The 136,063-nt window shown below is 43.1% G+C and overlaps 3 protein-coding genes and 1 pseudogene across 4 annotated transcripts; 2 read left to right on the forward strand and 2 right to left on the reverse strand.

Annotated features, from left to right (window-relative positions):
• Nucleotides 1-18,939: 18,939 nt before the first annotated feature.
• On the reverse strand, nucleotides 18,940-33,475 carry Ropn1l (rhophilin associated tail protein 1 like). The gene is made up of 5 exons (XM_051151025.1): nucleotides 32,976-33,475; nucleotides 26,647-26,770; nucleotides 25,385-25,546; nucleotides 20,730-20,905; nucleotides 18,940-19,246 (listed from the first exon to the last, which is right to left on the reverse strand). The coding sequence occupies exons 1-5, from the start codon at nucleotides 33,104-33,106 to the stop codon at nucleotides 19,183-19,185; spliced, it is 657 nt and encodes a 218-aa protein (XP_051006982.1). The 5' UTR covers nucleotides 33,107-33,475; the 3' UTR covers nucleotides 18,940-19,182.
• A 5,316-nt stretch (nucleotides 33,476-38,791) lies between these two features.
• Nucleotides 38,792-101,341, reverse strand: Marchf6 (membrane associated ring-CH-type finger 6). Of its 2 annotated transcripts, none has more exons than XM_051151027.1 (26): nucleotides 101,143-101,341; nucleotides 82,807-82,903; nucleotides 81,984-82,057; nucleotides 79,029-79,172; nucleotides 76,483-76,555; nucleotides 74,903-75,071; nucleotides 73,211-73,400; nucleotides 71,261-71,322; nucleotides 70,475-70,507; nucleotides 68,028-68,079; nucleotides 66,475-66,533; nucleotides 64,351-64,431; nucleotides 64,034-64,102; nucleotides 63,873-63,947; nucleotides 62,588-62,722; nucleotides 61,801-61,920; nucleotides 61,332-61,432; nucleotides 58,834-58,971; nucleotides 55,861-56,065; nucleotides 53,910-53,979; nucleotides 50,257-50,453; nucleotides 47,720-47,854; nucleotides 46,247-46,336; nucleotides 44,601-44,733; nucleotides 42,082-42,217; nucleotides 38,792-38,909 (listed from the first exon to the last, which is right to left on the reverse strand). In XM_051151027.1, the coding sequence occupies exons 1-26, from the start codon at nucleotides 101,159-101,161 to the stop codon at nucleotides 38,819-38,821; spliced, it is 2,748 nt and encodes a 915-aa protein (XP_051006984.1). In that variant the 5' UTR covers nucleotides 101,162-101,341; the 3' UTR covers nucleotides 38,792-38,818. The 2 variants fall into 2 exon arrangements, with proteins under 2 accessions (XP_051006984.1, XP_051006985.1); XM_051151028.1 differs by having other exon boundaries at nucleotides 50,257-50,438; nucleotides 101,143-101,340.
• A 17,200-nt stretch (nucleotides 101,342-118,541) lies between these two features.
• On the forward strand, nucleotides 118,542-122,567 carry LOC127193596 (protein SET-like; annotated as a pseudogene).
• A 6,965-nt stretch (nucleotides 122,568-129,532) lies between these two features.
• On the forward strand, nucleotides 129,533-129,998 carry LOC127193668 (40S ribosomal protein S23-like). Its single transcript, XM_051150886.1, has one exon. It carries the CDS (start codon nucleotides 129,533-129,535, stop codon nucleotides 129,959-129,961), a length of 429 nt encoding a protein of 142 aa, XP_051006843.1. The 3' UTR covers nucleotides 129,962-129,998.
• The last annotated feature ends 6,065 nt before the right edge of the window (nucleotides 129,999-136,063 follow it).

Raw genomic sequence — 136,063 nt, forward strand, 5'->3', positions numbered from 1 at the left:
CCTGGGGTGTTTATCAGCTGTAGGAGTTTCTTGGTGAAATTTTGGGGTCACTTATGTATACTATCATATCATCTACAAATAGCAATATTATGACTCCTTGCTTTCCCATTTGCATCCCTTTGATCTCCTTTAGTCGTCTTATTGCTTCAACTAAAACTTCAAGTACTATATTGAGTAGATATGGAAAGAGTGGGTAGCTTTGTCTTATCCCTAATTTTAGTGGAATTGCTTTGAGTTTCTCTCCATTTAATTTGATGTTGGCTATCAGCTTACTGTATATTGCCTTTATTGTGTTTAGCTATGGGCCTTGTATCCTTGATATCTCATAAGACTTTTATCATGGAGGGGTGTTGGATTTTGTCAAAAACATCTTCAGCATCAAATGAGATGATCATGTCGGCTTCTTTCCCTTTCAGTTTGCTTATATGGAGAAGAGGAAATAGATTAGACATTGGGGGTGGATGGATGAAGGGGACTAGGTGGGGGAGGGGTTGGTTGAGAAGAGATGAGGTGGGGGGACAAGAGAGGAAGAGAGTACTGAGAGAGACAACTGAAATTGGGGCACATCTCTGGGACAAGTTAGAATCCTAGGGCAATGGAAACTCCCAGGAATTGATGACGGTGACCCTAGCTAACACCCCTAGCAATGGGGGATATGGAGCCTCTCAACCAGCCATCTCCTGTATCCAACCAAGACTTCCAATGGGACACCAACGCAGTCACAAAATCTTAGACCCACAATTGGTCCTGTCTACAAGCTATGCAGGGGTAAAAGACGGAACAGAATTTGAGGGAAGGGCCAACTAATGACTGATGCTGCCTGAGACCCATGTCATGAGAAGGAGCCCACCACTAGCACTATTAATGACATTCTGCTATACTTGCAGACAGGAGCCTAGCATCACTGTCATCGCAGAGGCTTGATGCAGCAAATGATGGAAGCTGATTCAGAGACCCACAACCAAACATTAAGTAGAGCTCGGAGAATCTTGAGAAAGAGGAGGAGGAAGAAGGCTCGAAGGAACCAGAAGGGACAAGGACACCACAAGAAAATGGACAGAATCATCTAACATGGACCCATAGGGGCTCACAGAGACTGAGTGCCAACCAGAGAGGATGCACGGGACAGACCTAGCTCTCTGCACACATGTAACAGTTGTACTGCTGGGTCTTCATATGGGACTCCTAAAACAGGAGGAGGGACTGTCTCTGACTACATTGCCTGCCTTTGGATCCCTTTCCCCTAACGGGGCTGCCTTGGCTAGCCTCACCAGAAGACGCACGTTGGCCCAACAGTCATCTTAGAAGGTTTAGTCAGCTATTAGTGACCTTCCAGGTATTCAGAAGGTCACTGTGTCTTTCCTGAGTCCCCTGGGGCCCACCATAGGGGGAGGAGCTTACGGAGACAGCTGCAGAGTACACCTCTCATCCCTCTGCACACGCCATCTCTCTCTCTCCCAGCAGGAGCGCAGGCTGCCTAGGAACAAGCCTGAGGTTTGGAAGCCAAGTGGTGCTCATTTGGTAACTTTATCTTCCTTCAGCTTCGTCTATTTTGGGTCTCACGTATCATTCTAAAAAGGGTTGGGCTGCTTTACTTGTTCAGGGTGGGGTAAAAAGTACTTGTCTCAGGCAAAGTTGAGAAGCATTTCTGTGCCCACTCCCCAGGGTCAGTCTCATCCAGGTGCCTGTCCAGTAACTGCTACAAATCCTCTGGGTTAGGTGCTCCCCTGGGCCATATCTGTTGTTTTCAAAAGAAAGCACTTTCCTTTCCTTCAGAAAAGTTCTGTTCTGGATGGAGCAGGGCTTCTCCCCTCAGCATGTCATGTCCCCCTCCATAGCTCCACCCAAGACACATGGCAGTCCTGTGATTGGGATCCGTGTTCCTGGCAGTGGTGACTGAGCCGATGTTGACAGGTGGCTGAAGCTAGCTCACTCTTGCTCTGTGGAGCTGTTCATGTGAGCCTGAATGGAGTGTGTTTGGGGGATTTGTAAACTGCAATGACGTCAGCCAGTTCACCCCCTCCCTTACTTGTACCACCCAGGTTTTCTACTATTCAGAGGTGTGTCCTGTACACCCACAGAAGGAGCTGTGCCCGTCTCAGACAAGCGCCAGATCAAAGTCGGAGTTCAAGGAAGCCTTCACTTCTTTCAGCGGCCTGTTTGAATCCTGAAGGACCAGGACTTGAAGCTCATCAGAGTCCTGACTCATTCGCTCTTCAGTGTGGACTACTTTGAACTTGAGTTGTCGTTTGTCACTAAAAGAGTTCCCATCTGGGAAGTCTTTCAGAAGCTGCCATGGTGGAGACAGAATCTTAACCTCCTCATGTAGCTCCATACCCATGTTTCCTCAGTGGAAACCCAGCTCCTGCCCTTGATCTTCAAAGGTGTGCGTTCCTGCTGGGCCCTTCAGCCATCACGCCCTCCAGATGCTTCAGCACCTGCACGTGGGCAGCTGCGTTGTTCTGTCTCGTGGCAATCAGCTGCATCTGTGTTTCCTTTGCTTCCCCGTGAGCCTGAGAGCCTGTAGTCATAGCAGTTTCGGAAACCCAGAATGTCTGTAACTAATAATATACACAGAGCATCCAAACTCACCTTGAGGCTTTCAAACGAAGTGTCTGCGAACATACTGTGTTGTAGTAAATGTTTGCGGAAGTGTACTTTGAGAAAAGCCAGGCTCTACTACACAATTATTTTTTTTTTAATGTTTCAGAAAGCGCTGGCTGGAGATGGATCAATGGTTAAGAACAGCTGCTCAAACAACAACAGCAACAACAACAAACGCCTGCTCCTCTCGCAGAGGAGCAGTGTTTTGTTCCTGCCACCCCAAGCAGGCAGTTCACAGCCACCTGTAACTCCAGCTCCACGCCCATGTCACCCTCTGCTGGCCTCCAAGGACAACTGCACTCATGCAAGCCCACACATGCACACATACACAAAATAAAACATTTTTTTAAAAAAATCTAGAAAAGGTATTTTCAGAAGTGAAAATCTCCGGGCTATGTATTTGTATGGAGGCAGAACTAAACTGGTTTCAATATATCTGCTCGCTTTGCTTTTTTACAGCGAGCATATTCGTGCGTTACTAAAAATAGTATAATCTGGCAAAGTTAAAAAAAAAAAAAAAACAACTTTTAGACCACATTTTCAAATTTTTCTTCAATATATTTACTACTTAAAAACTTAATTTTTATAAAATGTAAGTGAACTAGTGTCAAATAGGTTATACCAGTTTGGGGGAACAAAATAAAAACATTCATTCCAGGGCTTACTTGAAAGCAACCCTAAAGAGAAAGATCGCAGCTGGAGGCATCACAATACCTGACTTCAAATTATATTACAGGGGCACAGGGACAAGGCTAAGCTGATACTGGCATTAAAAAACAGGTCAACGAATGGAACAGAAGAGTGGACATTGAAAAGCTATGTCTACCTCACAGAGGTAGCAAAAACATATAGCAAAAACAAAAGACACAAGCCATGCTGAAAAAGCTGGATAGCCACAGGCAGAAGAATAAAGCCAAATCTTTTTTTTTTTTTTTTTTTTTTTTTTTTTTTTTTTTTCACTGAGGAAATATAGTTTACTGAACAAGTAGGCAAACACCTAAGCATCCCAACCCCTCCAGCAGAGCACAACCACGTTTCAAAATTTCAATTTTAAAATTAAAAAGATAAGGTTAAATACACAAGATCAATTTATGTAGTATATAATCACCCTCAGAAAGTGCTGAAGATGTTCGTGTAGTTCTGTTGCACGGAGGGTTCTTTCCCTGAGGGCACATAAGGAGCTCTCAACTGTTAATAGGTCTCTATTTTGTAACAAAATAGCAATTTTAAAATCTTAAAAAAAAATACATTACCTTCAACATGGAAGATCTCACTATTAAATATCCATGAAATAGACAGACAGGTTTACATAACCTTTTTGGAATTACAAACAGAAAAAAAAGTACATTGGAAGCATTTCAAATGTAATAAGCACATATTTATAGAAAGGTTCTGATATAAATTATATAACAATCATGTTCCTGTAATATCCTAGGCTAATTTATAATGTCAGAAATAAGTTAATGTAACATGGTTTAAAACTCTTGTTCCTCTTCATTTCAGGTTACAGAGTGAAATAAATAAAATGTCTTTGTAGGGATGGGGAGCACTGGCCATGGCAAAAATGTACAATACTAACCAAAGGAAACTAAGTCAAGGCTACTGTGCTGTTATGCTACAAACAAACATCTTCATACACTTAAGTATTAAATAAATGTGTAAGATCTTCCATACTGACACCAGAATATCAAAACTACCCCTTTGTTTCTCAGGTATTATTTACAACTTATCAGTCACCTTATGAGCATGTTCATTAAGACAGGTATCAAACACCAGTATTTACTCATTCCAATCAAGAAATTTCAGGGAAATGTCAACCCTCCCACCCCTGGAAATGTGCACAAAACTTTTATCAAAATCTTCTCTGATACAATGCTGTGGTTTTTGTAAAATAACTAAATAGCTCAGACGACCAATAACATGATCCTGTTTAAGCATCTTGCTAGCAGGAGAAGCCCTTACATACAGTACACCTGGTGAAAGATCAGCTTGGCTTAAAATATTCCAGTACAATTTTCAGAGTAAACAACTTCACAGAAGTTAATTAAAAAATAATAAAAGTCAAACTAATCTTAAAGAAATGGAGAAAGAACAAAAAGACAAACTATAGGATTACTACCCGGAAGGAATGCCCAGCTTTTGTTTTCAAATGTTGACTGAAATTTAAGCTTCAATAAAACACCACCCACAAAATCTGGGGCATGGCTGGTTGATGCCAATGAATATTTCAGTCACATTATGGCAAGGCAAAAATTATTCATGTTTTTAAGTATGGGTAAATGTTAGCCAATGTTCTACTACTACATGGTTCAAAGTCTTGTCAACCTAACAGTCAGAAAACAAGGAAAATTAAACCCAACATGAAGTAACAATAAACAATATCTAACTAAAATAATGCAATGAACACCAAATTATTTCTTTAAATTAAAGACCCAGCAATACCATCTTGTTAGTCAGTGCAAACGCTACATACAGGGTTTTCTCAAGAAAGCTGAAAGCACCTGATTCTTTTGCCAAGTCATCAGATTCAATAATGTACAGGCTTAAATCTGCATTTTAAAAAATTGCCATTACATTAGTGCATAATTTATCAAAATTGTAAAAACGATTCTGCATAACTTAGGAGAATTTAATATCTAGTACATCAGCTGAAAGACTTAGGCACTTGGTTATATTTTTAATTAATTACTTCAACAAGTAGCCTGTGTATAAATATTAACAAAGCAGAACTATTCTTGAAAAATGGAAAATTAAAAAATTAAATGCTACAGATAAAAGCACTGCACCACACTTCTACATATAATGCAGTAAAGAAAGCTATTATATAACCCTGTAAAACTCTATGGTAAGAACATCTAACTCCACTCTTAAAAAAAAAAAAAAAAAAGACAGAAAAAGAAAATTCCATGCAAAGTCCAATGAAAATGATAAATAAAGCAGCTGGAATGAGATGGAAATTTCTCTCAGTGAAACATAAAATAGAAATAAGTTAGTTAATTAACTCTACTTTCACTAGATGTATCATTGTAGGATCCTGCTAGTTTAATAACTGAGTTGTTAATTTACTGTAGAAGCCATTTAAAATAGGAAATGGATAAAGCCAAATCTTGATTTTTCATCTTGTACAAAAGTCAACTCAGAACCCAGGTGGTGGGATGTGCTGTCAATCCCAGAACGTGGGAGGCAGAGGCAGGTTGATCTCTGAGTTCAAAACCAGCCTGGTCTACATAGCAAGGTTCCAGGTCAGTCAGAGATAAATAGCAATATCTTGTCTCAAAAGGGAGAGAGAGAGAGAGAGAGAGAGAGAGAGACAGACAGACAGACAGACAGACAGACAGACAGACAGACAGACAGAGACACAGAGAGAGACAGAGACACAGAGAGAGACAGAGACACAGAGAGACAGAGACACACAGAGAGAGGAAAATAAGGGGGAATGAGTTTAAAGTGGACCATGGATCTCACATTAAAGCCTGAAGGGATAAGCTTCAGTGTGCTGGGTCAGCAAGACCTTGTCGGGACCCTCACAGCATGGGAAGCAGCCATGAGGTTGCCTTGCCTTAAAAGGCTTCTGTACAGCAGAAGAAACAATCAGCAGAGCCCGCAGCCCGAGACAGGAGACTCTTGATCAACTAACTATACACCACACAGAGAGCTAATGTGCAGAGCTTAAAACCCCAGCTCAAACAACAGAGAAACAAATGGGCCAATTCAATAAATGAATAAATACAAATATCCAGTAACTATTTTCCAAAGCTTTCATCATTTCTGGTAGTCAGGACAGAGCAAATTAAAGCTATTTTGGGATACTGCCTAACCCCAGTTAAAATGGCCATTGCCAAGAACAGATCATCAAGAGTCTGACAACGGGCTGGAGAGATGGCTCAGAGGGTAAGAGCACTGGCTGCTCTTCCCAAGGTCCTGAGTTCAATTCCTAGCAACCACATGGTGGCTCACAACCATGTATAATGAGATCTGGTGCCCTCTCCTGGTGTGCAGGTGTACATATGAACATAACACTGTATACATAATAAATAAATAAATCTTTTTTAAAAAGAAAAAAAGAAAAAGAAAAGAATCTGACAACAGATAACAGGAGGGTGTGAAGGAAAAGGAACCTTTGTTTACTTCTGGAATGGATGGACATTGGTACAGCCAAAGTGGAAGTCAGCTTGGAGAATGCTCAAAAAATTAAAAATAGAACTAACGGTTGAACACAGTCATTGCACCCCCAGGCATGTACCCGGAGAACTCCATACGACACTGTTAGAGACATCCAGTCATGGCAGCAAGAAAGTGGAACCCGGCAAGGTGGCCATCGACAGTAGATGATGGGAGTGCTGCACATACACACACTGGAATGTCATCCAACTATATACATTTGGCTACAAAGAACAATGAAGTTATAAAGCATCTAGGAAAAATAGATGGGCCTAGAAAGGATAAAGTAAGCAAGGTGGCCTATCCTCAGGAAGAGAAGAACCCTGCGTTCTCCCTCATATGCGGGTCCTAGCCTAGGATGTACATACACAGCTGTGGAAAATGGTACAACTGTGGACACAGTCCAAAGGAGGCCAATGGTGGCACTATTCGATGATGAGTAAGGATGCAGGACTCATGAAGAAAGATGGAAAGTTAACATGTTCTCATATGTTCTCCACCATACTTGTATCTCCTCCATGGTAAGCATGTGAGGCCCAAACGCAAACTGATAGCAAGGATCAGAAAACAAACTGGGAAAGGCACAACTCTTTGACATCACAGACCCTGTCCCCAGTGACATGTCTCCTCCAGCAAGTCCATAACTCCTGAACCTGCCCAAATAGTGCTATCAACCAGGGACCCAGTACTCAAATGCCCAGACTATGGGGGACATCTCAGTCACACTACCACATCCCTGACAGGCCAGCTGGGCTTTAATAGGTCCTTCTGTTATCTGAGTGGACAGCCCTAGGCTTCCAAGACAAGGTACTAAGAAGAAAGAGAAACCACTCAACCTCGCAAGGGGACTTCATGTACCCCACCCTGATTTAAATAGGTTTTTAATGTTATATTTATTCACTGTGTGTATGTCTGCTCCCATACTACAGCCTGTGTGTGGAAGTCTGTGCTTTTCTTCTACCACATGGGCTCCAGGGGTTAAACTCAGACTGTCAGGCTTGGTAGCAAGTGCCTTGACTCCCTGGTCCTCACTGAGTTCCTGGGTGACAAGCTATCTGCAGACGCAGCGACAGAGAAAATAATATATTCCTGGGCACACGCTTCTTCCTTCTGCCAGTCCTTTACCCTGTGACAGCACCTTTATTTTCCTTGAGGCTCCCCTAACTCCCACTGAATAAAAAAGAAGTGATCAGAATCGGAATGAGCACTCTAAGAGGGACCTGTCTGTCTTCTGCAGAGCCCACTGAAGATGAAGGCTGAGTTCACCAGCCCGGTGCTGTGGCTCTGACACAATTTGTGCCCCCAAAGGTACTGGGAAAAAGTAGGTATTTGGGGGCTTGTTCTGTAAAATATTTTGGGACTCTGGACCCTTATGTTTTCCACCCCTAACCCCTCATTCCTATTTCTCCTCCAATCTCTCCAGGTCCTTCCTGGCTGGCCACATGACCTCCAGCCATGGTGACTTGAATGACCCCTGAAGCCATAAGCCGAAATAAATCTTTGCTGCGGTGTGTCAGCGGCATTGTTTCAGCAACCAGAGTCAGAAAACAATCTGTGAGTTGGTCCTGTGGAACCTTCTAGAAGAGTCTACTGGCTTCCATGCATACATGAATCATGCAGGGGTCTTCTGATGGGCAAATTCTACATTTCTAGTGATCTGGCTCAGGAGTGGTGGTTTGAAATGACGACAGTCCTCCACAGTTGATCGCATGGACCAACCTAATTTAGAAAATCTTTCAAAATCTCTTGGTGGTTCTAGACCAAGCCAAGTTAACAATAAGAAGTGAACCATCACAGGCTGTGTTCCCAGAGAAGTCTAGGGATTTTTCTAGAACAGAAAGGTAGCCTGGATAATTTTACCTACAGCTACCACCAACCTCCTTAACAGTGGGTCTAGAAAAAATTTTTTTAATTAATGAAAGAATCTATCAATCAAGATATATGTTTGTGTACTTTGTAGCTCTAGGGGACAATCAAAGGAAATGAAAACTCAGCAGAAGTGGCTACATTTGCTTTTGGCTAATTACAGCCAATTCATTCATTTATTTCTCTTGGAGACAGTTGGGAAGCTCTATTTTTAGCACTTTCCCTGCTCAGGCTAGGATGTCTTTCTCTAGTTGGTAATTCTAGCCTCGCCTGCAAGTCGAAACATACATCCACCATGAGGAATTAGTGTAGGCAGAGGTGAGCACTGGATTACACTGTGTCCCCTCGCCTTCTGCAAGTTTGTAACCAGCAAGAACCTTGCATATGGCCCTACTTGTAAGTCTTTGCAGGTGTAGTTAAGATGGGGTGATGTGGGTAAGGTGTGCATCCTTACCAGGACTATCTGGCTAAAGATGAAGGCTCTGTGAAGAGGGAGGTGGGGATTTAAGCCATGTGTCCACAACACAAAGACGACTAAGGGTCGCCAGAGGCCAGCAGAAGCTCGAAGAATCAGGAAAGGGGGGGTCTTCCTTGTGGCCTTGGAAGGAAGAGTGCTCAGTCAACACACAATCTGGACTTCCAGTCTCAGTGGTGTCTCAAGGCTAAGTCTTATGTCTAACCTGAGGTACTCGGGTATGGCTGCCCCAAGAGGCTGAAGCAGAACAGGAACTGAGGGGCTGAGGGCTCAGAGGGAGCTCCAGAGGCTGTGAGTGAGCAGTCACACTGTTCATCTTCCCAGTGCCGACAGCTGCTTCCCCTCTATAGCAGCAGATGCACAGTCATGGCAGAGTCTGTGCGAACTGCAGATAGTCACCAGCTAGACGCAGCTTCCCAGAAGTGGCCTTGTCTCCTCCACTTCCACCAGGGCTTTACAATGCATAGCCATGAAGTTGGCATAAGCCAGGTCTCTGTGGTCGTCCCCAGCCTGGATGGCCAGGCAAGCCACACACTTCTGACCACGCTCTGGAAGAGAATCGCCTGGGCAGGCTGATGGAAGGCCCCGGTGAGGGGGCACCGTGGGCAGCTCCTGTCTGACCAGGGCCCCCTTAGCAGTGGGCTCCCTCTCAGGATTGGTACCGAGAATATCACAGGCGTGTCCTCTTCCCGGAGCAGAGTAGCAGGTGCCTTCTGTCATTCGTTTCTAGGAGACTGATCAACTGAGCACGTGTCCTCAGGTCCTGTGAGTACTCAGCCAAGCCCAATCCTTTCTTGATGGCTGCACGACTGTTGCCCCGCATTATGCCGTGCACAGTTGTGTTAGTTGGTGTGAATGATAGGGGCAGGATCTAGCTCCTAAGGGAAGGTGTAGAGCCACCAAGATGGCGCCTGGGACCAGCAGTGCTCAGACGTTATTATGTTGGGAGACATCTCTAAAAAGTTAAAGAGCATCCAGGTCAGTTGTATAAAGTTCATGGGGTGGGAGGGAAGTGTAGACTGTGAGCAAACAATTATTTTATATATATTTAAATAACTGAAAAGGTGAAGCACAAAGCTTAATGATGCATATATATGCATATATATATGTATTGTTGAACAATAAAGGTTTCCTTAGATTTGTTTTTATAGTATGTGCATAAATGCTTTGCCTTTCGTGTACACGTGCACTATCTAGGCACCAGTGGGTGACCCTGGAGGCCCTGTTCACTTGGAATTGAAGGGACAAATGGTTGTAATCCAGTACGTAGGAAGTGGAAACTAAACCCTAGTCCATTGTTGAGAGCAGCGAGCACTCTTAACCACTGAGCCATCTCTCCAGCCCCAACAATAAAATTTCACTGGGACATAGTCATGAGAAGGGCATGTGACCTGCAACACCTAAACTGCTTCCTGTTTGATGCTCTACAGAGAAAACTTTCTGGACTCTAGCAACCAAATTATCTGACTTTGCATCTCCAGTCCACTCCTGACTGGCTTTGTAGCTTTAGGTCCGTTGTCCACCACATTCTGCCTCCACTTCCCCAGCTCCAAAGGGTCATGATAGTCCTATGTCAAAATAGTTTTTATGAGAATTAGGAAGATTAGCATCTTTAAACTCTAACTATGGTGCTGGAACATTGACATACCATAGACGGTGTATCAGTCAGTTCCTATAACTGTGACAAAACTCCTGAAATAACTTACTTATAAAGTAAAAAGGTTTGTTTTGGCTCATGGCTTGGGGGTTCTACTCCATGACTGAGCAGACCTTTTGTTTTTAAGCTTCTGCTGGGGGCCAGAGGGCATCATCCAAGAGCATGAGGCAGAACAAAACTGCTTAATTCAAGCTAGGAACTAAAAGACACCAAGGATGGGGTTTCACCTTCCCCTCCCCAGGGACTGAAGGGGATACCCAGTGACCTACAGACAGTTTGGTAACGGCTTCGGCTTGGTGGCAAACTCATGCCCCATCATCTTGTTTTCACATTTTAGAATGAAGACCAATAGAGCTTGGAAAAAACTTTCCGTGCTGAAAAGTCGGAAGCGGTGACGAGATGAATAAAACAGTCCCTGTGCATCTGCTCGGGACTACAGAGTTTTCCTCCCACGTAACAAATTAGAAACCATCTGGGACTTGAGAAATCTGAGCTCAGGTTTCCTGAGCCTGTTTGCATATGGAGTGATGTCGGAAAGTTCAGAAAACGATGAGTCAGTTTTGAAGAACTTCTGTGCACCAAGAGGGGAGGCTGCTGGAGGTTTTCTGCACGGGAGTTAGGGGTGTCAGGGAAATGAGAGTCTGAGAGGCCTGGAGAGTCATAGAGCCCATCAGCTATTCTCTGGATCCATGCTAACGTCTGTCTGCAGGTGTTGCTGGGAGATTATAACACCTGTAAGAGGTGGGGCCTACTGAAGGTCTTAGGTCACTGGGGTATCCCCTTCAGCCCCTGTTGAGTTGAAGCACCATCATCAGTCTCTTTTACTTCCTAGAGGCAACACACAGCATTTCTGAGTCTGGGTGTCAAGACACGAGTATGTGCTCTTCCTCTTCCAGCTGCTTCCCCTTGCTGTGTCTTCCTCTTGCTCTGTCTTCCTCTTGCTGTGTCTTCCTCTTGCTGTGTCTTCCTCTTGCTGTGTCTTCCTCTTGCTGTGTCTTCCTCTTCCAGCTGCTTCCTCTTGCTGTGTCTTCCTCTTGCTGTGTCTTCCTCTTCCGGTTGCTTCCTCTTCTTGTGTCTTCTTCCGGCTGCTCCCTCTTCCTGTGGACTGCAACCACACAGAGAGAGATGACAGGCCTGGGATGGCAAACAAGAGGATGAAAGCTCCTGCTTCCCTGAAGGGCCCGTGGAGCACAGGAGCTCTACCATGAAGAAGCCCTCATCCATGGGTCCTAGAGAGAAAAGCAGCTATTGTGTGCTTCAAGCCACGACATGACTTCATTGTAGCAGCTTAGCTTTTTGCTGTCTACACAAAGGCCATATGTTCCTGTGTTCCACTCTCTTCTGCAGACTACAGATGAGGGCAAAGACTGAGAGGCTCCCACTTCCTAAGCCCCATACTTAGTTGTAAAGCCAGCCTCCCACTGTGAAGACCTGTGCTCTGCTCATTGGAGATGGAACGGGTGTCTCTGAAGCTGTCCATAGTGTGCTGTCAAGCAGTGTGTTCTCTGTGCGAACCCAGTGAGGAAAAAAGAGCTGCACCGTGAAAGGTTAATACACACTTGGCCTCCATAGGATTTGAACACTTAGCTGGTAAAAGAGAAGAGAATATTGCAGACTGTATGGATAGACAAAAGGAATAGCCATTCTCGCAAAGACTCAAAATGGACGCTGGAGGGAGGGAGGAGCCTATAGGTTGTGTGGAGAGTCTGAGGATGCAGTTTGGAAATCTGCCCTCCAGGAGGCCAGAGAAAGCTGCCCAGGGTACCTCCTGAAGGCCTTCTGCCACACACACCCATGGAGCTCTTTGGGCAGCCTTTGTCCACACAGAGCGGGTATGCCATTTCTGTATACATCTCAAACACAGTTTTATATAGCCAAGGATCAACTTTTGTTCCTTTGCCTACATTTTCTTTAGATGTTTTTAAACTTTTTTTTTTAGACCAGTGTGTGATTCTATTCAAAGTACAAAGCCATGCCTAGCACTAGATCATCAACACAACACAAGGAACAGCACTGTCAAGATCTCAGAGAAGCAGCTGCTGTTTGGAGGCCAGAGGAGGCCATGAAAGCTGTTTGAGACTGCTTGGTGATGCTCTTGTGCAAGCCTCAGGACCCTGGAGAGGACCCCTCAGTAAGGCAGCCTTAGGAGGGATAAATCTGATGCTTTGTACATACCCTGGCATTGTTATAGCAATGGAAATGGACCAATACATCTCCCCCAAGCTTGGTGAATTGTCTTCCATGAAACCTTCCTCTCAAATTCCATTCAAGGGTCCCTCACAAGCAGCCTGCTCTACACAGACTTCTCATTGGAAACCAAGAAATTAATGCTTACCCCATCCTGTCACTGTCCCCTTCCCAAAAGCCACATTTCTCTTCACCTCTGATTTTGAAAGGAGGCTCCCTGGGCCTGGAGAGATGGCTCAGAGGTTAAGAGCAACGACTGCTTTTCCAGAGGTCATGAGTTCAATTCCCAGCAACCACATGGTGGCTCCCAACCATCTATACTGTGATCTGATGCCCTCTTCTGGCCTACAGGTGTACATACAGACAACACTGTATACATAATAATAAATCTAGGTGCTGGAGAGATGGCTCAGTGGTTAAGAGCACTGCCTGCTCTTCCAAAGGACCAGGTTCAATTCCCAGCAACCACATGGCAGCTCACAACTGTAACTCCAAAAATCTGACATCCTCCCACCAATGTGCATAAATTTAAAAAATTTAAAAAAAATAATAAATCTAAAAGAAAAGTAGGCTCCCCAAGTTTATTATAGCCATGCCACCCACATCCATATTTTAATCAAATGATTTTGGACAAGGAGTTAGATCTTTATTCATAAAATGTGGACAATGGAAACCTCTTTCTGAGTGTGAGAACTCAGTGAGATGTACGGCTCTCACTTAACACACGATCTGGCCTATAACAAGTGCTAGCAAAATGCATTTTTCATCCAAGCTCAAGTGCTATCCCAACCCAAAGGCCTTCCCAGCCCCCAGGCTTCCCTGAGCAGCATCTACCAGGCCCCTAGTGTGCACCGTCTTGCCCTCCTGGCCATGTTCCTGCTAACTCTACTCTGTGTTGATTGAACATGAGGTTAGGGCTGGGGGTGGTGGCTGGCTGCAACATGAAACTCTTCTCCATCTGAGTTGAACTGACTCCACCCCAGCACAGAATAGCACAGGACTCCTCCTCCCTCCTGGTGTGCTGGACACAACCACACTCTACAGATCCCCAGAAGACTGGCATAACATGTCACATCACTCAACCTAGTTCACCTGTTGGGTCTTTGGATTTCATAGAAAGACAGCAGGATGGGAGATACCAGAAATGCTGGCTAGTGTAGACTAAAGAAGGGCAAATGTGTGGGTGGGCCTGAATCAGGGGCAGATGTCTGTGGTGGTGTGAATAAAAATGCCCCCCATAGGCCCATAGGGAGTGGCAATATTAGGAGGTGTGGCTTTGTTGGAGAAGGTGTGTCACTGGGGGAGGGGGAGCTTTGACATCTCAGCAGCTCAAGCTAGCCCTCTTCCTGCTGCCTGCTGATCCAGATGTAGAATTCCCAGCTCCTTCTCCAGCACCATGTCTGCCTGCCTGCATCCCACCATGATGATAATGGACTAAACCTCTGAAACTGTAAGCCAGTTGCAAACAAATGTTCTTCCTTTAGAAGAGTTGCCATGGTCATGGTGTCTCTTCACAGCAATGAAATCCTGACAAGACTGTGTCCCTGGCCTTCACTGTGGCTTGCCTTTGGTCAATCTTTGGGGAGTCCCTTTGCAATCGAGGGGAGCCAGCTGTGCAGAGGAGGATGGGAATCTGCTTGAAGGGGCACTCTTGAGGCCATTTCAGTCTTCACACACTAAGGCAGAGGATTCAGATGTGCAAGTGTCTCAAGGGCCTTTGGAGATGATTTAGACTCAAGGGGGAAAAAAAATGATTGACTGCAAACAACTGAAGGAGCAGAGCCAGTCTGCTCAAATGATTAATTTATATATTCATCTCCATTAATTGCTAAATTGAGATAAAAATCTGAGTACATTTGAAAACCATTTGTAAGTCAGATTTTTCTCACTTTACAAGAATTCACAAGTGCGCTAGCAAGTGCCAGGAAATAATAGCTGATCAGCGATTACATGATTGGACCGAAATCATTTTGGTAGCAAATGCTTCGGCCTGGCCCCCTCCTCAGCACTCCTTCACACCAGGTGATCTCATATTTCCAGTCATCCCTGCTTTTTCAGGGATGCTTTCTTACATGCCTATAAACACGTAAAAACATGCTTTTAAGCACCTATGAGAGAGAACAAAACCAACTTTTTCTTAAGAGATCTGATAGATAAATGGATGGATAAATGATAAGTAGATAGAAGATGGATGGATGGATGGATAGATATAGATGATAGATAAATAGATGATAGATGGATATTGACAGGTACTCACAAAGAGACAGGCAGTCTGGCAGGCAGACAGACAGACAGACAGGCCAATTACAGTGTTAGATTGAAACCAAAAATTTACTGATTTCCACAGCAGGGACAAGGACATCTGAAGTAGATTTTAAAGTAGGTTTAAAGTTCAGCTTGGGCTACAGTAAGACTGCATCCACAGCAGGCCCTGTGGGCATTGTGTATACCCCATGCCCCTGGCTCCAGAGGGGCCCGTTTGGTCCTCAGGCCCCTAACAGCCTGCAGAGTGCAGCCTTGTCTGGCAAATTCTCATGACTAAAATGACAAATCTCTAGTGGACCAGGTTGCAAGGTCGTCTGTGAGGTCATAGGCCTGCACAGAGCCCAGCACAGGGCGCTCCAGGCTCCTGGAAAGCCACTACAAGGAAGGCTACGTCTTCCCCACCCGGATTCTGCTTTCTCATATTCTAATACGTCCTTTTCCCACCCACAGGCCCAGTGGGCATGAAACTCAGAATCCTCCTGTCCCTGCTTCCAAGAGCTGTGAGCACAGGTGTGCGCCGCCCTCCATCTACCTTCCGTGTTTTGCTGCTCAGGCATTTGGAGACCAGTCGCCCACCTTCTATCACCCCAGCTCCAGGGACCGTATACCCTAGGGACCACCTTGAATCACAGAGCCCACCAAACTCAATCTATCCCTAAACTTCCTTGGTGTCTCTATCCTGCCCCCATCCTTCCTTCAGGGATGGTCCTGGCTCAAGCCTATTGAGGGCTAGGATGGTCTGGGGTTTCTCCTGAGGCCCTGATGTGTGGAGAAGGAACTGAGAGCAGGAATGTGCTTGGTAAGGCAGTGGGGGGCCTGGGGTCAGGGCTCTTGGGGAGCTGTGGTTTGATCCTGAGACCCCTACTCTTCCCACCTTAAGGTGCTATGGTCATCAGTCCCATGGCTGCTGTGTGCTTGGTCTCTATGCCCTTGAGGCATCCTGTGTTCCCTTTGGGTGACATTGATTTAACTTCTTGCTGACTTTGTCCCATTGTATAATAGCTCTTGCTGACACACTGTCCCATTTTTTTCTTTCAGGAAATCTGTAAGATGCTGTATTTAATAAACTTGCTTGCGTGAGCCATCAGCTTGTGTAAGACCGCCTAATCCAAAACGTCCCTCTCTTCTCATCCCCTGACCACCTCTCTCTCTCAGGAACCTGACACTGGGAAATGGACTACTGGTCCAGATCACAGCTTTCTTCTCCTGTCTTCCACTTCCTTGAGGTCCTTGTGGACCTGTGAGGGTGATGTGACCCCTGTATCTAGAAACTTGTCTCTTCATGCAATTGTTTGCTTTGCTATCTTACCGTCCCTGACTAAAGTTAATTGTGGGTATATTCTTAGCACATTCTCCAAAGCAGAGTCCTTCAGAGAGGAAAAGGGAGAAGATAGAGCGGACTGGTGCAGCCAAACATCATGTCTGTTGGCATGCTGTCAAAGGAATCCCCAAAAGGTGGGGCATATGAGAGTCACAGTGATTCAGGGCTCGAGGAAGAGAGGGAGCTAGCCATTTTTCTGAAAGGTCTAATTAGAGTTGAGGAGCATGGTATATTGGAGGGTAACACCCCCCCCCGAGAGGTATGGGTACATCCTGGCCCCCGGATCCCATGATTGTGGTCCTTAGGAAAGGGGTCATAAGGAGATGAAGGTCACAGAGATGACTCAGTGGGCATTGGCTCTTTGCCACCAAGCCTGATAGCCTGAGTCCCATCCACAGGACCCACATGGTGGAAGGAGAGGACTGACACACGTTTGTCCCTTAATGTACACACACACACACACACACACACACACACACACACACACACAATACGTGTAATAATATTTTTAAAGGGTAATATAATCATTGTTATCCAGATTAGGCCCTAACTTCTGTGGCAAGGAAAAACACAGAAAGGGTCCATTGACAAGGTGGGAGGCCCTGGTCACCTGAAGAGGGTCAGCAGCTGAGGACACAAGCATTATCACCTTCCTTCAAGGGGACCATAGACACAAATAGCTTGATTTTGAACCTGGGCCCTCAAATGTGTAAGGATAAATCCCTCTCATTTCCAACCAAAGTATTGAAGGGTCATTTGTTGCAGCAGCCACAGGAGACCAGTAGGGACCAGAAGACAGCCAGGCATGGCTGCTTTTCCATTCTGCTAATAAGTGCGGTTCCCATCCAAAACTACTGAGTGAACTTCAGTCCATTATTGATCACTAACTCCAGGTTTGTCATTTTCTGTTACTTTAACAAAATATCCTGAGCTAGCCTTTTAGAAAGGATGTTTGTTTGATCTCTGTTTGGGGACAGTGGTATCTGGCAGGGGTCCCTTGGCTGCGTCACAGCAAGGTGAAGCAGAGAAGCATATACTGCAGTTTTATTTCATGCCTGCCATCCCAGAACCCAGGTAGCCAGTGCAAAAGGATCATGAGTGTGTGACCAGCTTGTGCTATGACGAGTCTAGTCCCTCTGACAAAACCTCTACAAGAAATGACAGTTACAGTAGCCCTAGTGTTCTGAGGAGTAACTGTGCAGCCAATGGTTAGTTCTCTCAACTTGACACAAGGAAGCATGGCCTGGGAAGCATCTCCTCAAGAGATGATGGAATTCAAGTTGGTCTGTGGAATATCCATGGGGGAGTGTCTTGATTGCATTAACTGATATGAGAAAAATCCAGCCCAAAAGTGGGCGACAGCGTTGCCTGGGTTTGGGTAGAAAGGAGGACCTGAGTGAGCATGCTCCTGCCCATTCCCGCTCTGCTTTGACTGGAGATGTGACTGGCTCCTTCAGTTCCCTGTCACCTTGATGTCCTCCCTCTTGAATATGCCACCAGCACATACGAACACAGCTCTAGCAGCCGAGGCCATCCTGAACCCACATGCTTGAACCACCTAGAAAGCAGAGCAAAGCTGGGTTCTTAAAAGACAAACTTTTAAAATGAACTCGCCAGGCCTGCTGAGATGCACACTGGAGGCAGAGGCAGGAGGATGAAAGTGAGTCCCAGGCCATCCAAAGAAACAAAGGCATCCTGTGTCAAAAGAAAATAGACAACCACTCTCAGGGTCCCTACTTTATGACTTGAAGACAGAAACACACTGCTTTACACTGGATTCCATCAGGGTCATCCCAGCTCAACCTCTGGATTCCTCTCCCCTGGAAATCCCTTGGAGCTGGGCACTGCATTTCTGACACCCAGGGCTCAGCTTTCCTGTGGCAATGGTTCATTATGGAGTATGAACAAACAAGCCTTGGCAGTTACACTGAGGGACCTGGCCCCTTGGCTTTCTCTCTGGAACATGAGTCATCCAGTCTCAAGTCTCAGGGATGTTTTCCAAAATGTTCGTGAAGGGCCTTATGATTGACCTGACATGGAGCCACAGAGATGGCTGTCCAAGCCTGTGCCAGTATGGAACAATCAGTCCTCTGCGTCAGGGGCTGGTGGCCACATTGGTGGTTCAACATCTACCAAACATAATGTTTCTTTTATTTTAGTCAAGCCTCACTCCGCTATTTCATGGGCCAGCTCTTGCTAAGTTATGGCTTTTAAAATATACACGTTTCATTCAGATTAGAAAATTCTGTCCAGCTGTGAATGCTCTTGTCACAGAAAGCACAGCTTCCAGGAAGAGTTTCTGCGTTGGGGAGCCACGTGTCTGTGTGTTCTTGTCCTAGGCAGGAAAAGGCCTGGACTCTTAACACTTCCCTCCCACTTCCTTCCCTGCTCTCTCCAGACCAGTTTACCAAAGGCGATGATAGTGCCACTGTTACAGCCCATCCAAGACACAGTGAGAAGCAGTAATGAAGTGGCCCTGTGAGCACCTGCCACGCTAAAGTTCCACAGAGAAGAACTCACATGTCACATGTAAGCGATTAAGACAGCTGTATTTGGTGCCAAGGTTTTCCAAAGCAGGAGTTCGACTTTAAATGTGCTTCTCTCTGTATTAGCGCTCTACTCTTCAGGCCTTCTCTTCAAGGCTTTCTATATTGACTTTTTTGAAACGAAGAAGTCCGAAAGTCCTATCATGCCATTCTTTCTAGACTCTCTGGGTGGGAAACAGATAAGGACACTATTAGAAACAATTTACTTTTTACAGGATGCCATTTAACTAGCAAGGTTACTTCAAACACTGGGTACTTGTGATGTTTCACCACAGACTCCTGCCAGTGAGTACCAGCTCTGAGCGGAACTGTTCTGTTTCCTTGTACAACAATGGATGCTTATTTCCAGGTAAAACATCCCTATGGCTCCTTTAATTTCAGCACTCAGGAGGCAGAAGCAGATAGATCTCTCTCTTTATCGCCCCCCCCCTCACACACACACACACACACACACACACACACACACACACACACACACACGCCCCTTGGCTCTCTATGCCTCAACAGCTAAGACAGCTCACTGTCCACAGATATAAAGGAGGTATCAAATGTCAGAACCAAGTAGGTAATGAGTGACTAGATGGATGAGATGTTGGGTGGAGAAATAAATTCCTAATAGGTAGACATATAAGCAACAGCTCCCTCTGGTAGGAAGAAAAGAAAAGAAAGAAAGAAAGAAAGAAAGAAAGAGAAGAAAGAAAGAGAAGGAAGAAAGAGAAGGAAGAAAGAAATGAAGAAAGAAACCTAATTACAAGTTGATGAGGGAGGAGCAGGAGAGGCAGGCAGCCCAGGCAGCCCGACCTCAGCTTCTGGGTGCTCACGACATGCTGCCCAGTGTTTGTGCAGTCAAAGAGCACCCACTGAAAGGTTAACGGCTATGCTTAGCCCTAGGCATACGGTTACTTGGGCAGCTTCCGTGAACCACTACAGTTGGGGTTCCCAGGTGGGGACAAATGAAGACCTAGTAGGACAAGCTGAGATCTCCCGCTTGGCCATTTAGTGCCCTTACCATCATCAGCCAGTCCTCTTGCAGTACTAGCCTCTCCTAGTCATGCGCTCTGCCCACCTCCTCACCCTTGCCCTGCTAGCCAGCCATACACAGCAAGTCATAGACCGTACTTTTATCTCCTGGTCACCACTGTAGTCTGCCTTCTGTCAACGTTCCTTGGCTGCCATATTTGGCTTTGCTGTCCGGCCCCCTCTCCTCCACACACCCATGTCCGTGTCATGGAGTCACAGTCCTCCCAGACCAAGATGACCAGAGCTCTTACATGGCATCCAAGGGTTGTGGTCAGGCTGCCCACTGTGGCAGCTAGCCTCTGTTCATGTGTTAGTGGGGGTTAGTTCTATCTATGTCACTTTTTAACAAGCTATCATTAAAACTCTCTGGCATTGCATGCTAGAATCAAGCTCTTCCTGTGACTGGACACATTTTCTCCAGCTAAAGTCAAAGAAGATGGCATCTAAGTCCCATCCTGGCTGGCACTGAGAGGACAGGCAGAGAGGCTGCAGCTCTTTTGCTGAAGGTCTCTGACAGGCAGCCTCCCCCACAACATTGCTGGAATCAAGGTGAGCACCTTTGCCTTCCACCAAGAGCAAAGTCTTCAACTGTCAACACACCAGAAAGCCACAGAGTGTTGTACTTACGACTTCTCTCTTAAAGTGGCAAGAAAGGCCTCCGTCTCTGAGGCCGGGAGTTCAGGGTCCAGCCCAGACAAGTACTGGTAGATGTAGGCAAAAGTATCAAACGGAACCCGGGCAGGTCCACCGTCCGGGTCAGCAGTGAGGATCTCACAGGCGTTCTTCATGGCGGTGTTCAGAGTCTAGACAGGCAACGGGACAAGGATGGAACACACGTCAGTCTCAGAGTCACAGCAGCAACAGAAACACAAGTGTACTTTGTAGACATTCTTCCGAGTATGTTCTCCACCTCAGTGAAGATCCAGGTGGATGTGTGACTTCCACAACATAAAGCAAGAAGGAAGCTCTGACCAGGATGTGACAGACTATGCACCGTGCATTCACATGGGATACCGAAATGGGAATGCCTGCCATAGACAAGAGAAACAGGTCACCCTTAACCATCAACTTCCTCCATGCGGATCTGGGTTTGGAGTCTAGGGCCATTTAACCACGAACTGTGGTCAGTGCAGCCCCACCAGGCCCAGAAGCATCCTCTACGCCACACTGAGGGACACAGAAAAGTAGTGCCCATCAGAGCTGCTCTGAGGAGGGCATGACCAGCAGGACAGATGGCCCTGTGTATCTGCCAATGCCCCTGCTGCTCAGTTTCTAACCTCACTCACACAGAAGGCTTCAGGCTTCTGTCGGGTCCAGGAAAATCTAGCCCTCCTCCTCAATGACCTGTGAACCTCTCTCAGACCTGCCTCCTGCTTGGCTCCCCCAAGATGGCAGCCAGCCTCTACAGGCACCCCACCACCTTCCACCTGCATGCTGACTGCCATCCTCAGGATACCCTGGACCTCTCTATGCACAGCAGTTGATGAGTCATGGTCTATCTCATGAGACCAAGGTTGCTGAGAAGCATTTATGGCCTAGCCGCAAACATTTCCGATTAATCCTTGATTAAAAAGGGGGAAAAAAAAAAAAAGGCAAAAAAGTCCATAATAAGTTTCTACCTTAAAAATATACCGGACTCAAGTTTCTTTTCTTTCTTGTGTACGGAAGCAGTGTGCTGTCTTAGCTAGGGTTTCCACATTGTGATAAAACACCATGACCAAAAGCAACTTGGAGAGGAAAGGGTTTGTTTTGTCTTACACTTTCAAACGTGGCAGAAGCTCAGCCATTTATTTCTCTAGGAGGCACGCACTGATGCAAAGGAATGGAGGAAGTGGTCCTTACAGGCCTGCTCCCCACACCTTTCTCAGGTGCTGTCTTATACCATGTAAGGACCAGCAGTCCAGGGGTGGCACTGCCCACAGTGAGCTGGCCCTCCCATCAATCAAGAAAACGCACCACAGGCAAATCTAGTGAGGCCTTTTCTCAGTTAAGGTTCCCTCTTCCAAAATGACTGTAGTTGTGTTAAGCTGATGTAGCACTAGGCAGCACAAGTCACCAGAATGAGCATCTACTTATCTGTCTTTTGCTACTATCTGGGAGACATCCCAGGGAGCAGATTTAAAGCTGTTTGGGTGATGTACTGGCTGCCCTTGGTTGTCGACTTGACTACATCTGGAGTTAACTGAAACCCAAGAACTTTGTACACCTGTGAGGGATTTTTTTTTTCTTAATTAAATCATTTGAAGTGGGAATAGTGGATTTTAGTCTGGATCTTTTGAGGTGGAAAGGTCCATCTTTAATCTGGACCACTTTCAACTGGAAGCCTATATGAGGTCACGGAAGGGAGCTGACTCTCTCTTTGCCTGCTTGCTCTTGTTCAAGCTGGCAAGCGTTGTCCTTCACTGACATTGTGGCCTACCTCTTTGGAATTCTATAGTCTATGGAAGGCCAGCTGTGACATCTAGCTTTTCAGACTGAACAACTACTGACTGGATTCTTGAACTTCCAATCGGCAGACAGGCATTGTTGTTCTGTTCCTTTAGGTTCTGTTCCTCCAGAGAATCTCAGTTCTTCTGACCATAAATCATGGCTCCTAAGAGAATCTTGAGGGCAGGGCACAAGGGTGTTCACTTGGCAAAAGTCAGCAATCACAGAACTTAGAATGGTCTAGGTGCCAGTTCCTCAGCACCCGAGGGAACACGACGTGAGCAGGCAGTAAGCCACCCTTCCCCACTGCTTTATGGCACTTGAACCCCAGCTTATGGTGCCATTTGGGGGGCTGGTGGCAGTTATAGGAAGTGGGAAGTATGCTTCTGAGAGGGCTCAGTTTGAGCCCCAAGTCTTAGCTTCTGGGTTCTAGGATACGTGAGCACTCAGCATCTGCCTTTCTTCCACCAGGAGCCGGCCACTGGAGCCACCATGCCTTGCCTACCATGTTGGAACAGCATCTCAAGCCATGAGCTGGCATCTGTCTTTGCTCCCTTTTCTTGCTTCTTGACACTGGTGTAGCACTGGTATAGCAATGACAACATAGCAGAAAATGAGAGGTGTTCCCCAGTGATGCCTGCTGTGTCCTTAGTACACATCCAGAGGCTGCACAAGTCGGGCCTGCGCAGGCAGCTGGGGTACTGTCTGTGTGCTAGTGACCATGTGGGAACTTGGGTACCTCCCTGCAAGCACAGCCCACACTAAAACAAAGTTCACTCTCCACACACCGTGGGGTGGGACACGGCAAAGCAGACCCCCATAGGGTCTACTGGAAGGAAAGGCCCAGTGCTCCCAGCAGAACGAGATCCTGGGCCAGATTCTAGAGCCTATATGGTACCTGGCTCCGGAGAACTGAAGGCAAGAAGCACCGTGAGTGCCAAAAAAGACTTAGGTTATGGGACAGGAAGGAACCGTCTGTGACCAGTGTGCTTTTTTGATGTAAATTTATATTCTAACAGCAGTGTAGTTATGGCAGACGACAACCTCTGTCCTTTACAAAATGGCACCACCTAGTGTTGCTCACTGTACATAGCTTGGACTTGTTTTCATGACCGGCTGAGCCAAAATCATGAGTTATCCTGGTTTTTTTTTTTTTTTTTTTTTTTTTTTTTCTCATTGTTAAGATGAAATTTTCACAGCTACTTTTAGAGGCATAAGCTTATCAACATTAACTCCCAAAGTTAGATATTAAATTCTATGCTACAAAGTGGGCTGATTCTCTCTAAGAATCTCTAAGAATCACATTGGTTTTGTCTTGAATACTCACTGGGTACCACAGCCCCTGTGAGGACACTTGCTTCGTTAGTGTCTGGCCCTCAGCACCATGAGCCTAAAGCTGACCGCATACCCAAGCACTGCTGGGCACATGGCCACCAGCCTGACCCCTGCCTTCTCTGAAGGCACAAGGCTCCCTCTACTGGAGCCCCAGCTGCAGTGTATTCATTCACTCATCTGGCCAACCAAGGGCATGCATAAGCTGCAGCAGACAAAGGCACCCAGCAACGCCGCTGGAAATGAACAGATGTTTCAGGAGACAACTCTATAGCTATCCCATCAGAAAGAGAAAACCAACTTGAATGGTGCGCTTCCTGGGGGCATGCGCAAAAGTACGCACTGAAGGCAAAGGAGCAGAAAGCAAAGAGCTGGCAGGCAGGAAGGCTGGCTGGAGAGGGCATGTGCAGCTGGGGTCTTCCTGTCAATATGTTAGCACCTATGCTTGGCAACTCTATGCACAGTTACGCTTTACAAAGTAAAACTGAGTAAGAAACGTGCACATGGGCCAAAATTAAAGGAAGGAGGGAACAGGAGTGATAGCTCGGTGGTTAAGAGCATGCACTGCCCTTCCAGAGGACCTGAGTTAGAAACAAAATTCTCTCTCAAGAGGCTAACAAGGGATCCAGTACCCTATTCTGGCCCCTGCAGGCACTTCATTCACGTTTACAACCCGCCCCACACCCAACCAACACAGTTTAAAAACCAATAAAGAATTAAATAAGACCCTTTATTAAAAAAAAAAAAAAGATGAGTGGGACATTAAGGACTATGAATTATGTACAGCTATGTACTCAGGATTGTAAAGATTGAAGGAGCAACCTACAGTGCTTATCCAGACAGCAAGGAAGGCAGCTTATCCTTTTGGAATCCCCTTTCTTCACAAATACTATATCTCCCTTCACTTAATGGCATGCTGGCATGCTCAGTGGACTCAAGCCTCCCCGGGAAGCTCCGCCCACATCCCTCTCTTCCCCTCACCCCCTCCAGCTCTTGCCTAAGTCTCAGGCTCACAAACACCATTCTCCCCCCAGCCCCCATTGAGGATCACCCAATTAATCATCCTGCTCTCTTATTCCTAAATTGTTGGAGTTATATTGTAATGGCAGCAAAGTTACACTGTATCTACTAGTTATTAATACTGGACTGTAGGTCAATTGCGATGGAGTTTTATGTCTCTCCCCACAGATGAAAACTGTTACCAGCTTTTAAAATTATATTGCTCAATAAAAGAACTCACTGGTATATCCCCTTTGAAAACCTAGATATATTCCAAGCATATGCATGTGTTTCCTCCACTGTTAACATTTTTTGAATTAAGGGTTTTTTGGTGGGGGGATTTTGTTTTTTGTTTTTATCACATAACCAAAGTCTAGAAAAACAACATTGTCTCTGGGGAAAAATTTTTCCAAGAAAAAGCTAATGAGGCAGGTCAAAGTGTTTCTGTAGCTACTGAAACCCAGTCAGACATAATGTCAGAGATTATGAAGTAATACTATTATGACGCCATTTGTGGTACATACCCCACCCAGGGCGCTACATCCAAGTGCCAAAAATTTTATCCACTCCATTTTGTCTTCACACGGATCTAGTTCCAGGATATTTCTGAACTTTTCTACTGGCAGGCACAGATTTTTCCACTTCTTCTCAAGATCTGGTAATTCCACGTATTGTTTGTGGCTACACTGTTTAGAAAACACAATATGACACACTCAGAAAAAGCCAGGGAAAGTAGAGTGATGCCTCTGAAGACTTAAACTTCCACCAAGGAACTATCAGAAGTGAGGGCTGCACTATGTGACCGTGGACTGTGTCCACCCTGGGGATGAAAGTTGGCAATGGACACAGGGCCAGGAAAGAGTGGCTAGACGGATTATAACAGCATTTAAAAAGAGAGGAGACTAGGGGGATGGCTCAGTGAAAAAAGTGCTTGCCACTCAAACATCCACCTAAAAAGTTGATATGGTGGCCTATACTTCAAAATCTAGGGTCCAGTCCTCAGGGTGTGCTAGCCTGAAACATCGTGCTCTGGGTTTAGTGAGAGGCCTGTCTCAAAACACAAGGTGGAAAGTAGTACAGGAGGTATGTGAGGTGACTCTTCTGGCAAACACACATACCACACACATGTACAGGCAACGAAGCATACTCTCCCTCTTCCCTCCCTCTCTCTCTCCCTCTCCTTCTCTTCTCTTCTCTTCTCTATCTCTCTCTCTCTCTCTCTCTCTCTCTCTCTCTCTCTGGGAAGGGAGGATTTAAGAGAAAAGGGGGGGCGGATGAGAAGGGAGAGGGACAATGAGGAGACTATGCTCTACCCTTGCCTCCTGAAATGATCATGCAGATGTGGAGTACGCGTTTCCTACTGTCCAGAATATTTCCCAGTGTAAAACTTTCTTCAAAACTAGAGCAAACGTGCTGACCTGTAATCCTAGCACTCGGGATGCTGAGGAGGCTCACCTCAAGTTTGAGACGACCCTGGACTGTACACCAAGTTCCTGTCTCTCAAAAAACTATGAAACAAGTTTGTGGTGGTTTGTTGACCTCTGGTTTAAACACACATACATGCACACACACACACATACAGAGAGAGAGAGAGAGAGTATACACATATACATACACACATTTATGAAATAAAAATAAAGTCTATACTAACTAGTGAGGTTCTTCCCAAGAAACAAAATCAGATTTAAATGTGTCACGAAGGCCTGGGCACAAACAGCAGCCATCACAATGTTGCAATAGGCACAGCCTGGTAACAGAAGCGCAGGCAGTTAAGAGGCTCACCCACCTGCTTGTGCAGCACTTTCAGGAGTCCCTGGGTCAGGCCTGTGTCAGTCTTCTGCGTGGCCACAGGCATTTCGATTCTGTCCTTTACAGGAAGTGGGTCTCCTCTGGACAGGGCTGAAAAGTACCTGGAATAAGAGACATCACCAAAGAGCATCAACGCACAGGCAACACCCAAGGCTCCGGGCTGTCTGACAGTCCAGCAGATGTGGTGGGAGCTCCCAAGGCCAGCTGATGACACTGAAGTTCGGAGACCACTGCTGAGCAACCCACTTGACCTTCACTGTGCACTCTGGTTTCTCTGTCTGCAATACAGACATGCTGATTGCTAGCTGAGGGTCCTGGGAGCACCAAGTGACAGAGAACTTGGGAGGGGGAGCTAGGAGAACCTCACTGAACTGTGCTCGTCTCATTGTTGGTCTCATCGTACCCTTCCTCCAAGAGCTTTGCAAATGTGGACAAAGGGAGCAGAATTTGATGTTGTTGTTACTTTGAGTTTTAAGAAAACCTTTATTTTTTTTATTATGCACATATATATTTATGTCTGTCTGTCTGTCTGTCTGTCTGTCTGTCTGTCTCTCTCTCTCTCTCTCTCTCTCTCTCTCTCTCTCTCTCTCTCTCTCTGTGTGTGTGTGTGTGTGTGTGTGTGTGTGTGTGTGTGTGTCCCTGAGTGTGGTATGTGCATGTGAGTGCAGGTGTCCATGAATCTAGAGGTGTCAGATGTCCTGGACCTGCAGCCACAGATGGTTGTGAGCTATTCAACTAGGTGCTAGTTCAACTCAGGTCCTTTGAAAAAGCAAGCAAACATTGTTAACGCTGACCCATATGTCAAGCACTGTTGGGAGATGGTCTGATGTATTTTGATGCTAATTAATAAAAAGCCATCCCACCTGGGCAGGGCAGATGAGAGCGGTGTGGCTAAATTCCCTAGCTGGGCCTACTGATAATACAGATAACTTAGAAACAGTAAGTGGCACCCATGATGAGGAAGGTGTCTACACTCTTCAAAATCATATTTTGTCACAGTCTGAAAGGGGGTAATAGCTCCCAGAGAACATCCATGAACCAGAGCAAAGATAGGCACATATACATGGTCAGTTGGAGAGGTGGAACTAAGAGGCTGGCAATTTTATAATCTGGCCTAGGAAATGGAGTTAACTGCCTAAAACAAAAACAAAAACAAAAAAACTGCTATGGTCCCTCTGCAAGGCGCCATGAGAGAAGGCTCCTGGGTCTTTTTTGGCTTTGTTTTGGTGTTTATAAATTTGTTTGCAATATGCTTAGTCATAGTCACACTTCTCCTTACCCTCTTTGGAAAAAGTTCAGGGTGAAAGGCAGAGAGCCAAGAAATGTGAGACCAAGTTACTAGCAAATAAAAAAGGAAAAGGAACTGAACTCTTCATGGAGTTGATAACACCTGAAATTCAGAGCTCCTTAGCTCCAAGGTGTTTGTAAAGGCTTTCTGGAAAAAGCCCACCAGAAAGAGATAACAATAACTAAATTCCATGGGTTGATGGGCAGGATTTCACTAACTGAAGCCTAAACTGGCACAAATGACCCAAGTCTTAGACTTTTCTGGTTTCCTTGCTTGATTTTTTGCTGAGATTTCTAAAGATTTTGGCTAAATTGAGACAAAATAGTTAAACAGGACGTTAACGACACCAACCCTTAATCCCAACACAATAGAGACAAAAGCCAGGCAGAACTCCTGAGTTCCAACTTGGCCTCTACAGGTTTGACCCCCTGCTCATAAAATAAGTTACTTATAAGAGACTGTTTAAGATTTAAACTGACATTTTTTGATACATTCCTTTTTCTTAACAATGAATTATATGTGCTTACTGATCTAAAAGATAGATACACATCAATCTAAGGTTTATGTAAAAAAAGATAATAAAAATGCCTTTTAAAAGGCCAGCCAATCTCCTTAAAAGGGTAAATTGGTCTAAGAAATATGTTTTGTGCCGGGCGTGGTGGCGCACGCCTTTAATCCCAGCACTCGGGAGGCAGAGGCAGGCGGATCGCTGTGAGTTCGAGGCCAGCCTGGTCTACAAAGTGAGTCCAGGATGGCCAAGGCTACACAGGGAAACCCTGTCTCGAAAAACCCCCCCCAAAAAAAAAAAAAAAAAAAAAAAAAGAAATATGTTTTGTTTGTCAAAGTAAAGACCAAGGTTGGATGGGAGACAGACATGAAGCTGCATGGCTCCCACGCAGAGAAGGGATGAGACAAAACCACCCACAACAAATGTAAAAAGCCAGGTACAAGATACCTACAGCCTAAGAAATATATTTTGTTAGTCAAGATGAGGCCCAAGGTTAAAAGGGGAGACAGACATACTAGCTGCTTATGTAGGTACAAGATACCTACAATATACATAAACCCTAAAATAAAATGAGAATCTATCTGATGGTTATTTAAAGCTTAATGACTTTTTCTTCTACTCAGGGCAACCAGCTTGTTTCCCAAATGGGAGGCATTTTCTTGGTTAACATGTAGTGGCCTGACTACATCAGGCACCACAGAGCCTAGAGAAGGACATTTAGAACTATGCGATCTTGTTTTGATTCCAATATGATGATAATTGTATGTCCATTGTTAATGGTGATGTTGTATTTTGTCTTTTTAAAAGGTCCAAATAAAACAGACCTAAATAAAAGAGAGACTGCTATGTCTATATGAATTCAAACTGCAGAACAAGCAGTTAACTTATATTGCTAATCCCACTACATGGGAATAGCTCTAAGGCTGGCTGAGACATGTGCATCCTGCACACCTAATACATGAATAGTTTTTAAACTGCATAATACTTGTGAGAAATTATATGTTTTCAAAAAAATAAACAAACACTGACACTGGATCAGACCTGACCATCATGTTCCAGCCCCAAGTGTTTTGATTGCTGCTCCTCATCAGAGAAGGACAGCTTCAAAGAAGGCTCCTGATCCAAACTGGTCCAGCATTTCAGGCTGTCCCACTCATATTAAGCCTGGAATTTCTCAACATTTAGAGACTGGGGCACAAATACTGTTCCCAGCTTGTTTAACCATTTTTTAAAAATTTGGGCCCCTACAGGTATTCTCCACCCCAAATCAGCTTAAAGAAACTTAAAGAGAAAGATGCCCCATTTCCTTTAAGGGGGGGTTGGGTACGTTTTTGGTTGTTTTCTTGGGCTATAGATATATATCGTCATTAAAAGGTATGGAGATACAGGTTGTAAAGAAAGAAAGGGGAGTATAGAGATATGTAGGGATGACAGGACAAGAAGTAGATTATTGAATGTACTCCTCAACCAAAGGCCTTAATTGTTACTCATAAATAAGGTTAATTTTAATTCACTGATATAGAATTTTGTATATTGGTACAACGTTAGTTTAATTTTGATACACTGAAATAGAATTCAAGTTTAATATTATTCTTTACACATTATATTTCTACTCTGATATGAGGTACTGTACACATACAATTCAATACATGGTGTACTTCCAATGCTCTGATAGTGTTATTTTAGACTGGGATAATTTAGTAATACAAGTCAATTGTTGATTAATTCATGGTCATGTCAAGTATAGGAATACACACGCTAGGTTTAATAGATATGATTGTACTGATAGATTAGGTAAAATGTTCGATAAGGTCTTCATAAAGCTCAGAGACCTACAGAATATGGCATTTTAAAATGTTTTTATTATTTTAAGAATTCTGTGACAATAAGACAGGTTAACTCCTGGCAGTACCCAGTCTACCACAAAAAAGTTAATGAGCATCGAAGAACCTCCTTGTGGAGATGGCTTTGAGTGTGGCAAAACAGCCACTGGACAAAAATGTCCTCATTTCTCCCACAGACAAAATTCTGCCTAAAATGGGCAAGCTTGCATACAGGCAGGGTTGACGGCCAACCTCTGCCAAGACAGGGTAAGCAAGTCCTCAATGGTTCCTGCTTCACAAATATGTCAGATATACTGGGCCAGAAGGCTGAAAATGATGCTCCAGCATTATAGAGTTTTGGGTGACTGTTCAGGCAGTAAACTATCTGTCATTTTTTTCATTTTGGAAGCTGCTAACTTGTACTTCCTGTTTACTCAGGTAATTAAATTTATTCCTTCTCAAGTCTCTGATGGGGTTGAAGACCAGTTAGTTTTAAAATTAAGCTTAGTTGTTTAGGAATTTAAAAGATACCTTTATGTCTAGATAGGTAGTTTTAGGTTGATAGATTTGAGCTTTGATAGATATTCAAACTTTAGATTCACAAAGATAGAACAGATAATATTTCTTCAAAGTTGTCAAATACCTTTTGATCAGAAATTATGTGTGTAAGTCTTACTTATTGGTTTTTATAGTTTTTCATAACTTTACTTACTGTATATTTAAAAATGACCTTTATTTAAACAGAAAAGGGGAACTGTTGGGGGATGGTCTGGTGTATTTTGATGCTATTTAATAAAAAGTCATCCCACCTGGGCAGGGCAGATGAGAGAGGTGTGGCTAAATTTCCCAGGCTTAGTGAGTGAGAGGAATCCTAGGAAGAAGAAAAAAAGACCGCCAGGAGGAGGAAGGAGAAAGACTCGAGGAGGAAAGGAAGGCAGCCATGGGTTAGATGGAGGAGAAGCACTTGGCCAGCGTGGATGGAGAATCTGGCCCAGCTGAAGAACATTAGTAAGTATTTGGGATTGTGGATGGGAGGTAGCTTGATAGAAATTATTAGAAGCAGATAGCATAGGATTGGGGCAGGGATCCCGTACCTGCCCCACTATGGGAGGTAGTTTAGAGGATTGATATCTGCCCTGCCCCAGGTTAACTAAGGCTATTTTAAAATATAACGAGTGTCTGTGTCTTGATTGATCGCTAGCCGGGCCTGTATCTGATAATACAGATAATTTAAAAACAATACAGCACCTCAGTCCCAAGGCTATTTATTCGGTGTTTTTTTTTTTTTTTTTTTTTTTGGTTTTGTTTTGTTTTGTTTTGTTTTTTTACAGCTGCTTTCTGAGGTATTTGACATTAAACACCTCTACATGTTCACTTGGAGGTGGCCTAGGCATACAAAGGTCATCTCTTTTCCATTTTTCTCCATCTCGCCTGGTACTTCTCCCTCAATGGTTCCTTTTTAGGACACTGAAAATGCTTACACTGCAGGCTAAGAAGGCCCCAGAAATGGCTCAGGGCAACAGTTCAAGTGTAGTCTCCCATCAGATGTGGCAGGGGGTGGGGGGTGGGGGTGGGGGTGCCAGGCAGGGTCTTGGGCCACAGTCATTGACTTGTAGCCGGGAAAATGGACATGAAATTAAGTACCAGGGCAGCAGGTGTGCATGAGAGTCACCAGAAGCGATCTAAATCTGTCACATGCGTGGATGTGGATACGGATACTGCAGAGATCAAAAGAAACCCTCTCTCCCCTGCCTACAATGAAGACTTGGCTTCCTCTCTGTGGTTTTGTTGCTGATCTGAGGAGCAGCAAAGACAGCCCAAAGAGAAAACAGATGCAGAACTGTGTGGGCCTGCAGGTCAGGGCCCCATTTGCAACACCATGGCTTAGCAGGATCCACACCTACTTCACAGCTGTTCCTCGTGAACATCTGAACGAATCATTCAACAACAAATGAATCATTAAGTTCTCGAGGAAGCCCTTCAAGATAACTGTCTCCCAAGTATCATCAAATGGGCCTTGTGCTTGGTATCTGCATGGAAAGTGTCTTTGCACAATTAAGGGCTTTGATGGGGAAATCATACTGAGCCAACTTGGATGGCTTCCAAATGTATCACAGGGATCCTCAGGAGAAGGCAGAGAACCCACGAGCTGTAGAAGGGCCATTACAGAGCGGTTCTAATAGCTCAAGCTAGTAAGGAAGCAGCTGGCTTCTCCCCATCCGGAGCTGTTGTTTTAGAGAAAAGCCAAGTTGCTAAAACAGCCAAAAGAAACAAGTTCACCTTGGCTTTATAGTTCAGAGAAAGCAAAATTTGGCTAAAAGTAATTATTCTGGTAATTTTAAAAGAAGCAAAGAGCTCTCTTGTAAAACCAAAAGAATGAATGGTAAGACTATGGGCTGGTTCTGAAGAGGGCTCATGGTGTGACGGTTCGCTAGCTTTGAGTTGCGATGGCCAATTTTCGTGGCTGACAGCTTTTGCACACCTCAATCTCCTAGCAAGGGGCGGCGGGGCGTGCACAAACACTTTGTTCTGGGCGGTTTCGTTTATAAACGTCCCTGTAACTGATTTTTCTAAAACTCAGCGAGGCCAAGCCACTTATTTGCCGGACAGCTGGCGTGTAAGCTTTAGTCTACAGCCACTTAGGTGTCCGGACTCGGTAATCGGGTGAGTTCCGGGGCGGGCCTTACCCCGCCGACCACTGCAGCACGTCCGCCGGCTGCGTACGGATGGCAGCCTTGGTGAACTGCTTGAGGATGTCGGGCAGCTCCGGGGGTATGTGGATCTGCTGCGCGCAGAACATGGTGTCGGGAAGTGGCATCACTCTAGGCAGCGGCGGCCAGGGACGATCCGGTCGCTGTGCTGCGGTCAGAGCCGCGGGCTCCGCTTCTTACCGGCTCCTCCGCCCGCTCTAGGAACTGAAGCTAACCTCCCTCGGCGCCTAGAGCGCGCGGTTGTGACGTGCGGTATCTAGGCAACCCGAGCTGCACCGGAGCACAGCCTTGGCGAGGAAGGAGTGGACGCCCTTGTGAGTTACCAGGGACCGAGGAGAGCTACAAAACAGCTTGTTTTCCTAAAACAGGTAGGTTGAGCCAGCATGGGCCCCAGGAGGTCGCAAGCTGTTGGTACCCCCAGCTGTGGACCAGGCTCCATTTGGTCCACACGCCAACCATATGAATACACATTTACAAACTTAAAGCAGCTTTAGCAAAAACCACTCAAGTTGATAGAAAAACAAGGCCGGGTGCTGGTGGCACACGCCTTTAATCCCAGCTCTCGGCAGACAGCAGTAGGCAGATCGCTGTGAGTTCGAGGACAGCCTGATCTACGAAGCGAGTCCAGGACAGAGAAACCCTGTCTCAAAAAAACAAAAAAAGAAAAAGAGAAAAACAAGATCTCTCAGACAGTGCTCACATATCTGGAGACAATTTTATGATGACTTAGCAATATAATTTGTCCTAAGGTAAAATTTAGTCTTGGTATAAAGAGTAAATCAAAATGTCTAATATGCAGTTTGGTAGATTTAACTATCATTAAAACCTAAATCATGGTCTCCACTCAAAGGAATGCAACACAATCAGGTAAAATCGACATAATTAAAGCTGGATGTGGGTCTGGCACACATAGTTTAAGCGACTCAGGCTGGGATTCATTTGAGCTCGGGGTGACCATCTAGGCACCATTTAGTGTTTCAAAGAAGCAGCCAGCCTGCCCCCTTCCACACCACCACCACCAAAAAATTAGACACATGACCCATAAAGCTGAAGACTGTAAAACAATTTTGGTATGGAGGCACCTGTTCTATTCTTTTTATTCGTCAGAGGTTTAAATTTTGACAATTTAACTTCTTTCTTAAATGAATTGTATTTTGTTGTTATACCTAAAAAAGAAAATGTGCCTAGGCCACAACAACTTCAAAACAATAAAAACAAACAAACAAAAAACCCAGAACGTTTTTCTACAGAAGTTACCATTTTGGGCTTTACTTAGAATTAGTTCATTATGCTTTTAATTTGTACTTATCTGTGGTATGAATGTTTGCTTTTCATTCTGTACCCAAAGTCTAAATACTTCACATTTTTTCAGCATCTATGCACCTTTACAAAGAATCTACTATTTATATATGGGAGTGTCTGCTTTACCAGATGCACAGACTGTGGCAAGGAACTAGCCTCTTAAGGAACAAGTGAATGTGGTTCCTGAGCAAGAAGCTCCTCCAAGTGTTTACTAAACAATAAATGAGCAGCCAGCAGAAACTCGTATGCACTATTATATAGGCAAAGAAAAAGGTACGTTTAAGTGGCTAAGCACTGATGCCCAGGGGCCTGCGCCTTGACAACTGTTGTGTGGTTTTAAAGGGTGCAGAGTTAGAGACCTCACTGAGGAAGCATCAGGGTCCCAGAAGTCTCCCCTTTGAGTCCTGAGTGCTGGCCCATGCGTCTTATCTTTCCTATCTCTCCCACCTGCTCTCTATTGTGGTCCTTAAAAGGTAGACATCTTCTCTGAAGAGGCTAATTCCTCAGTACCCTGACACACTGACTCTCCTAATCACTGTGTTTGCAATGAGTGGCTAAAGAGAATAACCTGTTTGCCTTTTTTTTTTTTTTTAAGGTTTCCTTCCATGTAGAGTTTCAACTTCACAGATTAAAGATGTCTATGGTTCAATGAGCATTTCCCCACCACTCCCACAGTAAGTAACAATGTATTTAATTGAGTGGAGATGAGAAAAATGTTGAAAGCTTTTGGGAGGAAAAAGTGAACCTAGAAATAGAAAATTTAGAAAACGACCCCTAAACCCAAAAGATCTTATCACCCTAAAAGAGAAAAGCCCATGCAATCATTTCCTTCACTGGCAAATGGGCAATGACCTAAAATAGTTTCTGACATGGCTGTATCACAGTCTCCATCTATCTCGAACAGATGACATGGCACATGGCATGAGGCCGTAGAAAGTGGGCAGTGTCAGCCAGTGGCACAAGTGGAGGGGCCTTACTCCTTCCAGCTTCAGATAACTTTTTCTTACAACTGTAAACACCTAGATGTATCTGAATTTTATTACTTTCTTTTGAGGTGGGGCCTTTCGGTTGCCCAGGCTAGCCATGAACTTCTGGGATGCTAGCAATCCTCCTGAATGTTTCCCAGTTAGCTGGGCTACACGCATGTACCACAGTACCAGCCTCATACTTTCATAAATTAAAAGCAATCTTATACCAAAATAAAAACAAACAAGCCCAAAAAGAAAACGAGGCTACAACTAACATTCACTTTATTCAACTCTGTTCTCTTAACTCAGAAGGCAACAAATGACCACATAAAAAAGGGAGCATTTTTAAATATATACACATAAAATTGATCTGGGTACAGGTGTTTACTGTAGAAAACTGACACCCCACACCACTAAGTGTTTTATTTCACTCCTACAACAGACACCCTTAGGCCTTAGTCACTCTTTTCCATCTAAGGTACTATAGGACTGTCATGATTACAAAATGAGGCACTCATACAAACAGACAGGAATGGAAACATACATATACATGTATACTGTCTTATCTTTATATTAATGCCAAAGCTAGTGTTGGAGAGTATTTGAAAGAAGCCCTTACTCATGACAGCTGTTTAAATATTTGACACAGCAGCAATAAGCTGAAAACAAAACATCTGATTGACAGGGCAAATTAAGTGCGTGGATACAGGGCAGTTCAAGCAAAGAACTTAGAGACCCTTCACAAATGAGGTCTTTAGTAACACTTCAGTGGTACCATATTTTCGTCTTTTCCCTTGATAATTACTGAACAGCTAAGATTCTAGAGGATTGTTTAAACAAGAACTCTGAACATCACAATGTAAAAATGAGGCATCGCAGTACCTAGCCTGATGGTCTCCATCCTGGAGAGGAAAGGAAGGAGCTAATTTGCAGCACCGTGACAAGTGCGAGAGTTCTTGCCTAACAGCACTGGTTCCTGCGCCTGCAAACACAACAGTGTAGAAATGTTCAATGCGTATTTTGTGTTTGTCTTAAAAATTCATCAGTTCAACCCTAAATTTAAAAATATACTTTAATGGAGCATTTGTGCAACACAGAAACGACGCACCTAATGGATAAATTCATCAGAGAAAAGTTACTGTTACTTGTGTAAGGGGAAGAACAATCTAAGATTTCACAGTAATAACACTTATACTGAATGTTGAAATAAAAATTATATATTCACCTCTGCAATAGAGATGTCCTATCTTCCCCCCCCCCCCAGAGAATAGCAGTGGGGGCTGGAACCATAACTATAACCATGGAACTTTAAGGCTAGCTACATAGAAATTTTACATTGGCATTTTCTTTAGTTTTCATCTAGACTATTAGTACTTTGTATTTAAAAATCAAACCATAATTTGTTAATGAACTACTATACATTTCAAACTGACCATTTGATAACCGATTATGTAAAACTAATCCCAAATGGTGATTTGTCTTCAAATTATAAATAATAAAGCACAAAGGTCTTTCCTAGTAAACTTCCTTGAAGACTGGGTTAGCCCAATTCAAAATGACACAAAACTCTTATCTCTAAATCCCCTCTAAAGACATGCAGCAAACAAGAACATTTTCTGGACTGAGGGTTTTAAACGTTTATGATGTTGGTGAATAAACCTGTATGCCACCCTAGCAAGTGTTAGGCACTGGACAAAGCACAACTGTAAACCCAGGAGGAATCCCTCAGTAAGAGAGCAGAGTTCCCTGCCAATAAAATGGGGGCAAATTTTGGTAACCTAGATGGTTTGTATTTGTTCTCAACAAAACATCTAATAAGGGTCACTTAAAATTTCAGAGGATTAATAACTTAACTTTTTGTGGTAGATCCATAAATTCTTTAAAAATTAAAAATGAAACATAAATAATGTTTTATGCCTAATTCAGCAACATCTTTCTCCTCAAAAGTATAGGTTTTCACAGACATAGTCCGTGACAGGTGGCATTGCATTTTAAAATGCTAATTCTTTATAGAAGGACTATGTCTGAATGAAGGTGGGTTTGCTAGAAGAACCTTAGTTCACACACACAAGGGAAAGGGCTGTTACAAAGTGACAAACAGTGTTAACACTGGGTCCTGTGGCAAGCATTGTTTTTGCTTTTTAAATATAACGCTGCTTTAAAACAAAGTATTTGCTTATCACTTAGTAAATTCAAAAAAAGACCAAAAACCAAAAAAAAAAAAAACAAAAACAAAAACAAAAACCCTCAGACCTTACCACCTGCGGGTTTAATACTCCATGGAATTCTCTGTAGTTTAGGACAGCTTCTAGCACTACCTTACAAGACACCTGTACATTAAACACTTGGATGATGTGCAGCCATCCTCATCTTTTAAATTTCAAGCGTGAAGCTTTGGCTAGGGACCCAAGCTTCTGAGTATTCAGTTCTCTGAGATCTCACAGCACTTCACCAAAGCAACTCCTTCCTGTGGTTAAGGCCAACTCAGTCTGCTTCCTTTCAAACAAATAAAACTTGGTTTTATTTGCAGTTTACTGTAAACAAAAAGCTTTGGAAACTGGGATTCACTGGTGTACTCACTGAGCCTCAGCTGCAGCGGCTGCCAGCAAAGCAGGGTGTTCTAATCATCTTCCCTGACAGTCAGCCCCACACCACAGCCTAACACCTCAACCCATTACAACTGGTATTGTTGGTGATGTTATCCCCTAAGATTTCTCGTCCCACATGGCACTTTTGGCCACCACTGACAAAAAGAAACAGCTGTATGGAAGGGGAGAGGACTACTGAAAATCTTCATTTGTAGTTTATCTTTCTAAGTATAGACATGCCCCTAACAAGCAGAAAAACCCCAACTCCCAATGCTGAGCACTAGGAATATTAAATTATCAAAATTAAAAATAATTTCCTCATCTAGCACACCATACTATACAATATTACAAACACAGACACATGAAAACAATTGGGCAGTAGAAAATGTACAACAACTTTGGTGTTACATGGAATAACTTCCAAAGACGACTGTCTGTGAGGCACTCCGTCCACGCCCCTTACCACAGACTCCACCGCTCACTTGGCTCCTAGTAAAGACTGACCAGCCAAGGACAGGACACAGTTACCTGGTGAGAACTGCTGGCAACACCATGAAGTGTGCTCCGCAAGAAGTCACTCAAAGTCTTGCCTATGCACTACTGCTCTGTGGCACATTTCCTGTTGAGATCACAGCAGGTCCAAAATAAAGTGACAACTAGATTTAATAAATTAATATACATTTGTTAAAGATGTACAATGCACATTCTGTTTAATCCAAGGTTTTAGGGCGTCGAGGAACTCCTATTTACACATGTACAGATCTCAGACAGCAGTGATGTCGGCAGATGCAGGGAGGAGCAGCAGTGCCAGGATGTGCTGCTCAGAATGCTGAGGACACAAGTCAAGTGCATTTAACTTATAAACACGCTGAGAGATCACAGGGAGAATCTCCAAAGTGACAAGTCCACAAAAAAGGACACAGAAAGGCAAGGAGAAGGTCAAGGAGTTGAGACAAGCACTTTATTCTTGGGACGACTGTGGAGGTGGTGTGGATGGGCCTTGTTTGCCAGATTTGCGCTCATAGTTCACCAGGCGCTGCCCCACAAGGTACCTAGAATATAAAAACAGGGTGGTCACTTTGCTGCATGACTCTAGGTAGGCTGGAGGGGAGTCTAGGAGGAGCACAAAGGCCAGCGCCTTGGAGCAAAGTGGAGCAAGGCCTTCCATTGGGACATGGTCAGTGCTCTGTATTTGTTAGTTGCTTGCCCTACCCCTGACATTCTTACTGTTTACTAGTGGACTTTCAGGTAACCCAAGTAGTGCTATTTATCCTTGCCTCCCAAGTTATCCCTGGCTGGCTGAAAAAATGCCTACACACCTGGGCAAGGCAGAGTGAGGAGGTGTGGCCAAAGCTGGAAGGCTTCCAGGAGAGGAGGATCTTGGGGTGAGGAGACAGGGACCAGAGAAGGAAGAAGAGCAGGAGCACCATAGAATAGGAAAGAGCCACGTGGGCCAGGAGGAGAATTCCAAAGTCCCGCATGGAAAGAAGTGGCCCAGATGAACAACATAATATAGTATTTTGGAATTATACACGGGAAATAGCCCAGTTCGGAGTGATTAAAGTAGATGGCATAAAGTAGATGGCTGGGAGATAATGGGAGGTGGTTTAGGGGGTTAATATCTGCCCAGCCCCAGGTTAAAGTAAGGCTTATTCTAAAATACAATAGTTATCTCTGTCTTTTATTAATTGATAACAGGTTAGATAATACTGCCATAATAATTATAGGTGTGTAATAATAAATATATTAGATATTTTAAACTTTCTACAGCAGTCTTCTGTAAATTGTGGTTTGTGGGAAGGTGTAGAGAATGGAGAGTGAACACGATGGCGAGTGGTGGAGCCTCTCCTGCAGCCGGGAGGTTACAAGTCCTCATAAGTGCAGGGACAGCAAACAGGTGCAGGGGATTCTCTTTTTTCATTTTCATAGGGCTCACATTTTATAAGCACCTAGTGTTGAGACTTTAGGAAGCACACTAAAAATATGCCGGGCAAAGGGCTGAGAAGTAAAAAAAAAAGCAGGACCTGAAAAGCTCCGGTTCTAGAGCCAAGGAACAATGAAGGGCAAAGGAGAGGGTGAATCCATGCGAATGAACACAAGGGTACTGTTAACATGCTTGGAAGAAGAGAAAAGGCAATGGTAAACAGGGTGGGCTACAGCAGTGAGGAACACGGTATTGAGACTGGAGAACTCCACAAGGAGACAGACATCATGACAGAGAAGCTGCAAAGAGGGCTCACTGAGTACGCAGATGTCCTGGGCACCAAGCCCTGAAGACAGCAGGTGACAAGGCAAAGGGCAGTATGCTGTGAGAGCTGGGCACATGTATGTGGAAGCACCTACTGGAGGCTCCAGTACAGACGGGGTGGGCCAGCAAAGCCACTGACTTGAGTGGTAAGACTAGTGAGAAGTGGAGCCTGCATGTGATGAGCTGTCAAGGACAGCAGCCTGGGACCTACCTCAGTTTATTTTTTTTTTCAGTGACACAAGAATGGTAGTGTCATGCTACATGATTATTTTGAGGACAGGTAAGCATACAAAGTCCCCATGACAAGGCTTGATGCAGCTAGCACTGGATCCTCATAGCTACCCTCTAGCCTTGACTACTTCTGTCATTTTTCTGTCAGTGCACACAATCTCAAGATACCTCTCAGCTCTGCTCATGTCACTGTTTACAAGGCTTACACACCTGACTGCTTCTGTAGCCATGATCTCAGGATCTAATTCCTTTCACAGGACTAGCACTTTTCTTCAAGTTTACCCCACTGCTCCCCAACAAAGCAGTGTTTTTTTAATCTGAGAATTTTATAAATCTCATGATATTTGATAAGAGTATACAGAACCCTACCTAACATACATCATTACATAGATCAGGATATGTCAAGAATGTGGGCAGTAGCATGGCGTTGAAAAAGCAAAGAAATAAAAAAACATACAGACTAAGTGATGGTAATTTGCCCAAGACCCAAATTGATTCTATGATAGAAAGAAGATTCTGAATTCAGGTGCTACTCTTTCAACCTCCCTCTGTCCCCTCTCTGCATCCTACAGATCAAGCTATGCAAATGGTACACACACAGACAATACATGCTGAAGAGTGCACTGGAGTGGGAAATAAAAAGCAGGAACTAGGAGCCCAAATGTCTTTTCTTCTCTGTGACATGAAAGCAGAAAGGTGGTTACCGGAGGGAGAAGGGGATGACAGAGGGGTAAGAAGGGAAAGAAACAGAAACAATGCTTGAAAATGCTATAATGAAACAGTATTGTTTGCTAATTAAAAAACAGTAAAACTATTAAGAGACAGGTGGACAGCGGCCCCTGAAGATGACTGGAAAGGGTAAGCACGAGGACAGGTGGGCTCTCAGAACGTGGTGCTGTTAACACCCTGGACATGACAGCTTCCAGGCAAACAGGCACAGGCAGTTAGTTATAAACTGGTTTTCTTTGTAAGACATGTAAAAGCAGACAACTCAGACTTCTCTGAAGCTATGGAACTTCCAGTTTTATCCTTTCCCAGAATACCCTTATCCCCAACCAGAAACACTCCATGCACTCAATCTGTTAGCAACCCTGCTGATGCTACATCAACATTTGCCCACTAGATGAGCATTTTTCTTGTATGACTTACCACATTGAGCACTGCGGTGGTTTGAATAAAAATGCCCCCACAGGCACCATTAGGAGGTGTGGCTGTGTTAAGGTAGGTGTGGCTTTATTGAAGGAGGTATGCCACTAGGGGGAAGGCTTTGAGGGCTCAGATACTCAAGCCAGGCCCGTGGCTCTTCACTTCCTGCTGCTAGCAGATGGACCTAGAGCTCTCAGATTCCTCTCCAAGGCCCTGTCTGCTGCTTTTGCTACCACACTTCCCACCATGACAACAATGACTAAACCTCTCAACTATAAGCCAGCCCCAATTAAAAGTTTTCCTTATAAGAGTTGCTGTGGTTGCCAGGCATGGTAGCGCACACCTGTAATCCCAGCACTTGGGAGGCAGAGGCAGGTGGATCTCTGTGAGTTTGAGGCCAGCCTGGTCTACAAAATGAGTCCAGGACAGCCAAGGCTACACAGAGAAACCCTGTCTCACACAAACAAACAAACAAACAAACAAAAAGAGTTGCTGTGGTCATGGTGTCTCTTGACAGCAATAAAACCCTAAGACAAACACAAAACCCACAAAATGACCCAACCTTAAGAGTGGCTAGATGGACAGAATTCTGGACTTACTTGTCATTTTTAATGTGTTCATAAAGGCGCTTAAACTGGCGGACCTGGAAGGACAGGATTCCCATCAGCACAACGACCATCAGTAAAAATGGGTAAATCCGCCTGTGAACTAAGTTTTGCATCTCTGCGGTAACACCTGAAAACCAAACAAAGACATTTCATTAAAGCGAAAGAAAATGGGCTTATGAGCCTATGGACTAAGAATGAGGTCTGGCCTTTCGCTAGGAAGAGGAGTCAGGGTGCAGGAGAGAAGCCTCCACAAATGCCCTGCTAGACTCACAGACTAATGCCTGCTTTTCTCTTCTGTGAACTATGGGAGCACAGGTAGGTACTACAGAAATTTCACCAAATGCAAACATCTTGGATTTCACAAGCAGTCAATGGTGTCATGTATTTCACCTATGCCATCACTGAAATAATTAAATTACCCTGCTTATACAGAGCAGGGAATATGGCTCATTGGTGGAGTACTTGCATAGTCTGTGCGAGGCTTTAAGTTCAATTCCCAGCACTGAAAAACAAAGAACAAACAAACAACTATGCCAATATAATGAAAGCTCTGACTAGAGGTGGCGATTGGGACAGAGCATGAACAAGCCCTGGGTTTGATATCCAGCACCACCGCATAATACCAGGCATAACAGAACACACCTAGAACCAGAGTGGTGGTTTCATAGGAATGGCCCCCACAGACCCATGTGTTTGAATGCTTGGCCATAGGGAGTGTCTTTATTAGGAGGTGTGGCTTTGTTGGAGGAAGTATGTCACTGGAGGCGGGGTTTGTGGTCATATATGCTCAAGTTCTGCTCCATGTGGCAGTCTCCTGCTGCCTGCAAATTACATAGAACTCTCAGCTCCTCCTCCAGCACCATAAGTGCCTGGACATTGCCAGGCTTCCCATCATGATGCTAATGGACTAAACTTCTGAAACTAAGCTAGCCCCCAATTAAATGATTTCCTTTATAAATGGTGCCTTGGTCATGCTGTCTCATGACAACAAGAAAATCCTAAGACACCCAACAATAGGGAGACACAGGTAGGAGAATCAGAAATTCAGTTACCCTCACCTAAATAGCAAGTTTTAAAGGCAGCCTGAGACCCTGCCTTCCCATGATCCCAAGCACAGAATATAAACAAACATGTATTTACTTTTATAGCACTCAAATGCTTCCATTTCAACTTTGATCTTGTTGAGCTGTAACTCTTCTTTTGAATAGGGATGTGTTTCAGAGGAAGTAGGAGACTAAGCCTCATGGCTGGTTTACTGCAAATGTCACTCCCCTGTTGGGATGAGACTGCCCTCCAGAGCTCCAATCTTCCTCTCTTAAAATCTACAGTTTGGGGAGGATGCTCAATCCCTAGAACCTCAATTTTCTCACTTTTAAGTTGATAAAACCTTCAAATGTCTTCTAAGACATAGGGGTGGAGAGATGGGATAGACAGTAGAGGACCCGGGTCTGACCCCTGAATCCATAAAGAAAAGTTTGGCATGGTGGTCATGCTTGTAGTAGCATTGCTGCAGAGGCAGAAACACAGATCCTTGGGGTTCCATGGCTAGCCAGCCTTGCCTAAAGCAAGCTGCAATCCAATGAAATACCTTATTTCAAAATAAGGTGACAGTACCTTTTTGTTACCTAAGCAATGGTATTCGAAAATGCTCTTAAACACACACACACAGAAAAATAATAAACACTATGTACAGCACCAAGCTGTGCCAATGAGTGCTGTATTATTCACTTTACTCATTTACTACCATCACCCTTTTTATTAAACAGTTTCCCCAGGCCAGGGTTATTATGCACACCTATAATCCCAGCACTCAGGAGGCAAAGGCAGGTAGATCTCTGTGAGCCTAAGGCCTGCCTGGTCTACCGAGTGAGTTCCAGGACAGTCAAGGCTACACAAAGAAACCCTGTCTTGAAAAAGAAAAACAACTAAAAAGAATTTCCCAACAGGTACAATAAAATTTGTTTTTCCCCTTTTCATTGAGAATGGATCTCGATGTGCAGTGCAAATTGGTCTCAAACTTCATATCTTTAGGCTTCAGCCTCCCAAGTGCTGGGATTACTAGGCATGCATCCTATGATCTCACAGAGAAGTTTCTATTACACATATAAACACATGGACAGGTTTAGCTGTGGAAATCAAATCGTGATTCTTAATATCTAAACAACCATAATAATATAAAAAAGACAGGATATTCTGAACAGCCAAAATGGCAACAAACTTTAACTTTTTAAAAATCTTAGTGGGTTTTTTGTTTCTTTTTTTAAATGTAATAAAAGTACTTTCTGAGGGGGCTGGAGAGATGGCTCAGCAGTTAAGAGCACTGATTGTTCTTCCAGAGGTCATGAGTTCAATTCCCAGTAACCACATGGTGGCTCACAACCATCCACAATGAGATCTGGTGTCCTCTTCTGACATGCAGTACATGCAGGCATAATACTGTATACATAATAAATAAATATTAAAAAAAAAAAAAAAGAACTCTCTGAAAGTTCCACACTAGCATCACCCACCTAGTAAAGGAACCACGCCAGAAGCTATAACATATGGTACACACAGGGAAAGTAAGAGCACGGAGATCACTGGAGCTGCCAGCTTACGAATGATATAGTGAAGATCGATGTTACGAATGCCATTTGCGTAAACCTGGAAGGTTAAAAAGTGCTGGTTAACGGTGTGGGCCCCTGAATGTTCAGCAGATAAGAGTGATTGCTACCAAGAGTAGCTTGAGTTAGACCCCTGGGGACCAACATGACACTAGAGAGAACTGACCCAACTTGTCCTCTGACTTTCTCATTAGTGCTTTGGCACCCAGAAAACCCTAGTTATTTTAGGGGGGGAAAAAGCTACTATATAGTATTGTGGAAGAAAAAAAAAAAGGATCAAAGTAGGAAACGTTGAAAACGGAAGACACAGAGGCAAAAGACAGACTGTCCTCGTTTTCTTCTAGAAGTCAGGGCAAATGTCCAAAGGACTAACAAGCTTAAGTTCCTGAGGACATCTTTCATCTCCTAACAGAGTGACCCAAGTGCATATTACTAAAGAGCAGGCATCCCACAGCTTCCCAATCAGCCCTAATTACTGAAATTCTCATTTTCATGTCTCCTTACCACACCACCCCCGTTCTCAAATATTGCAATAGACAAGGGGATCTCACAAATATCAACATTTCTTAGTTCCTAGCTACAAATAAACCCTATTTCTAGACTTCTTTGAAAAGGTCAGTTTCACCTGGGAGACTTTGCAGTGGAATCTTCCACTTCTGTCTTGAAAGGACATGCGACCACAGGCACACAGAGTGGCCTTCTGACTTACTATTTCCTGGCCCCACTCTTGGTCTAAGAATCAGCAGCTTAAAGGTCCAGGACTACCCTGAATGACTCCCTCATGTGCACTGGGCAGAGAGAACTACAGCTCTGCTTTCTTTACATCTGGAAGGGGTGGATCTTCATTGCTATGACCTGTAAGATCTTCCCTCTCTACCAAGTACTATTCATAGAAATATGAACAGTAAGTTTCACCAGAATGTCTGCAGTGGAAAAACAGCAAGGATCAGCTTGTCTCTACTTTAGACAAAGTTATGGGTATTTTAATTTACTGGCTAGCCTCCAGATGAATTATGAATGACTAACAAAGACCCAAGATGATGTGAGAAACCAGGATAAGCACCACAGCGCCTTGATAAGTGGTTTTAAGTTGAAGGCAACAGAAAGCAGAACATGTAGACAAGCACTCAATTCTTCCTTCCTCTCTTTACATAAAAGCAAGGTACAAAAGGTGGCTCACCCTCCTAACCCTTACTAAGAAGAACAAAGGTGAGTGAGAGACAACTTGAACCTTTGTAGGCCTAGAAAGGACCAGAGAAAACAACACTAGTAAACTTCATCATGCACGTCCTGCTTCCCCACGCCCACTCCCGGCTTTCAACAAGAGGGTCTCATGTGGTCCAAGCTCTCCCTGAACTTGCTATATAGCTGAGGGTGCCCCTGAACACATCATTTTGCTGCCTTCACATCTCAAGTGCTAACACACACACACATAAACACACACACAAAGCTATATGCGCACACAAATGAAAATAGCTCAGAAAAGTGGAAAAATTCCATTAGCTAAATACAACTACAACCATTTCTGAGACTCTCTGAAATTGGCTTCTTACCTGTTCAATGACAGTTTTCAACCACCACTGAGGACCCATAAGAGTTATAGCTGCGATAATTTTGGCATGCAGCACTCCCAGTGCCCAGTCCTGTGGTGAAAGAAAAACCAAGAACATGTAACACATCTTCGGACCTCATAAATAAGCGTAACAGAAAGGCTGTTTAGTGTCAGAACAGACGCTGCCCAGGGCTAGTAACTTAGCTAAACTACTGATGGCTGATGCTGCTGGGAGACAGAGTCATGTTCTCTTTAACAGCTCTGCCACTGCTGAGTAAAGGCCACACAGCCAAGAGTATCTGGGAAGCACATATTTGATAGATGAAAAAGATTTTTATCCCCAAAGGACGCAAGGTTGGAGGCCAGTTAGGGAAAGGGGAGTGAATCTGGGAAGAGTGGAGGGAAGGAATAAATATGATCAAAATACATTATACAAAACTCTCAAAGGACTAATAAAAAATGAGGGGGGAGATTAATAGGTAAAGGCTCAGTTGAACAAAATACTCATATCTTTTAGAAACCTACATTATGAAACCTACACCATTTTCTGAAGAAAATATAGAATAGTCTAGGCATTAATGGAGAGCCTAGTAAGCAAAGAAAATGAATGTTATTATTTTAATCAGCCATGCTTGTTGCTTGCCCTATATTATTAGTATAGACTGAGATAACATGTTGTAATAAGGCATTTTTGGCCTAAAGAAATTATTCCAGCCAGGCAATGGTGGCAAGCGCCTTTAATCCCAGCACTTGGGAAGCAGAGACAGGAGGATCTCTCTGAGTTCAAGGACAGCATTGTCTACAGAGTGAGTTCCAGGACAGCCAGAACTACACAGAAGAGCTCTATCTTGGAAAAAAAAAAAAAAAAAAAAGACAAAACAAAAAAGAAATGATTCCAAAGGCTTGTGTTCAAGCTCAGGCATCTGTGGTTTTCCCAAGCTTGTTCCCAGCTCGACTGTTTTCTATCCCTAGTACCACTGAGAGCAGGGTCTTCCTGGTACCCTGTCTCCAACTTCTCTCCCTTTGGCTAGCCAGTAACTATCCAGCCCCTCCCATTCCATTGGGACATTTTAAACAAGGTACGTCAGACCTCAAGACCCTACTCTGTTTGGAACCCTAAATCCTTACCATGGCATGAAATACCCCTTTACGTTTTTTTCTTACTTTTAGTACCCATTTAGGGAGCTATGGAACAAGTGCATCACATGGCAGATGTGTGGATCAGTTCTCTCATGTGGATCCCGGATAGCAAGCTCAGAGCAGAGCAATGTTTTAATCCACAAAGTATGCCAAGAAAGGGATTTATGTGGCCTTTACATTTTAAAAGCAAGATAAAGGGCATTATTTCAACAAACTTACAAGGCTTCCTAAAATAGAAAAACAATCTTCCTAAAACAACTGCATAAAATAAACTAAAACACTCAGGTCCTTTTTCTGACCCCACACAATTGGCAATAATCAGATACACATTTACCTGCCACGGGTAGAAAAGAGGAGTCTGATCAAGAGGGACCCTTAGAGGAGCAACGATAACCAGCTCAAACAGGAGCCCCAGGAGCAGTGGGACCACGCCGGCCAGCAGCACAGCAACTATCAAAGTCTTCATTATCTAGTAGGAAAGAAGATACAGAATCACTAGAGCACCTTCCTTTGACACAAACTCTATTCCACCTTCAGGCTTGTTTTCCTCTTTGACCTAATGCCCAACAGGGCAACCATACTATTTTAAATAACTTACACACACTTTTTTATGTTACACATTTCAATGGAATTTCTTTTTTTTAATGCCTATGTGTACACGTGGGGGTTCACATGTATGTGTGTATACACACAAAAAGAGGCCAGAGGACAATCTCAACTGTCATCCCCTCCTTTGAGAAAGAGTCTTACCAGCACAGAGCTCATCCATTAAGCTAGACTGGTCAGCAGTGAGGCCCAGCAGCCTCCTGTCTCTATAGTCACTGAGATTATAGGAACACATCACCACACCCAGCACGTTATGTGTAGGTCTGGGTCCTCCAGCTTGCTTGGCTGAGCCATGCCCAACCCCATGAAGTCGACTCACATGAACCATGAATGCAGAGCTCAAGCTGTAGCAAAACCTAGTATTGTTATGGATTGTTGCAATAAAAGGGCTTTCCCCTCAAAATGTCATCTACTTTATATACTACAATTAACAAAATGAAGATGTTGTTTTCCTCAAAATATCCTTCTCATTACTTGACTTTTATCTATCTACCTACAAAATTCTACCAGTTTGCCAAAACACTGGTCCCACAGCAACCTAGCTCATAAGCTTGCTTGTGAATCCTCAGGTAAACTGGCAGTTCACCTTAGCGTCTAGTTAAGTTAATCCATCAAGCCAATCGGAATAGTCTGGCTTTTTGATGAAGAAATGCTGCCATCTGTTCAACACATACACTTATTAACAATGCAGCTTTAGAATTTGAATTAAGTCACAAAATAAGAATAAATTGATACAAAGTAAAAGGAACTCTAAAATATTGACAACAAAACCAGTCTTTAAAATGACCTTTGGTTCTGGTGACCTCTTTTTGAGATGCCATCAGTGTATACAACCACTCTAACATGTGACCAAGCATGGTATTGGTAAAACACACACTACCTCTTTTCACGGCTTTTGTGATGCTATAATAAAACTACCACATAAAACTAAACTTAGCTGATTTCTTTTCTTTCTTTTCTTTAGTTTTTCAAGACAGGGTTTCTCTGTGTGTATCCTGGCTGTCCTGGACTTGCTCTGTAGACCAGGTTGGCCTCAAACTCACAGAGATCCGCCTGCCTCTGCCTCCCAAGTGCTGGGATTACAGGCGTGTGCCACCCCACCCGGCAACTTAGCTGATTTCTATATTTTGAATATAGTTAAGTGGCTCGTTACCCTATGGGCTAAATAGCAATTAATCCCCTCCACTCATAATCTGCAATAAGCCTCTCACTACAGACATGGATGTTTTTGGTTTTGTTTTTACCAAGTTACAGCACTTATTCTTTTGGGATTTTTTCCTTTTTTTTTTTTTTTTTTTTTTTTTACAACTCAATTGTTATCCCATCACTTGTATCCACCTGTTCCTCCCTCCCTCCCGCTTTCACCCTATTCCCCTCCCCTAGGTCTAAGACCAAGGGTGACCTGCTCCCCCACTATATGGTCATAGGCTATCAAGTCTCAACAGATGTTTTCAATACATAATAAATGTACGATGATGGAAAAGTGAAATATACTAGTCTCATTAGAATACACTACAAATACACAGGTATTACCAAGTTAACACATGGTAACAAACAGTACATGCAAATAATGTTATAAAACATTAAAAATGGTTTCAGTGCTGGATGTGGTGGCGCACGCCTTTACTCCCAGCACTCGGGAGGCAGAGGCAGGTGGATGGATTGCTGTGAGTTTGAGGCCAGCCTGGTCTACAAAGTCAGTCCAGGACAGCCAAGGTTACAGAGAAACCATGTCTCAAAAAACCAAAAGCAAACAAACTAAAAAATCTGTAATGTGATCTTTAAAAAAAAAAAATTTAAATGGTTTCAGCATAAATATAAGAAAAAAAAAGTATAAACTCAGATAGAAAACTCAGAGCTGATTATCCAAATGACTTAGCAGAGGAGTGCCCTGCTGTATTTACCAACCCAGGCAACAGTATGTACAGGTACCCATTCCACAATCAGAAAAGAACACCTGTATGGAATCAGGAATTTTGAGAATGAGTTCCATTACTTGTGGTTTCACATCTCCAAAAGCATTTTCGGCAATTCTTAAGTATTTAATGGTGTCACTTAGCAGCACACTCTCCTGTTAGCTTTCAAGTAAGTCTGGGTACAAAACTATGGTTCTCAAGTGAAACCGAAGGCTACCATCTTAAAGGAATATGCCTTCTGATAAAAAGATAAACTCTGCTGGAAACTAGTGATACAGTAAGAAAACAAATGGGAAACAGCTGTTAAAGCATTTACTACCATCAGTAAGATCAATCTACAGCAACATACCATGAGGGACCACTCTTTAACCTTCTGGAAAATCACTCTGCGTCCCTGGGGCATCCAGGCCACCAGCACCGTCACGGCCCTTATGGTTAGCCAACACACATAGAGACCACAAGCAGCAGTGTACAGCTCATGGATTTTGGCAGTTCCCGTCCAAAATGACATTAACCATCGGCCAGCAAATACTGAAAATAGAAAGGCTGACAAATGAGACATGTGGCTAGGTAAAGAGAACTGTAATTTTGACATTCTATAAATATTTTCACATCCAAATAAACAAAACAACCAACAACTCTTTAGGAAATAGAACTACTTGACTAAGAAACACCCAAAACACAGGAAGTCAATGAGCTGATTATCCAGAATATGCGCCCTGATCTGCTATTCCATTTACTAATTTCTTCTGGCTTAGGAAATTATGAGCAATATTGATTTCATTATTAATTATCAACTAAAATTATTATGCTAATAGCATAAAGATAGACATTTTCTATTATTTGTGCTGCTAATATTTTATCTAGGAACATTACAAACAAATTGGGTTAATTTTCTTCCAAATGATCCACTCATTAGCACAGAAAACTCAGCTTTTTAAAATAAAAAGTGGGGGGCCTGGAGAGATGGCTCAGAGGTTAAGAGCAGCGTCTGCTCTTCCAGAGGTCCTGAGTTCAATTCCCAGCAACCACATGGTGGCTCACAACCATCTGTAATGAGATCCAGTGCCTTCTTGTGGTGGGAAGGTGCACATGTGGGCAGAACACTGTATAAATAATAAATAAATCTTTAAAAATAAATAAATAAATAAAATAAAAAATTTAAAAAGTGGGTACAATAACATTTCAAAACACTGCATCGAAGAAAACCATGTAAACTTTCTTTTAGAAACTCAACATCAGGGGGCTGGAGAGATGGCTCAGCTGTTAAGAACACTGGCTGCTCTTCCAGAGGTCATGAGTTCAACTCCCAGCAACCACAAGGTGGCTCACAACCATCTATAATGTGATCTGATGTCCTCTTCTGGGGTGCAGGTGTGCATGCAGAAAGAGCACTGCATACATAATAATAAATAAACAAATCTTAAAAAAAAAAAAAAAACTCAACATCAGCTGGGCGTGGTGATAGCACTCGGGAAGCAGAGGCAGCTGATCTCTAAGTTCAAGGCCAGCCGGGTCTTCAAAGCAAGTCCAGGCCAAATAATAATAATAATAACAACAACAACAACAACTCAACATCAACATGAAAAGTAAGACACAAACTTGAGATGTCCCTAACTAGTTTTTGTGCTTTGTGTTTTGCTGTGAGACAGGGTTTCACACTATAGTCCAAAGTGGCTTCAAACGCAAAAGCTATCCTCTTGCCTGAGCACTGGGCTCAAGTGTTTGGATTGTTTGCTTTCTTTTGTTGGTTTTTCAAGATAGGATTTTTCTGTGTAGCCTTGACTGTCCTGGACTCAATTTGTAGACCAGGCTGGCCTTGAACTCACAGAGACCGCCTGCCTCTGCTGGGATTATAGGTGTGCAGAAGACAGGGGTAGCTTTTAACCCATCAGTTAGGCTGAACCTTAGAGGCAACCTAGGGAAGAAGCAAGGCCCCACTACCCTTAAGTGTGCACTGTTAAAGCTCTTCTGTAATGAACCAAAATTACTCTTTCTACCATGTTAGACTAGAGAGAAATGTTTAATTAACAGAATTCACTAACAATTAATTATTCATATTACTAAATTAAAGCATAAAAAGTAGTTTCTTCTCTTATTAATTTTTTGTGGCTTTTCTGGTTTTTGAGAGAGGGTTTGTGTATCCCTTCCTGTCCTGGAACTCTCACTGTAGACCAGGCTGGCTTCAAACTCCAAGATCTTGTCCCTTGAGTGCTGGGATTAAAGTGCACCACCACCACCTGGCTTTTTATTAATTTTTAAAAATTCTGGTAAAAATATGGAAATAGAACATGAAAACCATGAGTATGTTCACATTATAGCTAGGCAGCCAGCTGTGATTTGAGAAGGACAAGGTGCTTCAAGCAAAGTCTTACTAGGTGAGAAGTGTTCATGTAGCGTGCTTAGCAAGAGGACACCTGTATCATACAAATCACCTGTACTCCCCAAGCTCACAGATCATAAAGGGAGTACAAAGTGTCAACCACAGCAACACAGGACCGCCACATTCACAACCCCACAGCAGCTGTGTTTTCTGGTACAAGATCTCAACAAGATCAAGCCAATCAACTTCCAGCATGGAGTCAGAAGTTGTTCATAAGCTCCACCCCTACCCTTAACTCTGGGACTTATGGACAGCTGATGGCTACTAGGGAAAAGTCTGTTTACATTAAAGGTTGTAGCTCCTGAGAGGCTGACCACTGTCTACATTGGTTCTCAGCCTTCCTAATGCTGTGACCCTTTAATGCAGCTCCTCATGTTGTGGTGACCCCAACCATGAAATTATCCTGTTGCTACTTCATAACTATAGTTTTGCTAGTGTTATGAATCGTAATTAAATATCTGACATGCGATTCCCAAAGGGGTTGTGACCCACAGGTTGAGTGAGAACTACTGTTCTAATGGAAGGCCTCACACCCAAAAAGTACATGGGCAACACCAACTGGGCTAGATTGATTATTAGAACAACAAAAAATATTAAAGTTAACAAAAGGACACAGTTGGGTATTAAGGAGGTAAAGAGGTATGGGAGGAGTTGGGGGAAGAATCAGTAAAAATCATCTTTTAAAATTTTATTTATTTATTACATATATATTTATATTATTCCACATATATACAACAAACTACCTATAGCAAGAATAACCATGCCACAATCAGGAATTATATAAATATTACATTCTTAGTGTTTTGGCTATTTGTATTTGACAGCCTTGAAGATTAAAAAAACCATCTTAAAGTCTCCACGTAGAAAGAGCAATCCTTCACCTTTTAAACAAATGAAGGTAAAAAATCACAATTTCTTCAGATTAAAAAATGTTTCCTTCCTTCCTTCTTTTTAAGAAACATCACTTTAAAGTAATTTTAATGGCCAAGTGGTGGTGGCAGCACATGCCTTTAATCCTAACACTTAGGAGGCAGGGGCAGGAGGATCTCTATGAGTTTGAGGCCAGCCTGGTCTATAGAGTGAGTTCCAGGACAGCTACACAGAGAAACTCTGTCTCCAAAAACAAACAAACAAACAAACAAACAAAAAAACAACAACAAAAAACAAAAAAGAAAGGAAAGAAAAAGAGAAAACCTGTCTTTAAAAAAATTCAATGTAGCCGGGTGTGGTGGTGCACACCTTTAATCCCAGCACTTGGGAGGCAGAGGCAGGTCGATCAGTGTGAGTTCAAGGCCAGTCTGGTCTACAAAGTAAGTCCAGGACAGTCAAGGCTACACAGAGAGACCCTGTCTCAAAAAACCCAAATTTAATGTTTCAAGTTGTTCTTTCTCAGCTTTATAACTCATGGGACAAATATTTAATACAAATTTAATAATAAAATTATTAAGTTAGTATTTTAATAAAAACAATTACTCAATTCATAATGCAGTGATTAACAACTAGGAGAGCAATAGTGTTTGAACTGAACAGTAAGACTATTTCCAGTTTCAACGTGATATAACCTGTTTTGAGGAAAGATTCTTAACATTTAACAGCTGAAAGCTAGGATAAACTCATACCTGGTAAAGTAAGGCAGATGAGGCTGGCAATTAGTAATGTTATGCACATGAAGACAATCAGCAGAAATATCTGCAATACAGAACAAAGTTCATCAGTGAGTCACATGTCCTCAATGATCTCTGACACTGCTCAAAGAATGCATGTAATACTCCCAGTATAAAATCTTGCCTCTAGGAACAGGCCACATCCCAAAGGAGAGAAAGCAAAAGGGGAAGGACAACAGCCTGCGGAAATAAGTGTTCATTTTCACAGGACCACAAAGCAGCGGTGCTGTTCCGTGAGTGTTCTCTGTGGTGACAGGGACAGCTTGAGCTACACTGTCCAACACAGCAGGCACAGACCACACGGCTACTGCGCTCATGACACGTCAAGACTGCAGTATAACAACAGATTTTCAGTTTTACTTTCATTAAGCTTAACTGTAAGTACTCATAGCCAGTGGCTGGGAAGCACCAATGGAGACCCCTTTCCTGGGCTGAAAGGCAGCACTGTAGCTCATTTTCTACCTTCTCCACTTTACCCAAGACCAGGGGGCAGAGTTCTTGATAAGAAAAAACTCAGGTAAGACTGCAGCTCGGCCTGCCTGAAAATCCCTTAGTGATTCTGTTTCTGAAGTGCCCCCAACCCCAGCAAGAGGGCCAAGTGAAGACCAGGGAAAATTAAACAGGTGCTCACCATGAGTCTGCTTTTAAGATTCTTAGACAAAGGAACTAAAGGAAGACCTTCTTGTTTTCTTCACCATTGTAAGCAACATTTTCGAGAATAAGCTACTGCATCAGAACAGATGTGTTTCTCAATGGGGCAAAAAGCAGGAAGCACAAAATAGTGCTGTGAACTAGTGCACACATGCTGTTCGAGGCTCTCTACTTGGCCGCTGCCCATCAGAAATGTCACGGACACCCAAGGCATGTTTACATAATGGCTACATATGATCCACAGGTAATCCAAAAATAAGATGTCTATTTTTACAGAAAAGAAGCTAAGGATGAGAGGTTTAAATAATCTACCGAAGTTTCAAAATGATCAGACTCACAAACTTAAGCTATTATAAAGAGATCTGAAATGTAACAAATGGCACATGAATGGAACTAGTCATCAGAAGTTTCTGACAAGATTTTGAATCACAGACTGGCTGCTAGATCCAAGATGATAGAGCAGGCATGTTTTAGACAAGCTGGTCTTCAGTTTCATTAGCTATCAACATGAAATGACAGCCCACATCTGGCATACGCCAGGCCCTCAAGGACACACTGGACATGGTAAGCAAGAGCTAGCCATAACTCAATATACTTAGTTTGTTTTTGGGTTTCTTGGTCTGTCGAGACAGGGTTTCTCTGCGTAGCCTGAACTCTCTTTGTAGACCAGGTTGGCCTCCAACTCACAGCACTCCACCTGCCTCTGCCTCGCAAGTCCTGGGATTAAAGGCATGTGCCACCACCCCAGCCAACTGAATATATTTAGAAGAAGTGAAGGACAAGAGAAGTTGTGACAGTCAACACTCTAGGAAAGACAGAAGCCAGAGTGGAGAGCCTTCAAGCCATATGTGCACACTCCACACTCACTGTACTGTGCTTCAGTGTCTTTGCTGTACTGAGGTGCACTGCTGTTCTGATCCAATAGCTGTGAGTGAGGATTATCAGAGGCAAACAATAACATGTCATTAGTTCCTGACACGTGCTGAAATGCTTCTCATCGTGCTAGCTTCCTATTTATGATCGTTTTTTTCTCAAACAAGAACAAAAGTTCACAGACTCCTAACCCCACATAGTGCCCATCTCCAAAGTCTACTAAACTTATTTTGAACATTTATGCTGCATCACGAGAGTAATAAAACAGGTTTTTTTCCAGGAACCATAAGTCAAAGCTACACAGCACCTTTTTAACAGCACTAATTCTCAACTAGTGAAAGAAAAAATTAATTCACAGAAAAGTCAAGCTGAATGGACTTACCCTGAGTGGGAAATTTAAAGGCCGACGGTAAGGCTGAAAGCCAACAGGCCCTCCCTGCTGCAGTATGGCTTGGTGGGCTGCATGCAGACCCTCCCCAGCAGGAACAGCATTGTTGTTGTTGCGCGCAGGCTGGTTATTGTTGACTTGCTGATTTGCACTGTTCTCGTTTTCTTCCTGGTCTCCCAGTAAGTAGGAATGAAGGTCCCTACACAAAAGTTACAGCAGTGAGCCTTGTTTCAGAGTGACAATGACAAGCAAGACTTACTTTCTTAAAGGGTAGAAAATATATGTGGATTCTAGATAGAGCATTACTCCCACTACCTGGACTAAATGCTAGTGCCTGCTTCAAATTAAACCCTTCTACTCTGCTGCCTAGCTTGTGGGACACTCCAGAACTTAAACCTATTTTGTTTCTTCACTTAACATCTGGAAAAAGTGATTTAGAGGGAAAGCATAGAGGCAGTATTAGGCTTCACAGAGTAAGAACATTTTTCTTCTCTCCTAATGTTTACTGTATCTCCTGTTCAAGTTACAAATCAATTCAGACAAGAGTGGCCCTAGAGAGAAGGGCAGTGTTCAAATGTAAGTCTGCATCCCACAGTAATGTACCACAGTGTACCAAATATTTCACAGGAACCTCTGATCTATAAACTTGATAAATAAGTGCAAATCACTATGGCATTAATCCTGATCATCAACCTGTGAAGATCTACAGTCCTGGACAGTTTCATGTCAACTTGGCACAGGCTACAGTCATCTGGGAAGGGAGAATGACAATTAAGACTATGCCGCTACCAGGCTATGGGCAGGCCTGGAGTGCATTTTACCGATTAGTGACTAATGTAGGAGGGCCCATCTCAGGGGGTAGCCTGGGTACAGGGTTATAAAAAACAGGATGACAAAGCCATGAGGACTAAGCCAGTAAACGGCATTCCTTTATGGCCTCTGCATCACTTCCTGCCAACAGGTTCTAGCCCTGACATCCCTCAGTGTTACCTCAAGTATAAGATGAAATAAATACACCTCTCCCTCCCCCAAGTCGCCTTTAGTTACAATGTTGTTTCCTCCCCCACCCCCCACCCCAGAGGCAGGGCTTCTCTGTGTAGTCTTGGCTGTCCTGGACTCACTTTGTAGACCAGGCTGGCCTCGAACTCACAGTGATCTGCCTGCCTCTGCCTCCCAAGTGTTGGGATTCAAGGTGTGTGCCACCACCATCCGGCCCTCACACACACACACATATATATTTAATTAATTTATTCAGATTACAACTCAATTGTTATCCCATCACTTGTATGCTCCCGCTTTCACCCTGTTCCCCTCCCCTAGGTCTAAGACCAAGGGGAACCTCCTTCCTCACTATATGGTCATAGGCTATCAAGTCTTATCTCAGTAGCCTGCTTATTCTTTCTTTGAGTGACATCAGACCTCTCCACCAAGGGGAGGTGGTCAAATATGGGGCACTAGAGTTCATTCCCCACTCTCCACATAACTGTGGAGAATGTCCTATCTATAGGCTAGATCAGAATAGGGGTTCGATGTTTACTACTTGCATTGTCCTTGGTTAGTGCAATAATTTGAGCAGAGGCCCCTGGGCCCTGATCCACCCATCACGACATTCTTCTTGTAAGTTTCTAGGACCCTCTGGATCCTTCTATTTCCCCATCTCCTATATTTATCTTACCTAGACTAGAGTCCCAATAGGATGTCCTCACATCCATCCCAATCCCCTGGTAAGTGAAGACTTTCGTGGGACAAGCCTTTTGGGCTAATGCCCAATCATAAGTGAGTATATACCACGTGAGTCTTTCTGCTTCTGGGTTAACTCACTCAGTATGATCAGTGTTTTTTAACAGCAATAGAAACACTAACTAGGTCACCAACCTAGGACACAGGCCTCTGGAATGCCAATGAAGGAATATCCACATTAGGCTAAGGTGGGAAGACCCATCCTAAAGATTCCCCCAGCAGGCCAGGGAGGGACCCTGGACAGAATAAACTGGGTAAGTGGCCTGTACATCAGCCTCTCCTGCTCCCCCTCCGCTCCTCACCCCCCCCCCCTCTCTCCCTGCTTCCAGAATACAAATTTAAAGTGACAGAAGCCTCAAGCACCTACCGCAAAGACTTCCCTTCCACAATGTAAGTAAAAATAAACACTCCCTTAAGCTGCTTCTGTTGGGTATTTTATCACAGCAACACAAAAAATACTTAGTAACAAACAATAAATCAACCCTCAGCAAAGTTTCTTTGCCTGGTTAGAATCCCTAAAAAGGTAAGTTAGCCTGTCTTTAGATGCAGGACATTTTTTAACTTTTAGGCTAATGTGTCTTGATGGTACTGTCACATTCCCAGACAAGCACACCATAGTCTAACTGTACTGACCTGACCCCAACCCTCTTTGTTTGTCACATGTAACAGTACAAAAAAAGGTGCATCAGTGAGCCTGCACAAGAAGGACAGTGTGTACATACCCTCCTTGAAAGGGTAACCTGCAGACAGTTCTCAACTGTTTCCTACTAAAACTAGGGTTTTCTGAGTTTTTATTTATATGTGCATGCATCTCTGTATGCCACATGTGTTGTAAGTGCCCACAGAGCCAGAAAAGGTGTCAAGTCCCCACAACTGGGTCCTCGAAAGAACAGCAAGCACTCGTACTGCTAAGCCGCAACTCCAGCCTCCGAAGTGAGCTTTTACTGAGTGGAACACAGAACACGTTTCTTTCAGGAAGGCTACAAAACAAGATGGGCCATGGAGGCACACGCCTGTATGCTCAACACTAAGAAGTCCAGGGCAGGAGACTCTGGGGTTGAGGACAGCTTGAGTAATACTGTGCTGCAATAAAAATAAAATATGGGGCTGGGATAGCATTCGTACCATAAGGTTCTGGCTTCAGTCCCCAGGATCAGGAAAAGGGAAAAAGGAAAGGTTATAGGCACAGAAAGCACTGATGCCCAGAGAGTCTGCTGCCATACTCACAGCAAGTATCCAGCAGTGACAGTCCATGCACGCACAAGCCCCTTCAGCCACTGCCTCGTGTGTCCTTGTTCCAGCAGTGCTGGCAAAACAACCTGCAGCAGGAGCAGCTCAAGGGACAGTTCACTCACGGGAGCATCACTACAATAGTTACAAAGAGCCAGGTTTACAACATAATATAAAACATCTAATCAGATTAAACAAACCTCCAAAGCCAAATGAACTTGTCTTTGTTGCCTTTTCTCCTTTTCTCTCTCTAAGTCCATGAGGCTGTCCTCCTAAACCCCTGAAGCTGTTCCTGGTCCATTGGTGCCCACTAATTCCTTGATGCTCACTTGCATCGTGTGTTAAGTGTGTTACAGAACTGCCCACCCTCCCAACTGCTTCCAAACCAGCTGTTTCCCCTGTGCCTCTCTGAGTCTAGAAACATGAGGGTCCCAGTTTTGTCTTTCCTCAGCTAAGCTTATTCTTTGTGTGACTGAGACTCCTCTGGCTTAAATACCACCTTCATCTACTACTGACATTTCTTCCCTGACTCCTAACTTGTGTATTGACAGTGACACTCAGTGCCTCACACTGATGTGCACTATTCCACTTAAGGCCAAGTATCCATCCATCCATCCATCCATCCATCCATCCATCCATCCATTTATTTATTTATTTATTTATTTATTTATGAGACAGGGTTTCTCTGTGTAGCCTTGGCTGTCCTGGACTCGCTTTTGTAGACCAGGCTGGCCTCGAACTCACAGTGATCTGCCTGCCTCTGTCTCCCAAGTGCTGGGATTAAAGGCATGTGCCACCACTGGCTGGCCTCCATCAAACTATTAATACTACTCTTCCCACTATCACATACACCTCAATACATGTTACTCTATACTCTCCACGCTAAGAACAGCATTTCTGATTTCTTGACTTCCTTCATTATAACTCACACCAAACTGCTAGACTCCTCTGCACTCTTAACAATATTATCAATCCTTATTGCTTCTTATCTTCCACTGCTACCTCCTGCATGTATACCCTTCCCATCTGCACTAGGATCATCACACTATCTTCATGCTTATAACTTGATCGTTCTCACTCTATCTCTGATCACCAAGGAGCCAGAGTGATCCTCATAGCCTTCTACAAGCTACCCAACTCTCTTGACCAAAAGTCCAAGTGCCTATGACAGCCTCCAAACTCAAAGAAGAGCTTTCAATAACTTAACGGATTTCACAGCCAACTACTTTGCTTTCTCCTTTTTCTTAGCCAAACTACTCTGTCAAACAGACCTAGGTGTTACTGTGGCCGCTGATCCACATGGACAGCATGCCCTTCCCCACCTCCTTTTAGGGCTTTCCTTACTGTCACCTCAGTCTTTATCAGTTACTACTTCTAAATCAGAACCTCATTCTGGACACTCTCTATTCTTTTCACTCCTTTCTTTTCCCTAGACCAATAAAGATTATCATGTATACTATACATTTTATCAATATTAAAACTTTATCTTCTTGCCCATAAATCTAACCTCTACTATGGAGAAACTACTAACAACTTTGTTTGTTTGTTTTTCAAGGCATGGTTTCTCTGTGTAGCCTTGGCTGTCCTAGACTCACTTTGTAAAGCAGGCTGACCTTGAAATCAGAGATCTGCCAGCCTCTGCCTCCCTGAGTGCTGGGACTATAAGGCATGTGCCACTGTGTCCTGCTAACTAACAATTTTTTTTTTTAAACTAACAAATTTTTAACAGAGGAATAATACAATCAACATTCAAAGAATCTAAAGCCGGCAGGGAAAAAGGTAGGATATAAATGGAGAGTAAAGGGAAATGGAAACTAAGCTACTGAATGGTAAAATGAGCTGGTTTGGTGTAAGGTCCTAAAGACTGGAACTGACAAGACAGAAGTAAGTTTGAGAATTTGAGGTAAGCTATGGAGTAATAAAGTCACTGAAAAGTTTAAAACCAAAAAGAGCTGAAAGCCTCAAGTCTTAGTTTTAGTACAAAGTTAATGGTGTATATAAAGAAAAATCAATGCTACTAATTTTCATTAAGTGTGGGGGATAAAGTTCTAACAAATGTAATAAGCTGTCCCTTTGGGGAAAAAAAATGTAACTACTGAGCTAGGTGGTGGAGGTGCATGCCTTTGATTCCAGCACTTTGAAGGCAAAGGCACACAGATTTCTGGGTTCCAGGCCAGCCTGCTCTACAGAATGAGTTCCAAGACAGCCAGGGCTACACAGAGACACCCTGTCTTGGAGAGTATTAAGTGTGGGTGTGGGTGTTGACTACTAACACATTATGTGATTGAAAGTATGGCAAAATGGAACCACCACATAAAATGTTTAATGTAATTTGAATATTAAATGCCCAAAAGTGATACATCATTTCATCTCTTCTAGGTTTAAAACTTAGACCATAGGGTTGGGGATGCTGCTCAGTGGTACAGCACATGCTTAGCATGCTAGGTACCGAGTTTAATCCCCAAACCACGAAAATAACAACAAAACATCCTTACCTGTAGAGCATGACATTGTAGGGGAGAAAATTAGGCAAAAGACTCTTAATTATTCGTATAGGAAGCCAGAGCATCAGAAGCACAATGGAGCCAAAGACAATCTGTAGTAAGAAACAGGGCACAATTATACTGTGAATCCGGCAAACTACTTGGGAAGTATATTCCATGGTCTTAGGTAAGTACAGTCAGTATGCTCTCCCAGCCCTCCCAATCTAAAAGAATACAAACAACAAAAAAAAAAAACAAAAAAAAAACAAAAAACACTATAAGAAACTAAGGGTAAATTAAGGTAGCATGCTTTAATTTTTTGTTTTTATTTTTTGAGACAGGGTTTCTCTGTGTAGCCTTGGCTGTCCTGAACTCAGTTTATAGACCAGGCTGGCCTCAAACTCACAGAGATACATCTGCCTCTGCCTCCCCAAGTGCTAGGCTTTGATTTTTCATTAAAAAAAAAAAAAGACTTGCTCACCACTGACAAAATAAATCTTCGGAGATGTCTATAGATGGGCAAGTGGATCATTTCCTGTACTGGATTAAAATCTGGATCATTCAAATTCCTTAGAAACCATAAGACTCCAGGCCGAAGTACCTGAAAACATTATTTCAAGTGTAATATAAACTCAAGCTCTTTATGCTGTGCATATGAAAATTAATAGAAAAATAAGATCCTAATGTTATTCTAGCGCCTAAAATTCAGCAGAGAATAGGAATTGTGCCTTTGTATCTCAGTATTACCCCAGGAGACATCATAGAGTCTGGAGCTAGATGTACACTAAGGAAATGTTAATCTTCTCTCATTTTTAAGCCAGTTAAAACAGGATATTTGAAGGTACCTATCTGACAAGTGGCATGGGATCATAAAGAATCCTCATTGTTACTCTGTATTTCAAGTGTCCCTAAATTATTTCAATATTTTCAATTCTATAGAACCTCTCTTGGAGATGAAGACTAAGACCAATTTACTATCACAACCACTTTTAGGAGTTTATAACAGAAGGCAAATATGTGTATCAAGTAAGAACTTTGATTTTTAATTAGCCTTGATCATTTTTTAAACTATAATTGTTATTTTTTGATATAAATAAATATTCATTTAAAGTAATCAAACCAAACTCTATTATTAGTTATTCCCCCTTTAAAACAGTAGAGAATATGGTTTAGTTAGGAAAGCATCCTAGCCTTTGAGGGATGACTGGTGGTCAAAGCAAAGCCCTTCTCAAAAACACATAGCATCCACACTGCCCTATAGGACCTACCTCTCTCAGTAGCAGGATGAAGGAGGCAAAGTAGAACACATATACCATTCCCACCAGCCAGTGCAGAAACATCGTAGTCCCTGGAGCCGACTGAAAGCTCAGCTCTCGATCTTTCAGAGTAGCATCAAACATTTCCTGAGCCAAAACAGAACATTGTCAGAGATCTGTGCCACCTACATTTGCAACGCTTAGTACTTCCACCATTAAGAAGTCAGGTCATGAAATGTACATAATGTCAGTGGTTTTGGCTTTCAGGTCTCTTAGTGCCAGGTCACAGTGTCACAGAACTATGTAAGAATATGTAATACTTTAAAGTTCTCAAGCATGGACAGGCAAGGAGACTAAACCTGAGTTTCATCCCTGGGACTCACATGGGAGAGAGAACAGACTCCTGCAAGCTGTCCTCTCAGCACCACATGTGTAAATACTCAAAATAAATAATGCAATTAAAATCATGAAGCATACATAACTAGTTTCACTAGTTTGTTTCTCTTCTTTTTCTGTGATGGAGTCTCACGCATCTCAGGCCAGCACAGGACTCGCTATGCAGCTGAAGAGAACATGAAGTTCTGAGCCTCCTGGCTCTCCCTCCTCAGGGCTTCAAGTACAGCACATGCTATCATCTGGGACTGGGAAGTGAACCTAAGACTTCACTCATCCTAGGCAAGCATTCTACCAACTGACTTATGTTTCAGCCTTTACTACTAAAAGCTACTCTTTTTAACTTTATAAAACCCTAAGCTGGACGTGGTGGCACACTCCTTTAATCCCAACATTCCAGGAGGCAGAAGGAGGCGATCTCTGTGAATTCAAGGCCAGCCTGGTCTACAAAGTGAGTTCTATACAGCCAAGGCTACACAGAGAAACTCTGCCTGGGTGGCGGGGGGCGAGGGGTGGGGGAGATCTTGATCTCTTAGCTATAGGTCTACATTTACAAAATTATGAATAATAATAACCAAAAGCAGCTTTTCTTCATATATTTTGAAATATCAAAACTGAGAAGCATTAAAATTTAGTGTCATAGTTTTAAAAGCAGGCCACCATTACTATAAAATTTAGGAGGGAAAAAATGAGTAACAAAATTCTCCAATAGTTATGAAAGCTCCAATCAAAATACTCTGACATTCGAATATATATAAGATACAAAAAATTAGCATTCAAGACAAAATTTAGACTCAATAGTGTTATAAGTAAATAACCAAAAATACCTTCCTATAAAAGTAATGTTTTCTAAAGACATTCTGATGCTTTGAAATGCAGTTATGACATTGGGTGTTCAACTCACCAGAGAACAGATATCCAGCCACCAGCCACAAATGAGAGGGAACACTCCAATTTCTACCACAACTAACAAAGAGACCTTAATTGAATAGAAATAAAGTTCATCAGTACCAATCAAATGGAGGAGGGCAAACCACCTTTAGCTTTAATTTACAAACTGATTACCTTAACCACAATATAGCAGACTCCCAACAAACGACGAGACTTATGAAATTTAACAAGAGTTGCCAAGGCCTGCAGTATTTAGTCAAGGAAAAACTGAACACTTTCGAGTAGGAGACAGGAAACTCTTCAGATTACACAGGATGTAATGACAAACAAATTTCATTTACTTCAAATTTGATCCACACTCATCCTTTCGGAAACACTAAGTTTATGAAGATATGGTGGGGTGTGGGGTAGGGGGAAGCAGCTCTTGTTATTAGTGAGAACTCTTTGGTATGAATGACACTGTACCTCCCAGCTGGTTCATTAAAGGATACATGACAAATTATCAGTGTTATTGCTAAAAGTATATATCCAACAATTGTTGTGATTAGACCTTCAAAATGAGATGCTTGGACCTGAAAACAAAACAAACAAACAAGTAAAATAAAACTTTCCCACATGGTTGATAAGGCAGGTTTTTATTGTACTAAGTGATCTGAATGACAGAAAGTAAACTTTGCTTTGTTTTTCATGATAGGGTTTCTCTGGCCATCCTAGAACTCTCTGTAAACCAGCCTGGCTTCAAACTCAGAAGAGATCTACCTGCTTCTGCCTCCTGAGTGCTAGGATTAAAGGTGTGCACCAACACTGCCCAGCACAATAGAAACTAAACTATTAGTTCAACATATTTATAATTTAAAACCTGAAATCTCCTTTTACAACATCTACAAACAAGACTCTCTCATATATATATAGACTGCTAAATATTAGTGAAGATTGAAGAAATATTAAATAACATTTTATCCAAAGGATCAAAATAACATGAAATTTCCCAACAAGACCACAATCCTAACAGCTAGCCCTTAATCTCACAAAGGTGCATTTGGCAAGGGCTGACTGATAAAGCAGCAGCACATCGCCCATGTTACCCACCCAGCTTGTAACAGCCTGACCATATCATCTCATACTCTTAGAAATAACTGTTTAAGTTCCTCTGACTCTTTAAAATTCTTCTAGAGACTTGCAGAAAGTAGAAGTTTGGAGAATGACAAACATTTTTCATACGTATCTTCTCAGTCCCTGAGTTATGGTAGTAAGCAGCAGCAATTCACAAAGTTAGTATATGCTGAAACCTTCCCAGCCTTCCGGTTCTCACCAGCAACTGCTAAGAGGTGTCAGAGCAGTAGCCAATAATGGAGCCTTCCCAACAGTGACCTCAGACTCTCTCACTCAAAGAGAACAAGAGAGCCCAGTCAGCGCTTCCTTAGAAGAGAAATCTCCACAGAGCCCAAAAAGGTAGTCACACTCCACAGATCTTTGGGACCTCCGGCTATGATAGTCCCTTAGCACAGACGGTAGTCTTGTTTACGAGCAAAGCTATTGCCATCTAATTGCTATCAGAATCAGACATGCACAATAAAACTCTTCACTGCTAAGGGGACACCAAGTTACTAGAGTGTTTCTCTACACTATGAAAATGTTTTAGGAAAAAGGTATTAAGAATCTATCCATCGAGGCCAACCTGGTCTACAAAGCAAGTTCCAGGAAAGCCAGGGCCACACACAGAGAAACCTGGTCTCAATAACACCCCTCCCCCCCAACAATCTATCCAAACATTCACCTACTCTTAGGAAATACAAAATGTAAAACATAAGCAAATTCTTTAGCAAACACTGTAGTCCATTACCCCAAGACACTCTTCTATTGCTTTTTTAAATTACATAAATATGCTGATACTTGTCAAAACTCACTACAGACAACCTAAGGAAAGGCAGAGGGGGACACACAAGTTCATCAAGCAAAGGAAAAGGGAAAAGCAACCTGTGAGGAAGCTCTTCAGGTGTGCCTAACGCCCACCACTCTGTGCAGTTCTGTACCACATCTGTAGTGATTAGCAATACGACATACTACTACTTCCTGAGCCACAGATCAGCTTTAAACAAAAGGAACAACACTGCACTGGCTAACTGTTCCTTTGTACAAGAAACACCAAGAAATGAATTCTTGAAAATATTCCTTAGGGGCTAAAGAGATATCTGAGCAATTCAGAGAAATGGCTTCTCTACCAGAGGACCCAGGCTCAATTTCCAACCCACTTGGCAGCTCCCAACTGTCTCTAACTCCAATTCCAGGTGATCTGACACCCTTATACAGACATACACGAAGGCAAAACACCAGTGCACATGAAATAAAGAAATTTAAAAATAAAGAAAATATTCCTTAGTGGGCTGGAGACATAGCTCAGCAGTTAAGAGTACAAGTTGCTCTAGCAGAGAACCAAGCTCAATTCTCAGCAACAGTTCTCATAACCATCCATAATTTCTGTTCCAGGGATCCAACAAGACTCATGTAGTGCATATACATGCCAGCAAAACACTTATACACATAAAATATTCCCTAGAAAATAACAAACTTGGTGATAATTAACAGAAGTAAATTTCAGAAAGTATTATACTCACATGCTCCTCAAACCCCAAACTAACAAGGGAGAAATGACCGATGTGATAAGGACAAAATGCTGAAAGGGAGGAGAAAACTTTTCATTAGAACAATAAGCACACTTAACATAAACTCCTCTAAAGGAGCCAGGATTTCTTTGAGCAATGGGAATTCTAGGAGGAAAACTAAAACTGTTCCTGGGACAGTCTCTGAGAATAAAACATACAGGTCTAATAGGACCCTGTCAAAAGGACACATGAACCATACTGAAGAGGTGTTACTGTCATTTTTTAAGAGATGATCTGAGCACTGAAAATTGAAAACAAATACTCAATGACAAAAATTGATGGGAACACACATCCCATGACCTTTTGATACTCAAAGCTCAGAACCATCACAAAAGAGAAAACAGCAACATCAACAGAAATGTTTTGTGTCTAGGAAGCAGCTAACACACAAGTTCTTTACTCAGAACCAATGACTAAAAGGACAGTCTTGGTCATGTCTGGTGTCTCCTGAGACCCACCCTCAGACTAACTTGATTGCTCCTGCAGAAAAGCTAGCTAAAAATTATCTTTAAATTGCCTGAATTTAAAAATAGGTACTGGATAGAAAAATGATGGCCCACTATAACAAGATACTAAAATATCACTTCACAGATTACTTTTTTTTTTTTTAAAGATAGTTTCTCTGTGTAGTTCTGGCTGTTCTAGAACTCACTTTGTAGACCAAGCTGGCCTCATGAGGTTCGCCTCTGCCTTTGCCTCCTGAGTGCTGGGATTAAAAGCATGTAGTACCACCACTCAGCTTTTTTTTCTCCCCACCACAGATTAGTTGGTATAAAGAGAAAATGAAAAGGTCAGGGAACAATGGATAGTATCACATACCTCCTATGTCACATTAAAAGTCAAAATGTGCACCCTTGTCACAGATGTATTGAAACCAACCTAACCAGGCCCTTAATCTCACTTCCAATATGAAAAACATTAGGTAGACAGAGGATAAGGATAGAGGACATCAAGAAAGTAGTTGCATGTGCATCAACATGTCCAAGTTCTAACAGTAGAGTAGAAGTAAAGAGAGTATTTCAACTTCCCAGTAATATGTGCACATTATTAGGACTATTATTCAAACAAACCAACTCTAAAACACCATTTAAGGGAACAACTTACAGATCATAAATATGCTTGATTATTAGGAAACAGTAAATGAATCCTAGTAAGATTTAGATGTAAAGATACTATAGCTAAATCAGAAAATACAATTAAATTTTTCTATTAAAATTCTTATACTTTTCTTTTCCCAAAGCCTATCTAGCCAAATTTCAGTTTGTTCTTAACACGTTATCTTTTCTCTATGGTAACAACAAACAGCATAGCAGATAAATAGGGCAGAAGAGGATCCTACCACTAAGTAAACATCAGAGCCTGTACTAAGGTCTGGCTCCTAAGTCTACATTATATGTTCTCTAATATTCCCAAAGTCCAAATAACACAAAAAGCTGCAACAGGAGTCCCAGAAAGCCCAACTTTATTATGATACCACAAAAACTCGAAGCATAGGTACAACTTACCAAAAACAAGAATGAACAATGTATTTAAAGACACCACCCAAAACACGTGCTCCTACAGGAGAAAGCATTAGTGTCAATGATAATCGCAAGTTTAATTGAACAACTTCATTCAATTGGCCATAGCTAAGACCTGAAACTACTATGACTGATATATTTTCAATACATTTTTTTTAAAGATAGGAACTTAAAAAAAAAAAAAAAAAGAGTTGTTTATTATTTTACAGTATTCTGCCTGCATATGTGCCAGCAGGCCAGAAGAGGACATTAGAGTTCATTATAGATGTTTATGAGCCATCATGTGGTTGCCAGGAATTGAACTCAGCAGACAGTGCTCTTAACCTCTGAGCCATCTCTCCAGCCCCTGATATTTTTAACTTTTCACTTCTCACTAGACACCTTATGAAAATAGGACTAATAAAACAGGAAGTTCATTTTACATTCAGAAAATAAATCAGTTTATAAGTTTCCTTTTCAAAACTAAAACTAATAGTCCATCACAAATTACACTAATTTTTATAAATACTACCAGGTTTCACTTAAATCAAATGACAATACATAATGTCAAATGCAGAGTGCTCTTCCCATTAGCCAATTCATTTTATGGGCCTCAGCAAGTCCACTGCCACTTTATATCCCCTCCCTTCACCCCAGCAATCGGTAGATGAAATCTTCTCAGGTCTCTGGATTCTCCATGTGGTATCCTGACTGCTTTCTCAGAAACACTCTCTCACACAGCCACCTGGTCGTGCACACATTAGCCACATTTTAGGCTAACAAATCATCTGGACCCACCTTGTTATCTAACATCAAGGCAAGTGAGTATCCCAGGGTGGGGCTGGATGAAATGGCCTAAGTTCTTTTCAGAAAAATCTGTTTGGGTTCCCTGGTCCTCCACAAATAAAGCAGCAAAAAAGGTGATGAGCTGTCCACAAAGAATGACTGACACATTCTTATTATGGAAGCTTAATTTTTTTTAGTTTCTCTGCCTTAAGGGCTACTAAATTCTGCCTTTCTCAACATCTTCCATGCTTCAATCTCTTATCATCTCTGAAGATAGACTTTTCTTAAGAAAGACTTGACAATCTCCTGTTTTACTGTGTCATGTTGCAGTTTGTCATTGGGTCTCATTTCATATCTCTAACTAAACTTTAAAATACTGTTGTAAGCAGAATCCCGTGTTACTCACCCCTACCTCTGAGTCTCCTAGAACTGTATAAGGAATGAAATCAAGCTGCAAGTGGCTTTCCTATTCAACCTCAACAACTTCTGCCATTCTTATGAGACACCGATGAGGTAAAGGATATATTTGAGTAAACAGCAAGAGACAGAAATTATCTGGGTTTTATAGTATTGCTGGGCCCCTGGAGCATGCAACCCTTAAGCCTATGCTTCCGCCAGGCTTCCTGTTACCCCATGTCTCCATCTGCAGCAGTTCTGGTACTGCAGACAAACCCTACCCTACTGGAAAATCCCAAGTAACAAGCAATTTTGCATTACATGGCCTAAAACGTCCCTTTAAAGAATTAACTTCTTGAGAGATTTACCCCTCACTTAAAGGTACACCTTTACTATCTTTTAAGAGTGTGTGTGTGTGTGTGTGTGTGTGAGAGAGAGAGAGAGAGAGAGAGAGAGAGAGTGTGTGTGTGTGTTGGGGAGGGGGTGCGCACACACACACGCGTGCCACCTGGCAGTGGAGTGGAGAACCAAACTCAGGTCCTTGGAAAGAGCAGTGTGTATTAACTGATGTGCTGTGTGTATCTAGCTGTAGCTTTTGGGGTACTGAGATGGCTCACTGGGTAAAAAAGCTTGTGAATCTGATCCCAGCTCCCACACTGGAAGGAGATAGCAGACTATGGCCTCCACAGACACAATAAGTTTTTTAAAAAATTAAAAACCATAAAATAAAAAATGAAGATATAAGCTTTATTCCTACGGCTGACTTTCCAGATCAGACTATGGCTCCAGTTTGCGGAACAGACAAGGCTGCTTCGCTCTCAGCAGTGCAGGCAATGAGCATGCAAGACCCAACTTTTTTTTTTTTTAGTTTTTCGAGACAGGTTTCTCTGTGTAGGCTTGGCTGTCCTGGACTCACTTTGTAGACTAGACTAGCCTCGAACTCACAGCAATTTGCCTGCTTCTGCCTCCTGAGTGCTGGGATTAAAGGCATGTGCTACCACACCTGGTGCAAGACCCAACTTTAAACATCAAGTTCTTTTAACTACTATTAACTGTGGACTTTTTTTTTTCTTCAACTTTTTAGTAACTTTGTTTTAAAATAATATTCCCTTTAAATATTTTAAGTATTGTAAACACATAAAATATACTTTCAAATATGAAATAATCAAAAGCCAAAGGTTATTTTGACTCTTAGCACATTTCATGAATTTGACGTGACTGAATAATAAAGACAAATAACTCATAATTCTATCAACAATACTTCTACTTACCAGAAAAACTAGTGATCCATCAAGTCCAAGCATCTAAAATAAAAAATAACAAGCCTTAATTTAAGATGCAATAGGACATTTTTTTTCTTATAGAAAGATTGCTTTCCTGTCAGTATCATTAAACACAGTTTAATTTCTAATCCTATCGTTCCCAGAATGTTTGGGGAAAAAAACTGTGTATTCAAGTTATTACACTCTGAGTCTCCTTTTACCCTGAGTCATATGGAAAATACCCTCCAGAAATGTTCCATCTTGAGCCAGCAGGGATGACTGCCACTGACACTAGGAAGCAAAGGCAGCTACTGAGACAGAGAGTGAGTCTGTGCCAGAGAGCAGGTGGGATCAGTGAGAAAGTGCTGGCATAGCATGCTGAGGCCAAGGGTTTGTATGCCCAAACACTACAAAAAGGAAAATACCCAATCTGAGTTTAATCCTTACACTAAATAGAACTAGTCATGACCTCACTATACAATTACTTACTTTTCATCAAGAAGAGTATGGAAATCCTGTTTAAATTTAAGTTTTTACTTAATTTTTCCCAATTCTACAACTTTAGGTCTAACTGCCTTCATGGAGCAAAGTTTGTATTAAAGGTAGATAAACAGACCTGTCTGTCATTATCTTTACCACAAATTGTACATCACTTGATTTTCAATAGAAATTAATTCATAGTTAACTGCTTTCATCAAATGTAACTATGAAATCTATATTTTAGCTAAATATGCCAAACTTCAAAATAGACCTGAGGGTTAGAACACAAGGACAGGTGACAATGAAAGTTCTTACTCTTTCCCAAGTAAGCTCTTCTGCAGCCCGGTCCCACTCTAAAGCATTCCAGTTCATGTCATCTGAAAGTACAATTGTAGATTCAAGATTACTGACAGATATTAAACTATAACCAATAAATGCCAATTTTAATTACAATCTGTTGAGAAGCTGAGACACATTTAATGCTGTAAGTCTTACATATAAATACATAATTCCAAATAAGTAGTAACATATAAAATAATAATTCTAGACTGTGATATGTGCTAAAAATGGAAATAAATGGGATTATGTGAAAGACAAACTTAATAGCTGTGGGTCACAAATGAATCCGGTAGATCTGAGAAAAAGAAGGAAGCCAAGAGGTTAACCTTTCTAATGAATTACTAAGTTAAAAAAAAAGATAAAAGCATAAAACTCAGAGGCTGGTTAGTGGTTAAGAATTCTGACTATTCTAATAGGCCCAAGCTTAGATCCTAGCACCACTCATATCAGTGGCTCTCAACTACTTGGAACGCCAGCTCTAGAGTATCACCCTATTCTGGCCTCAATGGGAACTACACACATAAACTCAAACCACACAGACATATACATACACACACAATTAGAAATAAATATATACATTTAAAACTTAAGAGCTGGGTCATGCTAAAAAGCCTGTGATTCTACCACTCAGAAGGCAGATGAACTACAACTTCTGGGCCAGCCTGAACTATACAGGAAGACCCTGTCTCAGCAGAAAAAAGTATGAAAAGCAAGCAGGGTTTAAATGGCAAATGAGGAAGAGTGTGCAGTCTGGGCTATGCTATACTCTTCAGTGCGGTGGGGAAAGCAGCTAAGCACTTAAATAAAAGCACAAGAGTTCGGTGAACACCAGACAGGCCAGCAACAGGAAACAGAGACTACTAAGAGCTAGTGAAGAGACAGCAGGTGACTGCCACACATGAGAACAGCAGCAGCAAATGATGATGTTTCCTCAGTCTCTGATCTTTCCCTGGGGAAGCCTATTGCTCCCCATTATGAATTGTTTCTTCTTTTCTTTCAGGACTCAGCTCAAAAGCCACTTATTCGGAGCTTCCTGGGAAACCTTATTTAAAACAAGTATTGTCAGACAGGCAGTGGTGGCACATACCTTTAATCTCATCACTCAGGAGGCAGAGGTAGGGAGATCTCTGTGAGTTCAAGGCCAGCTTGGCCTACAAAGTGAGTCCAGGACAGCCAAGGCTACACAGAGAAACCCTGTCTCAAAAAATACAACAAAAGCAAACAAATGTATCTTCATAGCAACCCATACACACTTAACACAGCATGTATCTTCTACTTATCCCTAGAGCAGAGCCTCCCAAGGAGGAAGGGCCTGAAATTTCAATCATAACTGTGTATTTGGTCTCAAGTGTCTAGCACCATCAACACAGGCACTAGCAAAGTGGACTCAACACTAACAGAAGAGGACAGGCTGTGACAAGTGAAAGCAGCTTGTGGGTCTTGTTTTGTACTCTGGAGTTCCCACTGGTAGAAAGTGAAAAAATGGTTTCCAGATATGGTGCCTGGCGTGCACTGTACACTTTACTTCTTTTTTCATTTGAAAAGTGCAGTAATTCCATGGAGGCAGAAAGAGAAAAACAATCAGCTAATTCTATGCCAACTTCATTCCTCAAATGTAGACCTGGTCACACTTAACCAATTTTTACCAACCATCTAATTTAAAGGAAGGAAGGAAGGAAAGAAGGAAGGAAGAAAGGAAGGATGGTCCTCTGTAAAGGACTATAATGCACAATATGTTGCCTGTATCATAGAAAACACACTTATGCACATGTATATTCATAAATGATAGCATGTCAAAACAGAAACAGGTCATGCATAGAACCTGAACACATTATAAAACATAAAAACATTACTTTTGGTCTTCACTGCAGACTAAGAATGACTGGCAAGCCTGAAGAGTGAGTAGGGGCACAAAGCAGCCATTACCTTGGGCCCCATTGTTGGCATCAGCAGCATCTTCCACACCCGCATCATCTTCCTCCTCATTGTCTTCCTCCTCTTCTTCTGCTTGACCATCCTGGGCATCAGGGTTCTCGCCCAAAACTGCATTCTCACCTGCTGGGTTAGCCGGCTGATCAGCAGCAGCATTTTCTGCACCATTTCCCCCTGCAGGAGCCTAAAATGAGAGAAATAGTTCCAAATCATATGTTATCCAACAAGAAAAACAAAACCAGCAAACAAAGACATCCCACTAAAATTTAAAAAGGGAGTATGTTTCAGAGTCATCTCTTTTAAATGTATTTCATTCAGGACCAACTTGGTATATAAAACCATTAACTCACTTTTTAATATACACTTTCAGAAAGCACTAAAGGGGTAGGGAGGTGGTTTCTGTGGGCAAAGCACTAGCCATACAAGTGTGAGGTCTGAACTTTAGATTCCTATGTCCAATATGGAGAAGGAAGGTAGAGATAGAAGAACCCCTGCAAGCTAATGGACCAGCTAGCAGAGAACCTAAGACCCTGCCTCCAATAAGGTAGAAGGCACGGACATGAACCAAAGACTGTCCTCTGACCTTCACATGCACACCATGGCTCATGCACAACTGCAGTTATGCATTTGAACATGGATACACATACAAGGGAAAAATGCAATATAAAATATGGACTTATAAAACTGGCCATCTTAAAAACATCATTCCATAATCTTTTAGAAATATGACAAGTATGTCTAACTCAGAGATAAAAACTTTTTTGGGTTTTTTGAGATAGGGTTTCTCTGTGTAGCCTTGGCTGTCCTGAACTTGCTTTGTAGACCAAGCTGGCCTCAAACTCACAGAGATCCACCTGCCTCTGCCTCCCAAGCGCTGGGATTAACAATTTTTTTTAAAATGTATATGTATATTGGCTGGGCAATAGTGGAGCACACCTTTGACCCTTTGATCCCAGCACTCAGGAGGCAGAGGCAGGTGGATCTTTGTGAGCTGGAGGCCAGCCTGGTCTACAGAGTAACTTCCAGAGGAGGAAGGGAGAGAAGGAGAGGGCCCAAGTTAAACCGCTAAGCTGCTGACCCAAGCAAAGAAAACGGAAGAATATTTTAGTATTCCCTGTAACACTGTTCCTGAAGCATTCCTTTGTGGGAAGGATTATAAACTTTGTCACAAGTGAAAGCAGTCTCGGTGGGCTTTGCCCTTGGACACACCACGGATACTCCCTGAGATTAACCTTGAGATAGACTGGGTGTAGCCATCCTGGGCCTGGAACACTCCACCTGGATTATTATGTTTCTAATTGACCCTGGCCCTTGCACGTAAGAGACAGACAGGCAAAGAGGACGAGAGGAGCAGCAGATTCAGACTGAGCTCGAGCGAACAGGCTGGACCAGCGTGCAGGCCAGAGACACCTAGGGACCTGTCCCGTGGAACGCATACTGGAAGGTTCACTCTTGTTTCCCTTTAACCTTTTTCCCTCTTGTGTAAGATAGTTGGGTTGTATAATAAAGTTTAATAATTAAAAAACAGAGCCAACATTCCTTCCCACGTCCACAGTCTTCTTGTTCCCCCAAACTTTCCCATTGTCCTCTTCTACGGCATGAGCACATTTATAAGGGTTTGTCACAGAGGCTGAGAAAGATTTCATGGACTACACATGTAAGATACATTTCAGGTAATGGGCTTACCTCATTTTGGTGGTGTCCAGCGGCATTGAAGGGTGGAGCAGCATGCTCCAGCCAGATTGGTGCTCCCCCATGGACTATCTGCTCTCGTAACCACACCAGGCTGATGAATGCACAAAGTGTGCATGTCACCACAAAACAACCCTGCAAACAATCTGCCAACAAATTTTCCCTATTAAAAAAAAAAATAGTAATAATCAGACACAATTAACTCCAAAGAACATTTGTAACAACAACTAGAAAAATAAATCTTAATTTTTCAGTAAAGTGCAGTTGCTTCAAAAAGATTATTTATAATGATGTTGAAACTATCTTGTAGGCTAAAATGTACATCTATGTTCCTCTACTATATTAGTATATACTGATATTAGATATAAAATATATCAAAATATACAGCTATTAACTATTCATCCTTTTTAAAAAAGATTTATTTATTATTATGTATACAGTTCTCTGCATGTACACCTGCAGGCCAGAAGAGGGCATCAGATCACACTACAGATGGTTGTGAGCCACCATGTGGTTGCTAGGAATTGAACTCAGGACCCCTGGAAGAGCAGTCAGTGCTCTTAACCTCTGAGCCATCTCTCCAGCCCTGACAAGTTTTTAATGTGGTTTAAGAATAACATTTTAAAATTATGCTCATCTGTGGAAGGATGGTAGGCTTTGCCCCTTGGAAACACTGATACCCCACTGAGATGGACATTGTGACAGACAGGAGCCATCTTGGGTCCAGAATTCAGGAAGCAAATTGGGGACTCCAGTAGAGATATTGTGTTTCTAATTGAACATCGAACAGGAGCAGAGACCAGGGATTGCAACTAAGAGGGTGCAGATCGCTTCTATGGGGAGAGGACCAGCGTGCAGGTCCGGAGACACCTAGGGATCCGTCTGGTGGAACTGATACCTGGAAGGTTCATTCTTGTTCTCCTTAACCACTTCCCTTCCTGTATAGGACAGCTGGGTTGTGTAATAAAGTCTAGTTGTTAGGAAACAGAGCCAACACTCATCATACAACTCCAGTATAATGCAGCCCCAACTGCATAAAGCATCTTAGTTTTACATGTCCTGCCAAAGACTCCTTAAATTCTTCTGTGTTAAAAGAAACAGGACCCACATATACCAACAGTAGCTACAACTGTTAGAAAACAAAGCAAAGCAAAAAAAGGCCAGGCAGTGGTGGCGCACACCTTTAATCCCAGCACTCAGGAGGAAGTGGCAGGTGGATCTCTGTGAGTTTGAGGCCAGCATGGTTTAAGAGTGAGTACCAGGAGCCGGGCGTGGTGGCGCACGCCTTTAATCCCAGCACTCGGGAGGCAGAGGCAGGCGGATCACTGTGAGTTCGAGGCCAGCCTGGTCTACAAAGTGAGTCCAGGATGGCCAAGGCTACACAGAGAAACCCTGTCTCGAAAAACAAAAAAAAAAAAAAAAAAAAAAAAAAGAGTGAGTACCAGGACAGCCAAGGCTATGCAGAAAAAGCCTGTCTCTCAAAAAAACAAAACAAAACAAACAAAAAGAATAAATACATGAGAAAATAAATACCTTTTACAATGCTAAACTTCACCCTCACAGTCAATACTCACGTTGACAGCATGTCTAGTGGCAGTGTCAGTAGTGAGCTCACGGAGCCAGTAAACAAGCACTTGTAAATGCGGCCTGAAAACAAGGGAACAATGGCACAGTCACAACTAGCAGCACATACTCACAGCTGCTCAAGGAAGAGGTAAAGCGGAACTCCACAGACACCAATAAAATAAGTGTCCTTAGTCTTTGCAGAGTCTCACTGGGTTTTAGTTTTTGTCGTTTTTATTTGTTTGCGGGAGGGTTGTCTGGGTGCTCACACCCACACACCATGGTGTGAGTGTGTAAGTTAGAAGACAACTTTCCAGGGGTAACACTCAGAGGCTCATGTGGCAAACAGTAAAGCAAACAGTACGTTCTGCACGCCAGGGTTGGCTGGTCTCTGCAGAGAGAGGATTGAAACTAGGCCTCACACTTACTAGACAAGAGCTCTACACTGAGCTATATTCTTCAGCTCTAGGTATTGTACACTTGTTTTTATTGTTTGAGTTTAGATGTTGGGGAGGGGTAAATTAATTATCTAGATCATAACATGAAATTATTTTTAAAACTAGAACTACAAAATTCAGTAACCATTCATAAAGCAAGACTTCAGTTTGGAAACCCAAATCTGAACTACGAAGCTTCCTCAGCACACAGTGTGTAACTCAATGACACTTTAGGGACCAGTGAGATGGTGGATCCCAGCAGCCTCAGCTCAACCCCAGAACCCATGTTATCGCTACAGGGAGACAAGCAGTCCCCAAAGCTATTGTGACCTTTTCACACCATGGCACAGGAGTGCACACATACCAAAAATATTGTCTTTAAAAGACTTTTTTAAAAAAAGTTTCAGCAGGTCTCAAAGAATAGCTTATGGCTTTGGAGGGAAAATTGCAAGCATAAAAGAATTCACTGTTATCTCTTACCCTTTTATTCAGGAAAGGTAGAATGAGAAAGGCAGAATTCTAGAGAGAATGAGGTAGCAAGACCACAGCTTTAGAAATAGACTAAGGAAAATGTGAGGTTTCCTTCAGAACACTTCTTGTACATTATTAGTTTAAGCATTGTCCTTAGTCTAATAATGGAAATTACTGACATACCTACATAAAAGAAAGCAAATATGCTTACAGTAAGTAAAATAAACCAAATGTCAACCAACAGGAAAATGGGCCAAACAGCATTAGAGCTCCTTAAAAATCTGGCATGTACTGGAAAGATTGATAGGGCACATGGTTAAAACGAAAAGTCTGTAGGAATATGTATTATATACTGCAACTTGAATGTAATGTACATGTTTGTATGCAAAAAGACAGAAGCAAGCTTCTTACAGAGAAATAAGCATCCACTTGTGCTTGACTGCTTCACCTGCTGGTTTTAGAGAGACATGTTGTCTTCTACTATAACTGAATGTTTCGTTCCTTTTTTTCTTATTCTCCATGTAGACCAAGATGGTCTCAAACTTGGGATGCTCCTGCTTCAGACTCCAGAGTACACGATTACAGGTGTGTACATCTCAAAGTTTAAGGTGTGAACTTTCTGAACACTTACATTTAGTTAGTGTCTGTATTTTGTTCTTTCAACTGAGTCTATTTGGAGGGCTGAAAAATTTACACTTAAAAACTGTCATATCTGGAAGGTGTCAGTGTCTTATAGCATTCAACAAGCTGATTTTACATCTGATTTCCTCTACTTTGTAGGACAATCTAGGAGCACAATATCACTATACACTTATCACCATCAGCACCCTACCTAGCTCTGGAAAATTTGAATCGTTTAGGTTTGTGGTCTCTTTCTTAATTTCTTAGAGAATGAAGCATAATCAGCTCCTTATCACCATAATCTTACCTTGTAGAGCAACTTGTTAGGTAGTTATTAAAACCGCCAGTTGTAGCTCCCGTCTGTCCTTGTATATCTCATAACTAAACTACTTTGTCCCCCAGAATTACATTGTAGTGGACTTAATGGCTCTTATCTAGCTCACCAAATCACTCTCTGTCAGTGCTTATTCTGCTACTTTGTGTGTGATCTTTATCTTCATAGGTAGTCAAGCTAGTTTTACTGGAGAAGACATGAGGATATAAAATACATGTATTTAAAACCATTGCTTATTTTAAAGTCCACAGAATCTATCTATATACTCTGTCATTCATGTATTATCAATATTGATCCATACTAAGAAAAGCACTCTTCCTTCTTCCACAAACAGCTTAGTGAAAATGTTTTTCCCCCTTGTGTTTTGTTTTGTTTTGGTTTTGGTTGTTTATTTGTTTGTTTGTTTTGTTTTGAGACGGGGTTTCTCTCTAAAGCCCTCGATATCCTGAAACTCACTCTGTAGACCAGGCTGGCCTCGAACTCAGAGATCCTCCTGCTTCTGCCTCCCAAGTGTGGGATTAAGCGTGTACCACCACCACCCAGCTTATGAAGATGTTTTCTAAACAAGGCTTTCCTAATATATGATATTATAAATCAAATAATTAAATGTCATTCACAGTACTATGCAACACAATTAAAATAGTAAGCAGTTATGAAACGTTTAAATAACTCCAGAAGAAGCACGAATACTCACATGCTGTAAGAGGAACAACTCCCAACCATGCAAAGGCAACAAGTGTGTAATGAAACCAGTATCGTATTGCAGTGCCAATACTTGTAACCAGTCCAGCAAATATGTCTTGGATTGGTAGCCGTGAAGGCATATCTGGAGAATAAACTATAAGAGGAAGAAAATACTCAGAATTTCATAAGGACTTTTAAATGATTTCTTTCATAAATACAAAGTAGAGACATTGTGCTTAAGTATTCTTTCTATAAACTACTGAATTTCAAATTATAATAATATTACATTTATACAAGCCATTTATTTATCCAAACCACAACTAAAATATAAAAATGAACAACACCAAAAAAGATGACTGAGCAGAGAAAAAGCACCAATAAGAAAAAAATCTATGTCCCCAGCTCACAGCCTTTAACCTCAAGCAGTATTAGGTGACACATATGTAACCAGCAAGCCATACAAAGATCTGGCTTCTCAAACTATAAAGGGTCAAGTAATGGAAACAAGAGCAAACAGAAATCTGAAGGTGTGCTATCAGAACCTCCTGGATGGCCTGTGCCAGTCACTTCACGTACGACAACAGCTCAGCCTTAGCCAGCTCTCCCCCATCTCTAACATCTTACTCTAATTTTCAAATGATAAACTCAGACATCTTTGCAAAATGTAAATAGATGTGGTTCAAGAATACTTCCACATTAAAAAAATAATATCTTTGTCAGAACTGTTTCCATTGAAAACTGCTATTTATAGCGGGGAAAGCTGGTGTATGCCTTTGATCCCAACACTATGGGAGGCAGAGGCAGGTAGATCGCTGTGAGTTTGAGGCCAGCCTGGTCTACCATAGCGAGTCCAGGGCAGCCAAGGATACATAGAGAAACAAAAAAAAAACAAACAAACAAAAACCCAAAACTGGTATTTATTAAAAAGCTCTACTCCATATAATACCCATTGTCATTCAAGTAGCTCTTTCTCCAAAGAAGCCAAAACAAGGAAATGTTATATAAAATCAATGATCTAAAATTATAAAACTGTGCTAGGGAAGGAGAAAATATGTAAAATTAGACTAACAAAAAGACAATGCTGGGTGTATCTTAGATGCAGAATCCTTGCTTTGCATAGATAACACAGTAAGTTTAATCCTTAACAGCCAAAAAAAATAAATAAATAAAAAGAAAGAAAACATTTAAGAGTAGCACCACAAACTATTCACCTACAAACAAGGAATAAGCAACAACAAAGATCACCCAGCCATCAGGATACTTGGTGTGATGGGCAGTAGAGCTACATCGAAAAGGTCTACAGGAAACACTACATGAATGTCAGGAAAAAAAGTAAGCCTACAAAGTGAGTTTGTATTGGTCTTGAAGTAAAAGTCCACAGGATATTAGTTTGCTATACATTTTCACAAGTAGTAATGAGCTTATACACCAGAGAAAATTAAAGACTATAAAAGAATACAAGTGATATTTTTGCTGTCAATGAGTATTTAAAATACAATAACTATTTTTTAAAGCTTTATTTATTGATATGCATACAGTGTTTTTACCTGCATGTACACCTGCACACCAGGAGGGGATATTGGATCTCATTATAGATGCCTGTGAGCCACCATGTGGTTGCTGGGAATTTAACTCAGGTCCTTTGGAAGAACAGCCAGTGCTCTTAACCTCTGAGCCATCTCTCCAGCCCACAAGAACTTTAATTACCCATGCTTGTGAGATATCAAGTAAAACTAACAATAAGCTACAGTATGTGTACTGAGCAGCATAAGTCTAACAAAAGTAAAATACTAAAAAAACAGGTGCAATGTACTAGGATCCCAGCATGAAAAACTGTGCTTCAAAGTAATTTGCCTTCTGTCCTGTTCATTTGATATGAAAGTATTAATCAACAGGCACAAATATTATAATTAAAATTTTAGACATCTAAAGAGTATTTCCTGAAGTCTTACAAAACACGGGCTTAAAAGTTTGTTTCCTGGCGCTGGGAAGACAGCATGCAAGCATGAAGACTAGAGTTAGGATCTCCAACATGCACGCAGAGCTGGGCAGGCACAAAAGCCATAGCCTGCCTGTAATTCCAGTGCTCAAAAGGTGGGACAGCAGATTTCAGGGCAATCTGGCTAGCCAGCCTTGTTGAGGTGAGGACTTGTGAGTTCAAAAAATAATCACAAACACCCCCAGTAGGGCATGGTGGCACATGCCTTTAATCCCATAAAAGCAGGTGGATCTCAGTAAGTTCCAGGAAGCCAGGATGGTTACACAGAGAAACCATCTCAAAAAAGAAGTACACCCCATATCCATCTCTGGCACACACAAGGGCATACATGTGTACACACTCTCCCCCACACACACACATGCACCCATACAATCAAATACACACATTTTTAAAAGTTGGTTTCAAAAAGAGGGAAAAAGTGCTCTTAGACATACTCCTTACGACTACTATGTAATCTCACAGCTTTAACTCAGAAGAGAATTCAAATGGATAACAGCACTAGATGCTAATGAATCAAGGCATCACTGTAGGAAATTAGTGATACATAGTGAAAATATACAGATACAATTAAAACTAACAGGATTTCTTTTTAAAAAGACAACTATTAAAAACTTAAAATATAGTAAAAACTGAGAGCACAGATAAAATGAGGTAGGGCATGAGTTAAAAAGCAAGTGCAACTAAATGATGGCTTTCACAAGCACTCACTACACCTCTGTGTGTATTTAACCTTGTCTGTGACTAAGCAAAAACACAAAGAAAAAAGAAAACAGCCTACAAACATTTATGGGTTTTACATTAAAAGATGACCATTTAAAAAATATCCTTCTAAGTGGAACAGGGTTTTTTTCTATTACCAAAGACAATGAAGTTAAGGATTATTGCTTTCAAACTCTTTAAACACTTCATGTTGTTGCCAGAAAAAAACAGAAAGAAAACTTTAGTAAAAATGTCAAATGAACTTACTTGGTGTGAAAGCAAATCTGTGCTTGCATAATTCACAGTATTCTTTTCGACTGTGTTTCAACCACTGAACTAAGCTGTAATTACAAATGCATTCATGAGTACAGTGTTTAAAACAAAGCAACATTAGGGTTTCAGTGAAAGTTCATGTTTTTATTAAAATTTTTGTATTATAGAATTGTTGTAGTTTTCAACATTTTAAATACAAAATATTTAACTTTTTATATGTGTCTTCTAAGAGTATAAAACTTTAAAACAGCTAAATATAAACCAGTGTGCATTATATTAATAAAAATATTTAATTAACCTAAATTCTAATCTCTTCAGAGCTAGATGAACACTGAATAATACTAAATAATCCAGGGTCAGCATCAGTTTTGATGCTGGCCTCCCAATGCTCATAGCTAATAGTCAGTCTGAATTCCCACTCTGCCCCTGGCAAGCTATGTCATTCCACCTGCCTATGCTCTATTTTTCAGCCATATAATGCTGCAGACTTTTCTTGCATGAGTGAGTTAAGATGTATAAGCACAGAGGACAGTTCTTGGCACAGAGAACTTAATAATTGTAAGCTATAATTATGCCACTCAAAAATCCCTATGAGCAGAACAAGTTCTTCATGCTAGAAATAAATAATGGTTATCATTATACCTACAATATAGCAAAATAATATGCCTAGTATTAACCATGAATAATCCCTTTTCAAACCTTAAATTTTTATACAAAACTTAAAAATAATGAATTATGGACAAGTTTACTGAAATGATCATTATTACAGAGATGACAAAAATGAATTTAAGATTTTACAATTTTCCAAATGACTTACCATTCTTGATGAATAAATTTAATACTGCCAGTACATACACAAGGATGATAAAGAGGTTTCTCTGGTGTTCCTTCTGACCGACACACTCTACATATGTCTGAAAACAAAGGAGAAAGTTGAGATTACCTTCGGTTATGATTTATACAACATGACCAACAAAACAAGACTAGTTTGTGCTAAAGGTAAACTCTAACATATTAATAAGATGAAGACATAAAAACTGTGATGAAACGTGTATTTAAGGGTGTATCTGAATCTAAGCACATTCCTTCAAAATGCATTAAGATGAGCTATTCCTTACAAAGTTCTGCAAATGAAAGTGAAAATAACAAAAACAATGCAAGTTACCTACACTTGCATTGTCCTATAGAAAACAATCAAGTAGAATCAGTCACCTAACCACAAATATTAGTGTCCCAACAGTGTAACTTTAAAGAGTCTAAATCCAGTCCTAAAGGTATAAGCACCACAAAAACATGAGAGGGAAGGAAAAACAGGAACAAAATATAACGACATACATCAAAATGCCAGCATGAAACTCACTGCTTTAAATGCCAACCTAAAAATTATTTTAAAAATAAAAAATTTTTTTCAGAAAGCTAGAAAGATGGATGGCTCAGTAGTTAAGGGAACTGGCTGCTATTCCAGAGACTTGGGTTGATTCCTAGCACCCACTTGGTGGCTCACAACTGTCTGTAACTCCAGTTTCAAGGGACCAGACATCCTCTTCTGACGTCTGCAGGCACTGCATGTGCACAGTGCATGTGGACAAAATACCCATACACATAAAAAGGTAAGTATAATTTTAAAAATAATATTTTACAAAATCATGTCTTCCTTTGCCTCCCCTGCAATAACGGACACCAGAAATAGGTGTGTATGTACACATACTTAGGATTTGAGAAAGGTACCTCAGGGCTTTGCAGATTCCTACTAAAGAAGGAGAACTGGAAGCTTCTTTAAGCATAAGCTACAGCAGCCCAGGGCTGAAGAGTCAGCAACTATGGAAAGCACTCCCTGCCCTGGCACCCAAAGGCTCTAGGCACATACATCTCTTGCCCTCCCATCTGCTGTGGCCAGCAAGCAGCATGGAGGAAAACCTCAAAGATCTTTTGTGCTCTGTTCTTGCTCATTTCTCCTAAAAGCTCCTCTGCCTGCCACACACTGAATGTTGACTCTTGGTATTACTTAAGTCTCTCTTCTCAGCCATCCCTCACAGCCAAGTGCCAATTAATCCCAAGGGCAATGTTACCGTGCAAAAGGGACAAAGACAGACTTGCTTCTTACTGGCTCACTCAATGGAGAATAGCAGCAACTCTGATTTCTGCTTCACTAATGAACTTAGAGGGTCCATGGAAGTATCCTCTGGATCAGAAGCAACACAAGCTGAGCACTAGGGTGAACAGTCCTCGACACTTGGGATCATTACAGACTTTCTGGGGACACCAAATACTCAGGAAAATCTAACGGATCATTACACTACTCTCCTGGTTACCAAGCAACCAGACAAGTCTCTTCATCAAAATGGAAAAGTCACAGTCCCCTGGCCACAGAAGAGCTCTCACAGCTCAGTCTGTGGTTGGGTTCAGTGAGGTTGCACTCACTTCCCTATTTCCTGTTTGGAGTTAGTAATATGCAAGGCCCTGCCTTCCTTGGATAGTAGTTTAGCAAGACCCCTCTGTGAAATGAACCAAGATTTCCCCATCAACTGGACTTCAGGTTAGTCATTGCCACAGCAGGCACTGCAACCAACACATAAAGGTGGCAAGGCCATGGATGCTTGCAGCTGATCTAGGTTATTTACAAGTCTCAGAGCACTGGCATTGCGGATGCAGATGAGCTTTAAAATTACCAGTTATCCAGGCAGGAAATGAATGCTGCCCAATATCCTACACATCACCACCATACTGAGTACTGACACAGGCATTCATTAGTGTATCTCAACCAAGTAAAGAGAATGGTGTGAGCTAATACAATTGATCAGCACCAAATATGGGATCCTGTATCAAACACCCCTCCTTTGAGAATGCTCTGTAGGAACATGATTCAAAGAAAGACAGCAGTAACAGAGCCAGGCTCACATGAATGGGGTTGCTACATCACCCTCCCTCCAGGGAAGGACATGGTAACTGGTCAGCTACCAAGTATGGATTGGAAAAGAGCAAAAATGGCCAGCAAGAGACAAGGACAAGAGTTAAGTGATAAAACAGATGGACATAGGTGATTGGTCCAAGGCAACTCAGCTCCGTATGAGCTGAGAAAGTTGCGCTGAGACCAAGGCAGAGGCAAACTCCAGAGCACTGTGTGTAAGAGGAGCCTGAGAACAAGAGGACTGAGGTACAAATATCTCCTTAGAGAGCCCAATACACACCTGGAGGGTACACTGATTTTTCAGATGGCTTCCTTCCTTCTCAGAGACAAACCAACAAGCACTATGTCATGCACAGACAACTAACTTAAACTCAAGCCCCAGAGCTCTGTTTAACACTAATGTGCAGCAGAGAACATGGATCCTTGGAGTTGCGTAGAGTCCCTTCCTTATTCTGGGCCTGAAAGGTCAGAATTACCTTCTCGCAATCCTGAGGAGTCTCCTTCACTCACTGAGGACCCAGGTTACAGGGGGTTTGTCTTTCTGTCCATTTCTCCTTCTTTCTCTCTTTTTTCTTTTTTCCTTTTAAGACAGGATCTCACTATGTAGCAGGGTGACCTTAAACTCAGTTCACTCCTGTGACAGTCTCCACATGCTTGGATGATAGACACAGATCACCACAGTTTACAGTAGCCTTTGTGGGGTTTTGTTGTTAGGTTGTTTTTTTGTTTTTGTTTTTGTGTTTTGCTTTTGTTTTTTCGAGGCAGGGTTTCTCTGTTTCAGCCCTCCCTGTCCTGGTACTAGCTCTGTAGACCAGGCTGGCCTCAAACTCACAGAGTTCCACCTGCCTCTGCCTCCCTAGTGCTGGGATTAAAGACGCATGCCTGGCCTATCCTGGGTTCTGTAGCTGATTTGAAAAAAAAAAAATAATCCAGCTGTTGTTCTATTAAACTAGACATTAGAAACAACTGTAAATATAAACCAGACTGGTGGCACTCACCTTTAATCCCAGGATTTGAGAGGTAGAAGCCAAGTGGATCTCTGTATTCGAGGACAACCTGGTCTACATAGCGAGGTCCAGGAGAGTCAGGCCTACATAGAGGGACCCTGACTCAAAAAAAAAAAAAAAAAAAAAAAAAAAAAAAAAAAAAAAAAAAAAAAAACCAGAAACTGTAATATAAAAAATCCACTCTTCTACTCTTCTCACCAATTTGGGGGATTTGGAATATATACTTCTATGAAAAAGTATATATACAGGACCATAATAAATATGCTATTTAAGTGACATTTAAAGTGGTTCCATTTTATTTTCTAATGTAACAAATAAAGTTCTTACAGGTCTTTAAGAGTGTAAACATATGTTAAAACCCCCAAAATCAGCTGGGCATTGTGTTGTATGCCTTTAATCCCAGCACTTGGGAGGCAGAGGCAGGCAGAGCTCTGTGAGTTCAAGGCCAGCCTGGTCTACAAAGTGAGTCCAGGACAATCAGGACTACAAGAGAAATCCTGCCTCAAAAAACAAAAACAAAAAACCCTCAAAAGTCTCAGAGCCAGCTCAAGAGGTAAAAACAAAACACACATCTGACAACTGGAATGTGACCTCCTGAACACATGTAAAAAGCTACATGCAGTGGCCTACTTCTGCAATCTCAGCACCTGTGTAGTGAGATGGGTGGTGGGGACAGGACAGCTGCCTGCTCTTACAAAGGTCTTGAGTTCAAATTGCCAGCACCCACATGGTGGCTAATAACCATCCATAATGAGATGTGGTGCCCTCTTCTGACATGCAGGCAGAACACTGTATATGTAATAAATAAAAACTCTTTCTAAAAAAAGATTTATGTTTATGAATTTGTGCCTATATTATACATGTATGTGTACCATGTGTGTGCCTGATGCCCAGGAGATCAGAATAGCAGAGTCAGATCCCCTTAACTGGAGTCAAGGATGGTGGAGAGCACCCTGTGGGTGCTGATAACCAAATACATGTCCTCTGGGAAAGCAGCAAGTGCTCTTAACCACTGAGCCAACTCTCCAGCCACTCTGTTATAGTATTAAAAAAACAAAACAAAGAACACTCAAGGTTCAAGAGACCTTTCAAGAATGTATTGTGTGTGCAAGTGTGTGTGCATGTGCTATGGGTCTCCTACATATAGGGCAGAGAACTTGCAACAGTCAGGTCTCCCCTTCCATCATGTGGATCCCAGAAATTGGATCCAGGTTATCAGCTTTGGTGCCAAGTGCCTTTACCTGCTGTGTCATCTCACCTGCCTTTCATGGTACTTCTAAAAATAAATCCAAATAGATGTTTTATTATTCTCAAGGCCTATTTTAAGAAATTAACTCCCTTTTCGTGAAGAGCAGGGGAGTGCTGCTACTGTTTTGAAATAAAGCATCATGCAACCCAGGCAAACTTCAACTTCACTACATAATAGAGACTGTCCTTGAATTGATCTTCCTTCTTCTACCTCCTGAGTCCTTTATACCCTTTTTCATATAAATATTATCCACTATGTAAGCATGTGTGTTTGCGCAGAGGTACTCAAAGACCAGAAGAGGGCATTATATCCCTTGGAGAAGGAGTAATGTGATTATGAACTGCTCAAAGTGGGTTCTAGTCCTCTGAAAGAGCAACAAGGACTCTTAACCACTAGCCGTCTTTCCAGCCCCATTACCTAACTTTTAACTACTATTTGACACAAAATATTAAGATGGCATCTTTACCATCTATTCTGCCAATTTTATTATACTTTCCCATTTGTGCAGCATATTTTCCTATAGTGAAATACATTGCTGAATATAGTCTAGAAAATAACTAGATAGTACAGCAACTAATCACAAAGATTTATTACTAGCCAAACTGGACATTCCCAAATACTGTACCAAGTTCCCCATTTTCTGAAAATTATGTCTGACTTCTTTGTTCCTCTTTTTTCTTGCAATCTTCCTATGAGTATAAAAAACATATGCGTGTATATGATGCATGTGTGTGTAAGCATAGCAGCCAAAGGAATACCTCAGGTATTGGTTCATCTACCTTGAGAGAGGTAGATGTTGCAAACGCCAGAGTAGCTAGTGCACAGTCTTCTGGGTATTCTCCTGTCTCATACCCTGTCTTGCCACAGAAGCAATGGCATTAAGCATGCTATTGTGCTTGACTTTACTTGGGTTCTGGGCATCTGGACTCAGGACTTCACACTTACACGGCAAGCAGTTTGCCTACTGAGCCATCTCTCCAGTGCTATTTTGTAGAGAATCTCTTATGTACTGTATGGAACCATCACCTGTCCATAAAAAGCTGATGGCCTATTAGCTGAGGCAGGAAATAAGAGGTGGGAGTTCCAGGAGAGAAAGTGATGAACTCTGGGATAGAGAGAGGCAGGAAACTCACCCCAGACTCTGAGAAAGACAAGACACATGAAACTGAGGAAAGGTAACCAGACATGTAGCATACACATAGAATAGAGTCCATGTAGCACACAAAGAATAGAATGAACAGGTAATAAGTAATGAGCTAGTCGGGGAATGAGCCAAAGCTTATGCCTAGGTACTTATTCATAAATAATAAAGTCTCAGAGTCATTATTTTGGGAACTGAGCACAGGAGGGAAAACCCACAGTTACACTGCTTTTTCTTCCCTTTGAAAAGTATGTATGAGACCTGGTGGCACTCAGAGGAAGGACAGCAAGTAGCCAAGAAGAGACTTGATACCCTATGAGAATATATAGGGGGACGTAATCCCCCTCAGGAACAGTCATAGGGGAGGGGAATAATGGGAAAATGGGGGGGGAGGAATGGGAGGATACAAGGGATGGGATAAACATTGAGATGTAACAAGAATAAATTAATAAAAAAAAAAGAGAAAAATAAAAAAATAAAAAAATAAAAAAATAAAAAAATAAAAAAAAGAAAAGTATGTATGTAAGATGACCTGAAGATCTCCTAGTTCTCCTGTCAGTGATAAATGTGATGATTTCTGAATTTACTGTCATTACTAATAGATTATTTTATAGAAGTCAGACTTAGAGAAGTTATGAGAAGAAACTGCAGAAAATTCAGTACACCATTATCTCCTTAACGTCTTACTAGGATTTGTTATACCCTCCTTAATTTAATAACCCAATATTGATACATTACCACTGAAGTCCACTGCTGGTTCAGAATCTTTTATCTAATGTTCCTTTCATGCACACCCCATATACACTCAATTGTCATGTCTCCTTGGGTTTCTTTTAGATTCTGGAAGTGTCTCACTTTTTCTGATTTTGATGACCTTGACTTAAAAAGTATTGATGGAGGCTACTGTTCAATGCCCTATACTGGAAACTGTCTCATTCCTCATTGATTTGGAGGAGATCACAAAGGCACACTGCCATTCTTATCACATCCTATCCAGAGTATACAGCAGTAACATGATCCAAACAATGCTGGCCTTGTTTCTTCCGGAGGAAATAAACTTTTATTACCCGCCAGTAAAATGTTTACAATTAGTAGCTTCAATCATAATAGGCAAATATTAAAAATATATGACTAAAAACATTGCTTTGGATGTCTACAGTTAGCCTACATAAGCAAAAAGATGTTCATGCTATATAAATTGTAATGTACGGGATATAGTTCTTTTAAACCTATATGCGCACACAGAAAAAAATGTAGATTAACTAAAGACAGCAGGAACAGCAGGAATAAAAAAATAAACATATTCTACTACTAAAAAGCAACAGCCTAAGAAAGAAAATGTGAAGATTGGAGCTGTTGTAATTGGTTAGAAGAGAAGGTAGCTAGAGGGGGTAGAGGCCATCAAGGAAACAAGGCTGTCTAAATACAGCATGATGGATGCACATAGGAACTCACAGAGACTGTGGCGGCAGGCACAGGGCCTGCATACATCTGAACTAGATGGAGTCCTAGAGTTCAGAGACATGGACACACACCCCATCCCTAACGCAGAAGCTAGCTACAACTGATAACCACTTGCAAATAAAAAAATAAGTTTTCTCCAAGGGAGTCTTACTGGGGAAACAAAACAAAATCTTAAGGGTAGGTCTCATGGCCAGCAGTGCCAATACAAAATTAATTCAATGGCACCTTTGGAGGGTTTCTGTGTGTGAAATAATTGTGTTGCGGCTGCCCCCCCCCCCCCAGCCCTTACTGGTCCTTTGCATGTTTTCATGGGATTCCTGTGTGTGCAAACATGTGTCTCTCTGCATGTATACATGTTTCCTGTGCTTTTGGGGGGGGTGTCTTTTTCATCTGTTTGTTTTTCCCATTCTGGTTTTACATTATTTTATTATTATTCCTTAGATGCCTGTTTGTTTTTTTAAGGAAAGACAGTGTGGATCCGGATGTGAGAGGAGGTAGGAACTGGGAGGTGTTGGGAAAGGTGAAATTGTAGTCAGAATATATTATATTTAAAAATATTTTTTCAATAAAAGAAAAATGGCTATTTTGTTTCTCAAAGTAGCTAACATTTTTGCTATTTTACAATTATAACAATAAAATGTTTTAACTGCTCAAATTCTATTTTTAAACATTCAGTTTTGCTGGGTATTGTAACATAAAAATCCTAGCGCTGGGGGGGGGGGGGGCCAAGAGGAATGAGTTCAGTCATCCTTATCCCCACAGAAACCTCAAGGCCTTTTAAGCCCTATGACACCCTGTCTCTCATCCCCAAACTCTTTGTCTGTGAAATGCTATCCTTTTTTTTTTTTTTTTTTTTAATGTGGATTTGAGAATCAGACTTCAGACGCCCTTGAAAATCGCAACCCTCAGGCCCACAAGCAGCTCCACTGGTAAGGGCATTTGTGTTAGAAGCATGAGCTTGACCAGCTGAGTGCAAGCCACAAAGTTACATAAAGGTGAAGGGCAAGAAATGACTCTATAGACCTGTGCTCTGACTCCACATCCACTCACCCCACATACAATAATACACATTAAAACCCTGAATCTCTGTGTCCCCAAGTTTATTTTCTTACCTTTCCAGGTTGCTAACCATACACACATACTTTCCTGCTATTCTTGGGAGCCTGAAAACTACATTTTCTGACTTCTTAAAAGACTAACCCTGTGTTAAGATTCTGTCTATAAGGTGCTCTTCAGAAAACAGAATGAGGGAAAGGAAGAAGTACTGTATAGCTCTGATTCTAACAATCAGCAGAGACAATTTGCAGATATAGGGCTCAAACCTGTGACAGAGGTTGGAGGGATTCTGCCAGTCCCTTAGGGAAAAGGTTCAGCAGCAGAACCAATAGCTAGTTACCCCTTCACTACCTAAGCTCCACCACCCCCCCTTTCTTTTTTCAGTCCAAGTCTGTCAGTAAAGGGTGCTGGCAGGTATTGGAGAGGAAAGGGGTGCCTCCTTCCTCCGCTGCACGGTCAGTGGGTTTAATGATCATTTTCCCACAGGCCTACCAATGAAGACCAGACCCACTTCAGACCTTACAAGGGCACAGAGGGGAAGACTTGTTTGGTTAATCATCTTACAAGATCACTTTAGCCACCCTATTTAGAATGTCACAAATACAATGTAACTTTCTTTAAGTATAGTATACATTATATACACCATGAGTTAAATCACAAAGTATGCAAAAGTTATTTACAGTTCCACACCATGATCACTACTTTTAGAATATCATCATCATCCCAAGAAGAAACATGTAACTAGCAGCAGTTCTATCAGGCCACTCCACTTCAAGCAACCACTTATCTACTTCCGCTCTGCAGGGGTGTGTCTACTAGGGACAGTCCATACAAAGTGGATCACATAGAGTGTGGTCTTTTGCAACTGGCTTTCTTCACTTAGCATAATGTTCATGAAATCCATCCCAGGTGTCCCTTGTTTCTAAGTACTGGTGAATAATGGCCACTCACACACAGGACACATTTATCTATCAAATGATGGCATGCTTGTCTCCACTGCTTGCCTGTTGTGAATAAAGCTGCTAATATGATTCATTTTTGTATAAAGACCTCCTTTGAATTCTACCAGGTATATACCTAGAACAGAGCTGCCTGAATTATATAGTTACTCAGTACCTTTGTGAAAACCTAGCAAAGCCATCCAGTATCCTTCTTTGGGAGTTCAAGCTTCCAGAAGTTTCAAAATAGCCCAAGACCACACAAACCTCCTAGTTAGTTTTGGGTTTTTCAATCAAATCTAACATTCTTTTTTTTTTTAATATGTTATTAATTTTAATTTATGTGCATTGGTCTGAGGGTGTCAGATCTTGGAGTTACAGACAGTTGTGGCTGCCATGTGGGTGCTGGGAATTGAACCCAGGTACTTTGGAAGAGCAGGCAGTGCTCTTAACCACTGAGTCATCTCTCCAGCCCTAACATTCTTTTTAAATTAACCCTAGCTTACTGAAAGGGCATGGTTCCAAGTTCATTTTCCTGTCAATATTCAGTCATTCCAGCATCATTTTAGAAAAACATAACAAAACTATACTTCCTCTATGGAATTGCTTTTGCATTTTTGACAAAAACCAACTACCCATGTGCATTTTACGATATATGGAAACATCCCATACACCAGACCAACAGATTCTTTAAACAAACAAACAAACAAACAAGCTTCAGATTTACTGACTTCATGTTTATGGGTGTTTTCCTGCATGCATGTTTGTTTAACACATGCATGCCTGCTGTCCTCAGGGGATAGAAGAGGGAGTCAGATTCCCAGGAATTGGAGTTATGGATGTCTATGAATCACCAAGTGGGTGCTGGGAAATGAAGTGGGTCCTCTGCAAGAGTGGCAAGTGCTCTTAATCTCTGAGTCACTCCCCAGCCTTAAAGCTTTTAATTTAAAAAAAACAAAAAAACTTTTCATTTAAAAACTGACATTTCAGATACATTATCATTTGTTAAGTTTTGACATAATAACAAACACACAAAACTATCTGAAAATACTCTTCCCTTTTCATTCCCCAGTTTTCATTTAACCAAAACATGTAAATCAAGTAAATGCAAAAACCAAGTGAATATTTAAATCTTCTAAAAATCCACACATAAGACATATTTAAAGATTTAAAATAATACCAGATTTTACGGTCAAGATTTTCACCTTGGGGAAATATACCTATAATAAAATTATTTTTGTTAGCATGTACTGAGCTTATTATTTTTAAGTTTTATCTATTTTATGTATATGTATATACACCATCTACATGACTGGTGCCTCAAGAATGAGAAAAGGGCATTGGATTCCCTGCACCTGGAGTTACAGGCAGTTGTGAGCCACCGTGTGAGTGCTAGGAATTGAACCTAGGTCCCCTGCCAGAACAGTAAGAGCTCTTAACTGCTGAGGCTTCTCTCCAGCTCCAACATCATTACTTTTAAATACTTTTAAAACCCACCCCGCCCCCAAGACAAGGTTTCTCTGTGTGGCCTTAGACTCGATTTGTAGATCAGGCTGGCCTCGAACACTCAAGAGATCCACCTGCAGCTGCCTCCCCAAATGCTGGGATTACAGGTATGCGACACAGCATACAGCTAAATACTCTTAACTTTTAAAAGTTGTTTATCAAAGCTGTTGAGACAGCTCAGCAGGTAAGGGCACTTGCTGCCAAACCTGACTCCTGAGTTTGATGCCAGAAACCCAAATGGTAGAAGTAAGAAACCAACTCCCCTAAATGGTCCTCTGATCTCCACACTCAAGCCTGTGTGTGCACACACAGAATAAATACAATCAAAGTTTTAAAAGACTGATCTTTTCTAACAGGTTAAGTATCTATATATACAACTCACTATACCCTAAGTGTTGTGGTGCCTCAATTTTAAGAGTGCAAAGAAAGCCAAATGTGGTTCAAGCACTTCATACACTGGCACAGAACCGCAAGTATGAAGACAACCCACAACACAGAAGTTGTTCAAGGACAAATAAAGACCCAGTTTCAAGTCAGACTAAAATACATAAATAAATAATCCATGTAGAGTATAAAGGGGTCCTGAAAGTTAACTTAGAACCACTCCTGTGCATCAACCATCATCTGTATTACTTTTCTTGTCAAAGTGACAGAAACAATACTTGACAGAAGCAAGGTAGGGGAGACTAATTTTGACTCACTAAGGTGGCAGGGAAGAGTAGCCAGTAGGGCTCTTCTGTGTAACCTGCAGTGAGACTTCTTACATCCCAGAGGAAGCAGAGAGCTCACACCCAGAGGACAAGCTCTGCTGACAATCCTCCAGACCCACTGCCCCCTCACCCACTTTCCTCCAGTGAGGTCCCACCTCCAAAAGGTGTCACAATCTCCCAAACAACACCCTCATCATGTACATTAGCCTATAAGGGCCATTATGGCAACCTTCAAAACGTGACATTCAATATAATGCCTCTAGGCACTACACAATGAGAAAAGAAAAAAGGAAGTTTATTTCTTAGTTAGCAAAGGTCCTAAGTACACAGTAGGTATTCAATATTCAGTAAATAGAGACAAATTTTCTAAAGGCAAGGTGTCTCCAAACCTTCCATCTCACACATGTTCTTGCATAACTGCACATCCATCAAAAGATGAGTTTCAATGGGTGCAAATTGTACTTTATCAACCTATTTTCATCTTTACAGAATACACCATCAAGTAGAAGTAAAGGGAGGTCAGAAAAATAAGAAAGGCTGCAATGCTGCAAGGGAATGCTTCTTTGTCTTCTGAGCCTTCAAGAACTGAGCATGCCTACCCCGCCCCTCCCACCAGAAAAACTCAGATGTGAGCACATTTGAAGAGGTAATTAAGTTGTTGTTAGTGTGGGACCTGAGCAGTGTGACTGTTCTTGTAAGAGGAAGCTGAGGGGCTGGAGACATGGCTCAGGGGTTAAGAGCACCGTCTGCTCTTCTAGAGGTCCTGAGTTCAACTCCCAGCAACCACATGGCTCATAACCATCTATAATGAGATCTGGTGCCCTCTTCTGGCGGGCAGGCACACATGCAGACAGAACATTGTATACATAAAAAAATAGAAAAGTCTGGGACACAGATCCATGCAGATGGAAGAGCATGTTCACACAGAGGGAGTAAGACAACCATCCTCAAGTCCAGGGAAGCACATCCCTCAGAGGACAACACCTGTCAACACCTGGATCCAAAGATTCTTTCCTACATGGCTATGCTCAGTTAACACCAACCTATGGGACGCTTCCCACTGTTGGCTGGTAACACTACTCTAGAATCATTTCCTCTTAACTCCTCCTTACTAGGCTATTAATTATATTGATCTGCTTTATGTACAATCCATTTTCACTACCTTAATTTAAACTTCTATAGCCCACTAAAATACTACTTCTTACTCCCTTTTAAGATCTCATTCTTCATTACACTAAAATTGAGTATCTTCATGTCCTTACAGAAACAAAAACAAAAAAATCAGTCTAGTTTGAAAGAAATGGTATGGAGATAACTAAAAAACCATGTCTGGGTAGCACAGCATTCATAGCAGTATTTCAACCCCAGGTACTCCAGTTTACCCATCTAACAGGAATGTTTTGGGGTGTCTGGCCAGCTCAAGACAGACAATGTCAGTCACGGTTTTTCCTTCCATCATTCTGCTTCTTGGATCGAAGTGAGCTAGTCATACTCTAGCTCCCAGAAATTTGGGGTTAACAGCTGGTAGCAAAAAAAAAGTCTACGTAGGGAAAGTAGCCAGTAACAGTGGGAAGAAAATTTGTATGTCACCTCTGTTTTAGTTAGAGGGAACTGTTCTAGAGCTCCTATCTCCTAGTAAGGCTATAGAAGGCCCCACACTGATGCCCCTCTGAACTTCTCATAGATAGCCACCCCCAAATGTCCTCATGATGTACCTGTTCTCCCCTAGCCCATTCAGTCTCCAGTGGCATGTCTTCCTAGCAGTTTCTTCACATTCCAAGCATGCTTGTACCTTACAGACTATTCCTGCTCTATCCACCAAACATTTGCAGGGATAACTCCTTCTATGTCCTCTGTTAGGTCTTCTGTTGTCAAAACTGTAGGCTCTGTCCTCACACTTGCTGTTTTGCACAGCACATAACCTTCTATGTATGCCTTATGTAGGCCTCGTATTTTATTTTGTTTGTTCCCATTTTTTAAATTATTTATTTATTTATTTATTTATTTATTTATTTATGTATTTATTTTGGTTTTTTAAGACAGAGTTTCTCTGCGTAGCCTTGGCTGTCCTGGTCTCACTTTGTAGACCAGGCTGGCCTCCAACTCACAGCAATCTGCCTGCCTCTGCCTCTGCCTCTGCCTCCAAAGTGCTGGGATTTAAAGGTGTGCACTGCCACTCCCGGCTCGAGGTTCCCCATTCTTCATGTACCAAATAAGCTACATTTTAAGCTCTATGAAAAAATAATTCTCTACTTTGTTTCCTTAATTTGAGCCTACAAACTGTCTGAATTGAAAGGCAGGTTCATTAAATATGTCAGGTAAATGCAAGCTCACTTAGTTCATGAAGGCAGGCATTTTTGGGTCACAAGCTTGTGGTTAGGATGATGCAGGCATGTCTGGAAACATGTAAGACCTGTTTCTAAAATGTTCTAAAAAAGGAAGCTAGCTGTCTGACTCTATGACATCTGCCCATCCTTCTAACGCATTTCTCCTAAGAAAACTTAAATTGCTCCAAGCTTAGGCCATAATGTTAAACAATGTGATCAACTGCAATACATTTCAACTTCATACTTTTTAAAATGAGTATTTTCCAGGGCCAGGCAAGGTGGTGACCCTATTGATCCCAGCCAGCACTTGGGACACAGGTTGATCTCTACGAGTTTAAGGCCAGCCCTGGCCTACATAGTGAGTTCTAGATAAACGGATGGATGATATTTGATAGATGAGTAAATAAATAAATAAATAAATAAATAAATAGAAACAAAAAAATCTTCCATCCTAAAACACAAGATAGAACTCCAGTACCCCACAAAATTCCTGATTAAAAATTTGTGTTATGTTCACTAGTCAGAGAATGTTTTACGTATCCATCACTGGGTTGAAATGTAAGCATCTAATGAAGCAAAATACTTAATATTTCTATGAGAACTTCAGACATGAGCTCTTGTTTGCAATGTCTACTCCAACACTGCAACACTTTTCCTTTAAGAAAAAAAGAGTATCTTGAAGCACAGTATATAATTTTTTTTCCCTGAAATTGAAAAGTCTCAGTGCACTGCAGGATTAGACTCCTGACCCATAAAATGAAGAGACTGGATGCCTAAGGTCTCCTCTGGCTCAGAACTTTACAGATCTGGTGCCAGCAGTTTACGTAACACACCTGTACCCGTACAAAATATACACAAATGAGTCATCTACCAAATACAAGAATAAATCACAAACTTGCTGACTTGACAAAAATATAATTCAATACACTTAGCACTTTAGCAATCTTTAAAATTTGCTAATTATTTATTATAAACAGGCAGAAATTATAAAATGAATGCTTTACTGCAAATACATTCTGAATATTATTAATGTTTTGTATTGTAGATAGTCTACCAGAAGACTGTAACACCCTATTTTTAAGAGTCACATTCTAAGCTGGGCATTTGTGAAGCAGAGAAAGGTGGATCTCTGTGAGTCTGAGGCCAGCCTGGTCTACAAAAAGAGTTCCAGGACAGCCAAGGTTACAAAGGGAAACCCTGTCTCCAAAGATGAGCAAACAAAAAAGTCACATTGTTTCTGTGGTGCGGAAACAATGGTAGCTATCATTTTTCAGAGGATATTTAATTAAAAATTTTTTAAAAAGTGTTTTCCTAGGTAGAAGATAGATTAACAGATATTTAAGAAAGATGTGTTTTGTTTTTTCTTTATGTATGTGTGTTGACATACAGGGGGTAGAGGTAGGCTCTCAGAGGCCAGGAGAATGTGTTGGATTCCTTAGAGGGGGCATTAATAGCAGTTGTGAGCCACCTGACACAGGTGCTAGGAAGTAAACTGAGGTCACCTGCAAGAATATGAAAGAATAAAAATGAATGCACTTAAAATTTTTTTTCTTAATGTATATAGGTATTTTGCCTGCATGTATGTCTGCAACACATGCATACCTGGTGACCTTGGAGGCCAGAACAGAGTAATGGATTCCCTGGAGTTACGAACAGTTGTGATCTGACATGTGGGGCACTGGGAATATATCTCAGGTCCTCTGGAAGAACAGCTAGTGACCTTAAGTAGCGAGCCATCTTTCTGGCCTATGGTATGCATACATATTAAGATATTTAATGGAGTTGGCTCAACAGGTAAAGGTGATTGTTACTAACTCTAACAACCTGAGTTTTGTACCCAGGACACAGATGGTTGAAGCAGAGACTGGATTAGAGAACCAACTCCCACAGCTTGTCTCCTAAACTCTCTGTAACTGCGTCATGCAATGGGCACCCTACACACACACACACACACACACACACACACACACACACACACACACACACACACACCCCTAAATAAATGTGGTAAAAGAATTTAATCTGCTTTAAGTCATACTTTCCAAACACAAAAACCAACAAACACCTGTTTCTTTTGTAATCAAGAGAAACGAACTGCATTTCTTTAATTTAGGAAATAATCTACAGGAGCTGGACAGATGGCTCAGGAGGCTATTCTGGCAGAGGACTTGAGTTCAGTTCCCAGCACGCACAAGGAAGCTTACAGCCATTCATAACTCCAGTTCCAGAGAATCCAATGCCCTCTCTCTGGCTTCCATGGCACATGGTGCACATACATATGTGGATTCAGTCAAAACACTCATATACTTAAAAAATAAATCTTAAAAAAAAATCCTGCAGTAAGCAAGTAGAACAATTGTTTACAAGCTTTTTGCCACCTTCATTTATATTTGTCATGAAATGATCACTTCCAGTGTTATTTCAAGTCAAATTTAAGTTGTGAAATTTTGAAAAAGACTTCCAATTAAAAACTTTATAAAAGTGGACATGAAAACTATTAATATTTGCTTTCATATGCCTGGATGGATGGCTCATCCCGTAACGATGCCTGGTGAGCTGAGTTCAACTCTTGGAACACATTTGGTGGAAGGACTTTCACTGGTTGTCCTCTGACCTCCACAAACATACAAATAAATAAATATCAAAATTCATTTCTACACACAACAGTTGAAAATTAAGGTCTTGTCAATTTATATTGACAAGCAAATTGTATTGAAATGGCAAAAACAAGTACTCTCACTCAGGAACACACTTATAAAGAACTATATTCAGGTTTGACCTGAGTGTAAACCTTTCTTTCTCCTGCCATTTACTATCTGAGAGAACTTGGGCAAGTTGCTCGTTGAAACTAACCTTTAGCTCCTTCACCTGTACAAGGGCAGGTTGCTGCCTTCCTAAACATGTTGACAGGATTGAGATATAACACAGTGGGTAATAAAGGGAAAGCAAACAGTGACTCCTAAGTATTAGTAACTTTGAGTACAATATCCAAATCGATTTTAAAAGTCACATATTTCTCCCAATATAAAAAAGGACCCTTCATGACAGCACAGATACTCTCAGTTTCTCAATTCCTGAGCTACTATAACTATGGTCACACTCTAAGTCTATATGCAAGTACTAAGTGCCCAGGTGGAAACAATAACATGCCTGTACAAAGCAAGGAATACACGTGCCTTCCTAGATGTACTCCTTAAAACTTGAAGGAAAGGAGAGATGGCTCAGCAGGTAAGAACACTTGTTCTTACAGAGGACCAGGGTTTGCGTCCCGGCACCCACACGGTAGCTTACAACTGACACGGGAGCAAAATGCAAGCAAACTTGAATTAAAGCCAGTCGTGATAGTGCAAAAGGCTAAAACAAACCAATAGGGAGAACCTTTCTCAAAAGACAAAACAGAAAAGACAAAGCCTGAATCTAAAACTATGTTAAACCTACAGCTATCTACACTTACAAATAAGATCAGCCTGTGCGGTTGTTAATCGTCAACAGTTTCATCTCACTCTTACCCAAAGTGCTCTGCAATGACAACTAGATTCATCCACTGCATACAAGAACCACATTGTAGCCTAACGAACTGGCATGAAAATAGAGTCAACTTTCTGCTACTGCCTGTGTGAACTTTAAACAAGCTATTAAAATAAGCCTAAATGTCCACAGCCATGAAACAATACGGATCCACCCCCAGGGCTGTCAGAACCATACCGTTTTTTTTTTTTTTTTTTTACTAAGGAACAACTTCTTTAAAATCAAGTTTTATCAACTCATCACACTGACATCAAACTAATGACTTCGATATAATGCTTGGTGATTCAATTGCATCTAAACTCGCCAAAATAAACCACTAGGCTGAAAAGGCGCTCATTCGACCAAAAATATATCCAAAGAGTATCCACACTGGTAAGTACACGATCAACAATTTCCTCTACAGACTCACTAATAATATCAGTGACTCTAAAAACATTAACCTGCTTTTTAAAAACCCTGCCACAATGAGGGAAACATCTGCTTTCTATACTCATGCGGCTGTTTTTGTTGCGTGTTCTCTGCTTATTCAAAACAACGACATCCCAAATACACGCTCACAAACAAAACAAGCAAAGCCTTGCTTGCTGGTGTCGAGGATTTCAAAGAGACCTACATACTAGCTTCAGTTCTCTTGTAGTGTCCAGGGGCCCTCCGCTCGGTCAGTGCACTGAGGCCAGGCGAGCGAGCAGAGGGCAAGGTTTTACAACGGGGGTCAGTTCAGTCCACTCCGCAGGCATCGCCTGACGTTGTGTTTTCCGCGAAGTTTCAAAGTCAACAAAGAAGTTTTGTGGCAAAGAAGTAGAGCCTACAGCACAACCAACAAACAGTCCCGAACACAGGAGAAGAAGAAAAAAGAGTGGGGGAGGGGAGTGGAAAACGCCCCCGGACTTCGCACCGCGGCCCCCTTCTCCGCGGACCGCGGGGACGGCGGAGGTCCGGATCCTCCGCACCGTCAAGTCCCCGCACCCCGACATCTCAGGCACCCTATGGTCTCCGGCACCCTACCACCAGGCACCCCTCGTGTCTCAGACACCTCACATCCCGACACCCCATGTCTCTCCGACACCCCACGTCACGGACACCGAAGTCCCGGCACTCCGGTGACCCCAGTCGAAGCTGGGTCGTCGCCCGCGGGAACCGGCGGGGGGCGCGCAGAGGGTCACCTTCCGATCCGAGCCCGCTGGAGGGCCCGCTCGACCCGCGCGCCCGCCGGCCGGACAAGCAAACTGTCCCCCGGGAGCCGCCGGGAGCCGCCGCGAGCGCCTCGGCCCGACTGGAGCGCGGGCGCCGCTGCAAGGGCGCGGGTGCCGCCGCCTCACCTTCCTCCGCGGTGTCCATCTTGTCTGGGGGGCGGCGGTGACGCAGCCGCGAGGCGCCCGCGACCCGGTAGAGCCTTCGGGCCCGAAGGGAAAGGCGGGAGGGAGGAAGGGGAGAGGAAGAGGACGCGGGCCGGGCAGGTGCGTGTGCTCAGGTGCGAGACGAAGCCAGATGCGGACTGGGGGGGGAGAGGGACAGCGGCTGACAGAAAGCGAGCGCCGGGGAGGGGGAGGGGCGCGCGGCCGAGAGACAGGCCTGGGCGGGGCTCGCGGCGGAAAAGGCGGGGCGCTGAAGCTCCTGGCGTCACTTCCGGCGCGCGCTCTCGCTCGCGGCAGGCGACGAGGGCGGAGAGCCTGCCTGGTGGCGAAGGCTACGCGGGATGGGGGCGTGAACTCGCGGAGGTGCGGCGTAATCCCGGACAAAGGAGCGCGGAGCGGCGGGAACGAGCGCTGATAGCTGGGCGCGCGCGCGGGACAAAGGCCCCAGCGTGGGCTACTCGACCGTGACTCCCAGAGCCACGCAGAATCGGCTTCGGAACAAGCATTGTGGTTCCGCACCGGAGTGCCTCTGAGCCACGTTTTAAAGAAGTACAAAAGCATCCTACAGTGTATACAAACAACCACGCAGGTTATCAAAATTTCTCCTGGGGAGGCTTATGCAATGAATTGGAAAGACCACTTTTTCACAGCTGAAATCTGAAATTGAATCTACCTCTAAGGGAAATTGGTGCAGATGTCGACACAATTAGGGACGCTTACCTGACCAGAACTAAATTGCTGATGAAAGAATGATGAAAGACTGAGCTCCGCTCGCATCAGTAGGACACCTCACATAATCATCAGAGTTTTCTCTAAATGAATAAGATAGTACAGATAAGCAAAGAAGTCTTTGCAACCTCGATGCTTAAACATGCACGTGAAGGAAAAAAGATTCAAGAAGCAGAACTCTCCCTGTCTTTGTGAGGGAGCATTGGAAAGACCCTTCTTTTCTTTTTTTTAATTTTTTTATTAATTTATTCTTGTTACATCTCAATGTTTATCCCATCCCTTGTATCCTCCCATTCTTCCCCCCCCCCCCCCCCATTTTCCCATTATTCCCCTCCCCTATGACTGTTCTGAGGGGAATTACCTCCCCCTATATATGCTCATAGGGTATCAAGTCTCTTCTTGGCAACCTGCTGAAAGACCCTTCTTTTGATCCTCATCTAGGTATGAAAAGGAGCCCTTCAAAATGACAGCAACCCTTGAAATAAAGTTATTGATTTGCCTGTCTTTTGTATTACTTGAGGCAGACTCTTAGTGCTGCAGTAGTGGACACCTACTGTTTGCAAAAGCTGACCTTGTGAATTGAGCTGCCATTGTGTAGACTATCTCAAAAAACGAAATCATATTCGAAGGCAGCTCTTTCCCCAGTCCTACGCTTCCCGCACAATTCCAGTAAGAACTCATCTTAGTGTTAGGCCAGTAGCAGCATCCTTTGAGCTCGGCGAGACCAGGAACACAAAACTAGAATTGAAGCCTGCTAGATAGTGGGAGGAAGGATCCCGGGAGAGGTTTCGCTGAAGGAAGTGTTAATAGTATCCAGGGCAGGTATGTAAACCTGTTGGCCGTGGGTGATGTAAGGTGGTGGGGTGGAGGGCTTTCTCCTCTCGGTTTTCTTATTTTTCTCTGGAAATGCAAGGGAAAGTTGACTTTTCACCAGGTCTCCCTTCCACATAGCGATAAGCTGTGCAGCTAATTCCCTTTTTCTGGTTTGGCTTTTGGGAGGGATGTAAGTAAGAGGGTAATAGTGGTTCAGTCCCTACTGTGTGCCAGGCACTCTTTACAACAGGTGTCCGATGGACACTTAACTAAACTACTTTTAGTAGTTTAGGCTAAAAGCCGGACAGTTGTCTTAGTGTGAACGTCAATGTAGGGCTGTGCTGGGCCACAGGGCTACTGGAACCAGAGTCTCTGCCCTATCCTCAGTTTTCTATGCACATTGGGTTCAACATGTCCAGCCAGCTTCCTCCCCATGGCTGGATACAAGGCCACTGATAGTTCTCAGCCTTAAAGCTTCAGCCTTACCGTTAAACAAGAACACGAGGCTCTCTATTCCCAAGTTTAAAACTCCAGAGAAAAACAGCGTATCCAGGAAATTGCCAGTGCCTGAACCTAATGACTATGCTGAAGCAGTAGGGCCTGTGACAATAGAGACACAATCATGTTTGTGGTACTGCCATATTGGTGTAGAAATATGCTGTTTCCTGGGCTCTGAGGAAACTTTACTAACGTTGGTGTAAGAGGATGTTGTAGTCTGAAAACAGCTTGTTCCAAGGTCTATTATAATTAAAAGTTTGACCTGGGGGATGGGGGGGGGGGCGAGGGGGAGTGGCGCTAGAGAGATGGCTTGGTGGTTAAGACTGCTAGCTGCTCTAGAGGACCTGAGTTCGATTCCCAGCACCCACATGGCAGCTCACAACTGTCTGTAACTCCTGTTCCAGGGGATCTGACACCCTCACACAGACATATATGCAGTCAAAACATCAATATACACGAAATAAAAATAAAGCAATTACTAAAAAAATTTTGGCCTGGAGGTGTCACTTTTGGAAAGTGCTGGAAACTTTGGGAGGTGGGGCCTAAGATCAGGTGCCTAAGTCATTGGGGTGTACCATTGGAAGACAGTCCCTGTGTTTGTCCTTTGAGAGTTCTCTCTCTCTCTCTCTCTCTCTCTCTCTCTCTCTCTCTCTCTCTCTCTCTCTCTCTCTGTCATACACACACACACACCGAAGTTTAGCCCCAAGCAGACTCTGAGCTCCTAATTCTCTTAACTCCTGTATGCACATCACCATCCTTTGCCATATCCCACACAGCTTGGGGCAACAGGAATGAAGGAAGGGCAGGTGTCATACAAAAGAGCTGGGATCCTGTGGGTCATGCTCACACTCATGAACTGCCATCACTAGGCCACAACCCAGAACCTCCTCATGTTGACTATGAACAGATGCAGGAGGAGGAGTTAGCTAGTCCTGGTAGGAGCCTCTGTAGCAGAACAGTCATCTGGAAGAAGAGGCTACAGTTACTAGTTTTTGCACACAGTGGTCAATTGTCTGTAAACATAGTGGGACCAGAGGAAGGCTTTGCCACACCTCAGAGCCTTACTGACAGGAAAGCTTTGCCAGTTCCCATGGGTGAGAAACACTGGGGTCCTTGACATAGCAGTGTTTGTAACATCATGGTCTGGTGCGTTTTATTTGATTATTAATGACTTTGCTTCCCCAGGTCTGTTTGCTGCCTCTTATGAGCAGACTATCATGTACCCCAGGGCTGAATAAATGTCTACACACCTGGGCAGGGCAGAAATGAGGTAGGCGTGGCCAAAGTTCTCAGGCTTTGAGGGAGAAGGATCTTGGAGAGACAAGTGGAGGAAAAATAAGGAAAGCCACCATGGGATAGGTAAAAAACCACATGGGCTGGGGAAAGTGAACTCTGAGGATGGCGTGGAGAGCAGTGGCCCAGACAAAGAGCATGCACAAGTATTTACAGAGATATTGGATGGGACATGGCCCAGATAGCAATGATTAAAGCAATTGGATGTGGGACTGAGAGATAATAAGGCAGATTAGGGGGTTAATACTGCCCAGCCCCAGGTGAAATAAAGCTTATTTTAAATACAGCGGGTGTCTGTGTCTTTTATTTGATATGGTAGTGGTTTAATAATAACTGCCATAATAATTATAAGCTTGTAATAATAAAAATTAATAGCCTATGTGCTTTCTGTAACATGTGCCCATGTCAATAATACACATTTACTCAGGACATTATTCACTCCTTCCTCCCCACACCCCAGTCACCACGAGATCCTTACCAGACATGACATTAGGCAGGACACCATGGTCTTGAACCTACAAAACTGAGCTAAGTGAGCCTCTTTTCCCTCTCCTCGCCGCCCCCCCCCCCCCGCACCCCGGGACATGGCCTCACTAGCCGTGGCCAGCCCACAGCTACATTTTCTTTGTGAGCAGCTGTGTCAGGTATTTTGATATGGAATAAGAGGATGACTCAGAGAGGACGTGGGAAGATACAGTATAATTTTTTTGAGCATGAACTATAACAATAGCAAGCAAATAATAACAGTAATTAACCAAAGTCCCTATTACGTCCAGTGAATATCAATAGCAATTCTGTAAATACATCCGTGTCCCAGTTGAGACATCAGATTCTCAGCAGGTGACTAACACAAAGGAAAAAAGGAAGCAATGTTAAGCCACAGGTCTGTCTGAGTCTAGGGCTCTATAGTTTAAACCTCATTGGTTTAGCATTAGCAACCTCTTACTGCCATTTAAATCCTCAATTCCTTACTTTTTTATTATGAGCTTAAGTGTGTATCAAGCCTGTAGCCTTGCAACAGTTGCACAGAACTCTCCTGAAGAAGCATAGGTCAAGTAACTAGGCCAAGAGCCTTACCACAACCTTGATATCATCGACAGTAAGAGATTACTGAGGGCAACTCATGGTGCTGTCTTAAAATTAAATTCTTTTCTTCCCATTTGAACGTCTCATTTTATTTTCCTCTTCCCTTCTCACCTTCCTTTATTCCTGACTTCCCTCCCTTTCTAGCGTCCCTGTCATTTGTCTTCCTTGAAGTGCGTCCCAAAAGCAAGGTGGGCAAGAAAAGTATGCAGGTGACATATCTCATACTGAACAATGAAAGATGTTCAGAGTAAAGATAGCAGGGCAGTAGTGGCACACTTTAATCCCTGCAGAGGCAGGAAGATCTCTGTGAGTTCGAGGCCAGCCTGGTCTACCAGGAGAGTTCCAGGATAGCTAAGGCTATTAAACAGAGAAACCCTGTCTCAAAAAACAAACAAACAAAAAACAGGAGTAGAGAGGGTCAGATTTACCAATAATAGAGAAAATGCAAATATGAAAAGAGGGAGGGCTAGAAATGTTCCTGAAAAATTAAATCCAAGAGTCACTACTGGCATTCACTGCAGTTCAAACTCAGCCACCAGTAATCAGGCAATGAATTTGATAGAAACAAGCTTGGACCCAAGCATAGTGGCACACACCGTGGGAGACAGAGGCAAGCAGATGTCTGAGTTTGAGACCAACTTTGTCTATATAGTGAGTTTGAGACCATTCAGGACTACAAAGTGCATTCCTGGAAAAAGAGAGGAGAGAGAGAGAGAGAGAGAGAGAGAGAGAGAGAGAGAGAGAGAGAGAGAGAGAGAAAAGAAGAAGAAGAAGAAGAAGAAGAAGAAGAAGAAGAAGAAGAAGAAGAAAAGAAGAAGAAGAAGAAGAAGAAGAGAAGAGAAAAGAGAGAGAGAACGAATGAGTGCTTTGACTGCTAGGTCTCTAAGCCCCTAGCAGGAGTAAACATAAGTTCTTTCTGGAAGTATGTACCTATGCTAGTATGTACCTTGTGAGTTCATTTGTAGAGATTGAGGGCTAGTTGTGTATGTGTGTATGCACATGTATATAAGCAGGTGTAAGCATGTATATAAACTATAAGAAGTAACAACAGATAGTAGAAACCACCTCCGCTGGCCTCCCTCCCACCCCTGGAAAGGCAGACGTCTCACCCGGCTGAATTTACATGCCTCCCAGCACACAGTGTTAGGTATCTACCAGGGTCTCTTCAGTTCACCTGGTTCAGTTTCCATGCCCTGATGATATATGCAGACTTCTGATGCCTTCTTCAGTTCATGGTTCTAACAATATGTGCTATTTAAAATTCCTTATCCAGGGCTGGAGAAATGGCTCAGTGGTTAAGGGCACCTCCTGCTCTCCCAGAGGTCCTGAGTTCAATTCCCAGCAACCACATAGTGGCTCACAACCATCTATAATGTTATCTGATGCCCTCTTCTGCAGATAAAGCACTCATATACAATAAATGAATTTAAAATAAAATAAAATTCCTTATCCGGCCAGGCCGTGGTGGTGCACACAGTTAATCCCAGCACTTGGGAAGCAGAAGCAAGCAGGTGGATCTCTGTGAGTTCATGACCAGCCTGGTCTACAGAGAACATTCCAGGACAGCCAGGGCTACATGGGGAAACCCTGTCTCGAGAAACCAAAAGTAAAATTAAATAAATAAAATTCCTTTATCTATAGTCCAGAAGCTCAAAACTCTCTTAAGAATTATCTGTGTGAGTTAAGGTTTCTGTTGCTATGATAAAAACACCATGGCTACAGCAAATTATGGAGGGAAGTGTTCGCTTGGGTTCTAGAGGGATAGGAGCACATCACTATCACGGCAGGGAGCATGACAGCCATGACACTGGAGCAGTAGCTGAGAGCTCACACTCCAACCCACAAATAGGGACCAGAGAGAGCTAACTCAAAATAGCACCAATTTTTTTGTTGTTTGTTTGTTTGTTTGTTTGAAAGCTCGGTGGCATACTTTCTCTAGAACAGCTTCAATTCCTAATCCTCCCCAACGAGTCACCAACTGGGGACCAAATATTCAAATGCCTGAGATGCTAGTTTGTTGTTTTCTTTCTTTCTTTTTTGTTTTGTTTTTCAAGACAGGGTTTCTCTTGTAGTCCTGGCCTCACTTTGTAGACCAGGCTGGCCTCGAACTCACAGAGATCCATCTGCCTGCCTCTGCCTCCCAGAGCGCTGGGATTACAGGTGTGCACGCACCGCCACATGCAGCTTAGTTTGTTTTCAAGACAGGGCTTCTCCATGTAGCCTTGCCTATTCTGGACTTGCTTTGTAGAGCAGGCTGGCCTCGAACTCACGGAGGTCTGCAGACCTCTGTGCAGACCTTACAGACTTGGCCTAACATACCCACCCCAAAGCCTGAAAGTAATGAGGACATCTCATCACTCTTGCAAAGTCCTACCATGTCAGTAACATGGGAGCCGAAAAGGAAGGCTCTTGAGGCATGAGATCAGGGCCATGAGCACCGAGGCCCTGTGAGTCCTGCCCAACTGTCCAAATCTGGTTCCTAACCATCCTGTCTTGTTAGAGGATGGGACCTCGCCTTTACCATCAGAAGAGCGTTCCTTCTCCCTACAAGTGTTCAGCCTCACGGCTTCATCCACTTTCCCACAAGCCTCCGTGTAGGATAGCCCTCAAGCTTCCTCTATCCTCTGTCACACGCCCCACTTCTTTGTTCATTGGATTGTGAGCACCCGTCTCTAGAGCTCTCCAACCTCTGGGTATTCCCTAAGAAACTGCTTATATAATAAACGGGGCGAGGGGGGGGACAGCCCATTTGTAACAATAGAAGTCTGTCCCAGAGTCTGCAGCAGCCATCTGGGAAGCCATGGTCCTCCTCTGCAGCAGTGAGCTGGCTCGGTATGTCAGGATTTACCCTGTAACACTGGCTCCCTATGTGTCTGCTGCTGCTGCCCCTCCTACTTCAGAACCAGTCAAAGGCAGATACGCTCCTGCTCCAGTCAATGGCATGCCCTGACTCCACTTAGCAACCCCTGTACTTCATCCACACTGGCAGCCTCTACCAGGTCTCCTGGCTACCCACCCCAGCCTTCTTTTCCCCATGCCCCACCCCCAATTACAAAGATTTCTTTTACTCTTCTGCTTGTCTTTATTCTCTGCCATACACAAATGGCAGTAGTGGATTCCTTTTCCACACAATAGCCTCTGCTTGTTCTTGTTTGGGGAGCCTTTGTTTATTTTTACCTAATTTTAGTGGCTAGTTCTGAGGTCTCATGCTTGGTATCTTGCCCAGGCAGACCTTCTGATGCCCTCCTCCACTTTCTGTGAGGGCTCTTCACCAGCCTCCAGTCTGCCTCATTTCAGCAGGAATGACGGGCGCCCAAGAACCAGCCCTTCCCTGCAGTGACTCATCAGTTTGTTCATTGTGTCAGAGGAGACTCCAGTCACTGTTGGACACCCACAGAGCCTCATTTTAGCCCTGGTGCTAAGGGAAGCAGTTGCCATAGTGATAGATGCAGCAGCCAGCTCTCTGCAGAGTAGCTGGCTTCAGCCAGCCCATGCCAGGAGGGGCCAAGCCTTCTGCTGATCTGTGTTGTTCCGATGTGCCAGCCCATCCCCCACCTGTGAGAGTACAAGGGGAACAGAGAGTAGGAGTCTTCCACCTCTGTCATTCTTAGAGTCTTGATTTAGCATACTCTCGATGTCGGTTCTTAATGGTTGGCCTCACTGGGTTGTGCAGTGTAAACTGTGTTGCTCAGCAACGAAATAACAAGGTAAATGAATGTGTATGCATACCTCTCCCCCCCAAGAGAGTGTGGATCTAAGCGCTCCGTGTTAAGATGCGGGTAGGAGAATCCAAGCCTTCTCAAAGGAAGGTTAACAATAAGAACAGAGAAAGCGCACAGTGTGTTGCACATCTTGATAAATTACAACCAACATTCAAGTCCAGATAGAGAAATGGAGTATCTCTATTCCTCTAGATTCCCCAAGGAGTTCCCTCCTACTTCCTCTGTACCCATCTCCTCAATATGGATATGATGTCATTATCACCCTGCTCCTCCACCTGGTTTGAAACTCACATAGCTACAAGGAGACTGCAGACATTTTGTATCTGACTTAACTCATGGACCCTAAGACTGTGAGATACCCCATGCCTTTGCAGTATCGCGCGCGCGTGCGCGCGTGTGTGTGTGTGTGTGTGTGTGTGTGTGTGTGTGTGTGTGTGTGTGTTCAGATTGCTGAGCACAGCTCCTGCCACCCTAGCCACAAGACTATCCCATCCCCTTCAGTACTTGGTCCTCTTCTACATTTAAAATAATTCCCGGTTTAACAAAAGCATTGCAACCTGTAGTACAAATTCTCACAGACATTTTACCCATAGTCACCAAATGTTACTTTTTTTTGCCACATTTTCTGTATCAGTGTTTCTCTCAGTATTTGTATAATGTATCAATTCATTTTAAAACTATTTGAGGGCTGGAGAGATGGCTCAGTGGTTAAGAACACTGGCTGCTCTTCCAGAGGTCCTGAGTTCAATTCCCAACAACCACATGGTGGCTCACAACTATCTATAAAAGAATCTGATTCCCTCTTCTGGTGTGCATGAAAACAGAGCACTCGTATACATAAAACAAATAAATAAAAACTATTTGAGAGATGATAAATACATGCGCTTACCCCTAAATACTTCAATGTATATGCATATCTTTAAGGATTATTTTGTTTTTAATTATGTAGTGAGGGGGGTTTGTACATGTGAGTGAGGTGCCCACAGGGGCCAGAAGTGTTTGATCCCCCTGGATCTGGAGTTATGGGTTGTGAGATGTTCAGTGTGGGTGCTGGAAACTGAACTTAGGTTCTCTGCAACAGTAGTATTTAACTGTTGAGCAGGCCCCCACTATGTGTGTATAGTTTTTATTTATTTTCTTTGAATGTGGGAGTGGGGGGCCATACCACAGCTCACAGGTGAGGGTCAGAGGACAACTTGTAAGAGTTGTCTCTCTCCTTTCACCATGTAGGTCCTAGAAATCAAACTCTAGCTGTCAGGCTTGGCAATAAGTGTTTTTACCTGCTAAGCCATCTCACCAGCCATTTTGCTTTGTTTCAAGCAGAATCTCGCTATTTAGCTATGGCCATCCTGGGACTCACCATATAGAGCAGGCTAGCCTTGAACTCCCATCAAGTGCTGAGATTACTGGCTTGAAGCCCTTCTCAGTTACCTTCAGCAGCAGAGAGGAACAGGGAGGGAATCCAGGTGCTAGAGTCTGATTTGTTGGCACCAAAAATCTGAAATCAGCTCCTTAAGTCTTGGAGACCATGGACCTGGGAGCATGGCAGTGATGCAGGTCCTGGCCTCTACAGGCTTTGCCTAGTCAGGGACATTTAGTGGCCCCAGGAGCCTTCTCTGATCAACCTGCTGCCCCACCACAGAAAAGAAAAAAGAGGAAGCGTGGAGTGAAGGGGAGGTGATGGAGGAAGAGCCTGGAGCTTTCTCCCTGGATGCTCTCGGGACATTGACAATAAGTGACCAGCACTCATAGGCCACACTGGTTCTGACCCACTCTTCCCTAAAAGCGTACAGTTCTGTGGTTTAGTTTGCTCCTTTAGTTTACAGCTTTGACCACAATCCATCTTTAACCATTTTTCTCTCTGCAGGAAGAAAGCCATCTGCATCAGCAGTCACCCACTCCTCTGCTCCAGCCAGTGACAGCTGTTAATTTGCTTTCTGACTACAGATTAGACTGTTTCAGATAGTGTGCTGGTTTCAATGAGAAAGCCACGCCCCCCCGCCCAGGCTCATATTTGAAGGCCCCGAGGTTGGAACTGTTTGGGAAGGATTAGGAGGTGTGGCTTTGTTGTAGGAGGCGTGTCACTGAAGGTGGGCTTGGAGGGTTCAAAAGCCCACAACAGGCTCAGTTTCTCTCTGTCTCTGTCTCTCTGCCACTCTCTCTCTCTCTCTCTCTCTCTCTCTCTCTCCTTCTCCTTTCCCCCCTCTCTCTGCTTCCTACTTGTGGCTTAGGTGTAAGCTCTCAGCTACAGCTCCTGCACCACGCCTGTCTCCTGCCAAGCTCTGTACCATGATGACCATAGGCTCATACTGTGAAACAGTAAGCAAGCCTCCAGTGAAATGCTTTCTCTCTCTTTTTTTTTAAAGATTTTATTTATTATGTATACAATGTTGTGTCTGCATGTACACCAGAACACCAGAAGAGGGCACCAGATCTCATTATAGATGGTTGTGAGCCACCATGTGGTTGCTGGGAATTGAACTCAGGACCTCTGGAAGAGCAGCCAGTGCTCTTAACCGCTGAGCCATCTCTCCAGCCCTTAATTCTTTCTTTTATAAGTTGCCTTGGTCATGGTATCTCTTCATAGCAATAGAAAAGGAACTAAGACAGCGTGTGATCTTTCATATCTAGCTCTTTTATGTAACATGCTTTCAAGGTTCATACATTATTCCTTTCTACTGACACATCATATCCCATTGTGTTAACATGCCCCATTCTGTGCATATCGCACTCGAGTACTGAACACTCAGACAGTGCCTATGTTTCTGCTATGACCAGTGTTGCTGTGGACTGTCAAATTGTGTGGCTATATGCTTGACTTTATACTTCAAAGCAAAAGTATTGAAGGCAAGTGGTAACTAATTTTGAGGGACTATCAAAACCTAATTGTAGAGATTTTGGGAAGAGAGAACAATTTGAAAAGCAAACAAAGGTGTGAGAAGGCTCAGCAGGTAAAGATGCCTGCTGCCAAATCTGATGACCTAAGATTGATCCCCAGCGTCCATGTGGTAGAAGAGAAAACCAACTTCCACAAGTTCCTGCATGCTCTGGCCATGACATGCACCAATGCACGTACACACACACACACACACACACACACACACACACACACACCACACATACACTCGTACATACATCACACATACCACACACACACATACCCACACATACATGCACACACACACATACACATCACAGAAGCCACACATACACACACCATACGCATACACACACATGTACACACACCACACAGGCACATACACCACATACACATATACACACATACACACACACACTCACACACACACACATCATACTATCACACACACCACATGCACACATACATGAACACACATACATGTACATCACACAAACCACACACACTACATACCATACATCATACATATATGCACATATGCACACATGCACACATACCACACACGCACACACACAAACACACACACACACACACACACACCCCATATAAGTGTACATACTGAATAAAATAAAATATAACCTAACAGAAAACAGCAGCATGATAACTTCCCTCCAGGGAATTTAAGGAGATCCTGTCTACAGACATAACAGAACGCAAGAAAGAGGAGATAGAGATGGAGAGCACCTATGTGGGTGGGAGGCTGACACCCCACCTTGCAGCCATAACCCATTCCAGATGTTTGACTGAGAAGCGAGAAATCCACAGGGGCTCCCAGGAGAGGCCAGCTCTTCCTGGGGATCTGCCAGGTGGGGTGGGGGCAGCTTAGCAGCTGAGATAATATTTGCCTCTGCCTCCAAAAGAGTCTGTGTGTTGGCAGCAAGTCAGAAAAGAGCCTTCTGGGAAGGAAGACCAAATTTAATTAAAACTAAGCCCTGTCCGAGTATTTGATGCCTTTGGCAGAAGAGAAAAGGCAGAGGACAAACTGAGGCACAAAGTTCATGACACACCGGGGAGTGAACCTTACAGGCTCCAGAGGCCCTGGGTGCAGGTGGTCTTAGAGGTGGAGAGGCAAGGAGCCTGAGGTGGAAGTCTCACTGGAGGCTGCTGTCAGGAAGATGAGGAAGGGAAGGAGGTAAATGAAGAACAGTAGTGAATGACAAGGACAGACACTGGTTCAGTATGCTTTCATTTTCATTTTCCAGAAGGAAAAAACAAAAAAACAAAAAACAAAAACAAGTTGGTCTGAAGTTCTCAGCTCTTGGGACATGTATTGTCCCTAATTTGTTATGTTTTCAGTGTTAAAATTCCCTGTGGGCTCGTGTGTTTGAAAACTCAGTCTCTACCTAACGGCACTATTTTGGAAGGTTGTGGAAACTTTAGAAGGAAGGTAGCGTTTAGCAGCTGTAACTGCATCACTTCTTTTCCTGCTCTACTCTAAGTGCCCCCACCAAGCAGGCTACTCCCAAGCCTTCCCCTCCAGGAAGAGCTCTATTCCCTCAAACTGTGAGCTAACACAAACCCTTTCACATTGCCTGGTCTGGTAACTTGATGCCATGGTGGCTTTACCAGTCCGGTGAGTTAGAGTGCCAAGTTACATTCAGGAGGAGACTCAGAGTTTGGTGAGAAAGGAAGAGCGGTTACCACCCGCCTTGCTCAGAGCTGCCCAAGAGGGCCCCTTCTACAACCTACCCCTCAGCTCAGCGTATGCCCGGCAGTGTGCTTGCCAACCCTCCAGGCTCTGCACAGACAGCTAATGGCACCTCAGCTTCAGCTGCTATGGGGACAAAAGCTGTGTGCCTCTTGTCTCTTTTTCTTTCTCCTTTCCTCCTTTTTCTCTCATGTTCCTTTGCTCTGTCTGCTTGTCGGAAAGTACTAGCCACTCTCCACCTGCCCAAAGTTCCAGAGAGACTGGAACTCTCTCTCAAAGTGGCGTCACGTCTCCTCTAACATTCAGGCCGTAGTCTCAGGTGAAGGATCTGGGTTCTAGAAAGGGATGCTGGCTCAAAAAGTCCTCCCATGGATGGATATGGCTAAAATTGTTGCGCCTGAGCTATAGAATGGCAGGCCAGAGAATACAAAACTCCAAAACCCTGATTGTGTTCTTTATTTTCATTAAATATTCTTACGGGTCAAGTTCATGGCCAAAGAGAAGTGACAGTACAAAGGCTTTGAAGGGAGGAAGGTTGGCACGGGTGAGCTGTTGCAAGCGCTGGCTGTTGGTCTCCTAACTGTGGTGTTTCTGCATGGCGCCTTCTTCCAGGGATTTCCTGGAGTGAGCCCAGGCTGCAGAGGAGATTGGAAACCAGTATGGACTTTTGGTTTGGCAAGGCTTGGCAGAGCCTAGGGATGTATGTGAGAGGATCAGTCTGAGCAGTGTGTACAAAGATCATGTAGCTCTTTCTCTGTGACACCCACCAGGGACTTGGAGTAGCTGAGCTCCAGTGAACAAGGAAATTCAATTTTGACCACATCCTTTTTGGAATTGGATCCTTTCATTTGTTCTACAACATTGGGCAACGTGCAGACAGCAGGAAACCAAAGAGAGTGGACCCACAATTACATAACAGTTGTACATTTTAAAATAGCGAATAGATTCTGTGGGTTTTTTTTTTTTATTAGTTCATGTGAAAAAAAAAAAAACCTCATTTAAAATAATAGGGAATCCTTGATGTCCTTCAACCAATAAAACAGTTTTATTTAGCTATAATGAAAGTTGTAATTTGCAGGAAAATGAGCACAACTGGAAATTCTATGTTAAGTAGAATAACTGAGAAAGATACCCGTGTGCTCTCATATACGACTCTAGTTATCTGTGGGTATTTATGTGGGAGCGAGCATGTCAGAGGTTAGCAAAGTGGGAAGGATGTCTGAGTGAAGGGAAGAAAAAAGCTTTAAGGGAGCTGGGAGGGAGGGTAACAGAATACATGGACAGGAAAGTGGACAGGGAAGTACTGGGGACAAAGGGGACAGTGTGGACAGTGAGGGGCAGGGGTTCGCACAAAATGAAGACTGGAGGGAGGAATCAACAAAATACATATATATTTATGAAGTGGTGTGAGGAAACCTATTTTTTTCCGTGCTAATCTAAAACAACAAAAAATGGAGGTGAGGCCAGGGAGAGGGCTTAATCCGAATTTGTGCCCAGAAACAATATAAGAAGTCAGATAGTGGTGCACTTTTGAAATGTTAGTGAAGGAGAGGGGGTTGCTGGAGCAGCTAGCTGGGGGGAGGGAGGACGGGCCAGAAACAAGAGAAGCCACAGGGGGTAGAAGGAGAGAGTTGGCTTTGGAGAGCTGTCCTCTGATCTCCACATGCATGTTGTGTCATCCCTGAACAGACGTGCACATTCACACATGCACAGAAACATACTCACACATGTACACACACAAAATGGACACACAAAACTTTAAAGCAAACAATAAAGCCACAGGAAATGACATTTCTCCCATCCATCCACAACTGATTTCTGATATTTTTAAAAAATGATTAACTTCATTAAAACTGCACTGAACATGATTTTTTTCCATTCAAAAACCATTTTAGCCTAATTTCCCCCCAGTTCACAGTTCCAGAGTTGAGTGCTGCTTAGTGCTGGGCACAGTGGGGCTCACCTTTAACCACAGCACTGGCGAGGTAGAGGCAAGTGCATCTCCATGACTTCAAAACCGGCGTAACGTTCTACATAGCAAGTTCCAAGACAGCCAGAACTCCATATTAGACAAACTGTCTCAAAACAAACAAACAAACAAAAAAAAAACCCAGCTAACTTAGTCAATTCTTTCAAAAGCGTTAAGAGCTACTGATTCAGGGGTGTTTGAAGGTTATTTAGGGCTCTCAATGGATGTGTTCCTGTATCATTTACTCCTTTGCAGCACGTCACCTCAGTTTGTACAGTTTCCTTCTGCTGTCTGCCTGTAACTCACTTAAAAAAAAAATGTTGCAGAAGCTAGACGTGGTGGTGCACACCTTTAATCCCAGCACTCGGGAGCCAGAAGCAGGTGAGTGGATCGCTGTGAGTTCGAGGCCAGCCTGGTCTATAAAGCAAGTCCAGGACAGCCAAGACTACACAGAGAAACCCTGACTTGAAAAACCAAAAATAAAACAAACCAACAAGCAAAGTGTTACAGAAGCATAAATCTCTGAGTCCGGACCTTGAGAGACAGCGTGAACCCCTTTCAACCCCTGGGAACAAGCAGCGATCTGATAGGAAGCGGATCTGTGCCTACAGCCACCCAGGGGACCCAGGCCTGTCCCTCCAACTGCAGCCATTCTGTTGCTGACTGAACAGGGAGAGCAGCAGAAACCTCAGACACCATACAACACTGTCTTAGGACTTTTGGACGTCAGCAATGATCAATATAACCAGCATCCTGCAAGGCCAGAATGGAGTTCTTTTTTCATAGAAGACCTTATGGACTGAAGCCAACGCCCTGTAGCACAGCACATGTCTGGTGTGTGTGAGACCCGGGGTCCTGTGTCCACATCCCCAGGTCCAAAACCAAGCGATGCTTCCTAACTTTCCGGGACAATGGAGCAGGCTTCCCACCCCTGAAGGGATTGAGAAAGCCTATGGGTTTAGCTTTCAGCTCCAAATATAACAATGTGTACCAGGTGGAATTTTATCACAGAGCAAAGAGGGGAAAGAAACGAAGGCAGTGCAGGTTTGCTCATCCTCCTGCTCTTACCCGTCATCCAGGGGTGTGGCTCTGCCCACTTTAATCTTGCCTTTCTGCTCTTTTTCCGGATAGGAGCACTGCCCCCTCAGCAGCTGTCTGTGCACTATTAGACACAGGCAGTTTCCCTAAGGGATGCGCATCTCCTTTTGCTATTCTCCCTCATAGCATGACATTTCCTGCAGGAATTTAAAGTGAAACTCTTTTAGGTCAGGACTTCAGGATAAACTTTGCTGCTTTATTGAAAAAAGCAGCACATAACCAGGCATGGTGGTACACACCTTGAATCCCATCAGGCAGGAGGCAAAGGCAGGCAGTATTCTGTGAGTTCGAGGCTAGCCTGGTCTTCAGCTGTGAGTTCCAGAATTCCCAGGCTACATGGTGAGAGCTTGTCTCAGAAAAACCAAGAAAGAAAGAAAGAAAGGAAGGAAGGAAGGAAGGAAGGAAGGAAAGAAGGAAGGAAAAGAGAACAGAAGAGAAGCACGTAATCCTGCAGTGTTTCTTCCAGGGGGTTTTCTTGGATTTCGGTTTTGTGTTTTGAGACAAAGTCTCGTGTAATTCAGGTTGACTTCAAAGAAGTCAAAGAAGATGACCTTAAACTTCTGATCCTCCTGCCTCCACCACGTCCTGACGGCTGGGGTGACAGGTGTGCACAATGATGACTACTTAAACAATTCCAGGAATCACACCCCAGGGCTTCATTCATACGTTACATTGTAACAAGTGAGTTACACCTCAACTGCTCTCCCCTCGGTTTCAGCTTGCAGAACACTAGAAATGAAACAGGTCAGATAGAACCATTGGAGACTGATTCTGTCACTCAACTACTCATGTTTTAGGCCATGTGGATAATTCCTCTAATGTCTGAGGTATTGCATTGTGCAGCTGTGTGACAGCTTGTTGATCCAGCCATTAGATGCTAAGATTTGTTCTTTTTTTTTTTTTTAATATTTATTTATTATGTATATGAGTATACTGTCTTCATGTACACCAGAAAAGGACATCAGGTCATAATACAGATGGTTGTGAGCCACCATGTGGGTGCTGGGAATTGAACTCAGGACCTCTGGAAGAGCAGCCCTCTCTCCAGCCCCTAAGATTTGTTCTTATTTGGTATGATTATAAATAGTGGTATTATAAACCTCTTTATTTTGAGTTATAAAACTACAGTATTTTCTCTCTCTCTCTCTCTCTCTCTCTCTCTCTCTCTCTCTCTCTCTCTCTCTCTCTCTCTCATTTTTCAAGACAGGGTTTCTTTCTGTAGCCTTGGCTATCCTGGACTCGCTTTGTAGACCAGGCTGGCCTTGAACTCACCGTGATCTGCCTGCCTCTGTCTCCCAAGTGCTGGGCTTAAAGGCGTGCGCCACCACCTGGCCTGGTATTTAATTTCAAAGCTACTTTAGCAGTAGAACTATCAAACAGCCATTTATAATGTGTGGCTTTCTTTATATGTCAAGGTTTTAACTTAGTAGTTGGGAGTGTTAAATGAAGATACCTTTTTAAATGTACAGTAATTGTAAAAATGAGTTTTGCGTTGCTGCGAGTTTCTTCCTGCTGTGTACATCAGGCCTCTGTGCTCTGGCTTCTGCCACCTCCCTCCCCCCTGCCACCATGGCCCCGAAATGGCAATCCTCCATCTGGCCTCAGCCCAAGAAATGCAGACCAGCTCCTGCCCCGGAGCTGGAGAACACGTCAGCCTCTCCTGAGTGGCTGGAAGGAGGAAAAACAGCAAGAAGCAACTGAGCACACTGATGAAGAAGACAGAATTAATGAACAAGCCAGTGAGGGAATTTTGAAAGTAGAACAAAATACATAATAAACTCCGCCAACCATTTTTTCAGAAGAGGTAAGAACTGATCACAAAATCCCAAATTTTTTGGTAACAACATTTGTCAACCACCCACAAGTGTCCGCACTGCTTGGGAGGAGGATAAGAGGCTCTGTATTATTTGACCAGAGTTGAAGTGACAGAATTTGAAGACATTAAATCAGGTTACAGAACAGACTTTTTATTTTGATGAAAATCCTTACTTTGAAAATAAAGTTTTTGAGCCAGGCAGTGGTGGTGCACACCTTTAATCCCAATGCTTGGGAGGCAGAGGCAGGTGGATTTCTGTGAGTTCAAGGCCAGCCTGGTCTGCAAAGTGAGTCCAGGACAGTCAAGGTTACACAGAGAAACCCTGTCTCAAAAAACCAAGAAAAAGAAATAATAATAATAGTAATAATAATAATAATAGTAATAATAATAATAATAATAATAATAATAATAATGTTCTCTCCAAAGAATCTCATCTGAATGCGAATGGTGACCCATCTTCAAAGTCCACCAAAATCAACTGAAAATCTGGAAAGGATTTGACAAGACACTCAACTCAAATGCAGAACAAAGCCAGCAGGAAGCGGCAGCACACAGCCAGAGAGCTTCTCACTGACCACTCTGATACAGCTGCAGCTGAGTCAGGAGAGGTCATCAAAGTTGGTATGCGGCCAAATCTCTTGCAGGACTGTGGTTCCTGATACAGATGAGGAAGGAGAGGTGGAAGAAGATGATTGAAGATGATTGAAGATGATGATGGCGATGATGGTGGTGGTAGTGAAGAGGAAGACTTGGAAGATATTGATGAAGAAGGGGGTGGGGCTGAAGGTGAAGATGATGATGAAGGGAAGGAAGGAGAGCATGGTGAAGGTGAGGGTGACTTCTTAGCACAGAAGATTGACAGATTCCAACCTTGTACTGATTTTCCTACGACAGCCTCCCATATGCTGGAATTACCAGTGTGCACCACTGTGTTTGGTTTTCCTTACTATATTTTCATACACACAGGCTTTCACATACTCACCTACATATTACACATATATATATCTCCAACCTGTGGCCCTCTCTCTGGCTATCCTTTAATACTTCCCTTCCTGGTGCATAATCTTTCTATTCTACTTATGAAGGAAAAGATGCAGTCCATGTGTTTCTCATTTGAAAATTAGTTAGGAGTGGCCACTTGTACTAAGCAGGCTAAAGGTGGCAACAGACCAGAAAGCTTAGCCCTGGGATCAGTTGAACAACTGTGCGTGATAATGTTTCCAATTCCATTCTAGCTGTATCAGTTTGAGGCTTTGCAGAAAACCACAATTATCTTAGTTAGGGTTTCTATTGCTTGGATAAAACACCATGACCAAGCCGGGTGTGGTGGCGCACGCCTTTAATCCCAGCACTCGGGAGGCAGAGGCAGGCGGATCGCTGTGAGTTCGAGGCCAGCCTGGTCTACAAAGTGAGTCCAGGATGGCCAAGGCTACATAGAGAAACCCTGTCTCGAAAAACCAAAAAACAAACAAACAAACAAACAAACAAACACCATGACCAAAAAGCATATTCGAGAGGAAAGGGCTTATTTGGCTTACACTTCCATATTGCTGTTCATCATCAAAGGAAGTCAGGACAGGAACTCAAACAGGGCAGGAACCTGCAGGTAAGGGCTGATGCAGAGGCCGTGGAGGAGTGCTGCTTACTGGCTTGCTCCTCGTGGCCTCCTCAGCCTGCTTTCTTATAGAACACAGGACCACCAGCCTACAGATAGCACCACTCACAATGTAGTGGGCACTCCCCCATTAATCACTAATTAAGAAAATGCTTTACAGCCGGGTCTCATGGAGGCCTCTTCTCAGTTGAGGTTCCCTCCTTTCTGATAACTCAAAAGTTTGTGTGTCAAGACACAAGACCAGCCAGCACAACTGATCAATTGCCTACTCGACACACAAACACAGCACTATTAAGCCACAGCCCTTCCTTTCTTATTCATCCCCAAGACCTCACAGTCAAAACATAAATAATTTTAAAAGTCCCTCACATTCTTTACAAATTCAAACACATTAAAATTTCAGTTTCTTTAAAATATCTAATCGTTCTAAAAACCCCAAATCTTTTTTAAAAGTTCAAAGTCTTTCAGCCACGGGCTTCTGTAAAAACCAAAAATAAATTAAATATCTTCTTCAAGAGAGACAACCAGAGTACAGTCGCAACCTGAACCAAGCAAAATCAAACTCCCACAGTGTAAGTAAACCCATCTTACAGTTATCTGACAGTCACTCATGATCATCTGGCCTCCTCCAAGGACCTTCAGTCACTTCTCCCTCTCTCCCTCTGCAGCACACAGTTTGTCTTTTAGGCTCCAGCTGACTCCACTCTACTGCCGCTGCTGGTCTTGGTGGTCACCCATGGTTACCGGCATCGCCAGAATGCTGAGGCCTTCTGCTGCAACTGGGCTGCACCTTCACCAGTGACCCTTTCTGGCCTCTCAAGGTGCCAAGCCTCAGCTGCTCTCCATGACCCTTCATGCCTTCAAAACCAGTACCAACTGGGTGACTCTTACACTACCAAGTTGGCTACCAGCATGAGATACAACCTCAGCTGCTTCTGGAACACAGCTTCTGTGTGCTGGCCCTGAGCAAACACTTCCCAGAAGACTTCACCTCAGCAATGCTGGTCTCTTCTCAATCATGGCTAATTTCTTAGCTCCAACTGACCAGCATCAATTGACTCAGTAGCACAAAGGTTTCACTTCCCTGTCACTTGTCTCTTGCTAATCACAGGTGAATCTTTAGTCCCAGCTCACCAGAACCATGAAATCTCAATTCAAAATAGCAAACGGTGCTGATAGAGAGTCCTTAAACTTCCCTCTGAACGCCACAAGACAGGCCTCCATCTCCTGCACTGCTCTCAACAGTCTTAGGTCAAGTTCCTGCAGAACATCCCACTGAGCTCTCAACTCTCAAGGCTCTTCTAGGCCCCAAGTCCTTCTGCGATCCACCCAAAAACATGGTCATGTGTCTCCCAACAATATCCCACAATCCTGGTACCAACTTGTCCTGGTTAGGGCTTTTATTCTGTGGCAAAACACCATGACCGAAAAGCAAGTTGGGGAGGAAAGGGCTTATCTGGCTTACACTTCTGTACTGCTGTTCAATAGGATGGGTAGGTGGAGTTATGTTTGGATTGTGCTTCTTGTCTGAACTCAAATTTTGAGGGGCTTCCCCTCACGAAGCTAGATTGGAAGGCAGAGCACTCGGGGATGTAATGAAGGTGAAATGAGGTCATCGGATGAAGCCTTCATACCATAGGACTGCTGGTTTTACAAGAAGAGGGAAAAAAAATAGAGCCGGGTGTGGTGGCACACATCTTTAATTCCAGCCCTCGGGAGGCAGAGGCAGGCAGATCACTGTGAGTTTGAGGCCAGCCTGGTCTACAAAGAGAGTCCAGGACAGCCAAGGCTACCCAGAGAAACCCTGTCTCAGAAGACTTTCTGCTGAATAAGCTCACCCTTTCTAACTCTTTCTGAACTCTGGATGGCTGGTTCATCTCAGCTGTTCTGGCTCAAACTTCTCTCCTAGCTGGCTGATTCCACCTGGCTTCACTCTCAGCCTCTGACTGAATTGCTCTGCTTGGCCTCATATTAATATTGGCAATATGTTCTATCTTCTGGCTCCTTTGCATTTGCTGGCTTGTTCTGTCTTCACCTGTGTCTGACTTGTTCTCTCTTCAGCCTGTCTCTATAAAACTCTCCAGGTAAAACTGAACTGAACCATGACAAACTCAGCTCCAATGCACTGCCTCTCAACTCCAATGCACTGCCTCTCAACCCCTAACTCAGTTCCAATGCACTGCCTCTCAACTCCCTAACTCAACTCCAATGCACTGCCTCTCAACCCCTAACTCAGCTCCAATGCACTGCCTCTCAACTCCCTAACTCAACTCCAATGCACTGCCTCTCAACCCCTAACTCAGCTCCAATGCACTGCCTCTCAACTCCCTAACTCAACAGAAATGCCTGCACAGCACTCAGAGATCTGCCTGCCTCTGTCTCCTGAGTGCTGGGATCAAAGATGTGTACCACCACACCTGGGACTAAATTTTACCTGAAACTTGCTCTTTACTGGGCTGGCCTTGAACTCAGATCTGCTTGCCTCTGTCTCCTAGGATTAAAGGCATGTCTGTATTCTAGCAGGATCAGACCTAGAAGGTCTGATGTGATCTCTTGCCAGAGCAGCCATTTTCTGAATGAAAATTCCTCTACATACACCAGCAAGGAATGTAAAAAAAGAATTTTAACTTGATGTATATTAACTGGACCTTAGAAAGTTTTCATTGTACTAGCAGCCAGGGAGGGACTGGGATGCCCTGTGTTTATTGGCAGGAGATGTACAATATCCTTGCATTTAGGTTTATTTATTTTGTTTTTTGTTTGAGTATTGAACTGTGCGGGAACTTGTTTTGGCTTTTCATGTTCATTTTCAATATATGAAATCTAAAATTAATAAATCTCAATTGTTAAAGAAGATTAAGTTAGCTGAGCGTGGTGACGCACACCTGTAATCCCAGCACTCAGGAGGCAGAGGCAAGCAGATCTCTGTTTGAGGCCAGCCTGATCTACAGAGTGAATCCAGGACAGCCCAGGTTACACAGAGAAACCTTATCTCGAAAAACCAAAAAATAAAATAAGGTTAAGTTACACATCTCATTTAAAAAATTATACATGTAGAAAATCTGCAAAATCAATTTAAGCAATCCACTTATAGACCAGTAAGCAGAGTGCAAAGGCTGTATATGCACATTTGCCATTTTTCATAACTGTCTTCAAAGCTTTTATTCACATTTTGCACTTAGTAATTAATTTCCTTTTAAACTATATGAATTACAATAATTAACAACAAAAATCTCTTGTACTTTGCTTTGGTAACAATATGCTAATAAGCATTCCTGAATTCTAATAAGTGTGAGAAGTCTATTGCATCGAAAGGCTGTGCAACCCAAGTTCTCTCTTAAGTATTACAATAAACTTAAATTTTCTACGACTTCCTCTTTAAATCACAGGGGTAAGCCAACCATTAGGCCATACTTTTTTAAAAATATACTTTTACTTTATTACACATGTGTAAAACAAACTACATACTGTTGACTCTGTTTCTTAGCAAATAAACTTTATTATACAACCCAACTAGCTTATACAAGAAGGAAAAAGGTTAAAGGGACAAAAGAGTGAACCTTCCAGTAGCCGTTCCACGGGACGGGTCCTTAGGTGTCTCTCTGGCCCGCGGGCTGGTCCAGCTGGTCCGCTGCTCTACATGCTCTCTCCCCCAGCTGGCTTTGTTGTTCTCTCTTCCCCAACTGCCTGAGTCACATGGGAAGGACCGGCTCCTTCTCCTGGTGAGGGTCAATTAGAAAGACAATAGTCCAGGTGGGGTTCCCAGGTCTGCTTCCTGAATTCCAGACCCAGGATGGCTCCACTCAGTCTGTTACAAGGTATTCATGGGGTGCCCCAAGGGTAAAGCCTGCCAAGACTGCTCCCACCTGTGACAAGGCTTATTCTTTCCCACAACATACAGCAGGGAGAACCATGTGACAATCATGAGAATACTGAGTTCTATATATGTTACATTCATAGTGACTTGGTCATCTGCATTCGTCTCCTTTGAAGTGAGTGTTTTTCCTGTCTTGTTGGGTCTAGATTTCTGAATGAGATTCAATATCTATCTTATCTCAACTCTAATAGCTTAACTTCTTTATCTTGATCTAAAACGATCTTGTCCCCTAACCAGCTAAACTTGGTTATAGAACTATATTATCTTGTCTTCAATGCCCCTCAGAGACTTGAGAAGGAATAAAACTTAAATTCCTGAGTGAATCAGCAGTGTGGGTTAGCAGCTTCCAAAATGTACAGATTGACTTAAAGACAGTTAACCTCCTGACCAGTCACCCAATACCGTTTGTAACGTTGGAGCCTCATCTTCAGCTTTCTGGCATTAGGCCATACTTTAACTTGATACTAAATGCTTGATAGACTAACCTCTCTTAAGTATCTAAAAAACATTAAAAAAAATGTACATATCCTGCTCAGCAGAATGCTGGTAAGATTATGGCTTAACTCTTACAAGATTTCACCTAAGTATTCTCAAAACTTACTGAGAAGCCCGCCCCCAAGAAATAGTGGCCATTGTCTCACATCGCCAAGCCTCTAAGGCCAGATGCTTGGAGCATTTATGAACCCCGGTACTTCAGGGATGGGGAATAGATCTTCCTGCTGTCTGATTGCCCTGTGGCATGCCTTCCACAACACTGATGCCTTTCTGACCTCCAGAGAGTATGCCATGTGGTTCACATGTATACCTACAGACCAGGTATACATCCCCACAGTGGTCTTAAAATAGGTAAACACTAGTGCCTTTCAACAGAGGAATCTCTACAATCTTGTTTACAGATAATAATTAAGGATCTTTTTTTTTTGTTTTTGTTTTTCGAGACAGGGTTTCTGTGTAGCCTTGGCCATCCTGGACATGATTTGTAGACCAAGCTGGCCTCGATCTCACAGTGATCCGCCTGCCTCTGCCTCCCAAGTGCTGGAATTAAAGGCATGCACCACCATGCCCGGCTTTTGAGCTGAGATCTTTATGAACTATGTTCAAGGCTTAAATTCAGTGTGTCAGTGTAAGAGATGACTGAGAAGACTCAGACACTGAAGAGCAGTCATGCGGATGGGACAGAGACTGAAGCGATGCAGTTACAGCCAAGGAACACTTGCAGGGCCAGCTGCAGGCAGATGCAGGGAACCATCCTCCCCCAAGATGCATTGCACAGCCTATATCTTCAGAACTGTGAGTGAATACAGTCTTGTTGCCTCAAGCCTCCAAACTGTAGGTGTTTGCTAAGGTGGCCATATTCATATGGGATATACAGGGCCTGCCTCAAGAGTCTATATTAAGACTCTTGAGTTGCAAGGATGGAAAGCTAATGACAGGCTTAAATATGAAAAGGGCACTTGTCTGAAGGAAGCTAGTTGCTAGAACTGAAGGCTAAGAAGGGAACTGGAGCTGGACACACTGGTTCACACCCGTGTGTAAGCACAGACACTGAGGTTGGAGCAAAAGGATCATGAGTTCAAGGCTAGCCTGGGATACATAGTAAGATCTTATCTCAAAATAAAATGCCTGAACCTCAAGACAGGAAAGAGGTAAAATCCAGGTCAGGAGTCCTGGGAGGACCCTCTCTCCTTACCTTCTGTGCCTGTTTCACTGTCTCCTTTCACCACAGAGCTACTTAGATTGTAGAATATGGCGACGGCAGAGCACCTGCATCCATGTGTGGCTACTCCAGCCATACTCTAGAAAAGTAACTCGTTTTCTCTCACCCCCCAAACCAAAGAGCTAGCTTAGTGATGGAAGTTACGGGACTTTGTGATGTTGGCCGGCGGGGGCAAAGAGCAGCAGCTTTCAGGCAGCCTAGCATCATGAAGGAAAGGCTCGATAGTGTAGCGTGCTGTGAAGCTACGCCATTCAGAAGTTACGTGTGCCCAATACATCTTCTACTTACATTACTTTCATCGTGTAGCATCTGTGCCCCAGGCCTTAAAACAACAGCAGACACTGTTTCATCTTTCTCTGAGAAGCAAGGAGAAAGCCTCAGTGCTTCTTGTGACTTAGTCCAGAAAGCATAAGCTACTACTTTGCCCTCTACTAAGTACAGCCCACATTTAAGGGGCAGAGCCATCCTCTCAGTAGGAGAATCAAAATATTCACAGATAGATTTTACATTGTTTAACTTGTGTGTGTGTGTGTGTGTGTGTGTGTGTGTCTGTGTGTGTGTGTGTGCACGCGCGTGCATGCGTATTTACTTGTTGTCTGTATATGTATCACCTGCATACAGGTAACCATGGAGGCCAGAAGGTGTCAGAAACCCTAGAACTAGAATTACAGATGGTGGGAGCCCCTTGTGTGGCTATTGGAAACCAAGCCATGTCCTTTGACAGAGCACCAAGTGCTCTTGGCTACCAAGCCATCTCTCCAGCATCTCCCTCATTCACGGGAGATTTCAAAAGTCATTTCTGGGCTGGGGTAGTGGCGGCACACACCTGCAATCCCAGCACTCAGGAGGCAGAGGCAAAGGCAGGCAGTTTATCTGTGAATTGGAGGCCAGTTCACAGAGTGAGTTTCAGGACAGCCAGGTCTATACAGAGAAACCTTGTCTCACCGCCTGCCCCTCCCCCCCAAAAAAACTCCAAAAACCAAAGAGACCTCAGAGATAATAGAAGAACCAACAGTGTGTAGCACTTACTGGATTCTGGGTTTTCTAAAGGTAGAAGAGGAGCCTTGAAGACAATTGGCATAGGAATAAAATGTCATAATGTCTGCAACTTACATTCACACTGGTCAAGGAAAAAAAAAAAAAAACATAAAAATGCTAGTACTTCTTAAATTCCAACAGAAAGCATACAAGTAAAGGAACATATCTGCTCAGGACCCCAAGAGCAAGTTCTCAGCACAAAGGAGATTTATTTGGCCCAGAGGGACAATCGACAGGGACTAAGAGACAAAGACAGGAGATAGAGAATGAGGGAGAAAGGGAAAGGAACAAGGGAGAGGTGAAAGGGTATTTGTCCCAGAGGGGGACAAAGAACTGCCTCTGGTAGAGAGGTGACAGATGTGGCCTCTAGGAAAATGGCAGTCTATAAAGGTGAAAGGGGAAACCCCATGTTAGGATGAGGTGTTTAATTTTAATTGGTCATGTTTGTTAGGTGAGCTAAAGGGGGCTTTTGATGGCTGTACTTCAGTATGTTAATAGCTGGGTGTTGGTAGTTACCCTCAGCAGGAGGAAGCAGCCAAATAAGGGAATGGACCTTGGTGGCTAGCTTTAGAAATGCGTCTTACCTCGCACTGGGGTGCAAGCCTTTAATCCCAGCACTCAGGGAGGCAGAGGCAGGCAGATCACTGTGAGTTCCAGGTCAACCTAGTCCAGGACAGTGGAGGCTACACAGAGAAACTCTGTCAAGAAAAAAACAAACAAACCAACAAAAGAAAAGAAAAGAAAGAGAGAGAGAGAGAAAGAAAGAAGTGTAATCTAATAGTTTTTAGCAAGGCAGAGGGAGCTGGGGAAGAGCAAGGTATGCCAGAGCCATGTTTGCCATGAGTTGGCTAGAGTCCCTTCAACACAGGTATTTATCATACTAATTTTTGATTTTTGATACCTTTAAAGTTTCAAAGACCTAAGGGTAGACAAATTAGGATAATACGGGCTCACATTTCGGATAAAGCTCTCCAACTCGAGGGTGAAGACTCAGGTTGCTGTGCTTGGACTGGCCGTAACAGAGAGCAGCTGTCACACTGCTGCCCTGCTTCATCCACCATTTCTGACAAGTGCCCCATGTGGGCCTCTGGGAACTCTGCTCTTGAAGAGAAACGTGATGAGGGTTCCTGGAGGATAGCATCTTTTCAGGCAGGTGGAGAAGCCACGCTACAGATGTCAAAGACATTTGGGGAGAGTAGAACAAATCAGAAGTTGATGTCAAGGAGAAAGGCCAATGTCCCTCACAAAACCCATAGAATTCAGAACTTTCTAGTTTCCCTGTTAGCGTTCCAAAGAAAATCTCGATGCATCCTTTATCCACTGAACACATAAGATCCCTGGAAGGAAAGGATGGAAGGGAACCATCTCCTTATCAGAGAGTCCAGACATTAAGTCAGCATCTTCCTCAGATATAATCTGGTTCTGCTTTGGAGAACGCAGCAAGAGTCATTGGAATTTTGATGGCGGCTGCACCGAATGTGTAGATTGCTTTCGGCAACATAGTCATTTACAGAGTATTAATTCTCATAATCCATTGCTGTGTAACAGTTTCCTCCAGGATTAAAACAGTCCATCCCAAAGGAAAGCTCTTTAAACAAAAAGGGAAACAACTCAAAATAGCTTCAGGAAGTTCCTAAAACTGACTAGAATCTAGGCCCCCTCCCTGCCAAAGTAAACAATAAAACTGGGACCACACCAAAAGAATAAAGTTACAAAAAAGACTAACAGCAGATCAGCTGTCAAAATAATAATAATAATAACATAATATGTATAACAACAACAACAATAATAATAAGCTAAGAGCTGCCTAAAAAATGTTCAGCCCAGAGTCACTTGAAAAGGACACTACTCTCCAACTCTTTTTGCTGCCTGCAGGCTGTGCGGTATGTTCCAGGTTAGAGCTGTTGTGATCTGTCACTCATGCTGGGGTGGGCCTGGTGACAACGCTGGCTTTGTGTCATTTTTGCTTCTGTAAGTAATGCCTCACCCATATTCCTGTAAGTGACCCCAGTAAAACTCATTGGTTCACCAAGTTGGACATTGGTGGTATCCCTACTTTGGTCTGTCATGGATTTCCTGTAGCTAAGGTGAGTGAAGGTGTGTTTAGCATCTCCCCAAAAAAGTTTTGTTACAGAACATCTATGAACATAGGAAGTCTTTCTATCTTTTAGTATTTTCTTGATTTCTCTCTTCAGTGTTTGAGTTTTTCCACTGTAGAGGTGTCTTACTTCCTGGCTTAGGTTTATTTCAAAGTGTTTTTGTTGCTCTTACTTCGAAATGTTTGAGAATTGGGATGTTTTGCTGATTTTATTTACTCCTTTATTTTCAAATTACACATGTGTGAGTATTAGGGTAAATCTGGCCTTGCATGGTGTGTGGTCACATTCTTTCTGTTTCTATTTTATGGAGGAGTTTGAGAAATATTTGATATTAGTTCTTTAAAAGTCTGGTAGAAGCATTGCCTCTCTCTTTCTCTCAGGCCAGTGGCGCCGGCAAGATGGGCAGGTGTGGTCTCCGTACTGCCAGGAAGCTCCGCAGTCACCGACGTGACCAGAAATGGCATGATAAGCGATACACGAAAGCCCGCTTGGGCACAGCCCTGAAGGCCAATCCTTTTGGAGGTGCCTCTCATGCTAAGGGAATTGTGCTGGAAAAAGTAGGAGTTGAAGCCAAGCAGCCAAATTCTGCTCTCCGGAAGTGTGCGGGGGTGCAGCTCATCAAGAACGGCAAGAAGACCACAGTGTTCGTGCCCAGTGATGGCTGCTTGAACTTTGTCGAGGAAAACTATGAAGTTCCGGTTGCTGGATTTGGTCGAAAAGGTCATGCCGTAGGTGATATTCCTGGAGTCCGATTTAAGGTTGCTAAAGTAGCCAATGTGTCTCTTTTGGCTTTGTACAAAGGCAAGAAGGAAAGACCAAGATCATAAATTTTGACAATGCAAACACAGTAATAAACTTTCATATTCTGGAAAAACAAACAAACAAACAAAAAAAAGAAGTCTGGTAGAAGCTGGGCGTGGTGGCACACACCTTTAATTCCGGCACGTGGGAGGCAGATCTCTGTGAGTTCGAGGCCAGCCTAATCTACAAAGGAATCCAGGACAGCCAGGACCACAAGAGAAACCCTGTCTCCAAAAAACAAAAAACAAAACAAAACAAGTCTGGTAGAATTGAACAACTAATCCTCCAAAGTCTGGGCTTTTTTCAGCTGAGAAAATTTTTATTATTGCTCTGATCTTGTTGCTTGTTATAAAACTGTCTAAGTCGTTTATCTCATATGGTTTCGTTTAGGTATGTTATGTGAATTTAGAAACTTGTGGATTTTCAATGGCTTTTCAATTTAATGGAACATACGTTTTCAAGGTACATCTTACTGATTTTTTCCAATAATCTTGAGGTCAAATTCTCCTTGAAGAAAGCCTTTTTAAAAACTTCCATGGGGAGAAGTGAGCAAGGCAGAGTGGCAATTGGCTAATCCAAGTAATGTCTGGTTGTCTAGGCATAAGGGCTATCTCTGGATGTCTCACATTGACCCTGGAGTGAAAAGTCGGTTGCCAGTGTTCTGAGTGTGAGCACCTAGAGTCCTGAGCTCTGACTCAGAATTGGCTGGTTTTCAGATGAAAGGAACACTATGTCTAGGACTGAACCAGCTCAGGAGGGCATGTCCTGGCCAGCAAGAACCTAGCTGTTAAAGTATCAGAAATACACAAACATTGAGCGACTCAGAACACAGAGACTGCCAGGCATGACGGTGCATGACTGTCTGTGGTCAGCCCTCAGGAGGGTGAGGCAGGAAGACTGCAAGTTTGAGGACAGCATGGGCTGCACAGAGACAGAGCTTGTTCTCCACAAATGAATGTGACTCACCCAACATCTAGTATGTCATATACCTTCTAAGTGTCAGGAATCCGAGCTTGGTAGCTCGTGGTTTTTGCTCAGAGGTTCTCAGGAAGTTAGTGTCAATATATGTCAGGGATACAATCATCTGCGGGATGCTGCGGTTCCAGGATCTGGGTCCCAAATGAACACCCACATATCCAATTGTAGAGAATACTCAATTCTCTGGGGCCTTTGCTAACAGCCTCGGTTCTTCTTCATGAGACCTCTTGGTACTGACCTCTCCTTGAGCAAGTGGATTGACAGAGGAGGGGAATCAAGATGGAGGAAGGGAAAATGGCATGTGTGTATCAAGGTGAAAGCCACGTTTACAAAAAGGAGCCACCTGCCTGCCTCTTTTATTTGAGATCAAATTCTGGAAACAGTTGTGTGCGGAACATCAGCCCTGAGGGCACTGTGGAGGAATTGCTCTCTGAGGGCTCTGGCTGCTTCGTCTGTGAGGTGTGCTCTTAATCTTTGAAGGACCATTTGTTTGCATAGGTAGTCTGAGGTGACACCTTCTATATTTCTGAAAGTGTGTGTGTGTTGTGTACATGTATGTGCACATGTATGTGGGGGCTCAAAGTCAATGTTGGTTGTCTTTCCTGATAACTCTCCACCTTTATTTTTTGAAATAGGATCTGTGGTGGTTTGAATAAAAATGGCCCCTATAAGCCGGGCGTGGTGGCGCACGCCTTTAATCCCAGCACTTGGGAGGCAGAGGCAGGTGGATCACTATGAGTTCGAGGCCAGCCTGGTCTACAAAGTGAGTCCAGGATGGCCAAGGCTACACAGAGAAACCCTGTCTCGAAAAAAAAAAAAAAAAAATGGCCCCTATAGATCCATAGGCAGTGGCACTATTAAGAGGTGTGGCCTTGTTGGAGTAGGTGTGGCTTTGTTGGAGGAAGTGCAGCCCTAGGGGGTGGGCTTTGAGGTCTCTGTGTCTTAGTTCTCTTCCTTCTGCCTGAAGGACCCAGATGCAGAACTCTCAGGCACCATGTCTGCCTGCACGCTGCCATGCTTTCTGCTATGGTGATAATGGACTAAACCTCTGCACTGTGAGCCAACCTCAATTAAATGTTTTCCTCTGTAAGAGTTGCCATGCTCATGATGTCTTTTTACAGCACTAAACCCCTCACTAAGACAGGGTCTTTCACAGAACCTGAAACTCATTGGTTCAGCTCTGCTGGCTCTGCTGGACTTCTCAAAAGGCTGGACTTACAGTTGGCTCTTGTCGTCCTCAGATCTCTAGCTGGGATTTTTAGATCTGAACTCAGGTCCTCTTCTCACACAGCTGGCACTTTACTTACTGAGCTATCTGCCCTGCTCCTGAAATCTTACAAATACATGTTTTCTGGTCATGCCTACAGATCTTTGCATGACTGCTTTCCAGGCAGACCTCTGAATGTGATCTTTTGGTTGGAAGCATTTTACACTTGTACATAGTTGCTTCTGAGAAGGCTGATAATTTCCACAACCACCCAGTCCCAGCTCCTGATATGTACCAGTTTCCTCTGTTAAGACCCAATGACTTCTACAAGAAGCTCTTTAGACTCAAGTAAACAACTCAAAACTTCCAGGAAGTCCCTGAAACTGACCATTTTACAAAACCCATGACCCCAAGGTCAGATAAGCAAATAAAGAGACTCAGATAAGACTAGCTGCCTGAAAGAGGCTCTTCAACTTGTTGAGCTGTCTAAAAGTGCTACATCGAGCTCCAGAGTTGAGCTTTTATGAGCTGTTGTTCATGCTGGGCTGGGTTTTTGACGACACGGCTGCCTTTGAGGTATTTCTGATCCCATAAGTAACCCCTGACCCAATAAACTCATTCCCAGGGACTGTGGTGGTATCTTTAGTTTGGTCTGTCGTTGGTTCTCTGGGGTAATGACTCTTTTTTTTTTTAAGTTTATTTTATTTTATTTTATTTTATTTATTTATTTATTTATTTATATTAATTTATTCTTGTTACATCTCAATGTTTATCCCATCCCTTGTATCCTCCCATTCCTCCCCCCCCCATTTTCCCATTATTCCCCTCCCCTATGACTGTTCCTGAGGGGGATTACCTCCCCCTATATATTCTCATAGGGTATCAAGTCTCTTCTTGGCTACCTGCTGTCCTTCCTCTTGTTCATGTCTCCTCAGATATTGTGTCAGCTGCTTTTTCTGCTGAAGGGTTCCCATCAACATCTGCGTTGAATCAACTGGAGGAAATTGGCACACCCCAACATTTTGATTTGTCCTCACTAAAGCACCCAACACATCCACTTTTGTCCCCTAGGATGATGTGGACAGCACTGCTCAACCTCTGGCAGACTTTAGAAGATTGGTACTTGCATTTCTTTCCTTTTAAGAATTATTTATTTATTTTCTGTATATGAGTGCTCTATTTGCAGGTACATCTGAATGACAGAGGAGGCATCAGATCACATTACAGATGGTTACGAGCCACTATGTGGTTGCTGGGAATTGAACTCAGGACCTCTGGAAGAGCAGACAGTGCTCTTAACCACTGAGCCATCTCTCCGCGCCACCCAACCCCCCCCCCCCCTTCTTGTATTTTTAACAGTCTTGCCTTGCTTTCCTGCAAGACTGGAAACCTGTTGAGGCTGTCCAAGACTCTCAGCCACTCTTCAACAAAGTTTCTTTTCCAGTTCAAAGAATTTTCCACACACGGAGGTTTTGTTAAAAAAAAAAAAAAATCAACACCTACTTAAGATGCCAGCAATCACTAAAATTTTGTGACAATCTTTGTTGTGGGTAAAAAATAAAAATAGTTCATTGTTGCATAGTTTGTGACAGGTTTCTGGGAGTGGTCCGGCTGGGTGATGCTGGTTCAGCGTCTCATGAAGGTGTGATCTGGGGTTGCAGTCAGACTCGTTCTACATCATACACGCCCTTCCTTGGGGCCACTCTAGAATAGATATGTGACAAATGAGGTGACAAAAGTGCAAAATAAGTGCCTTCCCAAAGCCTGTCCTGCACAAAGGCCGCAGGGCTACTTAGCAGCCTCCCGCAGCCAGCCGCTGCCTGTAAATAGGAACAGATGAGGGGGTGGGGTGCTCTCATTCAGGTACTTCCCCGCCCCCCACCCCCGCCCCCCATACCCTGAAACTCAAAGGTGCCGCTTCTGATTTTGTTCCAGTTTCTTTGGAGAGGTCGTTCAGTGGAAATTCCTTTCCTAACCTTTTGATCAAGGGCAGCTTTCCTCACAGGAACTGGCACAGTCAGCGGTTTTGCTCAACTTAACCCTCGCTCCTTTATTAACTCAGCTTGGATCCAGCAGTCTTTGGAATTTGGTTCCTTACTTCCTAATGACAAAACAAAACAACTCTGCAAGCCTAGCTTGTGGTGGCTGCTGCTGGGTTGGGCCCTGTAGCTTAGTACTACTGCCTCAGCTGGAAGAGCTCATGAGGATGACACCAGCCCCGACCCTAACAGCTCTGTTAAATGGTTGTTGCGCGGTGGCTTTCCCGTGGAGTCTGACGCAGAGCAGCTGAAGCTACAAAGCTGCCACTTCAGGTGTTGTATCTCTCTGTGTCTCAATGGAAATAATTTGTAACTATGGCTGGTCCTCAGTTCGTTCTAGGTGGGAACCCATTGGTGTCTTCTCTTCATTATTCAGATGTTTAAAAATAAAACACCGGGTCTCAGTGAGTTCCAAGACAGCCATGGCTACATAGTGAGACCCTGCCTCAAAAACACAAACGGTGGCTCAGAGGTTAAGAGCACTGACTGCTCTTCCAGAGGTTCTGAGTTCAATTCCCAGCAACCACATGGTGGCTCACAACCATATATAATGAGATCTTGTGCCCTCTTCTGGCCTGCAGGTGTTTGTGCAGGCAGAACACTGTATACATAATAATGAATAAAATCTTTAAACACACACACACAAACCAAAAGCTAAAATCTACCTATCCTGTATTTCAAGCAAGTCTCAAGACAGTATGTCACTCAACTCCAGACATTTCAGACTAGAATATGAAAGTCAGCTATGTGCATACATGATCTGTCTCCAGGCATAGAGATACAGCATAGATATAGCCAAACTACCCTAGGTTGGCCAAGTTACACAACAAACGTCCCTCAGGCAGCCTCGATCCTGAGGTAAGGCAGTATAATAGAGGGTATAACTTTTTTCTGGTTCTGTATTCCTTTTTGTTTTGTTTTTTTAAGACACGGTTTCTCTGTGTAGCCTTGACTATCCTGGACTCACTCTGTAGACCAGGCTGGCCTCAAACTCACAGTGATCTGTAAGGCTCTCTCTCTCAGCCTAAGCCTGGGAACATGACCCAGACAAGCTTGAGAAACTGACCCAGAAAGAATTGAAGGCCAGCTTCAGTTTCTGAGATCAAGGTGGCCAACTGAGATAAACAATTTCAACTAAGGTAAACAATTTTCAGAAAAGTACCATCTGGAAACTCTCTGGAAACTCCCCAACACTCCTCCCTGCCAAGAATAGCCCCCAAGACCAACGACCCCGGCAATAGCCAATAACATTTAGACAAGCATCCCTAGCGACCACCTCCATCTAGCCTATGGCGGCCTTCCTTTCTTCCCTTCTCTGAGTCTCTCCTCTTCTCAGGACCCTCAGATCTTTCTTCTTCCCAGGATTCCTCTCTCTCTCTCTCTCTCTCTCTCTCTCTCTCTCTCTCCCCCTCTCCCTCTTCCCCTCCCCCTCCCTCTCCCTGTCTCTCTGCCCAGGGACCTTAGCCACACCTATCTTAGCTGCCCTGCCCAGGTGGGATGGCTTTTTATTAATTAGCATCAAAATACATCAGACCATCCTCCCACCCCCAACAGATGGCAGGTGAAGGGCTGTGGTCATTCTGCAGTGCTCCCTGCTGGTGCCGCTCTGCCGGTGGACACAGCAGCAGGGTCAACAATCTGTTGGCTTTCTCGCAGCATTTTTCATCTCTGCACAAGTGTATGAATTTAGTTTCGTGAGAAACAGCTCTGGGTTTTTGCAGGACACCCTCAGCACCACAGTGAGAAGCAGGAAGGACAAATGAGGGCTCTGTTCATCAGGTTTCCCTGACTCACCATCTTTTCTTACCAACTCGGCCTTGTGTGTCAACTTTGGACTTCAACATTGGATGTGGTTACCTAGCAACCCTTCACAGCGAGTTTGCATAAATAAGCCGAACCCCTGC

Source organism: Acomys russatus, chromosome 9 (assembly GCF_903995435.1).
Source record: "Acomys russatus chromosome 9, mAcoRus1.1, whole genome shotgun sequence".
NCBI lineage: Eukaryota > Metazoa > Chordata > Mammalia > Rodentia > Muridae > Acomys > Acomys russatus.

Excerpts from the sequence above, each read along its gene's own strand:
- LOC127193668 (XM_051150886.1), top strand. The coding sequence starts at position 129,533 with ATGGGCAGGTGTGGTCTCCGTACTGCCAGGAAGCTCCGCAGTCACCGA.
- Ropn1l (XM_051151025.1), bottom strand. The coding sequence starts at position 33,106 with ATGCCACTTCCCGACACCATGTTCTGCGCGCAGCAGATCCACATACCC. Across the intron at positions 26,771-32,975 it reads GTGCTGCAGTGGTCGGCGGG|GTACTTTTCAGCCCTGTCCA; the intron begins GTAAGGCCCGCC and ends CTCTTATTCCAG. Across the intron at positions 25,547-26,646 it reads TGAAAGTGCTGCACAAGCAG|TGTAGCCACAAACAATACGT; the intron begins GTGGGTGAGCCT and ends TTTTCTAAACAG.
- Marchf6 (XM_051151027.1), bottom strand. Across the intron at positions 64,432-66,474 it reads GTTTGGGGTTTGAGGAGCAT|GTCCAAGCATCTCATTTTGA; the intron begins GTGAGTATAATA and ends TTTTGTTTTCAG. Across the intron at positions 50,454-53,909 it reads CATCTGCCTTACTTTACCAG|CCTTTCTATTTTCAGTATTT; the intron begins GTATGAGTTTAT and ends CTCATTTGTCAG.